Source organism: Chanos chanos, chromosome 7, assembly GCF_902362185.1.
Source record: "Chanos chanos chromosome 7, fChaCha1.1, whole genome shotgun sequence".
Taxonomy (NCBI): Eukaryota; Metazoa; Chordata; class Actinopteri; order Gonorynchiformes; family Chanidae; genus Chanos; species Chanos chanos.
Window position 1 is genome coordinate 23924870 of NC_044501.1, and position 144179 is coordinate 24069048.

Here is a 144179-nt window from a genome sequence, read left to right on the forward strand (position 1 = left end):
TTCCTATAATAGCACCAGAAGAATATGCCAGTGACTTCTTCAACCGCAAAGGGTGGCACTCCATTATACTGCAGTTGTGAATGGCAAAGGGCTGTTCTGGGATGTGTGTGTGGGCTATCCAGGCAGCGTCCACGATGCCTGAGTGCTCAGACAATCTAACCTGTGGGAAAGGTTGAACGATGGACAAATACTGGATCAAAACAAAGTGAACATTGCCGGATGTGACATTGGACACTTCTTGATTGGAGATCCAGCTTATCCTCAGCAGAAATGGCTGATGAAACCATTTGCTGATACTGGGAGACTGACACCAGAGCAACGCAGATATAACTACAGAATAAGTAGTGCACGATCGGTTGTGGAAACAGCATTTGGGAGGCTTAAAGTAGGATGGAGGTGTTTGTTAAAAAGGAATGGCTGCAAGGTGGACATGATAAAGAAAATGGTTCTGACATGCTGTGTGCTGCACAACATTTGCGAAGAAAATGGTGATCGCTTTTCTGAAGACCCCCATGAAATGCATGTTTACGTGCAGCCCCCCACACACACTCTGCCAGAGCATGGGCAGCAAGAGGGAGCTGATGTTCGAGCTGCTCTAATGGGGTATTTCAATACCCAGGATGCGTGATTGTGCAAAACACAAATGATGCGGAGAACAATTTTTTATTTTGTGCATATTGTATTGTAAGTGTAACAATTTTCAACACTTGCATGTTTTTAAGAGCTGTACAGAAGTTGTGCAAAGAGCATGAAAAAAGGCTACGCGAACTGAAGTGTTTCAATAAAAATATTAAACAAATAACAACTTGAACATTTTGTCAACCTTTCTGACTTACACAGCTTTTAAAAGTACTACACAAAAAAGTTGACTACAGATAACTAACACACGCACGCACAAACACACACACACACACACACACACACACAAACAATTTGGAGCAGTCTGATATTTCTGTTACTGCTTTTCCATAGCAGATACCAGTCGTTCCATTAGGCCAAGCACAGCACTGGTTTGGCTTTCCATCCTGTTCAAGAATGATTCAGTCATCCTCTGGCTGTACTCAAAGAACTTGTCCAGGAACTTTTTGTCTGACCTGTCCATGTACTCCTGCAGGTCCTGCTGGTGTAGCTTCCTTTTCCCTGTGGAAAAGAATAATGTTAAAGAGAAACAAGTTCAGTAAAAATGCAGTTTTGATTAGTTTCATAGGCTGGGACACAACATTGCTGTGCACAAGTCTGTTTGGATGCATCTAATTGCTGTGCACAAGTCTGTTTGGGCGCATCCGTAGGACAATGGCTACTTGTAAGTCAAGTGTACTGTCGTCAGCAACCGAGTATATGTACATAGCTACATGAAATAATGTGTATCCGTGACTACAGTGCCACTGTTGCATTTATCGAACTGTAATTACCCCTTCTGGTTCTGCTGCTTGTTGATGGTGACGATATTGAGGGCAAAGAGGTCGCAGATGGCGCTGGGCTGTCGGAGGCGGACGGCGTCGAGCTTTCTTCCTCATACGAGACGTCTTAAAACACAGAACAGGCCAGAAAAATTAGCGTCTATGTACAGCAAAAAATGCACCTCACAGTTATATCACAGATATAAAAGAAGGAAAACTTACCAGGGTCAAAAGAGGGTGTAGCGTCTGTTTCGCACATCTCCTCTAGCAATGCGGCCGCGGTATCTGAATTTAATGCGCCGGTCAGCTGGTTGGCCGGTCTGTGACCAAGCGTGTTTTCCAGCAAATCAATATTCAGCCCGGTTTTTAACTTCTTTCTTCCCGCACCGCTTCTCGACATTTCTCGTTTGTGGTCCCTGTATTCCTTCTTAACCTTCTTCAGTTTGTTGGTTATCTGCTCCGTTGTTCTCCGGTAGCCTGCAATCTCGAGCTCGACGCGTATCTCTTCGTACAACTTGTTCTTCCTCACCGTCCCCGAAAGTTTTTCTTGCATCTCTGTTGAGGCCCAGATTGCAAGCAAAGCGTTAGTCTCCTCAACAGACCACTGCTGGTTGGATTTTTCACAACTTTCAGCCATGTTTTCTTCTTCTTTCTTACTTGTTTCCTCCTCGCTTGTTCGCGGTGTATCAAAAATAGCGACGGCTATCTCCCGAATATCTTGTGAGTATCTCGTGTAGCTCCGCCCACAGCCATTGACGTCAGCGGTTCCCACTGCTGGACCAGCACTTCTGTGGTGCCGTGCCGGTGCCAGCTTTTCGGCACCGGCACCGCGGCAGTGGAAAAGGGGTATATCTGAACTATGTAGAGCCTGGTGTCTCTGCATTCATCTTAAAGGGAATTTCTTGAATGTTCTTATTGCACATTATCATTGTAAGCTCTGGTGTTGTGTGTGTGAATTTGAGCTGGTGTTGTGTGTTTTTGGTCTGCTTGTTTTTACAGTTCAGTCTTTTGTACCCCCCCCCCCCCCCCCTTTTTCTCCCCTGTGGATTTCATAATGTATCCATCTTCTACTTGTTGTAAAAGTGAAAACTAATAAATATATTGTCAAAAAACAAACAAACCAACCAAACAAACAAACAATAAAAAACAAAGTTTAATTCAGTAGATCCAGAAGAGCATAGGAAGAGGGCCACTGCCAGTGTCACTGAGGAAGTGATTGACTGCTCTTACTGAAACATGACTGCAAGATCAGAATGGCTCAAAGAGACTATGGGTTATCAGGTGTTGTGCTGAAGACCATGTTCCAGAATTGTGAAAAGAAATGGTAGGTATTGTGTAGTTGCTGAGGATGTTAGGGTCAAGACTTTTTGTAACACTTAAATGATGACAGGTACCTTGTGCTTAGCAAGTGCACATTGCTCCCCAAAGGATGAGTAAACAATACAAGACAATACAACACATTTCTCCCCAAAGGGTTAATAAACAGTACAACACAAGTCAGATACAGAAGTATAGGATTAGAGTCAGATCTCTGAGTATGTTTTATGTAGGTGTTCAACAAAACATAAAACTTTTTCTTGTTTGTGCTTGAGTGACGACATTATTGCTCAGTACTGTGGCACCATGGTGTTAATGCTAACAACAACAAAAAACCCTCAAAAAAGTCCTAAAAGAGGGAGTTAGGCTGTGTCCACACGTAACGTTTTTAACGCTATCGCTGGTGTTTCTTTCTGCAGTGCAGGGCGTTTTTTTTTTTTCAGCTGAAAAAAGTTCAACTTCTCAGAATAAAACTATCTACGTCAAGCGCTTTTCTGACAACTGACCATTCACAAGCGGAGTAGTGAGACCTGTCGTTTCCTGTAACAACCACCAAAAATGGAGAAGGTAGTGGTAGAGAAATTTATTGTCCAAGTTTCTGAGCACAGTGAACTGTACGATATGACAGTGAAACTCTGTCATAATAGTCATCAGAAAGAGGCCGTCTGGAGTCAAACTGGATGGATCCTAGGTTGTTAGCAAAACTAGCCTGTTAGCTAATGTTAGCTAACATTGTTATGGCAACAAAAGACGCTCTCAACTGCTTTTTTCTACTTGAAAAAACACTCTAGCCAAAAAAAAAAAAAAGACGTTATGTGTAAACACAGCCTAATGGTACAAGTCTCCAGTGAGGTGTTTTATCGAAATGTGAGGAGGTAAAAGTGCGGCTGAGTGTTCAGTTAGCTGGGGAGTAGTGCTCGGTGTGTCGTAGTATGGCTGATTCATGGTAGTCAAGGTGAAGAGAGACAGAGTCAGAATGGTGGCTTGTTGGCTCTAGGTGTCAACAGCTTAGACCCAGACTGAGAGAGAGCAGGTGAGAGGTCATCTGAACCTTTTTCCACAAGAGCTTGGCAAGCTGGCTTGTGTTTATGCTGAGGTGGAACAAGCAAGGACAAGAAGCAGATGCACCCCCTAACTGCACTCTTGAGCCTCCAGATGTGCCTCCTAATTTTTGTGCGCTCCCTGTCTTCAGCTGTTGGTGAAACTTTGACAATGTGGTGTTGTCCACTGTCCTTCTGTCTCTGCCGCTGAAGTGCCCCACTCCCCCAGTGCCACAGCACATTTAAGCTATTGTGTTTGCAGACTGATGCCAATAGCATCTAATAGCATACAAAACTACATAAAAGGTGCTAAAATTGATTAATCAAAAATTAGTGACAATGAGAACATAAAAGAAAAAGAGTACATTTTCACAAACTGTGCATATCACAAATGTATAAGAATAAGTACATTAGATAAATTAGTAAAATGATGAGTAAATAAAGAAAGAAGTATTCTCTGGCAATTTTAGTAACACATGTGGAGCCAGCGTTCTTTGTGAGAATGGTATGTGAATTCAGACCTGTCCCTTGTCGTCTCCTGTCTCACTATAGCAGGTGGCTCTGTAGGCTTAATTCTGCCCGTGTGCTGTGAGGTCTCAACTCAAGGTCAGTCAGATGAACATAATCATAATATTCAAACATCAGACCCTCCATCAGATTCATGCTCTGCTAAATTCTGCAACATCTCCACATGGTTTATTGTAGTGCTGTCATGTTGTACAACAGTGATGGATCACGCCTTCCTTGAGATGAACTATACACCAATTCGATCTTTAAACAATAAAATGATAAATAACCACTTGTATTTCCTTAGTCATATTCACACTAGTAATGATGTACAATTAAATTCTAAATATTTGTGAATGAAGAAGAAAAATATTAATATCGGTTCACCCATGTGTAACAATGTTGATCTGCATATTTGGTGATAGGAGGGGTAAAATAGTGAAAAAAATTTGTAGCTTTTTCATTTATACCACAATTTAGAAATGCAACATAAATAGGCATCTAAAACACAAATATTTAGTAAGGGATTGTCAAGAACATAACTGTTACAGGGCATTCAAAATTATAATCATACAGAGCATGGTTTACTTGTGAGGTCAACATAAAAGTATTCTGCTTTAACAGAAAAATAAAATATGGAAGAACTAATATGATGTAACGACCTCGCTTCCTCCCATGCGGCTTTAGCCATTCAGGACTCAGCGTCGCCGGTCTACTAATCACCAGCCTGATCATCAATCATCTCTCTCACCTGTCCACACCTTGTTTTCACTGATTCAGTCTCCTATTTATTCCCCTCTGTTTAGTTTGTGCTTTGCAAAGTCTACGTGTATCCTGGTGTATTCTAAGCATCATCTCAACTTGTCCTGATTGCTCATTCAACCAGTTTGTATCCAGCCTGTTCTTTAACCTGTTTGTATCCAGCCTGATCATCTGTTCTAGTGCTGTTTGTATCCTGCCCTGTTCCTGAATAAAGATCCTGTGTGTCCAAACTTGAGTCCAGATTGAGTCCAGCGTCCAGCTCTGGTTTAAGTCTGTGACATATGAAGAATAAGAAGCATAACCTGAACAGTTTTCAGATGGCAGCTGATCTTCTAAGGATGACATGATGAAAATAAACCTAAACAAGCTATGAAAAACTATGACAAAAATAAATACTAGCTGTAAAACTGGCACACCTGTCATTTCAGTTACTGGCTCTCCTTTTAAATGAATTGTTTTTGCATGATACCTTGGACAAGCCTGACTTGGGTAAATCTGTTTAAATGGAAAATGGGATCCTGAATGGAATCCTCTTTATGTGGAAGTAATGTGTTAAATTGTCCAAACAGTTTGTCTCTAACAGTAGAAATTAAGATCATCACCTTAAACACAAAAATCCATCCATTTGCACAACACCCTCCATTTTTGTGCATTTACCCTACACTCACACAACAAGGCACAAAAACAACATATTGATTTGAGTTCTCTCACACACACACACACACACGCTCAGGGGGTCACGCAGGGACTATTATCTCAATAACTGGGGTTTGCATACGTTAAAAAGTCAACAGATGCTTTGCGAATGTGGCCAAAAGTCTGCATTGTTATTGGGCATCAGTTTGGCAGTTTTGGTGTTTAGTGTTTAGTGTCTTAGTTATTGAATATTGTAGAGCAGTGATTCTCAACTTCAGTCCTGGGGCCCCACTGTCCTGCATGTCTTTGTTTTAACTCAGGACTGACACACCTGATAACACCGGTCAATCAATCATCAAGCCCTTGATTAGCTCAATTAACTGTGATAATGAAGAGTAAAAACAAAGACATGCAGGACAGTTGGCCCCCAGGACTGGAGCTGAGAACCACTGGTGTAGAGAATGGTCTCCTTATTTGTTTGTTTGTTTATTTATGGGCTGCTATAAAAACACAATAAAAATATCCTTCTTGGGTTTTATTTTTAAAAATGTTAGAGCTATATTGCTAGTTATTGTTACTTTTTTGTATTACTTGCTTAATAGAAACTTCTTTCTATTAAGAAATTACTTCACTGCTTAAGGAATGAAATTGCTCTGTCTGTTAAATATTAAACATATTTCCATGCTTGTGTTGCTTGCCATATTCAGGGCAGGAGTGGTTTTGGAGGATATCTTGGCTACATTATGTGGCTTATCAGCGTAAGCCCCACGGGCTGATGGAAGGTCTGAGTATGGCAGGGAGTATCACCTACAGTGTGATTAACAGTGATAATCAGTGTCAGAATTAAGCAGCCACTTTGCTTGCTTTTGTCCAGCTTTGCATTTTGGTGTTAATTACATCAAAGACTCCTACAGTTGCAGGGGGGGGAGGGTCAGCAATTACTGCAGTGCCTGACAGGCAGTCAGTCTGATTATCATTCCACTAGCCAAAGGGCAGAGCTCTAGGGGGATCCTCCACAACCACCTTAAGCAGCAGAAAGCAGCACAGGTGTAATGCTGAAAGGGAATGGAACAGACAGGTTTCATCGCGTCCTTCTCTGTCTGTCCAAGAAAGCCAAAGGTCATGTGAAGTGTCGGTGCTTTCATCCAAAGTTTGTTGACGTAAGGTCTTTGTCGTTATTACCCTACATGGTGCAAGCTGCCTGTCACCTTAACCTCTGTTAATATGGGCATGATCTGTAATTACAGAAACTAAAGGCGGTGTGCGAAAACCAAAAGAAAAGGAAAACAAAATTAACGATTAATTCGAAAAAAAAAAAAAAGAAATCAAATAATAACAGAGCACCTATCATCAGTGATGGCTGGTGGTGATATTGGGTGGGTGGGCTAACAAGTGCATTATACCCATCGATAGTTTACACTGCAGCAACAGCAGCATCACATCTGAGATACCAAGTTATAGCAAGGACAATATATACCTTGTTATAGCAAGTGCTCTACAACAACATTATAGAGATACCCACAAGAATGGCCTGATGCCAACAAACTCTGTATCTCTCTCTCTCTCTCTCATACACACACACACACACACACACACAGAGACACAGGCTACATACCATTTGACTATTTTCCTCTGTACACATTAGCACATGCCATTTTTAACAAAAACAAAATATGCAAGAGTGATGGAATGATAGGCTGCATAATAGAACAGAATTCTCTATCATGTAGCCTACAATGTCAGAAAAAGGTCAACCTAGGGATGCACTACAAAACGTGTTCCAACTGTAACGACTGTTTTTATCACAGCCGTGTAGCAACACAGGGCCATGATTTAGAGAGACAGTCGGGGGCATCCGTACTGCACATAGGTGAAATTCTTGGACCGGTGCAAGGCAAACAAAGGTGAGAGCATTTGCCAAAAATGTTTCCATAAATCAAGAATGAAAGTTGGAGGATCGAAGACTATCAGAAACTGTCGCAGTCCCGACCATAAACAATGCCGACACGCGATCCTGCAGCGTCCCCTACAACCCGACGGGCAGCGTGAGGGAAACCAATGAGTCTATGGGTTCTGAGAGGGGAGTACGGTTGCAAAGCTGAAATTTACAGGAATTCACGGTCTAAGCCATGTCTCCTCCAGAAAGCAAGCATGGGAAACAGAAAAGCGAATTCTTAGCTACACTTATCGCTAGCCAGTCCTTTCATTAAAACCAAAAGTTAGGATTTTGTTGTTTGTCCTTTTGTGTTATTTGAACATTGTTTGGACGATGTGTCCCCAGTCTCTTCACTTCTAATTTTTCCAAAGACATCGAAGAAAATGGATGTGAAAGTAAATAATCCGCTAACGCCCACCATTGCCACAGTCGCTCACTTCTCTATCCCCACTCTCATACATGTAGGTGCTACAGTAGCACCTCACTGTATGTACCGTCTGTACATCCGCTGTCATTGGTCAAAAGTCAATGGCCTTTGGGCTGAATTAATTTAGCCCAAATGATCAGCAAATCAAGGGAGCGTGGCATGACACCTGTCACTCACTTAACGCTACGAAGATGAATGGAAGCTAATGCTACTGTGTTTGGGCTGTAGAAAATAAGCCCATTTAGATATTTGGTGCTGTTGTTGTTCTAGGTTCCACTAAAATTTAAAACAATCTGTTATAAGGTTTTTTAACAATAATTTCCTCATCTTTATTGTAAAAGATAGGGAGGGCTTAGGGCCCATTTATACCAGCCGTCCCTGCCTATAATAGTATAGCATAGAACAACATTAGCACTCAGAAAGGAAAGGAATCATTTGTTTAACAGGGTAACAATCTGAAAGCACATCCAGTTACTATCACAGGATTATGATAGATTAATTCTGAGGGGCAGGGTAAAACTGACAAGTATATTGCAGTGAAGTATGATTTCTTGCCAGGATAATGAAGATCAGGGAAGATAAAAATGCAAAAGTACGGGTAATTAGCCTGTCACGCTGGTGGTGTGGTGCAGGACCCAAGTGCAGGCTGTGACAGAGCCCCCCCCTTAAGGGGCGGCTCCCAGACGACCCAAACAAAAACCAAGTCCAGAACAGACCGGGTGGGTGGGGGGGCGCACAGAGGGATGACCGAAGGTGCTGCAGCAGGCGGGCCCCCTCTGCGGCCGAGCAGGTGAGGGGTTGGCTGGAACAGACTTTCCAAACCGGCAGAGGAACAGGAACGGAGCACACTCTTCAAAACAGCCTCGACGTCGGCTGCGCTGGATCGGGGAAGCGGCCTCGGGAACAGGACAGGGCGTCAGCATGGGAGCTGACCAGGACAGGGCATCAGCATGGGAGCTGACCAGGACAGGGTGTCAGCATGGGAGCTGACCTGGGCCGGGAAAGCGGCCTCAGGAACAGGGCAGGACAGCGCACCCTCCATGGTGCGCCGGGCAGCACATTCCTCACGCTGGGCAGCGCACCCTCTGTGGTGCGCCGGGCAGCGCATTCCTCACGCTGGGCAGCGCACCCTCCGTGGTGCGCCGGGCAGCGCATTCCTCACGCTGGGCAGCGTACCCTCCGTAGTGCGCCGGGCAGCGCATTCCTCACGCTGGGCAGCGCATCCTCCATGGTGCACCGGGCAGCGCATTCCTCACGCTGGGCAGCACATCCTCCATGGTGCGCTGGGCAGCGCATCCTCCGTGGTGCGCCGGGCAGCGCATTCCTCACGCTGGGCAGCGTACCCTCCGTAGTGCGCCGGGCAGCGCATTCCTCACGCTGGGCAGCGCATCCTCCATGGTGCACCGGGCAGCGCATTCCTCACGCTGGGCAGCACATCCTCCATGGTGCGCTGGGCAGCGCATCCTCCGTGGTGCGCCGGGCAGCGCATTCCTCACGCTGGGCAGCGCACCCTCCGTGGTGCGCCGGGCAGCGCATTCCTCACGCTGGGCAGCGTACCCTCCGTAGTGCGCCGGGCAGCGCATTCCTCACGCTGGGCAGCGCATCCTCCATGGTGCACCGGGCAGCGCATTCCTCACGCTGGGCAGCACATCCTCCATGGTGCGCTGGGCAGCGCATCCTCCGTGGTGCGCCGGGCAGCGCATTCCTCGCGCTGGGCAGCGCATCCTCCATGGAGCCTTCGGAGACACTGCTTGAAGGTGCTTCAGGGGCTTCAGGGTGGCAGAGACAGGAGACCCAGGAGCGGACACAGCCCTAGAGATGGTTGGGCCCAGCACCACAGTCCATGTGGTGCCTGGGTCTAGGGCTGGGAGCCCCCCCCGGGTTTAGGGGCTGGAGAACCTACCGAGAGAGGGAGCCCCGCCGCACCCAGGTCAGGAGCTGGAGCCGTCTCTGCCTGGGAGACAGAAGTGTCTGCTGGGTCCTTGTTGGGTCTATCGTTCTGTCACGCTGGTGGTGTGGTGCAGGACCCAAGTGCAGGCTGTGACATAGCCATATTTTATAATCAGAAATGCTAAATTGAAAGATTATTCTACAAAAATCTGCTCACAGGTTAGCAGTGAAGATCAATAAAAATTTATAGTGATGAACAAATGTCATTATTTTGCCCCAAAATGCATCATGATTGTTTATTTATGTTTTAAATTGATTCAAAAAAAGAAAGTTCCATCACCCAGTGACCCTTTTTGTTTCAGTGTCAATGAACTCTACCGTAATCTACCATGGTTTCCTGTACACTGGGGTTAAAATAAGACACAAAAATGTGAGATGTGACTAAAATGCAGGATATATTTCCCTGTTTAACTTTTTTTCATTCTTAATGTTTTCAGTCAGTTAAATGAGCATAGAAAAGAGATGCTCTGCTTCTACTCATCTCCACTCATAAGAATGTCCTCTCCTGCTCCCTGGCATCTCTCTCCCTCTGCCACTAATTTCTCCATAAGGAGGTTGTAAGCTGTCTCTCTCTCCTTTTCGGTGCCCCACTCGCTGCACTGTTGCTGGAAAGACCACAACGTTAGATAGTCTTGAATCATACTCAGGGACAAAGACTAGAGACCTTCTCATAGAGACAAATCTGGATCAGTGCGGCTCTACATATGAAAGGCTGTGAAATGCAAAATTTAGGAACAGAAATCTAAGCACTGGATGAAAATAGGTCAGTAAAAAAATGAGGGTACCTGCTATATGGCTAAATGTATGACATTTCGTCTTGCCAGCGACAAGGCTTCATTTCCATTGTTTGCATTCTACCGTGACGAATTTCAGTTACAAATTCAAAAAACTATGATAAAGCCACAATGAATGCTGTGCATCTCAATTTATTCTGCTTCACTAGGTTGGGTGAAGCATTGTTACTCACACATTCATGCAGAAGCAGCAATATAGCTGACAAGTCTTTAGTGGCAGTTCCCTTGATATATTATATACACGTTTTTTGTCTTAGCACACTTCCTCATTCCAAACCAAGTTTTCAGCTTTAGTTCTTTACACTAGTTATGTATGAACAAACAAATAATCAAATGGTCAACAATGGTAGGAAAAACGGTGTTGTAACACAAGCTACGGTTACATGCACACATTTTTATCATTCGGATTGAAATCATTCCAATTGCTGATTCTGAATGTACTGCTTACATGAAAGCGATTGGACAGTTTGTGCGCATTTACATGTCACAAGCGTACAATCGGAATTCATTGCAAAGGCTAAGAAATTACCTTGCGCCGACCTGTACGATGTAGTCGAAGGCTATATAAAAATCTCTAAGCCAGTCATACGCATAAATAAATAACGGTAGAGTGGTCAAAAGAACGCTTTCAAGTATTATAAAGAGCCAGGGCAGCGAAAGCTTTAATTGAGGTCAGTTATTTGATCAGTTAATTACTTAAGACAACTGTAACTTTATAATAACAATTACATCATCTGTGCATGGAATATTCTCCCAAACTTGCTTAAACAGCTCGTTGTTGCGGGATTTGCGCCCATCTGGACGCTCAACTATTCTTAATTTTTTGAGAATGTTTAACACAAACGTGTTAAATTTATTGTACTGTCCACTAGGATTTTTTAAACTCTGTCATGCATAGTAAAACGTCAATACGTCATTACTTCACGTTATTGAACATGCTCAAAAAGTTCCAAGTGCAGAGGACAATCCGATTGAGCATTTACATAGCTAATATTTTCATACTGAACGGATTATCAGAAACACCGCCTCATTCAATCCGATTGGATTATCGGTCGGTTTGCGGGATTTCATTCCGAAGTGTTTACATGAAGCATTTTCAATCCGATTGAGCTCCATGTAAACGCACCTACAGTAATGACATCACTCATCTTCCTGATTGATTACTGCAGCACTTACTGGGCATGCCCAAAGGCACTGCATTCACACTGGCTGCTGATAGGCAATAATCTTGATACTTGTACTAAGCTTATGCAAAGGTGTCAGTAAAAGCAATAATAATAACCTTTATCTAACATGATAAATCTAACTGATCTCACACAAACACATTCAAAAACTGGGCTACAAAATAATACTACTAACGATTAATTACAGAAACTAATTTGGATCGTACACTTTCAATATTAATTGTCTCCTGTATTAGAGATAACCTGACATCATTAACAAACTAAATAATTTCTTTGTTAAATATGATAAATGTATATATTTTTTTATTACATGTTGAATGTTAATATTAGCTAACTAACTTTCTTACAGAAATTTCACCAACTCACCCACCTTTTTGATCATGACTTTATCAAATGAGTGGCCTGCTAAACATTTAGACACACATAAGTACAGCATATTGCAAACCTGTTTGCTCTCATTAGATGTCCCACCTTGATAAAGACACATGTGAAACTGCATTCAGAATGTGTTGAAATTAATGGACTGTACACTTCCTTTCACTATTTTGCACCATCCATGTAATCACTATTTTGCACCACCCATAAACACCATCCATGTTTTCTTATTTGAAATGAAAAGGCTTGTGAAGTGGCTTTGAGTTCATTTTTGGGTTGTATCATGGGTTGTTTGAGAGTGGAGAGTGAACGCTTACTGGAGAAAATCATAGGCTGTTTGAGAGTGGAGAGTGAACGCTTACTGGAGAAAATCATAGGCTGTTTGAGAGTGGAGAGTGAACGCTTACTGGAGAAAATCATAGGCTGTTTGAGAGTGGAGAGTGAATGCTTACTGGAGAAAATCATAGGCTGTTTGAGAGTGGAGAGTGAACGCTTACTGGAGAAAATCATAGGCTGTGAACGCTTACTGGAGAAAATCATAGGCTGTTTGAGAGTGGAGAGTGAACGCTTACTGGAGAAAATCATAGGCTGTTTGAGAGTGGAGAGTGAACGCTTACTGGAGAAAATCATAGGCTGTTTGAGAGTGGAGAGTGAACGCTTACTGGAGAAAATGAAGAACGAGTTCCCTGTGGGGAGGAGCTGGATACTCCCTGCTGAGGTGAGAGTCCAGAGTGGAGCTGTTGCAGTATGTTTAGAGGGTGGAGCATTCTACAGATAGCATGAATGTAAGCTGTATGTATGCTGTTTCATCAGTGTAGGTTTGTTGGTCAGTGTTCTCTTTGCTCCTCACCAGACACTCAGAAAGATGTTGTATACTCAGAAAGCACAGTGTGGGCTTAATTAGTTGGTTCAGTCTCTCAGTCCAGATGTTTTCTGCATGTAGTTCCTAGTGGAGATCAAGTTTATAGCTTGCCATCAGCAAATATGAATCACAGACAGGATCTCGACGCGCTGGTATCCTCATAAACACAGTGATCAACCCTCAGAATCTCTTCAGCCTCTCAAAAAAGCCTCTCTATAAAAACGTCTGTAGACAACATCTTTTAACTTTGAAGAACTGATTACTCACAACATATGATATACTGCACACACTGGTCAGCAAAATAAATTTATGCTCAGCACAGGTACAATAACACATAAACAGACAAAAACAAAGAGATGGAAAGGCTCAGACAGGAGAAGACTGAACAGTTTTGGAACACATCCGTGATCTGGTTTAAATAACACATTGTACACATATTGCACTGCAACATAAACATATGGATAGACTGAAAGGCATTTACTGAAGTCAACTAATTTTAACAAATATTGTTAAGTGTTTGTCATTTATCCTACTCTGTTTCTCATACTCAGTTTATTCTTGTCATTTAATTTATTTAAAAAAACAAAAAACAAAAAAGCAATTAATGCACAAATACACAAGTGCATTAGAGGGTATTCATTTCCATAGGTTTTTCCTGCATTGTGTCTTGTTGCGAACTTAAATACATTTACCCGGTGAGTTACATATTCAAACAAACCACCCTCTAATGTAGGGCAGAATGAGTATTCTGGAAGTATTTCCACATGCTGAATCGAAATGTCTGAAATTACTTAGTTTTCACAGCCCTAGACACTGTTCTTGACGGAAACAGCCTAAATCTTGAATAAGGAACACCTGTGTTTTGATTTGACTGACATGAATTCTGGAGAAACATCCTTGCTGAAGTTCCCACTGTTGACAGAGTAAATCAGAGCAAAACCTGTACCTTGAAGACCAAGGAGCCATGTGCAGAATTCTGGGACAGGTATGTGAGGAGGCATAGATCAGGGATGTTAAAAAATTCCCAGGTGTAAAGACTTTTGTGAACCACAGTGAAATGCATCATTATGAAATCTTTCAGAGTCGACTGTTTGTCTAAGGAGAACAGAACTAAAAGGATGTTGGTGGGGGAAGTGCTGAGTGGTCACCCTGGCAATTACTGAGCTCCACTGGACAAGTGGGGGAACCAGTCACAAAAGTCTCTGTGACTTCAGAGGTAATTTTTACTATTCAGTGATACTCAGGAGTCACTCCTGAAAACAGGTATGCTTAATGAAACAAACATCACTCATCACCCCCCAACACCATCCTTAATGAACCAAACATCACTCAACACCCCCAAACACCAACCTTAACAAACCAAACATCACTCAACACCTCCAACCCCATCCTTAATGAACCAAACATCACTCAACACCTCCAACCCCATCCTTAATAACCAAAACCCCTAACATCAACCTTAACAAACCAAACATCACTTATAAACCCCCAACACCAACCTTAACAAACCAAACATCACTCATAAACCCCAACCCCATCCTTAACAACCAAACATCACTCAAACCCCCCAACCCCATCCTTAATAGCCAAACATCACTCAACAACCCAACACCATCCTTAATGAATCAAACTTCGCTCATCACCCCTAACACCACCCTTATCAAACCAAACATTGCTCAGCACCCACAACCCCATCCTTAATAACCAAACATCACTCAACACCCCCAACACCATCCTTAATGAACCAAACATCATTAAAAAAACGCAACATCAACATCATTAAAAACCGCAACATCAACCTTAAGAAAACAAACATCATTCATCACCCCTAACACCATCCTTAACAAACCAAACATCACTCAACACCCCTAACACATCCTTAAAAGCCAAACATCACTCAACACTGCTAATACCAACCTTAACAAACCAAACATCGCTCAACACTCACGACCCCATCCTTAATAACCAAACATTATTCAACACCTCTGATAGCATCCTTAATGAATCAAACATCAGTCAACACCCCCCAACACCATCCTTAATGAACCGAATATCACTCAACACCCCTAACACTAGCCTTAACAAACCAAACATCACTCCATACCCCCCTAACACCATCCTGAACAAACCAAACATCACTCAACACCCCCAAACCCATCCTTAATGAACCAAGCATCTCTCATTGCCCTATAACACCTTGACGGAGAGGGTGGTGGAGGGGGTGACCACTCCCCTTAAAAGTAATGACATAAAGCCCTAAACACTAAGACAAGACTGAAGGTGGGAAAACTAAACAGAAATTGAGAGACTTATGGAGAGCTAGAGGGATGGGCAAAAATCCAGAGGGGCAAAGTTGATACACACATATAACTGAAAACACAGAACTATTATTGCTGCCAAAGGCGTTCTTACAAAATATTACAAAATATTGTCATCAAATAGAATAGTTCAGTCTTTCATGTTATATTTTTCAAGACTTTTAACCTACACATGGTCATGAATCATGAACTGAAAAAAGCATTCCTCTTGTTTTACACATCCTTCATCATCATATCAAAATATTGAGTTCTGTAGTTAAAGTCAGTCAGGGTCTGGAGTTTCCACACACAGGAGCGGATCTGCTTTATCAGTTAGAGTCTAGAGTTTCCACACACAGGACCTGATCTGCTTTATCAATATTCAATCAATGTTTACAGTAAGAATCTTGCTTTCTTTTTATGGTCAATGATTTATTTCTTCAGATATCATACACCAAAGGCTTGTTGCATTGTTGTAAAATTGATTAAACCTACCTGATAAAATAATTTCAACCTATTTTGATAAAATAGTTTCCACGCATAGATTTCCAAAAGGATTATGATAAAAAAAAAACATTTGCAAGAAGCAACATTTTGGCAACAGAAAGCAGAAGCTAATCAGGACACCCACTTGTTCACTCTCTTAAAAAAAACCAAAAAACGGCTATTTTGCAGTATCTGAACTGACATTTCACATTTCCCTGCTGTAATGTGTATTTCTATTCTAATCCCTGTCATTGTTTCGAACCCCCCCTCCCCCCTGCCCTGGTCCCCTGGAAGTGTGTCTCTGATCCTGTCACTCAGCCTGACAAGTGAGGGTGGGGTGAGGTGGGGAGGACTGCAGCGGTATGCTAAGTGGGCACACATGTACACACCAAAACACACACACACACACACAGGCTGAGATCTTTCTCTTTCTTTGTGTCCTTGCCCGCTAAACCTAACCTGACAGCACAGCGCTCCACACGGCCTCTGTCTCATACATATTGAACAGGAAGAGGAGAACAGGAAGAATAACTGCCATATGTGTGTGAATGTGTGTGTTTGTTTATTTATATCTATATCTGTATATTTCCCACATCAGCAGCATGATGATTAGACCTGAATATAATACCTAACCATGGTCAAATTAAACACCGGGGACTTTCTGGAGAGAGTGTATGTGTGTGTGTTTTTGCCTGTGTGTGTACCTGTGTATGTGTGTGCCTTTGTGTGTGCATGTGTGAGAGAGAATATTTATGTTTACTATCTTTTACTCCTCTGCTTTGTTCACGGGCTCACCCCTCTCTTTCCTGTGAGCCGCTCACCCCACAGTTTTAACCATAACACTGGGCGTCGGACATGACTGTCCTGGACCTCATCTGGCAGGGGAGCACAGATTCGGCTTATTCTCATTCTTCCTCTCACTTTACAGCAAAAAAATTAGCTAATCAATTACTTGACCCAAAATCCTTTCCAAGCCTGGCAGCATAAACAGAAATTAGTAGAAAAGTCCTTTAATACAATAAAACTCTGGAAGCACATTTATCATGTCTGAAAACATTCCTGCTAATGTACTGTTTGTCAGTTTGGACGGTAAAAAGATTTGTTGGGGGAAGAGTTGGTTCTATTCCATTCTATGCCCTCTTCTGCTGATATTTACACAAGTCACCAAATTTGGAAGTAACAGTTATAGAGAAGCTTTCAGCTAGCCAGAGCGATTTACTCATGGAAAATAAACATTATGATTACCTTCACTATGACTTATAATGTTTGAGTAATTGTAGGACTGAAACATCCTTGAGGATTGAGACATGCTGCTTGAATCCTAGTCCAAGTGCAGTTAATGTATTTTATTATCAGCTCAGATCCCTGGCCACTTTTGAGTAGCAACGCTCTGACAGATATTAAAGCTGTGAATGGGAGTAGGCCCCAGTGTATGTGCTTGTTTGTTTGTTTGTTTGTAAGGGGATTATGATGTGGTCAAGTGTTGTTTGGAGAGGCTTCTCAAACCATTCCACTAGGTGCTGAACACAGGCAGAGACACTGGAGTCAACTGCACACAAAGCCTGTCAGAGATGGCACAGGGTTCAGGGTCATTTGCAGGCCTCCATGTGACTGTATAATCGGCTCTGGGAGAAAGCACAGGGGTGGCCCAGTAATGTGGTCCTGTGATGGAAGGACAGGAAATGTGTTTGTGTTTGTCTGTGGAGCCAGATATTTGGGCTGTGCACTTGGCTGTAAGCCTGTGAGAGAACCATGCTTGGTGATATGAATTAAAATAGGCCTTTATAACATTTACGCCTTCTTTCTTGCTGGCTTTCTGCTTTTCTTTCTTTGTCTGTATCAATCAAATACATCCTCACAGTCTCTTCAATCTCTTTCTGTCTTATTTTTTCCCTTATTTTATTTTGCTATCTCTCTCTCTCTCTCTCTCTTTCTTTCTCTCTCTCTCTCTGAGTCCTGGCCCTACCCTCATTCTGTCAGCTAGGATAGGAAGAATAATCCATACCTCTAGAACAAGCTCAGCTCAATCTATCAGTGCAAGGTAAACTCCAGCCCTCTATACTGACCTCAGATCAGCTAGAGACTGACAGTGCGAAGGCGGATCTGTCAGCTCTGCTGATCCAATATCAGCCTTGTAGAGAAGATGAATAAATGTCCCACTAGAAAATTCAGCCCCAGCAGTCATGACTTTGACACTGACAAGGAATCTCACAGTTTGGTCTTTGTGGAACTTTCTTTGCATCTACAGAGGAAAATAATTTGTCAGTTAGGAAATGAACAGTTGGCTCACAATCTCTGTTAGAGACTGATTCAAATGTTTCAGTTAAGTGATAAAAATAACAAACTGTAAAGATAAATAGGATTAAAAGTAATGTGAGGCCGCTGAGATGCTAGCACCTACATGCTGTGTGAAGTGATGTTACAGGAGCAGTAGTGAGACTAGCCCATCTCAATGAAGCCTGCAGATGAAAGGTCAAAACATGACATGTTTAATTCTCAGCAGCAGACGAAAGGTCACGCATTGAAATTCCGCTGTAGTCTGAACAATAATAATAATGAGGAGAGAGGAGGGGGATGGAGAGAGTGGAATATGAAGCTTTGACAGCTGACCGATCAGTATGGATACATACTCAAGAAAAAAAAATCTGTATGGCTAGAGATGCATGTCTTTATACACATACACACACAGGAAATAATCTGTATGGACAGAGACACATATCTTCATATACATATACACAGAGAAAATAATCTGTATGGACAGAGACAATATCCTCATACACTTGCACACAGAGAAAATAATCTGCATGGACAGAGACACATATCCTCATACACATACACACAGAGAAAATAATCTGTATGGACAGAGACAATATCCTCATACACTTACACACAGAGAAAATAATCTGTATGGACAGAGACACATATCTTCATATACATATACACAGAGAAAATAATCTGTATGGACAGAGACAATATCCTCATACACTTACACACAGAGAAGATAATCTGCATGGACAGAGACACATATCCTCATACACATACACACAGAGAAAATAATCTGTAATGTCATTTATTGAGGAAACATTATGTGCATGACTTTAGCATGAAAACAACATCATAAATACTAAAAATCATCGATATGTACTGTAAACCATGGATGTATATTGAAAACCATGCATATGTACTGACAATTATGCTCAGTTTTTTGCTCTATCTGGTCAAATTTGTAATTTGTGCTATAAAAACTATGAATACAAAATTGAAATTTGTACAGTTCATTAAAACTACAGCTATTACTCTCCAAATAATTAAGATGAAGAATAATAAAGTTGATGATCCAATGTAATCCTGTCTAGTGTTCTATAATAATGTAACCTCAGTCAGTATTTCAGAGATAGTCATAGAGACAGCTGGGTGAAAGTAAAACTGTCACAGGTACTCAAAGAGTAGAAACATAGTTTGAATGGGTCTGAAATAACACAGATTGTAAGGGAATGTAAAATGAAAAACTATGGCTGCAGACAAAGGGGAGTTTATCTAGTTCATCCATTACTATAAACTTATGCCTATACTGCCCCATGTGCACTGACTCTTTTTACGACATAGATTAATCAAGCACCTAATTGCGATACTTGGCACTCGATAGTTTATATCAGGGTCTTTGACCCACTTGTAATTCACTCTTTTATTTTCCTTCATCTTTTTTTACATGTGTATCTGTCCTGATACTGAACTTAGCAGTGCCATTTATGCCACGATCAGCTCTTTAATGGTTATTTGCTTGGTTTTGTATTCGGCCTATATGGGAGTCACTTTGGATAAAAGTGTCTACAAAATTAATGTGTAAATGTAAATGTAAATGTCATTACATGAGCACAGATGACCTTAAAGCTGGCCAAGTCAAAGCTGTTGGTGCTGAAGAGAGGGAAGGTGGTTGAGAAGTTTTGCTTCTCCTTGGGAGGTATACCCATCCCTACCATCTCCACTAAACCAGTCAAAAGCCTTAGAAAGATATTTGATTGCACACTGAGGGTCATTACATCTATCTGGAACACCAGCTGGGAGCTAGATGGAGCCAGATGGATCATGGCTGGTAGCAGTGGACAAGTCTGGACTGCTAGGGAAGTTTATGGTCTGGATCGACCAGCACAGCATCCTTCCATGGATTCTCTGACCCCTTTTATGTCTGAAAGTGGCTTTGGATAAAAGCATCTGCTAACTGAATAAATGTAAATGTTCTCATGTAGGATGACCCCATCTCCAGTGTCAAGAGCTTTGAGGAGAAAATCAACCACTACTTCTGCAGGTTACTGGGTGTTCCACCAACCCTGGGGAGCACAGCTTTGTACAGACAGAAGAACAAGCTGAAATTCCTGCTTGGCACCCTGAATGTAGAGTTCATGGTGACTTGAGAAAGAGAGGTGTGGCAATACAGGGAGTCCAGTGACCTGAAGATTTCACTGGGACATCAAAGTGAGGATCAGAAGTATGTAGAGTGCAAGAGATGCAGTTGAGCCGGCTGAGGTTACAGTATAAAACACTGGCTGGATCAGTCATGTCTGGCAAGGCAGGTGGTAGGGATGTGGCAGCAAAGAACATGGACAAGATGAGAGCATGTAATGGAAAACCCAGCGCATCAAGTTCCTGACCTTGCCCATTTAAGATATCCTCCCAATCCCATCCAACCTCTTCTTTTGGCATAAGGCTGAATGCCCATTGCCCACAGTGGATGCCCAAAAGCCCTACTGGACCTAGGAAAGCTGCTCACATTCCAAGACACCACTGCAGTGACCACCCTCTGGCCAGACATCATTCTGCGGTTTGAATCATCAAAGCAGGTTTGTTTGAGCTGGCCATTCCTTGGGAAGACTGTTTGTTACCATCTATAGCCCATTCCAATGACTGCAGGCTATATCACTGAAAATGTTTCTAAATGTATCAGAGGATAAACATTACAAACATGGACCTCTTGGTTCAAACTCCTGATCCAAACCGTCTCTGGGTGGCACATGTGGAAAAATGGATTGAAGCGAGGTTCTTGAATGAGGTATCATGTAAAAAAAATGGAAATTATATGACAGGCTATAGATTCAATATGGAAATTATGTGACGGCCAATAAAATCCATAAATAAGGATTACTGGCACTTACCAGCCTATTCAAACGCCACAGTTTAAACAAACACCACAGTTTAAACAAATGTCACAGTTTAAACAAACGCCACAGTACAAACAAAAACTCTTGGAAGCTTGGAAAACACCTCTTAAACTAACTTCTGCTGTGACCGAAAAGCAACTGACTGACATGTTTTGATATCCTGATCCAGTCCACACCCTCTGTTTCATAGAACGCCTTGGCCAGTGCCCTGGTGATGATTTAAAAGTGTGATTCTCTTGGATATACTGCACACATTTTGTAGCTCCATTTGTATGTGAAGAAAGATGACACCCTGTTATGCATCAAAAACATATGTCCGTGTGATCTGCAGATTTCATCCACCAGCTGACACTTACTAACAGAAGGATTATCTATCCATGCTAAATTCTGTGAAGTTTCTCTGTCACATATGGCTTAAATGTTTAAAAAATCTCTCACCTTGTGCAGACAGAGTGGCTTTACTAAAGAGCAACAGAGAAAAAACTTTTTCACCTTGTCATGCTGCATTGTGCACCTGAAGTTTTACTGACTGCACTCACATCAGTCTCTGACCATCTGTGATGTCATAAGAAGTTTTTTCTTTATTTACTTATTATTTTCATTTTCCATTTTCATATGAACTGTCCCATTTAAGTTTCAATGATTTTACTCATCTTTTTGTTATAGTTCAATTTTGACTTTTAAACCATAAATATTGTAAATTCAGGGCGAAATGCCATGTGTCTAAATGCCCAGTGTTTGCCAGTAGCTTTACAGTGGTTCTGAATCACTGCATTAACGAGACATGACTGAGGCTCTCCCCACATGCAGCCCCAGAAACACAGTGTGTGTGTGTGTGTGTGTGTGTGTGTGTGCTGTCAAGGTCCCAGAAACACAGTGTGTGTGTGTGTGTGTGTGTGTATGTACACGCTTGTGTGTGTGCTGTCAAGGTCCCAGTGCATGCTGACAGGTAATCATGTGGGCCAAAGCAGGCACACCAGGCGTAATCACTGGCACACAGACACACACAGGGATGGTTATTACCAAACCGGAAGGCTGTGCAGTCCCCATCATGATTGCATTCCCTCCATTTGTTATTCTTTGTATTGCTATTCATCTGGAGACCCACAGGCAATCTGCACACAACTCCATAACACTGCACTGCTACAGTCCCAAAATTCATGCATAGCAGAGTTCAGAAGGAAGAGCCCCCCCCCCCCTCTTTTTTTTTAAATTATTCTTTGCCTGTTTGCATAGTGGTTGTCCAAAGTAGCTTAATTGGTGTAGGTCTGGAGGCTTTTGTTTGGATTGGTTCAGCTATCTGTTTCAAATGATGTTCTTTGGCAACATTGAATTCCACAGCTCTGCATTTATTCCTTTTTTGGATGGTTTACTTGATCTACTGCACAAGGTTTACAAAACAGTTAGTCAGTCTAGAATATAATTCAAAATTCATAGATAATATCTGTTCTAAAACTCCATATCATGGCTCAGGATGAAGGATAAATACTTGATACACTTTATCACATTTCAGCCACTTCCTCAGTCTGAATCACACTCACAGGCAGTTCTATCTGTCAGGGGGTCCATGGTCTCCTGTTTTCAAGTGCCTGACTGTTCAAAAGAGACATACCATCTATGGGAGAGATTTTCTGCAGAAGAATAACAAAGTGTGTTCTTGTTGTCAGTTGGTGCTATTGTGAAAAGTTAGAGTTCAGTGTATACACCACTCCAAGAGATATCTGCATGTTAATATCTCTACGAGTTCTTTCTACCACAAGCTCTTATAATTTGATCCTAATTGGAACGTTTGTTCTTTCCATCTTGCATTCTGATTCTCTTCTAATCCAAATGGCTATCAAGGTTAATGGTGGTATCCTGCCTGTGGGGTTGGTAGAGGAACTGATATTTTAGATAAGGATTAATTTAATGTGTGAGATAGGAGGAGATAGGGGGAGAATGGAGAATACGGATGCAGTAAGTATGAGAGTGGGCTGTTTGAACGGGGCTTAGCAAACCACAGAAACAGACTAGCCTGTGGCAGTAACTGCAGATATAGCAGACAGGAGAAGCTAGGTGCTTTCATCTCGCTAATACACAAAGCCTTTCCCACATCTCTTGGATCTTCCACATGTTTCAGGAGGCCAAAAATGAAACTGTTGTGGTATTTGGATAAACATAGCAGAGAGCTCTCTTCTACAAAGTTTTTCCTTTTGCTTTAGTGGAACATAATTCCTTGAGGTACTCCTGTTTATGGTCTTAATACAGCAAATCAACGTAGTTATTCCGTTTTTCAGTGTTTCATTCTAGTGATAGAACAGTCCCAGCTTGCTTTATTTGGCTGGCCTGCACTCATCTAATCACCTAGTAACTACGTCCTGAAAAAAGTGACTCGAGGAGCAAAAAATGGGTATGTTTATATGTTTATTCCAAGATGGGTATATTTATACAAGGGACCAAGAGGGGCAAGAACCAAGTTAGTCATGCATAAGACCATCACTCACAGAATATTCACTACCTGATAATCATCTGTTCTGTTCATGTACTATGGACAACTACATCAACTCTTTTTGTTTATGTCTCTGCTGATTGTAGTGTCCACTCAAATATTTGAAAGTATATCTGTAGCACCCCTGGGAAATGAGTTGCTTTTATGTTTGAATACAATCATATGCAATTGGAGAATAAGGTGAAGGTGTATTCACAATGTTTTAGCTGACACGTTTGCAAGTAGTTTCATTTCATATTTGCTCACTACAATATCAGTAATAATGTTAAATTTTGAAAGTGTTTTCATTTCATAAGTGCTCATTATGATGTCAGTAATGCTGTAAAATTATTTCATTGGGGGGAAATTGTGATAATGTTGTTAAAACTAGTTGGGGAATTGGGGAAGAAAATGTGGAAACGAAACATGATTGGTTAATACTAGCCTATGGTATGACTGTCGCAATTTACGTGGGTGTGTCTCGCTAATGAGAGAGTTCGAGAAAGTGCCCAGAGAGAATGGCTGTGTCCGAAATGGCATACTAGCGTACTGCATACTAGCCTAGTATACACTGCGTACTGCACACTACTCCACACGCTAGTATACAGTATGATACGCAATTATGAGAACTTTCGTGTAGTGTACTACAGTCACTTAACCAGAACATTCTACAAGCTTTTACCTCAGACTTGCTGTCGGGGCAGAGCGCTCTTGGTATTCAAAGGAACAAACGAATTTATTTCTCGGTGTGAATATGTCTTACCTTTTGGTAGCTGAATTTAACAGTGAGGCAAGGAGGCGGAGGAGAAATACTGCGCTGATGAGAAGGACAGTAATTACTTTACTTGTACAGCAGGAACTTGGTGTAAGTACAATACAGAAATTTTAGCAGCACAATAAGCAGGTGCTTTAGCTCGTTAGCTTTTGTTGTTAGGAGCAAACATTATGCTGTAGCGGTTCTAGCTTGTACTGTGCTCTGGGCAAATATAAACCCCACTCAAGCCGTCCCCCAACAAAAATTGTGCGTCTATTCAAAGCCCCAACCCCCCTCCCCATAACAGAAAAAAGGAAAGGAAACACTCTGTACTACCTTAATTTTTATGCATTTTATACACTAAACACTAAACACATTTCAACACATTTCAACACATTTTGACATACTTTTTTAAGTCGTTTCCTGTTTTACAGGGTAACACCAGGGGGCCATACTGCCAGTTGAATGGCAATACTCCTGTTGTTCGTCTCTTTTTTGGTGATGGAGACCTAAAGAAAGATTTCTGCCTCTCCAGGCAAACTGTTAATGCCCTTATAGAGGCCCTAGAAGAGGGGCATTATCATGGTTGGGGGAGAGCACTGGAGGTGGGAATTATTCTTTATTGGCTGACTAGTGCCACCTCCTACCGGGTGGTGTGTGAGGCGTTTGACGTCCCACGCTCAACAGTGAGCGATATAGTCCACAGCACTGCAGAGGGAATCTTCCATCGCAGACTGAACTGGAGGCTATTGGAGCAGGGTTCGCCCACCTTGCAAGTAGTCCGGCCTTGAACCGTGTGGCTGGGAGTATCGACTGCAGCCACATAAGGATCAAGCCTCCTTCAAAATACAAAGAGGACTACTTCAACAGGAAGCTGTTCCACTCAATACAGCTTCAGGCCATTTGTGACCACAAGGGCCGCTTCTTAAACATCTTTAGCGGCCTGCCTGTTTCTGTTCACGATGCCCGGGTCCTCAGGTGGAGCTCAGTCTATGTGCAGTGGCTGTACCCCCCACCTGGCTGGTACATCATAGGCGATGGGGGCTATCCTTGCCTTGCTGCCCCCATCTGTTTGATGACCCCGTACTGTGAGCCAGTCCAGGAAGCTGTGCAGGCCAGGTACAACAGTCACCTGGCAAAAGCCAGGGGTGTGGTAGAGAGGGCCTTTGGAATGATGAAGACCCGGTGGAGATCAATCTTCTTTAAGGCCCTTGAAGTAAGGAAAATATGACATATTGTGACGAACTCAGCTGCGGGTGTCAGGGTCTTGGAGACACCGGCTCGTCCCTGCTCCGCCTCGCCGAACTGTCAGGGTGGTGTGTGGTGCATCACTGATACGGACACATTTTGGGGAATAGCTCAACAAATATTTTATTGGGCACGGCTGACAAGCGCACAAAACAAAAAGGAACTCAATGCCGTCTCTCTTCCACACACAAGTAACCCGCGCTTTTCAGGGCGCTTTTTAGTCACATGCCCCCCCTACGTAATATGACTCGTTACATATTCCCCCCACTGAGAAAAAGGGCTGTCCTCAGCCCGCAAAGCAAAATACAAAAATAAATAAATAAATAAACCAAGGAAATCCACACATGGGAGTAACATTAGGTGTTCCAGTACAAACATCCCTGCACACAATTCAGAGTACTGAGCATTCCTAATGGAATGGGCACACAGAGAAGGTCCAAAACAAACCATACATGGAAATACCTCCTATACAAATGCCATTAACAACATTCCATTCCAAAAGAAAAAAAAACAGAAAAAAACAATGGTACACTTTGAAAAACCATACATGGAGATGCGACCAATCATAATAACTCATTACATGCAAAAGGCAAAAGGGGAGCACGATGCGAGCGATACCTACAGTGACCAAATCAATGAATGCACACATGCACACATTGTGAAACCCCAGCGCACATTGTCATGGCACACAACATAGAACCAGACCATATCCCCCATATTTACTCATCTTTTTTTTTCCAACCCAAAACATTTAACAACTCACAAAACAATTGCAACTTTTGCTCCATAACAAAACACCTAGCAAAACTTGGCAGCAAAAAACAAACAAAAAAAAAAGAGCAGAAAGAGCGGGAAAGAAACAAAGACCAGAGAGAGAGAGAGAAAAAAAAAATTCCTCCAGTAATAAGTCATTGCGTGTCAGTATAACGTAAGGTCAGTCATGAAAGTCAAGTCGGTCAGAGTGAAATGGGTCAGCCCAGTGAGTGGAAGCCCATTGTGCAGTAATCCTGGGAACTTTCCTCAGCTGCAGGTTATAAGGACAGTGCTCACCCTGGGTAGGGGCAGGAGAGTCATCCCCTAGTGGATCTCGGTGTACTGTAACTTGCAAGTCCCCATTTGGGCTTCGCGACACAGCTAAAAGCATGTTGCCTAGCTCACCTGTGTCCACAGGCTCAGGCATGAAACTGTCTTCCAAGGGGTTTTGAGGCAAGCACATGGAGTCCCCAGGATCGAGGAGCGTGGGGTCTCCAGCATCAGAGGGCGTAGCCCCGAATTCAGGCAGACTGTCGCTCTGTGTCCCTAGAGCGTTCTCATCCTCCATAATGGGAAATGGGGAGACAGGTATGGTGGTCACATCAGCAGGTCGAACTGCACTGGGGAATTGCCCCGTGTCCTGAGGAGAGATCAGGGAATCACCAGAGGCGGAAGGCTTGGGGTTTTTGCCTGTGGCAGACTCCCACGTGAAAAACGGATGCATGTTGGCCACGTGAAACACTCCTGCATCCCTTCCATCATCCACAGACACCAGCCGGTAGTTTACCTCTGACAACTGCTGTGCCACATGGAACGGACCTCTAAAGACAGGCGCCAACTTTGCTGCAAAACCCAATGCACCATCAGAGCGTGGGTTGCGCACTTTCACCAGATCGTTTATTTTAAAGGCGTCAAACCGGCGGCGGCGGTCGTACTGCTCCTTTTGGGAGGAATGACTTTTTGAAAGGCACACCCTTGCATGATCATGTGCATCACTGAGTGCCTTCACTAAATCGTCCCTGTATTCCTGCGTGCTACATGGGATCTCATCTGTATTCGGGACAGCAACAAGTCAAGGGGGGTATGCAGATCCCTTCCATAAAGCAAAAAGGCAGGGGTATCACCAGTGCTTGCATGGGGTGCTGTACGGAGTGCAAATGAGAGATGAGGAATGTATTTATCCCACGATCTGTGAAGGCCCCCCACAAGAGCCCGAATTGCCGTCTTCAGTGTGCGGTTCACTCTCTCCGTCATGTTTGTTTGCGGATGGTACGCTGTCGTAAGCCGGTGTTCAGCTCCAAGCCTGCGCACTAGAGAATCAAATACTCCGCTAATGAAGGGTGTGCCTCTGTTTGAAATGAGATACTTTGGGGTGCCATGACGAGCCACTACATCCCTCATGAATACCTCAGCAGCAATGGTCACTGTAGCTTCTCGAACTGCACTTATTTCAACCCACTTCGTGAAGTCGTCTACAAAAACTAAAATGTGGGCATTATCAACTGAAGTGCGTGGCAAGGGGCCTACAAAGTCAACCCCTGCGTACTCCCATGGGTGTGTGGCAATGATGGGCACTAGGAGACCAGATGGTTTCTGCTGGCTGGGTTTAACGAGCTGGCATACCGCGCATGACTTCAGATAGGCTTTTACATCCCTTCTCATTTCAGGCCAGGAAACTCTTGTCTGTAAGTGGTGGAGTGTCTTGGAAATTCCCAAATGGCCTGCAATTGGATGGTCATGAAAATAGGCTAGGAGTGAGGGACGAAGTTGAGCTGGTACATACAAGCGGAGATTTTTCAGTGGATGCAGCCGGCACCTGCCTTTGGGGTCCCGATAAAACAGCAGGCCATCACGGCAGCAGAACTTCGATGGGGAATCATCATCAGAGGCCTGGTCCGAATCCACTGAAGTGAGAAGATCATTAATGACTGGATCCTCCATTTGGAGCCGTCTGAGTTGTTCCCGGTCCTCCAAAATCACCTGGGGCTGGTGTCTCAAATTCAGTGCGCCCAGGACAGCATGTGCAGGTAGGAGGTCCGTGGTTTCTGAATGGTCTTGCAGTGGGTTGCGGGAAAGAGCATCCGGTACCCCATTTGCCCTTCCAGGCTTGTAAACAATCTTAAAGTCAAACTCCTGGAGCCGTAAGCACCATCTAGCTAAACGGCCAGTGGGGTCAGGTCTGGTCATGAGCCACTGAAGGCTGTTGTGGTCAGAGAAGACTGTAACATGGGACCCTTCCACGTAGGGTTGGAAATGCTCCAAAGCCCACACCACTGCAAGGCATTCCTTCTCGGAAGTTGAATACTTCCGCTCAGCCTTGTGCAGTGTCCGGCTAGCGAAAGCAATGGCTACTTCTCTGCCATCACAGTCACGCTGCATCAGGGCTGCTCCAAGACCAGTATTACATGCATCGGCATGGATGAAGAAAGGTCTGTTAAAATCTGGGAAAACTAGAACAGGGGAAGAGGTAACTCTTGTTTTTAGCTCATCCATCGCCCTCTGGCAGGCCTCGTCCCACAGAAAGTCTGTATCCTCCCGAGTCAGTGAGATTAAAGGCTCCGCAATGCTGGAAAAACCACTTATAAATCTCCTGTAATACCCAGCCAGGCCTAAAAACTGACGTACTTGAGTGACAGAGCTAGGGACAGGGTACTCCCTCAATGCCCTGATCTTTTCGGGGTTGGGGCGCAGACCATCTGGTGACACCATGTAGCCGAGGAACAACAACTCCTCCCTGAGAAACTGGCACTTGTCAAGCTTGAGCTGGAGACCAGCATCACGTAGGCGAATAAAGACTGCACGGAGGTCCCTTAGGTGTTCATCAAAAGACGGTGAGACTACCACGATATCGTCCAGATAGACTGCGCAAATCTTATACACCAGGCCTGCCAGAACAGACTGCATAAGCCTCTGAAACGTAGCCGGTGCATTGCAGAGCCCACAGTGCGAGACGAATGCTGTCTTGGGGCGAGATGCCTCGGCCACTGCAACCTGCCAATAACCCCTCGACAGGTCGAATGTCGAAATGAACTTCCCTCTAGACAGAAAGTCAAGCGTCTCGTCAATCCGAGGAAGCGGGAAGGAGTCTTTGATCGTGATTTCATTTAGCCTCCGATAATCAACGCAAAAGCGTGGCTCACCATCAGATTTCTTCAGATTACCACTGGGGATGCCCAGGGTCCAGAACAAGGCTCAATGACATCATCACAGAGCATTTTGTTAATTTGTTCCTCAATAATGGCTTGTTTCGCTGGTGATGCCCGATATGGTGGGAGGTTAATGGGCTTCTCCGATGTCGTCTCAATGGCATGCTCAACAAGGTCAGTATGGCCCAACTGTCCTGAAAAAAGATCGGCAAACTCCTGAACCAAGTCCATTAACTCTCCTCTGCAGTGTTCCGGAACATTGGCAGCAGTAACCTTTGAAGCGAGAGAGGGCTCTGGCTGTGACATAGCTGCGATGACAGGGCCCTCAAACACATCCACATTGTCCAGATCCTCAACACCAGCAGCACAAGCCTCCTCATCCAGTGCAAGCAAAGGTGTACCCTTGTCTCCAAAGGTGATTGCCCGAGAGGGTACATGGATACTCAGCGATGCTCTGAGCATAAAACCTAAAATCAAAGGCGAGGTCAACCGGGGAATGACCACGAAGCGGTGGTAAAAGGACTTGCCCCTGAAGGAAAAGGAGATCCACAGCATTCCATCTAGAGAACATGGTGCTGTCCACGGCTGAACCTTCAAAGTAAGGCCACAGTGGCAGAGGACTGCTGGGTGAACAGCAGAGACTGACGCGCCTGTGTCCAAAGTAGCTTGTAGCCAGCTACCCTTTACGTTCACCGAAACTAAAAATGGGGTGTTCCATGACACCGTAGAAGAGCAATCCGTAATTTCAGGAAGTAAGACTGAGTTAACAGATGCCTTCGCCTTGCTGGACGAGTTAGTGGAATTTCGTCTACGGCCACGACCACTGCGATGAGCGTCACCATCAGATGTCGCCTCCCCAGATATCTCTGCTGTCTCTGCGGCCGGCCCAGCAAGAGGGGTGGTGCCTGTAGGGGAAGGGGCTGATGTTGAATTGCAATGCGGGCAGTTCCGTCTTGTCACTCCTGGGAGAGAGCAGCCGAAACAATGAACAGGATTGTTGGCCCTCCCATGCCCCCTGTGTGTAGACTGCACTGTCCTAGTAGGGCCCAGAGCAGCATGCAACTCATGTGCCTTAAGTAAGAGGTCAGACACAGAGGACACCTGGGCACCATAGAGGGCCAGCCTATACTGGTCCGATGCGTGTCTGCGAATTATTTCCACCTGGTCAGCCTCAGGAGGGGGGCGTCGCAGCCTCCTAAACTCACCTACCATACAGGCCACAAAAGTAGGTAAGGGCTCACCAGGCTGCTGTACTCGGTCCAAGATACCCTTCAGAATAAGCTCTTGGTTATCAGAGGGCAAGAATACAGTATTAAACATGTCTTTAAAATGAGCCCATGACCGCCAATGTGGCGCCATAGCACTGCCCCACGCCTTCGCCCCCTTAGCTAAAAACCTTGGTATTTCCGCTAATATCTGGGCATCTGTTAGTTGCAATGCTACCTTATATACTGAAACAGACTTTAGCCATTCTTCAGGCTGTGGCTCACCATCCGCTGAAAAGATCTCCGGGGCTAGGGGAGGGCCATGCAGCAGTGATGCAAGAGCTCTTGGTAAGGCACTCAAAGTATGGGTGGCATCCGGAACTGGCATGGGAGCAGGGGTGGATGCTGCACCCAAAGGTGTAATCGGGGGCACTGGCATTCCACCCAAAGGTGTTGGTGGAGGGATGGGTGGGTTGCGGGATGACTCAGGGGACTGGGAGCTTAGCTGCCTAATTAAGTCAGTCTGAAGAGAAAGGGAGTCATTTAAGCAACTGTGCAGCATGGACACCTCTAGCTGAAGCGCCTGCAATCTGGACTCTAAAGCATCAACCGTGGGATTACCTGTCAAAGTCTTGGGGCGTGCCCCAGCAGCAGTCAAAAAACCTGTGGGTCTGTCCATAGTCACAAGTAAAAATAAGTCAAGTGAAGTAAAAATAATAGCAGACCTGAACAAAAATGTAGCCGACAGTTAACTTAAAATGGTAGCATTAGGATTCACCCCAATGAGAACAGTGAAATGTTAAAGTGTAACTAAAACACTGGACATATACAATATATCCCCTCTATTTTACAGTAATTACTTGAGAACACTTCAACCCAGGACACCTTGAGCACTCTACCATTTAAACAGCCACGAACACTAGGTTACAATTTGATTAATCATGGAAAAAAACCAAAATGTGTATTGCCTATAAGGTGCCAACACATCTACATATCAGATAAGTTAAAGAACAGTCAAAACATTTTGCAGCATTCTTTCACCATAACAAATTCCCCCCTGAATCCATGATGTCGCGCACTTAAGTCCTTGCTGAATCACTTTCGTGTAGTTACAGGTACAACAGGGCGCATCGGAAGAAAAGGAGTCAAAATTGGAAAAGTTCCATTAGGAGAACAAAAATCGGCGTGCTTAATCCTTCCCTGTCGTCGGCGCACACAAAACCCATTGGTGGACAGAGTTCAGTCTCTTCAAGGAAAATAACACACCCACATACACTCACCAACAATATCAAAAAAAAAAAAAAAAAAAAAGTTGGAGGGCGATGTGGGGGGCAGAACGCCAGAGTCTAACAAAATGGCGGAAAGCTCCAATTCAAATTCGGAACAGATGGGACTCCTGTTTTGAAATAATCCGGTGCTCAAAAATACATTAAAACTCCACTCCCATTTATATATGAGCACGTTATGTCTAACAGGGGTATTCAGCCCACACTGGGTTGGCATGAAAGAACGGAAAACAATACAAACGCCGCTCGGTAAACCCCTTTGAATGAACGCAAACCCCCGGGATCACCAGACCGAAAAAAAAAGAAAAGAAAGGTCGAGCTATCCTGGTAAATTGTTAGTTTTGACTCGTAGGATAGTTAGTCCATATCAACCCCACAAGGTGCCACAGTTCAACTCTTCGTTCAAGTTCATTCAGGGAAATCAAACATCATGAGCAGTTAGCTAGCCAGCTACCATTACCTCCAAACACAGCAGAAACTCCTAGGCGAGCTAGCACTTCGCCCTTGCCTTCACAGTCGAGATGCGGCGTGTAGAATATGAAGCTTGGAGCCGTGGGGAATAAAAGTCCACCAGTCGAAAATGTTTGTCGACCGGTCCCTGTTCGGGCGCCAATGTGACGAACTCAGCTGCGGGTGTCAGGGTCTTGGAGACACCGGCTCGTCCCTGCTCCGCCTCGCCGAACTGTCAGGGTGGTGTGTGGTGCATCACTGATACGGACACATTTTGGGGAATAGCTCAACAAATATTTTATTGGGCACGGCTGACAAGCGCACAAAACAAAAAGGAACTCAATGCCGTCTCTCTTCCACACACAAGTAACCCGCGCTTTTCAGGGCGCTTTTTAGTCACATGCTCCCCCTAAGTAATATGACTCGTTACAATATGTATGTCTGACAAGGTGCATATGCTTATGAAAATTAAATATGCATAAAATGTCAGTGTGCTACCCATGAGACCTGTGGTGATTTCTGAGCAGGTATGCTGAACAGTAAGTACCATCAAGCATGATTGTGTCTGTACACATAGGTAAAGCCAACCTTTGCCCCAGTGGTCGTGTCCTGCTGTGCCTTCCTGCACAACCTGTTTTTTAAACAGAGATTTTGTGGAGCCCGCACACATTCCGGAGGATGACCCTGCGGAAAATGATGGGGAGGTGCATCAGTCTGTTGCTGAAGCTGGGGATAACCTCAGAAACAGACTGGCTGCCTCTTTGTCTGCACCCTCTGCAAATATCGAGGCACTAAGACACCATGACTACTGACCTAACATGGTCTGTACCCTGGAGAGGCGCGGACAATGGGCATCATTGCCCCTCTTCTTTGTCTATAGTTGGCAAATATAGTTCAAGTGTTGTTTCCAAGACTTGCTTTTTGTCTGTGTATGATGTTGTATACTTACTGTGATTTGTCTGTTATGTGTTACTAACCTTGTCCTATCTTACTCGTGGCCTGTACCTTGACATGGTGAGTGAGGCTTTCAACTAAACAGGCCTTGCTTTCTCAATAAATCTTTGTTGTCTCTTATGTATCTATGGTACACATCTTTTCAACAAATGTTTGTGTTTTTTTTTAATATGCTGGACATAATGTGATACACATCTACAGAACAGACATACATCTACTTTCCATGTTTTCCTAACTATTATGTAATCAAGTCTAATTGTTATGTATGTTGTTTTCATTTGTAACAAAAAAATGTACAGGATGTACATTTGATCTACTATATATTTCAATTTGTCCATCTGGAAGCACTAAAAACACTGTATTGCACTACTGCATCTTAAATAGATTGATACAATCTCTCACTACAATAATCCTATTATATTCACAACTTGTGAAAATGCCCTATAGCAGTTATTAGCTATTAATGTTATTGTCTAAATCATATAAATGAGCAGAAATGAAATGATTTTACTAATTGTTTTTTATTTTTTTATTTTCCAGTAAAACTTTGAGCACATCAAGTAACTTGTCCTCCCTAGCCCTACTCTCCCTCTCCCATCTGTCTTCCCACTCCCTCATCTCATGAAACAGCTTCTCCTCCCTCTCTTGGTTCTCCTTTCCTCTCTTTCTAACCTCTCTCTTTCTCTCCTTTCTTCTCTTTCTACCCGCTCTCTCTCCTTCCGCTCCTCTCTTTCAAGTGCTTCTTTCTCTTTCCTTTCTTCTCTCTCTATATGTAATCGTTCCCTCTCTTCCTCCCTGTCCTGCATACTGCGCAATATGTCCACGCACTCCATACCCCTTTTTCTTTTTGGCAAGGTTGGGGAGTGCATTGGTTGCACAGAAGGGGTAGAGACCACTTCCACATCCTGGGCAGATGAGTCCACGAGGACAGGAGGACGTATTGCTGGCCTCTGCCCTAGTGCTTCATCCATGGGCCCATACCACTTTCAGGATGCAGCAGTAGTCTCTCCACCCTCCGTGCTCACCCCAGTCCTGGGGGCCTTCAACTCCTGCAGAACAACAGAAGCAAGTGGACCGCTGAAAAAATCATACCTTTACATTCATGTATAACTGCATGCAAATACATTCATGGTCTTGTGATGTGGAGACCGGAGATGTAATGATGTAAGAGTTCCTGGGTTTCTGTTTTTCATAAAGACATATGGACATTTGTGTGACATCAGCTTACCTTATACTTTTGTTTTAAATTCTCCCATTTTTTTATTTTTTTTTATTTTTGTTGGGTCCACCCTCCCCACAAGGCCATGGACCTTCATAAATTCTCTGCAAGACAAAGGATGACAACAAACAGTTCTCTGACTACACGTCGTAGATGTAATGCTTTACTGAACCAACACCAAATGGCTCAAACGTACTCAAACCCTCTCTGAGCTGCATCCTGTAAATTTATTTTCATTGCAAACACGCCAGCTGATGAGGGCTGCCGTGTCATCATCAGTCCCTACAAAGAAGTCCAAAATGAAATTTTCTTAACAGTTTCCATGCCATAGCCACAATTTCAGAGATTTCTTTAGCTAACGTTACTTCACTATACCACCGCTAACACCTCAGTGCTACGTGTTCGAAGGCATGATTGGCAACCAAAACCAAGCTATGGCAACTACATGATCATAGGAACATTTACCTTACATGAATGCTCAAGAGCTCAGTGTGATGTAGAAGTCTGCTGTCCAAATTAATTTAACAATGTACCCAGCTAGCTCGTATTGCCGCTTTAGAAGTTAACTCAATGGTGATAACTGACAGAAAACTCTGCTATTATTAACTATCCTTACAGTCATGAAAGAATAACTAGCTTGCTAGCATTCGCTATCGGTTAAGCTATTTGTTCTGATAAAAACGAACACACGACTACAGCAAATATCTATCAAAGTTCTTCAAATCGATTCAAATCATTGTGGATGGCCATGAGATAATCTGTTTGCAGCATAGGATGATTTCACTAGTCATTTCACTTACTATGCATTATTGAAAAGTGATTGCCATACTCTATAGTCGACCCCACTGAGTCAGGTGCGGGAGCTAGCGAGACAAAAGCCTGGTGTGGCAGCTGGATTACCCCCACAACCTATACATCAAAATGAAGCTTAGAACCTGTAGGTTTAGCTGTATGTGTTAATTTCAACCATTAAAAAACCCAGTCAAAAGTCGTTTCATTTACTACACGTTACTGAAACGTGATTTCTATATTCTGTAGTCACCCCCACTGGGTCAGCACAAATTACTGCTCTAAAATAGTGATTCACATTTCCCTAGCAGACTGCAGGAATGTTAAAACATCAAGAATCGCAAACGTAGCATCATTTGAATTTAAGATTATTCCCTTCAACTAAAGGATATTTTTCTATATGTCTTTAAATAAATAGTAAATAGTTTCTATTTCCAATGCAAAACAGTATCTTTCAATTTATAAATCAGTTTTTTTCAGTTTCTGATTCTTTTGCATCCCCCAGATAAAGGAAGTGGTGGTGGGGTTCAGACAGTTAACAAAACTTAGTTTAGTTAAAAATAAAAAAAGAGAGAAAGAAATGAAAATTACAGTATGAGGATGTGGAAATGTATTTAATAATTAATTATATGCCAGTATTAAATCAATTTGATTCTTTGAAGGCACAAAAATTGCATTGCCATGGAATATTAGGTTTGAAAATACAACATTTGCCCTATTTAACCCAACTTCCGATATAAACCACGCCCACTTCCGGTCTACTATCTGAATACAGGTATGGAGACAGATAATTTTGTTAGTTGAACAGATACAGATAATGATGTCTCTGTACACCTCTAATGTCCTCCCAAATAATAATAATAACAACAACAACAAAAAACGTGACAAAACTGCCCTCCAAGTCGGTTTATCTTTTCCACTCATGGACGAAAGGTTTTGGTGTAACAGCTTCCCAAAAACTATTGTTTTCCATTGGCTTCTTGTGTTTCATGACAGTTTGAAAAGACTTTTTCTTTCCTGTCAAAGGACAATTGCCAAGTACGTGTAAAGACATTTTCCAGTATTTTATTTTATTTGGTACTAAACGTGACAGCTTTTAACTCATAAAGCACTGTGAAATTTCCATATGCTCTGCTTCACGTAGAATTCTCCAATCAGTATCAACAGTGGTATGAGCATGTTTATAATATTTCAGCCTATTTTTCTTCCATGAAATAATAAAAATCTGTCCTTACTATACAGATGTGTGTGTGTGTGTGTCCGTACGTGAGCACACACGTTTTACTTCACATCCACAAGCATGTATTTAGGAGGAAGGATGGTGAAAACACTTTGCCGAAGTTGTAGGTAGCAAGTTTGGGCTGGGTGTGAAAATATGTTTACTGAAGCTGCGTGTGCTTTTTTCACACATTCTCCTTCTTCTCAGTTCCAGCATGAATGTATGCTTGTGTGTGTGTTGGCATGCGGTGTTGGCAGTCTCTACTTCAGCACCTCTCAGCTGGGCCTGTCTAACTGTTAATTCATGAGTGGAGAGCTTCCCTCTCCCACCCCAGGGAGCAATCCATCCAACGTCCTTTTTGCTCTCAAGCGAATGAGCGACAAAGAGCTATTACCCCATAAGAAATGCTTACGCTTTATTATAAAATAATTACAGTGCGTAAGCTATTGCTCCGTATTTGAATATTATTTTTGAAATGGCACTTGAGCTTAGGCGAGTGCCTTGGTCGCTGTTTGTGGCTTCTTTGACGCCAATTCATGTTTGGACGCATTTTAATAATGACAAGTGCTCCTGATGATGGTGTGGAACTCTTTAAATAAATGAATCCAATTAATGGAGGACACTGTCGTTTATCCTCCCCTTGTTGAATATGGGAGATTTATTGTCAAATTAGTGCCAGAGGTTCTCAGCGGGAGACGGAGAGGGGGAGAGCGGGGGAGAACAGGAGCAAGGCTTTCCAGGTGTCACTGATCTGACAGCTACACTGTGCTAACGCTCCACTGATGGTACAGATCAAATCCTGCCGATGGGAGACAGATTACGGCACTGGCGTGGACAGCTGCTACTGCTGCTGCATATAGCCAAGTCCAGTGTCAGGCACCCACTGAGAACCTTGCATTTTGTGTGGGTTTGCTGGAAATGAAAAAAAAAAAAAAAAAAACCCCAAAAAAACAGTGTCATTATGACACAGGAGACATACCAAACAGACTATATGGAAAAAGGAAAGCTCAGTTCAGTCCAGTGCAGGCTGCACTGACATTTTACTATAAAACAGCACAATTAACTGAATACACAATCAACTCTGCTGTACATTTAATAAATAAATAAATAAATGACTGAATGAATAGAATAAAACAAATGCCACGAAATGCTTCAAGGTTCAGTTACTGCACATTTATTAAAATTAAACTTTCTTATAAAATTATTCATGAAGGAAGAGTGTCGCACCGAGGATCTAGTTAAAAATACAGTGTTAGTGGAAAGTAAGAAACATTCACATTATTTCTGGAGGAGAAAACAGGAGGGAGGAGAGTTCCTGTCAATGGCAACTCATGTGCTCTGAAGCATTGTATTCAGAAACTGTTCAGTTTGTCCAAGTAAAAACTGTGAAACACCAATGTAAATGTCAAACGTTTAAAAATTAGTTACACATTTATAAAGTTATGCACAACTTCAAAATTTACTTTGCTATAAAATCTGTCATATGGTCTATATTCAGTGTTTTCTTTTTGATGTGAATATAATTCTTTGTTTTGTAAAACAGCTGGAGTTTTCTGACACAAAGGAAAAAGGAAAGTGCTGAGTTTCTGTGTGAAGCTGGTTTGTTCTGGAGGGGACAAAACCATGAGATGAGAGCTTTGTAAATATACCAACTGTCAGGGAAGTTAACTGATCCATGGGAACTATTCATTTTGTTCTAAAGAATTGCTCAACTGGCTCACAACATGAATTTATCTTATAGTGAAATGTGTGTGTGTGTGTTTTTTTTTGTCTGGGATGCAGAGTGAGTTGAATGGCAAGGAATTAACTCTCTCTGACATTTTTCATTGTCCACATCAACCAACATTCATCAGTGATGTCTGTCATTTTGGCCCTGGTGAAAGAAAAAGATAATTTAATACACATATGAAGCAGTTACACTGTGCTGCAAGGCAGTAAGACTGTGTGTGAATCACATTTAACATCTCCCTCTCCATGGGAAAGACACAGCATCTCCCCACACTGCAGGTCTCTTAAGACTTGATGTTACAGCATAAGACAGATGCACCTCATTTTCACTCGTAGTGATGAATATACGCTTTCTCCTGAGAGTTGACTCTCAGATTGGCTTTGTGATGATCTTTATGATTGTACAATATTCTGCAACACTGGCTGTACCTGAAAACATGAGTGTAAACACACATCATTTACATGTACAAGCTAAACAAGAGGGATATCGGTCGAAGATGATCACTTCTGCTCAGGAGGACACTAAGAAACTGATTCATTGCTGCATGATTCTGAAAAAATTATTTGTTTTCCAGACATTTCCTCTCACTGAATGAGAAGGACAAGGTCTCTGTGGCAATGTAGGTCCACTCTACTGAAAAACTGTTCACTACCCACTTCTGCCCTTTATACACACTCTTCTTCTCCCTCTAGCCTTCACAATTAACAGCTTTAATGGTCATGGAAGCCAGGCATAGGGAAGGGGCGAGCAAACGCTTCCACCCGATAGCGTAGATCAGCCATCCGTGCTGCCGTTTCAGGGTCCTCCAGGAGGAAGTTTTTGTACTCCTGTAGCTTTCCTGGGAGAGGGAGTAGACAAAAGGAAATCTCAAAGCCAAGCCATGTGAACACAACTGAGGTCAATCATGCCACTGGGTTTGTCTCGAAACATTAATCACACTAGCCCTATCCTAACCACACAAAGTGCTGTTTGATGGCAGACAAGAGAGGTGTTTTTCAGAGTCTAAGGTCAACCTTGATGGCCAGCTTTGACACTGCTGGCATTTTGTCCCTACCTCACTTACACTGTTGACTACAGTGACAAACAGTGTTTCTTTATAGACAGGGAGCTCCGTCTAGGTTAAATACACACAGAACATTCCCCTCACATGAGAAAAACAGCAATCAGTACCCTACATGAAACAATGATGCTTTTTCAAAATACAAATTTTGCTTCCACTGAAACCATTGGCTTTATAATTGATATTGAATGTGTCAGCTTTGAATAAAAAAAAAAATGTTAGCAGTCTTAGCAGCACTCACCAGTTTTCTTCTTGACATCCAGTGCAATCTTGATACCCTCATCAATAAACTCCACAACCTGCTCAAAGTCTGACTCTTTAAACTGCCTGGAGGTGAGAGCAGGAGCACCTGGAGCACAGCAGCACAGAAATCTTGGTCACATCTACAGCCAGATGACTCAGAGAGAGAACATGTTAATAATTGGAAAATATGAATTTGTTTTTCCTTAAAGTTTGAGATACCCTGTGAGTTGCTGGCTGTCCAGTTGAGATAGAGGAGCCAAAACAATATTTTTTTTTTGTAAATGGTCTGATCAACTACACCACTGTGGAGGACTGATGACACTGTCCTTAGATGTAAATAACCGAATAAACATCTTCTGCAGAAAGTGCTGATGACATACTGGGTTCAGCTTACAGTCTCAGGCACCAACATACACATATCACAATATCTCAGAGAAAATCTGTAGCTAAATGTGAAGGATTCCATCATGCGAAAACATCTTTATGGACTGCCAAGGCAAAGCACTAAAAAGGAACTCGAGGGAGTGAGGACAACACTTCAATACAAATAATACTACAAACACTGGACTCGTTTTCCATGTGGATATCCCAGTGAAACAAGTGAAACATGGTAGCAGTGAGCTGAAAAAAAAAAAGCATTCTAAGTTAAAAGGGCAAAGACAACACAGTGTGCATCACATTATTTGGTGGACACTGGGCAATTATTACTGTAGGGAAATATTAAACATATGTGCATTAACTTCAGTGTTAACTATTATTTATTCCTAGAATTTTACAAGCTGCAGCATTCTTAGACAGACCAAACAAATATATCAGATTCAGATGGATTTTCAGTCCTCAGATATGGGCTACTAACATACTTGTTTAGCTGACTGGTGAATGCTAAAGTTAAAAATTTTCACCAGTTAACCCCTCAGGCCAAGTAGTAGAGCAGAGGGAGGGCCAGAGTTTTTTTTGGAAAACTAGACTGTCAGTGTCATTACTTTTCAAATGCATGCCATCATTCCTATTAGTCAACTGTGCAATGGTGTGTTAGCTGACTGTGTGTTGGGGTGTTGGTATGTGTTTGCAGACTGTGTTGGTGTGTGTTAGCTGACTGTGTGTGGGTGGGGTTGGTGTGTGTTAGTTGACTGTGTGTTGGTGAGGTGTTGGTGTGTTTGTTGACTGTGTTGGTGGGGTGTTGGTGTGTTTGTTGACTGTGTTGGTGGGATGTTAGTTGATTGTATGTTAATGTGTGTTAGTTGACGGTGTGTTGGTGTGTGTTGGTATGTGTTAGTTGACTGTTGGTGGGGTGTTGGTATGTGGTGGTTGACTGTGTGGGTTTAACCATGGTACAATAGTTATGCTTGCCAGAGCCTCTTACAACACTCAGCTGCAATGCATGCACTTTCCTCCTTCACACATTTACTAATGCTTTCCTCTTTTTCTTCTTTTCACCCCTGCAATGTCGATTTCCCTGAGGTGCAGTTACACCCAGTCCAGCTCCTCATGATCATTCCCTCGTGCAGTTATGAGATGACACCTTCTGATTACACACTGGCCTACATGTCTACCTTCCTCTGTACTTGTGTATCAATCTTTATGTACCTACTCCATCCATAGCACTAGATTCTCTTTTATTTTAAGTTTTCCACATCAGTATTAATACCATTCTTCCTGCCTCTACCCACCCTATGACTGTTGCATTGAGTTCCATTCACACATGAAGGGCGACTGACCTGTCAGACATAGCTGGACAAAACATCCAACAATATATTCTTTGGCTGGAGTATTCTTTTACCCTGCATGTGAACTTTTCCTGCCTACCCCATTAGCCTACTAGCCTGATTCCATCCAGCTCCTCCCTTCACTATCCATGCATATGGGTATTTGAATAACCACTACATTAACAAAAAACTGGTAACCACAAAATGCTGCGTTTCAAACACACAGTTTTGAGGACAGGCACGAGACAAAAGAAGAGCAACAAGGTCTGTCCCAGCATAAACTCATACAATGCTGTCCCTTCCAGGTGGAACACCATTTGCGCAATTCGTTGAGCAGAGGTAGGTGGTATCTCTGACAGATCAGTCACTAAACCTGCTGATGCCATAGCTCTAGAGCTCACAGATGACAGCTGGCAAGCAATAGAAAATATCTTACCTGTACTACAGGCCCTAAAGTCAGTGCTTAATTTGTAAATCAGGAGGTCCTGGAACACAGAGTGGGGGCTGCTCTCAGGGCAGAGAAAAAAATCATAGAACTCATCAAAAAATCCACAGTACCTGGAGCACACTGGACAAAGCCTAGGTGCTAGCTGGTAAAACTAAACATAGCTATCATCACAAACAAAGCATTATTTGTTTATATTTACAACACAGCTTTGTTGCATACTCGATTCTGACTGCAATTACGGCATTCTACGGTCTGTTATTCCTGAATAGCAGACTGCTGCTATGAAGACCATTGCTATGGACACTAACGGACTATTTTTTTTTTAGCTGAAGTAATAAAATGATATGTTTCAGTACTATCACATCACGGCACCTATACACAACAAACAGTGCTGTTAACAAACGATTTATAAGTAACTTTAACGGAAATAAAAGAATGACAGACAGGGTTCGTATGGTCATGAAAAACCTGGAAAAGTCATGGAATTTGAAAATAGCAATTTCCGGGCCTGGAAAAGTTTTGGAACAATAAATAAACCCGGAAACTTTTGGAAAAGTCCTGCAAATTTGCCTCACAGATACCTGTTTAACAGAGTATATGTGGTTCAGTAGGGCTGTATTGAATGCCACTTTCTGCCAATCGAATTTTAGCCAACCTTTTTTGAGCGAAGCTTCGAATGTCTGTGACGTGACGTCATTGTTTTGGCCTGTTGTTTCGGAATACTCTACTTTCTACTCAATAATATGAATGAAGAGATGATATAAGAAACTGCAAGTCACACTTTTTTTAAGTTTGACACTGTTTAATAGACATTATTTACATCATTTGTTGTCGACACCGCTGTCTTTGCATTGGCATTCCTTCCATAACTGAGGATGCACCTTTATTCACAAATAATAGTAATTATCTGCGCAGTAGGCTAAACTAAACTTAGGTGTAACTAGCAATATTGTAGACCTTAATTTACTCAGATAGCCATTTTAGGAATTCAGAAATAAACTTACAGATAGTTTCCCAGATTTGTTATTGAGTGACGGTACACAAGCTTTATCTTGCATAGTACAACCCTGTGGTACAGTTAAGATCGACAGAGAAAAAGGTATATTGGTTAAACAGTACTTTAATATTCGGGCGGACCAGTCACGTCACTTTGTTCTCTGCATGGGGTAACGTCAGACTCTGACCTGAGTTGCAGTTTGTACTTAACGAAATATAAATTCGCGCAATGCCAGGAAAATGGTAATTTAATTATGTCTGGCTTCAAACCGCATAGCTTGTCATTAATTATAGTTGAAATATGCTGAGAAATTTTTACATGGATTTTTATCCTTATTTTTTTTGTTATACACAAACGTTTCAGACAATGTATGGTCATGAAATTTTATGTCAAAGGCATGGAAAAGTCATGGAAATGTACTGGTAATAATGTGTATAAACCCTGGACAGAACAAATAACATAAAACATTGCACAACATTTATTTACAGTTTTGATAGTGACAAAGGAGGTGCCGGATCCAACCAACTAGGTGCCGGTCCCAATCTCGGAGGTCTTGGATCTTGTTCCGACAAGACCCAGCACAAATTAAGCCCTGCCTTTTTGTATTGTTACTTAGTACCACCAAATTTGTGTTTATTTCCACCATGTTGAGAGCGAATGGGAAGCCTAACTGGTGCTGCTAACAGTCCCCAGAAGGCTCAGCAGTGATACCATTGCTCCCAATCGCCAGCACAAATCAGCACTTTGCGGAGCCATAAGGCAAGGCAAGTTTATTTATAGGGCACCTTTCATACACCGCAGTCATTAAACGTCCTTTACAAATGAGAAAATACAAAATACACATAGCTCCGCCAAGAGGTCAAAGACAGACTAATGTGTATGACTGACTACTTGCTACACCCACTAGCGCCAATAATGCCTATCAGTGGGCAGTGACAGTACACAACACGGCCAGTGTCTAAACCTGCCTTGAGGGCTCTACTGTAATGCTGACGGATATGGTAATGAAACAGAACTTGCCCTCTATACTGGTCTAAATACTCAATACATATGAATTCCAGTATCCTAGCGAGGCTTGGCAAACTATCAACATCACTTCCCATGGAGAAAACCTTTTCCAGAGCTGGACTGTTAGTTAATTCTTAGCCATCGATATTTTAAAAAATCAGCATGTGTAGGGGAGAGGTTACTGTGGATTTTGTTAACAAAAGAGAGTGAATACTTTCTTTACACTTGAACACTTACTTTAGTTTTGAAATGATACATGTATTTTTTCTACTTCATAGCATCTATTTACCTTACCAAAAAAAAAAAAAAAAAAAGTGCAGGTTTTTTTTGTTTTTTTTAATTTACTAAGGAGAAGTTGTTAAAAGTTTGAAGACTGGATGATTTTGTTGGCCAACTGTATAGTACAATGGTATTTCATTTTTCATTAAGAGCACAAGGAGCAACCCATTTTGGATAACAGGTTATCAAAAAAAGAGAGAGAAATCCAGAGGACATTCCAATAGTAAAATACTTTTAGGTGGCTATCCCTAGCCTCGGCTGAACTTTTGCCAAGACACCTCTGATAATCACAACCTGTGCTGACTTCACAATGATGCAAAATGTGTCTCGTCCTTTCTACGCCATTCTGTTGTTCCTGGTAGATTTTTATGTATTCTTATTTCATTTAACAATCTACCAACAGTAACTATCCCAGTGCCAGTCAGAGGAGTATGGGCTTCCCATTCTGAGTTTGGGTCTCTTTGAAAGTTTCCTCCTGTTTCAGCCAAAGGGAATTTTCCCTTGCTAGTGTCACGGCAGTCTTTCTAACTGGGGGCCTTAGGCCCTGAACTCTGTAAGGCTGCTGTGTGACAGTATCCATTGTTAAAGCACTGCAAAACCAAACTGTACTGAATTCACTATGTAAACCCGTACTTTGGTTAAAAATTCCCTTATTTGAAATAAAAAGTCAGGAAGTTAATCAATCTGACATTTTAACCAAAACCACGGCAACGGTCTGAGCAGTCTGTCATTCATTTGTGTGAGGGACCTGTGTGACTATGTTAGTATGGTCACTTCTGTGGCTACAAAACAGGTTTTGTCCAAAGGTATCAATTGTTTTAACTGTTCCCAGCAGAAGTGTTCCCAGCAGAACATTCTACTCCTTAAAATGACTGTGTGTAGTTGAGAGCCCACTGTACCCAGTCTCAGGCCTCCAGGTGTGAGTGCACTCCTATCCCCTGGGCAGGTGTTCTTGTTGGCAGTGATTGACACCAACTCCAGGACTCTTTCTGCGCGGGCTCCGTCCATGCCTTTTGGTCTCAGGTCCACCAGCACCAGGTGGTTGTCAGTCCCTCCTGAGGAATCCAACATAACAGCCTGGTTATATCCCGGGAGACATCCTACTGTTTTCCTGTTACATGATGTTATTGCCACTGTCACTGAAGCTGTGGAAAAAAGAACTTGTAAGTTATGTTTTGTGTTTAATCTAGAGAATGAGATACCTGAGACCAGGGTGTAACCTTTCCGTAGGAGAGTGTTGGCCATAGCCTTTGCATTTTTCAGGACTTGAGCAATGTATTCCCTGAACATGGGAGTGGATGCCTAGGAGGAAGAAAACAAAAAACAAAGACAAAAAAAAAATCAAGAAAGAGAATTTCGCAGTTCTTGTTCAATGTGATTTCTCAATTACATCAGCATGACAAGGTTTGTTAGTAGTTTATAAAAATGAGTGAAAATTCGTCTAAGAGCACTACTGTATGTTTGTGTGTTTCATCACAGGTTTAGTATCAGTGTGATGTAGATGAACTACAGCATGTATACCCAACAATGACAAATGATTTTCCACCTTACAACAGTATATACAGAAAAACTTGGTTAATCCTTATATCACGATTCATCAACACCACCAACATTGGGTGTTTAAAACATGTCTACTAACAAACTTTCAAGGACTTTGATCTGACACTGAGCTTAATTTGATCTAACAATGGATATCTGAGTTATGAGCACCTAATAAACTACTTTTGCTCTTACATCAGTCAAATGCATCAGTAAAGATGGGGGAGAAAAAAAAAAAAATTATATATATATATATATATATATATATATATATATATATATATGTGTGTGTGTGTGTGTGTGAGATAATGAAAAATGTCAATACTGTGAAATAATGATAAATGTCAATATTTGCTTCCACTTGGAGGGCCTAAAATTGATTGGCTGGTTGAGTTAAATCTATTACTTTACCTACCTTTGTGGCTTGAAAATTATAGATATATACTGCATGTGGATAAAAAAAAATCTCTTCCGACAGTGACAGGTGTTTTAACATTAGTGCCAGAGATGTTAGCTAATATAATAAAATACTATTGTACTGGTGAATTAGAGGGTTCTTCAGCAGGGAAGAACATTACTGTTTAGTACTGATGGTGTGGAGCTGCAATGCAGTAATTATGAAATGTAATTAGCTGCGTTCTGCAGTGGTGTGGGTTGGCTTTTCAACATACTGGCACGTTTATTCTGTGCTGACCTGACCTCTGATCATCTCTGCTTTTCTGGTACTATTTTCCATTTCATGCTGGTCATTGACAAACTTATGCTACCAAAACCCTGGGTTGTTCAGTTACAAGTTTCTAAAGGTTTATATTAACATCAAAATTCGAAAACCTATTTCAGTACAATTCGAAACACTTCATAACAGCATCTCATGTTTCTGTGTCAGTTGCTGTCTGTTTCTCAAACAATAACATGATTTATCATCACCTTCATTATTGTTACTTGTGTTCAGCTCTACCTCCACGTACTGATATTGATATCGATAGAGCTGCCCCCGACCAAATATATTCCTAGTTGACTAGTAGTTGTTAGTTCAAGCCATTAGTTGACTACCTGTCCCACATTTATGATATTAATTTAATTATTTAAAAATAATTTTTTTGGGGCGTCAGAAAATGGTTTCAGTTTCAGGGTTGAGAAAGAATGTTATAAGTAACATTGTTAAAACTGTGTTACATTACAGAGAAATACAAAACCATAATAATAATGAGCCTTGAAAAAATACATTTTACAAGTGTACGCATGAGCTGCCTGTTAACGACAATGCTAACTCAAAAGCAGTAATGATTCTGAATGTGTCAGAATGACCAGCAAGGAAACTGAACATTTTGTTAATTTATTTCAACACAGTATAACATCACACAACTTGTAACATCAAATCAATAACTTATAAAACACATGATAAATGAAAAACAGCCTTTTGTTAAAAAACTGAACTGAAAAATTATTTTTGTTTCATTTTAAAATGCAAATAGGAGAAAACCAGCTAGCATGACTGAAGCTATTTGTTTTATAAGCGTCAACAGTTTCTGTCCAAATGACACTTTGATTTATCCATCAAAACTTTTAGAAACAGGTTAATGACAGAAAATCTGTTAACGGTTTCCCTGCTTTTATGCTTACAATCTGGTTTGATGGCAAGTGGGCGAAGAGGAAGGAAGAAATTGGAATAAACTGAAATGTAAAGTTAAATTAGGACCACAGTAGGCTATAGCTTGCACTCTAACAGTTTCTAAACCGCATATCCAAAGCTATCAAAATCCAACAAATCTGACACAATGGCATGGAAAGGGAGCACCACAATGTCTTATTAGCTCATTTCTCGTGTGATTTTGGCCTGCTGATAAGTTGAGCAGTGACGTTGAACGCCAAGGAATAGCCAAAATAATAGTGGTGGGCAGTTCAATTCATTTTAGTGAACCAATTCTTTTGAACAGTTTGAGAAACTAAACCGTTTTTTTTTTTCCTAGGGTTTTCAAGTTTTGATTCTTTTGTGCTTCCGGTATGTTTCCTCCCTTGTCTCTTCAGCTTAGGGCACTCACTGAAGCTTTACGCCCGGATTTCCCTAAGTGTGGTGCATGCATCCCGGGGGTGCGCAGACTGCCCCTTGGGGGTGCGCGGACTGCCCCTTGGGGGTGCGCGGACTGCCCCTTGGGGGTGCGCGGACTGCCCCTTGGGGGTGCGCAAGACAAAAAACTGTAATGGCGGAAATTAAAAATAATATTTTTCAAAAAATCTAAAGTAAGTTAATAAGATAAAAAAAAAAAACAGTAATTTCCTCTTTTTCTTAAAACAACATATCTGTTTCTGTATGGCCCAAATTTCTTTGGCACCCTCATACATTCTCTTTGTTCCATGGATCATGCCGTACATGACTTTGTTGCAATTTGTTGAAGCATTGTTACAGTGCTAAATGTCAATCAAGTGCATTTTGTTGCATTCTCTCTTAATTGAATTTATTATCCTTCAAGTGTCTTAATGATTATAAATAACGATAAATTATTTTTATGCATTACTAAACTCAATGCAAATATTTAATGTTGCGGTAAATCTGTCGCTGTAGAGCCTAACCCTCTCCTCGCCCTCAAAAATTCTTTGTTCTGCGGCTTGTGCCGTGCATTTTTTTATTTGCTATTATTTGCTCATTGTTGATCGGTTTCATATGAATGTTGAGTGCGATGCAACTCGATGCAAATATTTCAATGTTGCTGTAAATATTCACAGGTATTTCCCCCTTTTGATAATAATATGTCTTAAAACCTGCGCGTGTTCCTCACCCTCACTCACTCTTTAAATGCTCCGACTGGTGCGTAATTTTGTTGCAATCTGTAAATGCATTTAAATGTTGATCTATTTATGTTATATTGCTGATCTCCTCAATGCTGTTATGGTCGTTCCAATTATTGCATCAACTTGGTCAGGATGTGGAAGGGGGTGCATGACCTAAAAAGTTTGGGAACCACTGCTTTACGCTGAATGCAAAAGGCCATGTACAAATCTAATTTATATACTGTATTAAATTTTATGTCCATTATTTTATTCAAGCTATTTTATTGTTGTTTGACTTAAATAAAACTTATTTTGTTCTGATTTCACTGTTTTGCAAGAACTTTTTACCGTTTTGAATCAAAGCCTATCCAGTGATTGAAAATGAATGGGTCCATTATTTAAATAGACCTTGATAAAATGTTTGACTTTGTCATCCCACAGCCTGGATTCTATGAGGTTAAATAAACCAATTGACTACATCAGTTAAGCATACATACATTTCTATTTCATCATGCAACAGTCTGTGCACCTTTAAGCCTCGTAACTCAGTGTTTTCAATTGGGCAAACAAACAGACGTGCATTTAAAAATGGGAAACAAAAAAACATTCTGTTCTCATTTCAGTTTGTGTGTCGTGCCAATGGTATGAGGAAAATCTGGTTAATAGTTCACTGTGAATATTAGACTTAATACTAATATCACTTAGCTGTAACCATAACCGTATATCAGAACCTGAACCCAGTGAAATTACAGATATTCTGAAAAACTCTATTTATAGTTCAGTGCTTCAAAATAACTCTTCATTAGCCGTACATAAAATAAATAACAGCATTAAAGTAGCAGCTATAATAATACTCTTTGAATTCAATACCTCTAGCTAACTAAGTTCCTGGTCACCACATTCAGTAACTAATTCAGGAAATAATTTATCACGTACTCAAAGAGTAGGAATACGAACATACAAGTTTATTACAACGATCAAATTCAAACAGTGCAGAATGAATCTAATGTTGAATAAATTGGAAATCAGGTGGAATTAAGGCACATCCGCTATACACACACATACAACAGTATCTAAACTACTCACAAGAAGACACAACTAACGGTAGACAATAACAACATCCTCATTATGTGTGAATGAACAACTACGCGAGTATGAGGCATTACTCACGAAGAGGCACGCTTAACCAAAAGAACTATCTGAGATGTTCTAGTGTAGTTACTTACACACAAAAGGGTAGAGAGGGAAGGAGAGGAAAGGGATGAGGAAGGAAAAGAGCAGGCCCAGCCACGTTCAGGTATGAGAGACTGGAGTTACTGAGGTTGGCAGTTGGAGACCGTGAGCGAGACTTTGTGTCAGTGCCGGGAAAGTCTTTTAGCGTCGTGGATCTTCCGTAGTGGTGAGCTTGGGCCGATTCTTCATGGAGACGAGCAGGACTGAACGGATGGACTTACATTACGGCTGATACAACCGGAGCCCGACGCTAAGCCGAACTGTAGTGTATCGGAACTGAAAGCTTAACTGTAGCGTAGCTGAACTGTAGGAAAGCATGAGGTCTGGCATTTTATCTGATTTGCAGACGGGGGGGCGCTGCTATCCTTTTGGGGGTGTCTCCGCCTGAAAGGAGGAGACACTCCTTGGAATTTGGAAATTATTAATTTGAGCTAGGTTGAAATAATTTTACATAACTTTTTCCCATAAAAGAATAGTAAAATTACACCTCCCTCGCAATTAAACGTTATCAGCATTTGACCAAATGGTCTGGGGGTTACTGCGCTAAAACATCGAGCCTGGTGTCTCTCAGGTGTTAGTGAGGGGTTTAAATGAAGCTAGTCCTCCCGGATACAGCTATGTACACCAGCCTCGTCTAACTAGCAGAGGAGGAGGCATTGCAGTTATTTATAATGATAATCTAGGTGTCATACAAAAACCTTTACATAAATTCAATGCTTTTGAAGTTCTTTATACAAACATAACGTATGTAGCCACAAAAAATAAGTCTACCCAGTCTGTCACACTAATTATTATTATAGACCTCCCCGGGCCATACTCTGAATTCCTTTGTGAATTTGTAGATTTCATCTCAAACCTCGTTATTTCTTTAGACAAAGCTCTAATTGTCGGAGACTTTAACATTCATTTGGATAACCCAGAAGATCCTCTGAGAACAGTGTTCGTGTCCATTCTAGATTCAGTAGGGATTAATCAGACGGTCACAGGGCTCACTCATAATGGTGGTCACACCCTCGATCTTACACTAAGACTCGGATTAAATGTAGGAAGTATAGTCACATTTCCACAATCTGAAGCTATCTCAGATCATTATCTTATCTCATTCAAAATGTTTCTTAGTAATAATATATGCACCTTGCCACGCTATCGTAATAAACGTATGTTTACGCCAGCTACTACGCAGAACTTTATCAATAATCTTCCAGAGTTATCAACTTTGACTGGATCACCATCACACCCCAAAGAACTTGATCAGGCAACTGAATCCTTAGAGTCAGCATTCTGCAACACCTTGGATAATGTGGCCCCACTTAAAAGGAAAATAATTAGAGAGAAAAAACTACCTCCCTGGTATAATGATCACACACGCACTTTAAAACTTACCACTTGAAAATTAGAACGTAAATGGCACCAAACTAAATTGGTAGTATTCCAGTTAGCATGGAAGGAGAGCCTCCTGAGCTATAGAAAAGCTCTTAGTGCCGCTAGATCAATGTATCTTTCCACCCTTACAGAAGACAACAAAAATAATCCTAGATTTTTATTTAATATTGTATCAAAACTAACTGGGAATAAGAGCACCTCGGCAACAGGCACACCATCAATATACAGTGGCGACACCTTCATGAATTTTTTCAATAGCAAAATTGCAAATATCAGGCACACAATTCAGACTATAAATTTAAAACCAGATAATTTGATAACACTGTAGATCACAATATAACTATATCAGATCAGCGTTTTACTCCCCTTCAAGCGACTGAATTAACCTTACTAATTTCTTCATCAAAATCACCAACTTGTGTATTAGATCCCTTACCTACATGTTTCCTCAAACAGGTAGTCATCGAACCTCATTGAACCTCTTCTAAAAATAATCAGTCCCTCCCTTAGCACTGGCTACGTACCTAAATCCTTTAAACTAGCAGTTATCAAACCCCTAATTAAAAAGCCTGACCTCGACCCCTGTTCGTTGTCCAACTATAAGCCAATATCTAACCTCCCCTTTATCTCCAAGATCCTAGAAAAGGCTGTAGCACAGCAGATATGCTCATACCTACATAGGAATAACATTCATGAAATGTATCAGTCAGGATTTAGGCCTCATCATAGCACAGAGACAGCACTGGTTAAAGTTGCAAATGACCTATTACTGGCCTCTGATCAGGGTTGTGTCTCCTTGCTTGTGTTGCTTGACCTCAGTGCAGCCTTTCACACCATCGATCATACTATTCTCCTTGATAGACTAGAAATTTTGTGGGAGTTAAGGGAACGGCCCTCTTATGGCTTAGGTCCTACTTGACTGATCGTTATCAGTTTGTTGATGTAAATGGTGACTTCTTTACACATACTGAGGTAAAGTTTGGTGTTCCGCAGGGTTCTGTTTTAGGCCCACTGCTTTTTTCTTTATATATGCTACCTCTAGGTAATATTATTCGTAAACACTGTATTAGATTCCACTGCTATGCTGATGACACACAGTTGTATGTCTCAGCGAAGCCAGACGATCTAGTTCATGCTTTCATTACCTCTAGGTTAGACTACTGTAATGCCTTACTGTCAGGATGTTCTAATACGTGTATAAATAAGCTGCAGTTCAGAATGCAGCAGCCAGAGTTCTTACTAGAACCAAAAGATATGACCTCATCACTCCTATCTTATCCACACTACACTGGCTCCCTGTCAAATCTCGCATTGATAATAAAATCTTACTATTAACATACAGAGCACTAAATGGTCTTGCGCCACAGTACCTGAGCGAACTCCTGGTCTTTTATGATCCACCACGCCTACTTAGATCAAAAGGTGCAGACCATTTGTTGGTTCCTTGAGTTGTGACGGCTACAGCAGGGGGCAGATCCTTCTTTTACAGAGCCCCACAGTTATGGAACAGCCTCCCAATTAATGCTCAAGACTCAGACAGTCTCTATGTGTAAGTCAAGACTGAAAACCTAACATGTTCACTCAGGTTTGTTGACAGTGGAGTGGGTGGCCGCCTTGTGTCCCAGAGTGCCCTCATGTCCGTATTACCTTCTAGCTCTCCCTTTTAGCTATGCTGTAATAGCTAGTCTTGCTGGAGTCCCTGCCTGCACTTGGCACACAATGTACATTTTCCCTTAGCCATTATGTGGAAATGAACATCTAACAATGTCTCTCTCTCTCTCTCTCTCTCTGTCGAGCCACACGTGCTACCAGTGAGATACCAGTGATCCTGACTCCTCCTGCCCTCTGGACTGATCCATCCTGGTGTTCTCATCTTTCATCCCCCTGTCAGCATCGCCATCCCCCTTGTTCACGCTCTGAATTTACTTGCAATTGTAACTGCCCGCTGGGTCGGCACCTATGCACACCTGTCTGGCCAAGAAGGGGTCTCCTCTCCCTGTGGTCCTGCTCAAGATTTCTCCCATTTCCTTTTTGGGTTTTTGGGGAGTTTTTTCTTGCCCACCATGAAGATTAAGTCAGGGGGTACTGTCCTGTTTTGATTTTGACTGTTTTTTTTTTTTAATTTATACATTTCAAAATGGTAAAATCAATGTATCGATAAACGTGCATAGCCTGAAACACGTCAGTTTAACATCATACAATTACGTTCATGTCCTTAAAACTTTTTATTTATTTATTTATTTATTTCAAACAAATAGTGCTATCGTTGAATTGTTGAAAAAACATTTCTAATATGAAATTTTTCATCAGATAACATAAACCAATACATCGCATTTATTAGCTATGCAAGTGTGTCTGTTTTGTCACACAGAAGTGAGCCTGCCAATCTTTCAGCCTCTTGCTTCCTTGTTTCCGAACTGTCAAAGATTGTATCTGCTATATAAGGGTGCAGCCGAATAGTCAAAAAAATTACGTCCTCAGCCTTTTCCTAACCACTTTTCCTTGACCTCGATGGAAAACGTCATGAGGTTAAGGAAGGGTGGGAAGGAGAATTCGTAAGGACTTAGGAAAAGACAACTGCGGTGCTAAGAGAATCCGACTGCACTGACACTAGGCTATGTAATCTTGGGACGGCGGATATTACTTACATAGATCTGCCGTGGTGAAACTACAGTGTTCCAAAGATGGACTACTAAAAGTGCATCTTAGATACTTCGCCCCATGCGTTCTCATCCTTTTTTTTTCACGGTATATAGACGTACACAACCCGGTGAAAAATGTTACTTCATTACCAAGGTTGGAATTGAAATTAAAAAAAAAAAGGCATATAGGCTACTAATCACAAAAGTGAAGCGAATGGTTGCTCATGCTCACCCTCCTATCCACTCACATTTATCGACGTGAATCCGAGTATGATTGTAGGGAAAATAATTGTTAAATTTATGCATGATAGGCATAACATGTTGGGCCTACAAATCCACAATTCTATATAACATCACTCTAGTTTCAAACATGCTGAATTAAAAACATTATCTGGCTATAAACGTCTCATATCCCTTATTGGTCATGTTGCTCTGATCCATTTTAGAAAACAGAATTTAATTTGTTTTGCAATTACTAATGCTTGTGTTACCCGCTCTGTGTTGTATATACCACTGGACTCGAACTGGCGACCCTCAGGATGGGAGGCAGGCGCGCTAGCGTCAGTCGCTAGTACGCCTCTTAAGGTGTTGGGGGAGTGAGGTATACTCACTGCGCAGCACTCTACATGCTGGCTACCGTTACACTTGTATTTCAGTACCAAGACTTACTTTTAATCAGAAATAGTTGGAATAGTTATTTAAGATCATATTGTGAATTTTAACTGTTTTCTGTTAAGAATTTAAGTAAGAATGCATGAGCATGACACGTTTTGTGTGAGAAGCCCTTTTATAGTCAGATATCTTAGAAACTGTTATACTTTGAAGAGAACATAAGTCTTTTGACCGACACAATCACTTTGTCATGTTACTTTTATTTATTTTTTGATTTTACTTGTATAGGATCAGCAAATCATTAAATGAGAAAACTTCAGCCAGATAATCTTTGTGTCACGTCAAGGATACGCTTGTCACTGTCCAACGGTTAGTGTTACATTCACATAATCTTTTGTTTTCATGAACGGCTGAATGGTTTGTCACTTTAAATGCTGCTACCGCAAAGAATTGTGGGGCAAAATTATCTCCTTTCCTTTCTTAAAGGATGGTCCAGTGTACCCTGTGCTAAAGGAGATAGGAAAGGAAGCACTGAAGCACCTTTCCTTAGCATTTAGAGAATCCGAACAGCTCTTATCATGCCTGCCACTTAGATACTAACTCAGTTAGGATCCTTCCTAAGCAAAAAAGACTATTTGGATGCACCCTAGGTCTTATGGGATACTGGAATGGTGTATCTACTGAATTGACAGAACCCAGAACACAAGTTTAGTCTGTGGGTGTCTTAGGGTAGACTCGTCTCCTGCATTGGTCTATCCACTGAACTGACAGAACGATCCAGAACATGAGTTAAGTCTTCGGGTACACTCGTCTACTGTGTGAACCGTCGAACTCGGGCTTTTGAACTCAGGCTGTCTGAGTTCGAACTCGAGTTTTCGAACTTTCTGGCTACAGAGCTGCAGAAGGTGGATTAACTAAATTCAGATTTTTTTGTTGCTATTACAAAGATTAAAAATAATTACTTCAATGGGGTAAATGTAAACACTTGTCAATTTAGTAAAATTAGTCTAGATAATTAGAGGCAGACGTTACTGTGAACTATTTATTTGGGCGCATTAGTTCACACTTTCTTGCTCTTTGTTGATTGTTACTGGCCCACTGCTGTGCGCACTGCGTAGTGATACAATATGTTTCCGACCAATTGCATGCAGTTGACTGGGAGCAGCTGAATTAGAAGGAAAAAAAGAACTATGATGATAATAATAACAATAATAATAGTAATAATAATTATAATAAAAAAGAACAACTCAGTTGTGCTGGTGAACCGGTACGAACAACTCACTAAGAAGGGTCGTTCAAAAAGAACGACTCATTCGCGAACTGCACACGACTACAAAGTCATCAAACTCCTTTGTTCCGTGCTGTGGATTAACAAACTTCATCACAAAACTAAAACACACACCAGCTTTGGTGATTGCAAGTAACAGACTTCTACTACTGATCTGCTTGCTTACTTTCATAACTACATAATTATTTTCATAACTACATAATGTACACAAATGCTTAAAAATGGACAATATCCCGTTTATTTACTTAAACTGCAAACACCATGTAAAGTATAGGGATTGAAGTATCTGAGTGGCAGTGACATCCGACGGGATCTCCCAGGCCGGCAAATAATAAGGCCATTAATTATTTAGCATAATGGAATAATAACGTTAGGGTACGTACATGTTTCAGATGATAAGTCATGTTTGAGGTCAAGGAATGACAGGCGAACCTTTGCATGCAGAGTTTATACATCACCTTCCTGGGGTCATCCTTTACACACTTGAAATGATCCCATATTTTGGATGATTTCCTACCTGACATAGTCTAATAACTTTTTAATGACAAGGCACAGCTCCTGAATTGAGGTTTTCTTTTTTTTTTCTTTTTTCTGCGACAAACCAATGAAAAGTTGTTCGACTCAGTTTGGTCGACTGTCAGGGAGCAGACCTAGATACTTACTGTTGTGTATTTTATTTTTTAAGTAAAATGAGACTGAAGTGGCGGCACTGGGACATTATAGCTGCATCATTTATGTCCATGACCCTTTTCATTACTTCCCAATACTATCAAGGACTGGATGTTAAGTATACGGACAATCAGCCAAGTGATACAAAATTCAGTAATGTAATAACAAATTTCCTAAACTTCATATTAGTTTTCTAAACATGTCAAATTTTAAAAACTTTTGACAGCAGAATTAAAAACACTGGCTTCAGACTTTGTATGGTTTTGGTATAATGAAAAATCAACTACATATGAGAAGCGATTTTATCGTCATTGTCCATAACAAACCCCTGACAGCTATCGTCACATGACTCAGCCTTACTGTCTTATTATGGCTGACGTCAAAAGAACCAACTATTTCACAGTTCAGAACACAAATCAAATCCAACTACATTCATTAATTAAGCATAAACAAATAATTAATCAAGAAATTAAAAAAAATAAATAATTGAATGTATAAATAAATGCAGATTTTTTTTTCATTTATTTATATATCGTCTTTGACTGTTACTTCATTGCCTCCATAATTAACCATACAGACAGCCCAGTAACATTTAAAACCAGAGTGACTAACGCTAAAATGCTTCAGTTGTCACTGTTCTATCAGAAAGGATGTTTTTCTTAAAAGAAACAACAACAAAAAACAAAAAGCACTCCCCTCCAAAAAAAAACTCTACTCCTCTTCTGCATATGTACTAAAATCCTTTCTGTAAGAAAGGAAATGTTGTTACTATGATGTATAATAAGATGACTGATGTGTAACTAATTTGGGCTGTAGCTGAATGGTTAAATTCAAGATTAACATCTAGCTAGCTGCTCTATAAAATACACACCAGCAGAAAAAAAAAAAAAAATCAGACATTGATCCCAGTGAAACTTGTTTCAACTGTGAAATGTAGACACTATTCTGCAATATTCCTTGGTTACAAAGCCTTTGTTTTTCAACAATATTTTAAATGTCAATTTTCAGAAAGCTTCTTCTTTTGTTTCTGAAGAACAATAGTAACTTGCTGACTATTGATGCAAAATTAGTAACACTGCACATTATATTTTATAGGCACAAAGCAAAGTGTGAACTTTAACATCCCTAAATTTTAATCACACAATGAGAGAGAATTTTGTTTTCTGTTTGGATTAGACGCAACAGAGCCTTGTAACAGTAGCCTGTCAAGCAACATTTTGAGATTTCAATTTGATGGATAGTACAGGAACATCTTTGAAAGAAACAGGACTCAAATGAATTGTAGCAGCAGTCCCAAAGATGAGAGAAAAAGAGAAATACCATACCTGTCTCAATGCCACCGCAACTCCAGCTATGGCATGGTTATGGGGTCCACCCTGCAGCGAAGGGAAGACGGAGAAATTGACTTTATCCTCCAGATCATACATAATCTCACGACCCTTCTTGTCCACACAGCGCACACCTTTGCGGTAGAATATCAGCCCAGCCCTAAAGAGGGGAACACATATTTAGGCCCCTATGAGCAATCACCATGTCCAAAATATTTGTTTTCTCATGCTTTCAAATGCACTGTCAAGCTTGCTCTCTGTATGCCCCCCTCTCTCTCTATTCTCCCTCTCTCTCCCACACACAGTACCTGGCTCCTCTGAGAGATTTGTGAGTAGTGGAGGTGACAAGGTCAGCATACTCAAAGGGAGAGGGAATAGCTTTGCCCGCAACAAGTCCACTAATATGAGCCATATCCGCCAGCATGTATGCATTCACTTCTGTGCACAGCTGCAGGGCAACGGAGTGACAGAGAAATCATAAAAAACAGAATTAAAAAAAATTAAATCATTCGTTATTAGTTATTACAATTAAGGTAAACAGTCTAATAACTCAGCTTTTACAAAGCAAAGAAGAGCGTTGCTCACGATTAAAAACCTTAGTTCATAAATATAGAAGTAGGCAAATGCATAATTTGTTTGTTTAGAGAGAGACAGAGAGAGAGGGGGAGAGATACAGATATATGTTGACATTATATGAACATATGTACAGTCTTTTTCTCTTATTTAAATGCTGTTGTATATGCAAATATAAGCATATATCTATAGTATCTATAGCACTACGTAGACATATATATAGCACTACAGCACATGTAGTGAAAATATATATATATATATATATACACACACACATACACACACACACACACACACACACACACACACACACACACACACACACACACACACACACTTTCTCTTGTTTAAATGCTGCTGATGTGATCAAAATAAATCCTCTATTAACTCTAGCATAGGCAGGAAACACAGAACATAGTATAAAATTATTAAAAACTATTTAAAAAACAAAAGAGTTAGCAGGTTGAGAGAACTGTCCCAGCTTACAAAAGAGAGACCTCTCCGACCTCAGGCAGTGTGGAAGCATGGCTAAACCATGGTCCTACTGGCCCAGGGTTTTTAAATCAGCACTAATATTAATCATTGCCATTCTGTTTGGGAAACTGAGCCGTTTTTTAAGCTTGCACAACTGAGAGACAATAAAACAGCTATAAATACAAATTCAAAAGAGAGAAACCCATGAGACAGGGTCTCCACATATTTTCTTTTTCATAAATTCACTGGGTGACAGGAGATGATCGTGTCTGTATTCTGGCCGCACTATGAGATGTTTTTAAATGTTTACTGACGTGTGTGTGTGTGTGTGTGTGAACGTGCAAAGAGAGAAAGAAAACCATACAGAAATCTTCTTGAGCAAGGTAGTGGCAGAAACAGCAAGACTGGTATATATTTCTCACAATGATGAGTGACAAAAGTCCTTTTATTCAGAGAGAATGAGAGTGTCGGAGTGGGACAGAGGGAGGGAATGTGTGTGCGCGCGCGCACGCATATTCATATTCATTGGTGTCTGAGTATATGTGTAGGCTTGTAAGTGTGAGAGAGATGGGCAAGGACTGTGTGACAAAACGTAAGATTGGTAGAAAAAAGCAAAAAGTGCGTATGTAGACAGAAAAACACAACACTGTGTCTGTGTGTATGTGAGAGAGAGAGAGTAAGGGAGCGAGGGAGAGAGGATAGTCAGGATGAGAAAGGGAGGGAGAGAGAGATAGAGAATGGTATGAGACAAAGAGGGATATAGCACCTTCTTGATGCGAGCATAGTCAATAAGGCGGGCGTAGGCACTTGTGCCTGCGATGATCATCCTGGGACGGAAGAGTCGTGCTGTGACCTCCATCTGGTCGTAGTCTATGAGTCCTGTCTTGGGCTGTAAGAGAGTGAGACAAGATAGGTCGTGGTCGATGAGACCTGCCTTTGGCTCTGAGAGAGTGAGACAGGATAGGTCACAGTCTATGAGACCAGTTTTAGGCTGAGAGAGAGAGAAGCAGATAGGTCTATGAGATCTGCCTTTGGCAACGAGATATATAGTAATATATAGTAAATTCGTGTATATTTCATATATACAGCTCTTGGATAAAGACAGCATTTTCAGTATTTTGTAACGTAATGACAGACTCTAGTTCCACTGACTGTCTTTGTCCTTGCTTCCACCTTCCTTTCCAGCACTTCCTTCACATTAAATGGAATACAGTTTGACACCCTGACAGCTCTGCTAGTTACTGGCCACCGTGGCCCTTTACTCAGATTTGTGCCAAGAGGGGAACACGCTGTCCCCACTGAACACTCCACGAAACACTGCCATTTCTACTCAAGGACCTCCAGGAAACGGATGAATTCCCAAACAATAAAACCTGGAGCAGACACAAGCCAAAAATTGTCTAATGGCTATGTACAGAATTTTAATAGGTACATAAGACATGATCTATTTCAAAGTCAGAGTGAATCATTTTTGGGTAGTTTGGGCGAGCCCCCGTTAGTTCACTCAGCCACACCTTGCTCCTGTGGTGATTATTATGAAGGCACCAGGCTAGGTTACATCAGTGTAACAAAACCAACATAATGTACAGGTATAAACGAATCAGAAAAACAAAACCACATAAGGACAAAACTGTTAAATTAAAAGGTAAATTGAATGAGAATGCCAAAAGTACGTCAGAAATATTTGTCATTCACAATGACTAACGGTTGGATCTGCTCAGGCTGTGCTCTCCTACGGGTCTTTTGGAGCAGAGTTTGTCTCTGGTCTACAGATAAGGAGAAAACTGGCATTTTGGTTGGACAGCATGCTAAATGGAAGGACATTACCTCCACTGCAGTTATAGTAAAATTCCATCCACACAGCTTTGCTATGTCATCTGAAGGCTGCTCACTACTCCTCCATCTGCCTATTTTTCTCTTTCAGCTGTTTCTTTTCAGTTCCACTTCTCACGTACAGTACTGTGAAAAAGTATGTGCCCCCTCCCGATTTCTTCTATTTTTGTATATGTCACACTTAAATGTTTCAGATCATCAAGCTAACTTTAATATTAGACAAAGATAACCTGAGTATACACAAAATACAGTTTTTAAGTGATGATTTCATTTACTGAAGGAAAGAAGCTATCCAACTCTTCGTGACCCTGTGTGAAAAAGTAATTGCCCCCTTATTTACTAAATCAACTAATTAACCAGATGTGACTGATATGTAGGTTCAATTTCACTAGATACACCCAGGCATGATTACTGCCAGACCTGCTGAATATAAACATCACTTAAATAGAGCCTGTCTGGCAATGTGAAGTAGGCTAAAAGGTTACAAAAAGCAGCACATGTTGCCGCGATCTAAAGAAATTCAAGAACAAATGAGAAACAAAGTCATTGATATTTATCAGTCTGGAAAGGGTTACAAAGCCATTCCTAAGGCTCTGGGACTCCAGTGAACCATGGTGAGAGCAATTATCTACAAACGGAGAAAACCCGGAACAGTGGTGAACCTTTCCAGGAGTGGCTAGCCAACCAAAATTCCTTGGAGTGCATCGACGACTCATCCAGGAGGTCACAAAAGAGCCTAGATGAACATCTAAAGAACTGCAGGCCTCACCTGCCTCAGTTAAGGCCAGTGTTCATGATTCCACAATAAGAAAGATACTGGCCAAAAATGGCATCCATGGGAGAGTTCCAAGGTGAAAACCACTGCTGACCAAAAAGAAAACAAAGGCTCATCTCACATTTGCCAAGAAACATTTTGATGACCCCTGAGACCTTTGGGATAATATTCTGTGGACTAATGAGCCAAAAGTGGAACTTTTTGGAAGACATCGGTCCTGTTACATCTGGCGTAAAGCTAACACAGCATTCCACAATAAGAACATCATACCAACATTAAAAAACGACGGTGGTAGTGTGATGGTCTGGGGCTGCTTTACTGCTTCAGGACCTGGATGACTCGCCATAGTTGATGACTCCGTGAATTCTGTTCTCTACCAGAAAATCCTGAAGGAAAATGTGTAGCCATCAGTTCGTGACCTAAAGCTCAAGCGCAGTTGGGCTTTGCAGCAGGACAATGATCCAGGGCATACAGGCAAGTCCACCTCTGAATGGCTCAAAAGAAACAAAATGAAGGTTTTGGAGTGGCCTAGTCAAAGTCCTGATGTGAATCTGATTGAGATGCTGTGGTATAACCTTAAACAAGCATTTCAAGCTCGAAAACACTCCAATGTGGATGAATTAAAACAATTTTGCAAAGAAGAGTGGGCCAGAATTCCACAGCCATGTAAAAGGATCATATTGCAAATGTTTGATTGCAGTTGTTGCCACCAAGGGTGGCACAACCCATTATTAGGTTTAGGGGGGCAATTACTTTTTCACATGGGTGATATAGGTTTTGAATAACTCTTTACCTTCCTTCAATAAATGGAATGATCATTTAAAGGCTGCATTCCTGTTTACTCACATTGTCTTTGTCTTATATTAAAATTAGTTGATGATTGGAAACATTTAAATGTCACAAATAAGCAAAAATAGAAGAAATCGGGAAGGGGCCAAATACTTTTTCACAACACTGCATATGCCTTACGCTGTATACCTCCCTGCACATGTCCATACATCTCCCTGCACATGCCTCGGATGTCTTAGCTCTCAGTCCTCACTTCTCTCATCTCTCTCTCTCTGCCTCCAGTCTTCTTTCACACTTATCACTCCTTTATCTCTCCCTCTCTCTGTCACCAAAAAGGGAAGCTTTATATGGACAAGCGGATAATCTCCTCCATCTCCACAGTGAATCTCTTGGTGACCACTCACTCATCACCAGGCACTCATTCTAAGGGACCGAGTGGGATCCCACCAGTCTGTCGATTTCCTATTATCTCTCCTGTAGAGAGAAGACTGCCCCCTCATCCATCAACCACTATGGTTACACAGACTCAGCCGCATTGATCACCTCAAACACACTGGCACATTGATGAGCACAGAGATGCTAAGAGAGGCCAATGGCATGTAGTAACCATCACCCAGAATCTGTCTGCTCACGTCTCTGAGAGCCGTCAACCGCTGTTCCTCACCCAACAACTCCAGGCATATCGGTCCTGAGGGAAACCCAGGGCTGTGGGCACATGCAGGGTTTTTGGTGGACCACTCATTCACCTCACTTTGAACTGATTGCTCAGCCAGGGCTGAGATACCTTAAAACCCCCACATGTAACAGTCGTCCTCAAAGGCTGGCCAGATACACAGCTGGTGCTCACACATGGGCCTTTTACATTAGTGAAGTGTGGAGGACTGATGCACTGGATAGGTCAAAGACCCTGGGCTCAAAGTCTTGGAGAGGACTGATTTTCAGGGGGTATTCAAAACAAAAAAAAAAGTGACTCAATAATATGAATAACACATATAAAAAAGAAAAAAGTAATGGTTAAAAAAAACAATGAACTTATGAACTTACACATCAGTATATATTTATAGAATTACACATTCAGAGATACTGTAATTTCAGTTCATATATCCATATGTAATTATTAATTTTCTCTTTAATTTGTTTTTTGTTTATTCATTTCAGAAGATTGGATTAAACACGACAATGGTGTTATTGATTGTTTTGAAATATTAAAATCCCTGTAAGAGCTCTACATTCGTACTCATGTCCTTCAGCAGCTTTTCCCCAATACTTTTTTTTAGGTTTGTAACTAATTTTTAACTGAAAAACAGCAGCCATAAAAGCAGGTGCTTTTCACACTTGGTTATTATCAGTGTCAATATGTTAATCAACACTGCGATTCAAACATGAATGATGCTCCTAGCACATCAAAACTTATTATTCAGACACAAAAAGCAACATCTCTCCCCACCCCTTGAGAAATCATCCAGGCATCCAGAGTGCAAACCTTTTCCTTGGTAGTACCACTCAAAATATGTATACTAAAATTCATAACACCCCCCCACCCTCTTGAAATTTTATTTACAAATTCATTTCTTTCTAATATTTCCCAAATCGTTGTCTGATTCCAAGTCATTCCCTCACCCTGGCATACAGCGGACACAAATGGCCACGTAACCATGACAACGTTGTACGCCCAATGCACTGTTCAGTTTTCCATTTATGGATAGAACGCCATTAAAAAGAGCATTTCTTTCTCGAGAACAATCCATATATATACAAGGACACACCAAGTTAGTTAAAGCAGTTATCCATTTTTATAAACCATAATAACTTTGACATACCAGGGCGGGGCAGTATGGGGAATATCCTTCCCAGAGAACTCGGCAGTAATCTGACCATAAAGGAAACCATCTGAGCCCTAACCATCTGGATCAAAGCTAATGTGGTTGTGAGGAGAGGAGAGTGATCAGTGGGTTAAGCGTCCCATGGAGGCTTTAATGGACTCACCCTGCTGGGGTACATATCAGTGAACAGCGGCAGCACAGCCTTGGGCCCTCAGTCTGGCTGCTCTATCCAAGTAGACCCAAGACCAGGGCTAAACTCTGAGATGTGTCAAAACATACATTTCTCTCTGTAGGAATCAGCCCTTTATGGCTCCTAATTTAGTGTTTATGTGTTTAACTACTCATCTCTAGCATTTGGTGACGATTTTCGTTTGAATAAGCCTTGTTTTATCCCACACATGGTTACAATACTCTGGGGATTATCAGGTCCTCACACTCTTTCACAATGCCCTTACGCTGTGTCTTTTCCAAAAATAACTGGTCACAGATAAGTGTACTAGCCAGAGTGCTTTATAGCCTTCAAATCCATTTACAATGCACATCAGTCGTCTTCTTCTTCTTCTTCTTTTTTTTTTTTTTACAAATTTATTATGCAAACATTCCACATTACTATGGAAACTGTCCAAAAGATCAAAAAGTAAATAACTAAAGTCCTCCCTTTTGTAACCCCGTATCACATACAGAACATTGATATCTTTACAGGTCAATGTACAGGGCAAGGAGCAAACAGGCCACAGTCAAAGAGATTCACAACAGGCCACAATCCAACAGAGCTACAAGATGCCTGGTATGCTGAACTGAGCTTTGTGACACATACAGGACTAGAAAGAAAACTTACGTCAAGTTTGTAGGGCATGGACTCAAAGTAAATAGAGGTGGCAGAGATGCGCTTCACGTCGGACATATAACCGTGAGTCAGACTAAACAGGAAGAGACAGGAGAGAACAGGAACAACACAACTCTTTCTTTCACACATAATTATTCATTCTGTTTCAATCCATTAATGGATTATTGACAGGACTGCAAAACAGAACAACACTGAAGTTCAGAGATAGTAAATGTTAATCACAGATGATGATTACTTCAATCAGATATCATAACAGACATACTGAGGTATGTCAAATGTGTGGATAAATGCATGTGTGTGTGTGTGAATGAACGTGCATGTGAGAGTGAGTGAATGTGTGAGTGTGTGTGTGAGAGTGAGTTAATACTTATGTGAGAGTAAGTGAATGTGTGTGTGACAGCAAGTGAATGTGTGTATGTGTGTGTGTCTGTGAGGGTGGGTGAATGTGTGAGTGAGAGTGAGTGAGAGCGAGTGAATGTGTGAGTGTGTCTGTGAGAGTGAGTGAATGCATTTGTAAGAGCAAGTGGATGTGCAAGTGTGACTTGACAGTGTCATAGTTCAGTGGTGACCTAAGAAGTTTGGCAAACAAGCGAGACGATGAAAAACAAGCCGGAGTCACTCAGTGGCTGAGCGCCTGTCTGCATCATTGAGCGAGAGGAGTTTAGTGAATGAATGTGAGTATGACAGTGAATGTGAGTATTGTTGAGCGGGAGAGATTTAGTGGGTGAATGCAAGTGTGACCGTGAATGTGAGTATCACTGAGTGAGAGAGGTTTGGTGGGTGAATGAATGAGTGTGACAGAGGACACTGACTGGCCTCCATCTGGCAGGTCCAGGCCCATGATACGGTCATGCGGGTTCAGTACAGCCGTATAGGCGGCAAAGTTGGCCGGAGACCCAGAATACGGCTGGACGTTGACACCCCAGCGGGCAGGGTCCAGATCAAACACTTCCAAAGCTCTTCTCTGGCACAGCAACTCAATCTGGTCCACCACCTCTGCACCTCCGTAGTACCTTCACAAGGAGAGGGACTGTTGTGATAAAATTACACCCAAGAGAAAGGTGTACAGCTTTGACTTCAAATAACCAAAGCCCTGCTGGTAATATCTGGAGTGACATGGATTGGCTGAGTAATGCCCAGCCATCTTCCTAACTAAAATCTACTTTTAAGGATGGTCCCTTACCCCTGTATTGGGAATCTGGCCTCAGTGGTGACTTATACTAGTATTGCATGCAATGTCTTAACAAGAAGAAGCTATACAAAACACATGGGATATAATTCACCATTTTTGCCATTCAGAATGACTGTGGCATGTCTACAGCTGCAGTGACAGTTCATTAGAGACACAATATAACACATAGTCTGTTACCGACATAGGACACACCTTTTTCCTGGATATCCCTCCGAGTACTTATTGTTGAGACAGGAACCCTGGGCCTCAAGGGCAGCTCTGCTGCAGAAATTCTATGGAATTGGAAAAAATCACACACACACACACGCACACGCGCACACACAGCAGCAGGGTAGAGACGAAGAGCATAAACACAGCTGAAAGCATCATCCAAACAACATTATCTCATCCAGAAATAAGCCACCTTTAACTGCCTTTCTACAATGTTCATTGTCCTGGGCAATAGTAATTTTATCCACGGTATGCATTGGAATAGCAGGTCTCATAGCAGGCTGTTTGAATGTACTTTTCTGTCACATCACTGAGAGAGGGAGGCAACCGGAGAAAAACTCGGCATGTTTCTGCTCTGCTACTCACAACAGTACAGCCCTGCATATCGCCGACACTTCTGGAGATCTCTCTGTCTCTTATAGACACACACACAGCTCCCTATGGAGATATGCTAATGTCTGAGCTCCGATCAGAGAAGATAACTGTGCAGGTAACAGCTTTCCACTGCGCAGTCCTGTCACACTGAGCTGCCGCACACACATTAGAATTGGAAATGCAATCCTGGCTTTTGCCACCTTGACTAAACAAACAGTCTAGTGCTTGATGGGACCCACAGGTTGCCTGTCAAGTGGTTAAGGCCAGGGCAGGTCAGAATGTGGCGGGAAGGATGAAAGAGAGGGAGAGAGAGGAGATAAAGTGGAGAAGAGAAGAGAAGGATATCAGTTTTCTCTCACATTGGACTGGTTTGCTCTTCTGTTGCAGTCAGATATAGTCCAACGAGCAGTGACAAGTTTGTTTTTGCGAGGTGTCGGGAGAAAGAGATAAGGTCTGAAGAAAGGAAATACTACACACTAAAGAGAGTACTGACATTCACATAAACCCCGGTGTGAAATGTACCTGCTTATTTTGCCTTTAAACCAGGCGTTGGTAAATCCTAATGGACAGGTTTTCCATTCTTTATTATTTGGAAAAAGAAAAACTTTATTAATGAGGATATAATGCTTTCCATTCCCTGTGATAGCCAAGTTTCATGAGCTTTGTTTTGACACTGCTGTCTGTACCTCAGAGGCGATGAGTTCCAGACCACGGCACTGCCTGTCTTTCTCCTTTTGCAGCAGTTCCCACATTTCCGGGTCATCAGCGGCCAGACTCTCTTGTCCGGTCCAGGGACGCTCGTAGCTGGTTGCCTTGGCAGCGACTTGAGAGTGCTGTCCCCTCACGCCCATGCCCATTGCCGCTGGAGCAGAGCGGAACAGAGGCTGTGAGGAACAGAGTAAACACAGGGAAAAGAAAACAGTTCACTTTCACAACTGAGAATAATCCATAAGAAGATGACCGTGGGTTTAATAGCTCAGGGTTTGTCACAGTGTCAAAAGTGTGTCAATTTCATATAATTTAAGATATCACTGGTGGTTCTGGATGCGTTTCTGCTTTACACTTAAGTTGAAAACATATTTGAATGTACTTTACAAAGAGTGACTTTCACTGCAAATTGTTTACATTCATTTGTCTGTGAACTAAAATGTATGTATTCAAATTTCAGTAACTGCTTTGTGGAACTATCCAAATGTAGCTTTCCAAGAGAATTTTCATCTAGGATTAACTGGTTACCATTATTTCAAATAAACGATTCTGTTCCAGAACATTAAAAAAGATAAAGCTTCTGGTTTTGTTTTTATTCCTAGCGAAATATCGATTGTTTCTGGTTTTCCTTTCGTTCCTTGAACCGGTCCAAAGCCTTGATTTTAACAGAGTGTGTCCTTATACAGAGATGTGAATATATATAGTGAAGAATTAATGCAGCTATAAAATACAAACAAGACGCATCACTAGAGACATGCTACATTAGGGGGATGGGATCCAGTGTTATGTGATCTGAGGTGGACTGGATGAAAAGTACTGATTAGGTTGTTGCACAGTTTAATCTGTTCCTTGCATATACTATAGCTGTTTGTCAATATGCGTTCTTCTCTGTACTTGCGTTCTTGTGGACTTGTAAAATGTCATAAGTCACGGCCGAAGTACTGTTCCAATTCAAAGTTCACATCTAGCCAAGAGCAGATCAAATACCTCGATGTGTTCTCGTTTCGTGGGTTTTATCAAGGATGCATCAAGAGGTGACTTGTGTGGACTTGGGGAGTCAAGTTTCCCAGAATGCATTTCACCCAAATTTCACAAAATAACGGCAATGGTGGCAGGCGAGCTACCACATAACTGTAAGTTTCGTATTATGACTGTTGTTCTGTCACCAAATATAATATTTAAGATTTTTTAGGTGAGAAATAAATGTTTCAGAATTCAAATATGAAAGTCCTTGAAAGTCCTAAATGTTCGGAGATATACCATCTACTAGCGGACCGAGCTAGCTAGCTCCAGAGCTTCTAGCCAGCAAGAACACTGGTGTTTCAAATGCAGTTTGAGTGTACTACATCCTCCCACGTCATCGGGAGTCCAGACTCCCGAGTTGAACTTGCGGGTCCGAACTCCCAAGAACAGGAGTACGTTTTGCTTAGGAAGGTTCCTAACTAAGTGAAATGACCCAGAAATATCCAAATGGTAGGCATGATAAGAGCTGGCCGAATTCTCTAAACGCTAAGGAAAGGTCCTTCCATGCTTCCCTTCCTATCTCCTTTAGCATAGGGTACACTGGACCATCCTTTAAGAAAGGAAAGGAGATCATTTCGTCCCACAATTCTTTGCGGTAGCAGCATTTAAAACGATGAACCATTCGGCCGTTCATGAAAACAAACGATTATGTGAATGTAACACTAACCGTTGGACAGTGACAAGAGTATCCTTCGTACAACACAAAGATTATCTGGCTGAAGTTCTCATTTAATGATTTGCTGATCCTATACAAGCAAAATCAAAACATAAAAGTAACAAGACTAAGTGATACATATGCTCTCCAAAAGACAACAGTTTCTGACAATTTCTGACTATAAAAGGGCTGCTCGCAGAAACCGCCTCGTGCTCGTGCATTCTTAAAAGAAAACAGTTAAAATTCACAATATGAACTTCAATAATTTACCAACAATTTTCCAACTACTTCTGTTTAAAAAAAAGGGTGCGTGTCAGCAACCATTCGTTTCCTATTTGTGACTGGTAACCTATATTCCTTTTTTTTTATTTCAGTTCCAACTTTGGTAATGAAGTAATATTTTTTACTGGGATTAACGTTTATATAGCCTGCATGAAACAACATGGTAAGAGTGCATGGGGTGAAGTATCTAACAGGCGCTTTTAGTAGTCCATCTTCGGAACATTGTAGTATTACCACAGCAGACCCACGTCAATAATATCCACCATCACATAATTACACAGCCTAGTGTAAATGCAGTTTCTCCCAGCACCGTGGTTGTCTTTTCCTAAGTCCTTATGAATTCTCCTTCACATCTTTCCTTGACCTCATGACGTTTTCCATCAATGTCAAGGAAAAGTGGTTAGGAAAGGACATAGGGTGCATCCAAATAGTCAAAAAAAATTATGTCCTATGTTCAGGTTGCTGCCAGATGAAAGGTAATATGTAAATGAGGGATGCAAAGCAAACTGACGGCAGGTGCCTCCACTCAGGTCCTGAGTTAATTAAAGAACTACCATCTCCTTATGTTGAGGGGTCATGGTTTAAAATGTCAGGCATGTTAGTCGTCCGTTATTTTGCCTGTCATGGCTCAAGGAAGAGAGTGTCAATGAAACAAAACAAACAAACAAAAAACACCAGGCAAGAAATCACACAGACAGGGGTATACTTATAAACTGAAACAGTCAGATGGTCAAAGCAGTGATTCTTCATCCTGCCTTCAAGAAAGAGGGATAAGTGAATGCGTGGTGCTAACATAAGTCAGTTGGCCTGAACTTCCAATGGTTGATGGCTGCAGGTTATGAGAAGCATTTTCCTGGTCACACTGGTTAAAATCAGAGGGCCTTACTGATCAACACTGGGTTCTAAATAATCCCACAAGGTCTAACTCAAGACCTATAACCAGGATCCTACTCACACACAGGATTGTTCAAGGATCTTCTAAGGATCCAGGGATTACTTTTCCAAGAGAAGTTTAAATTCTCTCTCTGAGGGGAGCCATTTCTACACGAACAGGACAGATCTCATCCAAGATGACAATGCTCTTATTCACAGGGGTGAAAAGGGTCACTGAATGTGACTTAATCAGAACGTAAACCACGTCATTGGTCAATTCTGTCTCAAGGCTGGTCCAGCTGCACACTTGGGGGGTGGGTTCTAGTGCAGCTTTTGCATTTTTCACCTTAAGAATACACAGTGCCTGTCTCATTTCTAGCCCTATTTTCCTACAAACCTGTGTATGCAAATCCTCCAAATAAATATTTAGAGGGGAAAACTATTAACTAGGGTCTTAACTAGTAGCTATCCATCACCTGTGGGTCTCTGAATCCCTTAAAATAGGTTGGGATGTTTGTCTCACAGACTTATGGGCAGATTTGACCTGTTGCGTCCCTTTGTTAGACACACTTTAGAGCAGCGCTCTACACTGACCAGGTGTGTATGATCATCAAAATTTTAATAGTTGTTGGGAATTTATAGCAAAAAAAATCTCATATCATTTCTGACCCCATCTGTATGCGTATTTAAACTGTTAATAACCGGGTCTGTATGGACTGCCCTTTTTTCCTGTATTGGAATCACTAGCCCACATCCATCACCTTCACCCAGGGCTACTTGTGGTATTGTCAACAGGCAAATTAATGCTGGGCGGTATACTTGTTCATCCGGTATAACGGTTTTAATTTCCCATACAGTATGAATTTTTCATATACTTACATACCAGACCTATGACTGATAAATTATTGAGTTGTTCAATTTTGACGGAGCATATCTATTAACCAGCGCAGCTTTTCTAGCCTTTACAGCACTGGCTTAGCAGCCCAGGAAACACAGACCAATTGCATGCCTTGTAAATCAATTCACGTGATGCTACTCAGCAAATCAAATCTGTGCATTCCGATAAACATTGTGACTTGAGTCAATGAGTGAGATATACACACACACAGGGGAGAGAGACGAGACAAAAGACAATGGTCGGAGGAATAAGTGACTCAGAGAAAATTAATTTCACTTGGCATGCTCTAAATAGAGAAAAGTAGACAGCAAAAACAGAGCTTTCAAGAATGAACAGACTCATACATGCTCATTCTTCCCACGGACAGTTCAAACCCAGTATCTCTAATATGTCCCGAGACCGTAGCGATTATTAAAAGCTGCAATGTGAAGCACCACTACGAGACAAAGCACATATCTTTTGAGCAAACATACCCACTGAAATCCAAACTAAGGGCAGAGAAAATTAACGATCTAAGAGCCCAAAATGATCAACCTATTAGAATCCTAAACACATTAATTCACTGCCCAACAACGTACTAACAAATGTTCCCTTAAATTTGCTTGGATTTTGGGTCAACATAAAAAAGCATTTACTGATGGAGGGGATGTCAAGGAGCGCATGAGTATGGTAGCTGAAACCTTACTTGATGGAAAACAAAAAGAATACAGTTAAAAGTACAGTAATAGCTGCCATACCAATGCTTCACCCCTTCAAAAGCATCTATATTGAAATTTTAAGAAAAATGAATATACTATGATATATACCATTACCATCCGTGCTTCAGATTATACTGTGATATAAATTTTAGGCCATACCGCCCAGCCCTAACGCAAATACATGTAAAGTCCTGTAGATCCTGTTTCATCTTGGACACACGAAGTACAGTGACTTGAAAGATTAGTCTCTGTCCACTAGCGCCATCAACACAGTCAAAGGAGAGAGGTGGATCTGACAGTTATTTTCATTTTCTTGAAAGAACTGGTTATATTTAGAGTCTTACATCTATTATCTGGCCAAAAAGGAAAGCCGAATGCTTTAGGAGACACGACAGACCTCATGCTTTACCTTCCTTTATGACCTCATCTTGTGAATTTTCAAAATGAGTCTGAAACAAAGCTAAACGACCACTGAACAGTTTGTAACAATATTCTACAAAGTCAAAATGCAACCTTCAAAACAAAAACAATATGAGCCATTATCTGCAGAATCACAGGCTGAGCATGAGTGGCCTCGGCAGAACAAATGCACGAGTTCACAGACCTGTAACCTATAAATCACACTCATTAGTATGAAGTCATTCTCCCATACAACAAAGTAAATCAATTTTTGTGTATGTTTTTCTTCACCGCTAATGTTAAATAGAGACAACTGATGAGGTTCAACATTAATTTGTGCCACATAGCATAATAGCTGCGAGGATCCTACCGGAGAGTGCATTATGAGAGCGTGTTGAACTGCTGTAATTTTGAAAGTAAATTTTTCACATTTGCATATTGGCACATTATGTTATATAAGAAAAAACATTAGTCTGTTTCAAGATGTTGGAGGGTAATTTTATTTGTTGTTTCATTGCCACTGTGAGTTTTATATCTTTATTTTATACAGTGGATTAATGTTGTCACAACACCAAAATCTTCCTTTTATTACTGATGCGAAAATCACGAATTTCAGTACTCGATAATTTGATACTTTTCTTTAAAAAGAGATTGAAACTATCAAATGCCATTATAATGCTTTATTTCTAACATAGAAATATATTTCCAGTGATTCTGTAAAGGGGATGTTGTGATGATCTGTTTGCTTGCTGGAGGCATACACATGTTTGGACAGTCTCCTCACAGCTAGCTGGCAATTTCTCAGACACTGACATTTGCATATGACGCCATAGACAACACTTTCCTGGTGTTTCAGATTGACCCTTTGCCAATTAAGATCCTGAGGCTAAGGCCAAACGTTGTCTATCAAGTCTCATATAAATCACAAAGTGTCTCGATGAGGTAAACTTTAACCATCTGGTTGAAGCCAACTTTCTTTTCTCAGATCTGTCAGTTTTCAGTATAGTAAGTAAGCAAATTATAATCAGAATGGTCCAGAGATGCTATCACTGCTCAGACTCTTGTAGGTTTTGTCAGTAGTTCATGGCCTTCAGACAGTAGTTCCAGCTAGCATGGCAAGGACCTTGCAACACAAGACATTTTATGATAAAATATTTTCAAAACCTTCATAACAGTCCATACTCTATGACAGTGCTATGTCTACTTGAATATTTAGAAATTTGGGGCGTTTTTGATTAGGGAGTAATAATTCACATGGCTTTATCCATCTCTTGAATTTCTGTAAAGCTTTCTAATCTAAAATGTACTGATAGCTCAGCCTTGTACCAATGACCATGACTTAAGAGTTAGCTGATCTTTACCAAATCAGTTTAGAGGCAGTCATTACACAGGCAAGCTAAAGTTAACTAAAGGGGTTGACTCTGGAACTAAAAAAAAGGGGCGGGGGGCACCATCTAAAAACCAATCTTCAGTTACTGTAACACAGTGTAATGCATTCAGGTGTTCACAAAATGGAATCCAAGCCCTGACACATAAAATCCCAATATTCGGCAAAGACTATTTATTTTTCACACACCTTTATCAGGTGGGTCCTTTATATGGGGGGAAAAAAACAAAATCAAAGAAAACAGTTTTCAGCTTGATTCAGGACACAGCACATTAAGCAGTCTATATATTAAAAAGTTAATTGACCTGTTGGATCATATTCCCACCAGCACAAGTCCAGAGACACAAATTCCAGACTTCAGTCTTTTATGCCAGTTCGTCACTTCAGCATATTTCATAATTAAAAGGGACTGTTTTAAGATATGAGTAATCAGTGTAGTTGTTGAATTATGCTTCAGTCAGCTGTCTGACAGCAGGCTCTACCATCTCACATTCAGCACTTTCTCTTATCTTATCTCAAACAACTCAGCTCTACTCACTAGCACAGAGTCCAACACACCATCTCACTCTCTGACAGACTGGGGCTCCCTTTCTCCCCTCCCGCTCTTTTCATCAGCTTCCTCCTCATTCTAAGCTTGGATGACATTTCGTTCCATTTTCAGTCTCTTTCCTCTGCTGTTGACACACTTTTTCTCCTGAACTTTCTAATGGACAAAAAATAATAAAATTCCAACTTTTCCTCTTTTTTCTTGTCCTCAGTAAAATTGCTGATGGAGCCTAAGACAAACACAAATAAGACAAACATAGCCTTCACATACGCACTTATTCCTTTCCCAGTCACTGTATCATTCGCACGCCCCTTGGAGGTGCTAGGTGTGACATACTGTTCCATTTTAATAGCGTTATTAAAAAACAGTTAAAACAATCATCTGCCACGACTCTGTCACAACGGCCTGAATGGGTAGCAGCTTTTCTTCTGTTTGACAGCAAACGATAGGTATCTGCTTAAGCCTCTTCATCATCCACCAAAACACAGCAGGTTACAGAGGCTGTGCATCAAAACGAGAGTTCTGATACAATATTTAGAGTCTAACAATCACAATACAGCTTCCAGATTCTCAGAAATGATGGGAGGAAAACAATTAGCCTAATCTGCTGTGATTAGGCTACCTCCACCTTAGCATCCATTACATCCATCAAATAATACAACCTGCCAAATTTGTATTATTTGAGTGTGTAGTTCTGGGCCATCCTGTTCTTTCCCCTTTGGTAGGGGGGTGAATTTTAAATACTGTCAGATCTTTGCTTACGGTGATGTCACCCTCTTCCTAATGAAACATCTGTCTGCACCTGTCATTCCATTCAGCCTGTGACCAGTCTGCCCATGCAGCCTGTGACCAGTCTGCCCATTTTCTTCACAGATTTCTCAGATTTGATTGCCCAAACCCTGTGAACAGCAGAAATATAATGCTATTGTAGCACTGATTACAGGGCTCGTGGAGACAGCACGACTAAATTTTCCCATTTTCCAATTTCTTTATTATTCCTGCTACACCTGGGTTTTTGGGGAGTTTTTCTTGCCCACGATGAGGATTAAGTCAGGGGGTGCCATCCTGTTTTGTTTGCTGTGGGTATGTAAAGCCCTTTGAGACTGTAAACAGTGATATTGGGCTCTAAATAAACTTGAAACTTAAACTTGAAATTTTATACCTAGGTGCACCAGTGCAAATATGCCCGACCTTTTTTTTTTTTTTCTTAAATCATCATCGTATATCATGTAACCCAGCCACTGGGATGCTCAGAGTCAGTGCATTCTCAGTGCCGGCCCCAAGCCTGGATAAATGGGGAGGGTTGCGTCAGGAAGGGCATCCAGCGTAAAACCTGGGCCAAATCAAAATGCGGATCATAAATCAGATGTCCATACTGGATCGGTGGAGGCCCGGGTTGCCAACAGCTGCCACTGGCACTGTTGACCAGCAGGGTGCTGGTGGAAACTATGCTACTGCTGGAAAAAGGAGAAGGAGAGGGGGAAAGCATGTCTGGAGGAAGCTGGAGAGAGGAAAGGTAGGGGTGTGGAGGTGAGAGTCGGAATTTTAAATGTTGGCACTATGACTGGAAAAGGGAGAGAGCTGGCTGACATGATGGAGAGAGGGAAGGTAGATATACTGTGTGTGCAAGAGACCAGGTGGAAGGGGAGTAAGGGCAGGAGCATCAGAGGGGGGTTCAAACTGTTCTACCACAGTGAGGATGGGAGGAGAAATGGAGTAGGGGTAATCCTGAATAAGTGTATGTCAAGAGTGTTTAACACATATTTCAAGAAAAGGGAGGAGCACGGGGTTACGTATAAGAGCGGAGGACGGTGCACACAGGTGGACTACTTCCTGCGCAGGAGGCCCAACCTGAGAGAGACTGGAGACTGCAAGGTGGTGTCAGGGGAGAACATAGCAAGACAGCATCGGATGGTGGTCTGTAGGATGACCTCTGGGATGGCTGGGAAACTACTGCAGGAGCAATAAGGGAGACAGCTAGGAAGGTACTGGGTGTGTCTTCCAGAAGGAGGAAAAAAGGCAAGGAGACATGCTGGTGGAACCAGGAAGTACAGGAAAGTAGTTAGCCAAGAAGAAGTGGGACAGCCTGAGAGACAAAGAAAATAGACAAGAGTACAAGGAAATGCAGTGCAAGGCTAGGAGAGAGGTGGCAAAGGCTAAGGAAAAGGCATATTGCGAGTTGTATGAGAGGCTGGCCACTAAGGAAGGAGAAAAGGATCTGTACCGATTGGCCAAACAGAGGGACCAAGTTGGGAAGGATGTGCAGCAGGTTAGGGCGATGAAAGATAGGCACGGAAATTTACTGACAAGCGAGGAGAGTTTGCTGAGAAGATGGAGGGAGTACTTTGAGGAGCTGATGAATGAAGAAAACGTGAGAGAAATAAGGTCAGACAGTGGGGTGATAGCAAATCAGGAAGTGCAGCGGATTAGCAAGGATGAAGTACGTACAGCTATGAAGAAAATGAAGAGTGGAAAGGCAGTTGGCCCAGATGACATACCTGTGGAGGCTTGGAGATGTTCGGGAGGGATGGCGGTGGAGTTCTTAACTAAATTGTTTAACACTAGAAGCGCCGCGCCGGTTTGATCTACTTATACCTTGAAGCGCTGAGTGCCGGTCATTTGACCGCTGTGACTACCTACTAGGAGCGCCGTGCTGGTTTTACCTACTTAGAACGCGGCTAGGGCGGTCAAAAGACCGCCAAGTCATTAGACAAGGACACTGTTACTGACACATAGCGATCGCTAGATGGCGCTTCTTGTACGAAGCAAATAGTTTGCTTACAAGATCAACTCGCGTTCGGCCAATGTATCATTCATTTCAGTGTTAATAGTCGGTTATTATTTCATTAGAACGTTTGTTGACCAGTCCTTCTATCATTCAACATAATGTTTTGATTACTTATTTGTGGCAACAGCGTTTCCAAAGGCACAAATTTCGGAAGAAGTCTTGATCAAATTCGACTGAAAAACCATCTGAACAAGACAAATTCAGGCAACTTTTTCATAGTATTTGTTTTTTTAATATTTAATCTTCCACTGTGGAGAATTAGTTTATTATAAGGGATGTCACACACGTTGCGAGTTAGACTGCGGTTGGTCTGTAAATGCGTAGCCCGACTTTATCAACATTCAGTTGTCAACTGACAATGATCACGTCATTACAACGCGTCTACATCAAAACTTGTGAAAAATGTACTAAGTAAATAAATAGATAAAGTACTTTGAGCTCTTTAGTATCCTATGTGTCAGGATGCTGTAACCACTTTTACACAGCCTGTTCAAGCAGGGAATGTTGTACCTCGCTGTTTTGTGTTCCCATTTCAAGTGGAGAGATATTCGACCGACAGCCTAGAACAATAGCCTAGGTGTGATCCCAACCCCCTCCTAACGACCATGTCATGATTCGCTTGGCCAACCAACTCAGAAGTTCCCTTCAACATAGACCAAGGCTGTGTCCGAAATGGCATACTACATACTACTCGCATACTAATTATGACGTAAAAGTAGTATGTAGTATGCAGTACGTGAAAAATAAAAATTTTGCAGTACACGACAGTTACCCGGATGATGTACTACATTGGCGAAAATTTCTAGCATACATCCCGAGCTCACTTCGCCGACTACTGCATTCCATGAAGCAACGCGGTGATTTCCAACTGTCAAAAAATTTTAAAAACATGGCAGACAGCGACCGAACCAGCTTCAACTACAACTGCAGCTGCAGTTCCGAATATAAATGTATCAGCTGCATATTTTGGTGTAATAAATCTTCATACACTTTCTTATAGGGCTACTTTTGATACATATTTGTGGTTGTCGTGTTTTGTTCGATTTTAACAGAACAGATAGCCCAACCGATAGCAAACGTGTAGTACACTACACGAAAGTTGTCATAATTGTGTACCATACTGTATACTAGTGTGTGGAGTAGTGCGCAGTATGCAGTGTATACTAGGCTAGTATGTAGTATGTAGTACGGTAGTATGCCATTTCGGACACAGCCCAAAAGATTGTTTGCCAGCGCCAACGAGGTGAAGAAATTTTCGGCCTACTGTCATCTTTCCCTAGATAGGGAATTGCGTTCAACATGTATTTTGTTTCAATAGCAAATTAGCCCGGTTTAATGGACATGTACTGTGTGAAACGACACAGTAACGACTTGATAGGGAACAGTTGTTCATCTGCAGTTATGTTCTCACTAGTTGTGTAAGAAGCAATACTTAATCGAAATCTAATATGGAAAATTTATCTGTCACAAGGTGGGCAGCCCTTGTATTCTTGTCATCAAAGCGCAGACAGCGCATGATATCTTGGAATCTCTGTCGAGACATCTGTCTCTGAAAATAGGATTTCCCAAGTTAGCAGACCAGTAGTCATCCGGGTTCATGCTTTTACCGCCTGTAATATCTCTCAAACAAAGGAGCAGTTTGAACTTATCAGCATCATTTCAATCAGTTTCTACTTCAGAGTATTTCTGAATCTTTCACCACATTTCTGTGTCAATCAAACATTGAACTGCTCAATGGACTTGTAATACTGTACTTGGCATAACATGGGGGTCCTGGGGTTTCTCTCATGATATTGCATTCTTGCGCTCTACCCCGAGGGTTGCCAGCAATTTGTTCAACCCATACTGTGCCGTCTCTTGCGTAGGGTATTATATTGAATGAATTAGCATTCGCAAAATTCCTGCCAACTATCTAAGTCATATAATAATTAGTTACGCCCCTGTACGTGAAACAAAAATGCGTTTATTATACATTTATCCACATTACAAAACATTTGCATTTTAATATTGTAAATTATTGTTGCAGCTCTAAAATAATGTAATGTCATGACATGAGAATTAACTTTACCATAGTCTACACATGAACTATCAGTCATGTGATGACTAATTACGCACGGTTCAGTAGGCTAGTGCAAAAATTAGTGACAATTGATACGCCCATGTAGGCCTACATGAAACAAATGCGCTTCATAGTTACTAAATTATTGTCGTCATTTTTGTACATTATGTAATATTAATTTATAACTCTGGATAATTATATATAAAACCCTGATATATATATATATATATATATATATATATATATATACAAAAAAGACAGAAAACTAGTATGAGCGAACCCTTGCAACATCTGCTGAGAGAAAAGAGAATCGCAGCCCTGAAAGGCAGGAAACAATATGGCCGAACGCGAGGCTGACGGCAATTTCACAGAAATAGGAGCAAAATAGCTTTAAATTAGCTTGTACTGGGGTGATTTTGAAAATTTAAGGATACTGGGTGATAAAATGCACAAATCTAGGAAAAGTCATGAAAGCAGGGTCCTGAAATTTGACCGAGTGCAAAGATTTTATTTTTTTTGGGGTCACTGTGGTCAGATGACCGCCGCTCGGCGCTTCTAGGTATAAGTAGGTCAAACCAGCACGGCGCTTCTAGTAAGATGTCACAGCGGTCAAATGACCGGTGCTCGGCGCCTCTAGTGTTAACGCAATCTTGGACGGGAAGAGGATGCCTAAGGAGTGGAGAGAAAGTGTGCTGGTACCGATTTTCAAGAACAAGGGCGATGTGCAGAGCTGTAGCAATTACAGGGGCATAAAGCTGACCAGCCACAGTATGAAGATATGGGAAAGAGTGGTGGAAGCTAGGTTAAGAAGAGAGGTAATGATTAGTGAACAGCAGTATGGTTTCATGCCAGGAAAGAGCACTGCAGATGCGATGTTTGCTTTGAGAATGTTGATGGAGAAATATAGAAAAGGCAAGAAGGAGCTGCACTGCGCCTTTGTGGAATTAGAGAAAGCATATGATAGAGTGCCGAGAGAGGAGGTGTGGTATTTTATGAGGAAATCGGGAGTGGCAGAGAGGTATGTAAGAGTGGTACAGGACATGTATGAGGACTGTGTGACAGTGGTGAGGTGTGCAGTAGGAGTGACGGATGGGTTCAAGGTGGAGGTGGGATTACACCAAGGATCGGCTCTGAGCTCTTTCTTGTTTCCAATGATGATGGACAGGTTGATGGACGAGGTCAGGCAGGAGTCTCCGTGGACTATGATGTTCGCGGATGACATTGTGATCTGTAGTGAGAGTAAGGAGCAGGCTGAGGAGAGCCTGGAGAGGTGGAGGTATGCACTGGAGAGTAGAGGAATGAAAGTCAGTAGGAGCAAGACGGAATACATGTGTGTAAATGAGAAGGAGGACTGTGGAACGGTGAAAATGCAAGGAGTAGAGGTGGTGAAGGTGGATGAGTTTAAATACTTGGTGTCAGTGGTACAAAGTAACGGGGAATGTAGAAGTGTGGTGAAGAAGAAAGTACAGGCAGGGTGGAGTGGGTGGAGAAGAATGTCAGGAGTGATGTGCGACAGAAGCGTACCAGCAAGACGGTAGTGAGTCTGGCTATGTTGTATGGTTTGGAGGCGGTGGCACTGACGAAAAGACCGGAAGCGGAGCTGGAGGTGGCGGAGCTGAAGATGTTAAGATTTGCGTTGGGAGTGACGAGGATGGACAGTGATGAGATGAGTACATAACAGGGACAGCCCACGTCAGACGCTTTGGAGACAAAAGTAAGAGAGGCAAGACTCAGGTGGTTTGGTTATGTGTGGAGGAAAGATGCTGGGTACCTTGGGAAAAAGATGCTGATGATGGAGCTGCCAGGCATGAGGAAAAGAGGAAGGCCAAAGAGAAGGTTTATGGATGTAGTGAAAGAGGTGGTTGGCGTGACTGAGAAAGATGCGGAGGACAGGACTCGATGGAAACGGATGATTCGCTGTGGTGACTCCTTAATGGGAGCAGCCGAAAGAAGAGGGAGGGAGCGAGAACTGGTGTGTGTGTGAGAAAGAGAGTGTGATTAGAGTGGAAAGCTAACACGAGGCTATCGTCATCATAACAAAGCAGGCTGGGGGACTGCGTGGGATGTCATCTACCTGTGTCCAGTCCATAAGTACTCTCGCTCTCACTTGGCCCTTTGGTGACAATGAAACGAAATATCGAATCGTTTTTCCGAGAAAAGATCATCCAGACCCTCCCGTGCCACTATAGTCCCAAATTTCTGATGAGGACAATTCAGATGAGGAATCAGCAGGTGACCAGGTCTTGAAAAAGGCAAAGACCTACTCTTTCTGACATGGAATGGCTCAGGTAGTTTACGTGGCTGAGATACTGCAAAGAAAGGAATGCCATGTATTGTATGTACTGCTCTCAGTGTGGCCCAACATTTGCGGGGAAAACCAATTTGACTGCAAACTTTAAACAAGAAACACTTGTACAGCACAGCAACAGCAATAAGCATTAAAAATGCATGGAACTCATGTCTTATGTTAACATTTGTAAATTTATTATTTGGTGTTTATGTTTAAAAAAAAGCACCATTTAACTTACTGATTTTTTCTATTAAAGCACTACTTCAAGTTAAAGTTAGTCTGGAGCACAAGGTCAGTATGGGGACTTACCCTGAAAACAGCAGAAATATTAGGCTATTGTAGCATTGGTCAGTATGGGGACTTAGAGCTCATACTCAGTGTAGGTCAACTATTCTGGCTTTTACAAACATACTGTTGAACAGAACACTGTTTTTAGAAAAACCTTAAATATCAACACAACACAGTGATGTACTTATTACTGAGGAAGGTAAACCCAATAAAGGTGACAAAACAACACAATTATTTACAGTGCAGCAGTGCATGCTGGGTAGAGACAAATTTATGGTGTGTAATAGACTTGAAAAAGCTTAAGTAGAGCATGTAATGCATAATATACATTGCGATGCACTGATTTGAATACGATCAGCACATGACAAAGTTATTTGTTAAAGTAACTGTCCATTTCATGGCATTTAGTGCTGTTTTAGCCTTTATGGGTGTCAGTTTAGAGGGTCAGGAATGCAAATTTTTTATTTTTTTACTTTAAATTCATGGTTCTTACATTTTCACATGAAAAGTTGGCTGTGGGGTGGGGTTGATACAGTAATGATTTGCAGAGTGCTGTGGCACCTCTAGACCTCTGTCAGCCACGACAGGCTGTGCCTGCCTCACAGGCAGCTCTGGACACCAGAATCACACAGGTCATTACACACTGACGGACTCGTCCTTTCCTGTCTTTGTTTCATGTGGAGACACAGAGACACTCCTGCACTGTGCGGGGAAGGTATTTTAGAGCCTGGGATAGGGAAGACAAAATGGTGACTTATGTCCTAAGTTTGGCAGAAGAAACAATGTGGCATTGTCCAAAATCATTTTGGAATTGGTAAGCTATCCTGGTTGGTAAGCTAAATGGTGACTTATGTCCTAAGTTTGGCAGAAGAAACAATGTGGCATTGTCCAAAATCATTTTGGAATTGGTAAGCTATCCTGGTTGGCTACTAAAAAGCAGAAAGAAGCTGTCTGGAAACTAGACACTGCATGGGCATCTGCCACCAGCACATTATTCTGTGCCAGTCTAGAGCTGGGAAAAGAGAAATCTGTGAAGTATGCCTGAAATGAATGGACAGTCTTTAAAGCAATAGCATAACATTCTCCTTAAGACAGAAGACAGGAATATTCCTAGCAAGGGCAGATGAAAACCCTTGCTCAACCCCCTAACATCTGTCACAGGAGAGGGTTAGAGGATAGGACCATGAAATTCTGAAGAGAACAAACACAGGAGGAAAAAACACAAGAGGGTGCTTTGTTGGCACTGCTTGATCATTACAGTGCTCAAAACATGTGATCTCTGATTATTTAATCACATTAAATATTAACGCGACTATCAATGACTTGGGACATCAGCTGCATTAAAGAGCAAATCATGTCTGTTCAGCCTTTAACAAAGTCATTCAATCTTTAAAGCAGGGGATGCAGACAGCAACACAGGAGAAACAACCAGACATGAAATACGAGACAGCTTAACAAGAATAACATGCTGTGATTGCAATCTATCTTTAAATAAAGTCTACAAAACAGACTGCATGCAAAATCATATCAGTGTAGTGTGTAAGAGAAGAGAACAGGAACACACCTATGATACCACACCTATGATACCTCCATCACCTTTACTTTAATAAATTGTATAGTTATCAAAGAAGCCAAATTACACAGTGCCACAGCTAAGAAGGGAAGACAGGACAGCAGTAGTAAATTGCTAATGATATTAATAAAAACACACTTGAGTGAAAAAATGAAAATGACAGATGACAATAGGATCATAATGTGTTTTTGGAAGACAAGTTAACATCTGCAAAAAGCTATCATTCGTTTTGTTCCAGAAAGACAGGATGTAGGAAATGGAGAGAGAAAAAAAAACTGAAGTCACTTCATTTTACTCAAATATTTTTGTTATTTTCCTTCTGTTTGAAAGGTAGAAGTCAATTTTACAGATGACTGCTGTCCTACAATCTCTGGGGAGATGGTGATCAGCTTGGTAACACAGATGACAGAGAAAGAGGGAGCAGAGAGAGGAATGAGGGGCAGTGGAGAAGTGTCAAAGGGCCAGGAATATCATTCTGACAGACAGACACTTTCTCTCCTGTCACTGGCTAATAAGAGAGCGGCTCTTACAAATTGCTCCCTGATTCCTGCGAAATGACAACAGTGCCAGGCGATCGGAGCAGAGTGAGGGGGATGGCATATGGACAGAACCTCTGCTCTCAAGGACTTCAGTTTAGGCTGAAGGAACGCCATGGAACAATAAAGAAATGACAACAGGGAATTTACCTGGAATGCTTGGAAATGCTATCAACGTAATCCAGGGGAAAAGAACAGGTCAGAATGAAACGAGTCACTGGAAAGCACTGGTCCTTGTCAAATGTAACTCAGATGTGTTGTGTAAACTGTCTGAGCTGAATGTTCAGGACTTTGACTTTGGTGGTAAAACAAACAAGTATGAACAGAGAACTTTCCCTAGAAAATTAAAAGAGTCCATGTCAGGAATCTTTTAATATGTATCTAGATTATGTCTGCATCTTTAAGAGGTTTTCTATTAATTTACTTGGCTTCTGATTCATGCCTACGTGGACTTGGACAGCTGTTTGCCCCCTCCTGCTCGCCCCCAAACGTTTGCAAAAAGTGGGACTTGAGGAGAGCAAGCCTAAAAATAGCAATGAAACCAGTAGAAAAAATAAATCAGATCAATTATTGAGTATTTGGTTGATGTTGTGCAGAATTTGACAGAGAAGGTCTGAATGTTGGATTTTATTGCAGATATTAAAGTTAACACATTACTTGCTGTGATCAAAGTAAAATTCTTAACACCATTCATGTTCTGAACACAGTTAACACCATTCATGCTCTTAACACAGTTAAGGAGCTGTGTTAAAAAGCACTGGCCTGTTATGGAAAAAAAGTATACAGTATTAGACTGTTGTAATAAATGACAGTGTGGCATTTTTGCAACACCCGTAAAGTACTGGTTACGTGACTGTGTTTTCTCAGGTGGTACTCCTGTTAAACACCTAGTCAGCAAGACAAAACATCTGCCTTTGCACATATAACACAGAAAAGAGAACTGCTGAACATTCCAACACAAAACCGCTCTTTGGACAAAACCAAGACTATCTGATCTGAGTGCAGTCTGCATGCAGAACATCAGCACCATGCACTACTTATGGTTAAAAACATTCAATATTAATGATGCCAGTGAAATGAGACTGTTTAGAAAAGCAAAGCAACTCCGTGGTGGACAAAGAAAACTAAAAAAAAAAAAAAAAAAAAAAAAAACACCCTAGGCACATTATTTTTTTTTTTTGGTTTACTTTTGACTTTTCATTGAAATAAAGAACACCTACAAACTTCAAGAGTATGTATTAAATGAAAAAAAAAAACTACACTGAAATTCATAATTTCAATGTATAATATTATTATTATTATTTTAAAAAAGTGACGACAATCACTGGACACCCCATGTTTTTATCCATCTCAAAAAGAACTGCCCAGACAATGTACAAATTCGGGTGAATGACGTAACATAAAGGGGGGGCACACACTAAGAAGGTGAGGTATTGAAAAGTGTGTGTTAAAACAACTGGGAGAGTTATTTAACTCAACACAGCTGGTCCAGACAGGAGCTACTTATTAGTTTTGCTTACAAAGGCAACAATTGGAGAAATTTTCCTTCGAAAACAACAGTGAAAATGCTGGCAGATAGTGGGAGGTGGGTCATGCTGACAGCGAAGCTGACTGGCTGGAGGCTCAGAAAGACTTTGACTCCGTCCAAAGACATATGCTAAATAAAACAACAGGTCAATCATTAACTCATCCTGCTAGACAAGTGCTTCTAAAAACTGATAGAGTGCTGACTGTCTGCCACGTGGGTGTGCAAATGAGCCCCAAAGAGATTTGAAAACTCTTGAGAAAACTTGTTTGGACTGACCATCCCTTTTCACTAGGATAACATCTCCTCACTCAGTGTAATGACGCAAATGCATATACGCGCAAGTAAAAGGGGAAGTCAGAAACGCTGGTTTGAGCTGAAGGATGGGATATCCTAAAGCTGTCATCGCCTGTCAGATGAACTGATCAAACATGTGTGTCTACAGTAGGGGTGTGCGATATGTATCATCCACGATAATGACTCAATTGTTGTTTTAACAATGTGCGAGCTGACATTATCGAGTATGTCACTCACTTTGCAAAAACCAACCAAAACCACACCTTGAGAGTCCACACATTCACTGCGTCATGTAGCAGAGTAGGACAGACTACTGCACCTGCACATTGAAAGTGCATGCAGTGCACTGGCATAGGCGTACATGGTCATCTAATGGGAAGTTAAGTTAGCGTAGCTGCCTAAAAATGCATGACTGAACTTAAAAACGAGTGAACAAACAGCGCCAGGAGACAAAATACAGACACCCTCAGCCTCACAATCTACGTCGTTAGATTTAATTGCTAGACATGGATCATCCTCACTCGCATGGAGGTGGTTTGACTTTGAAAAGACGGATGTTGTTCAAAAGACGGAAATCTGCAAACTGTCGGAAATTGGTTGCCGCAGGCAGCTCAATAACTAACTTGTTTCACCATCTGCAAACTGTTTGATCCCAATAACACTTTCACTGGTGATTTCAATGTTATGTATGGTTTTTACTTGAATGTTTCAGTTTTAAATAAATAAATAAGACCTGTTCTCCTTAAATATGTTGTTTCCATTAATATAATTAGTACACAATTAATATCCTATTAACAATAGCAAGCTAGTACAACAAGACTTTTACAAACATTTTTGAAGGATGGATGCAAAATATTGTTTACTTATTGCTATCGACAAAATCCCAGAAAATAAGATATCATTTTTTTGTCAGTATCGCACACCCCTACTCTCCAGTGCAGAATTAAATAGCTTCATCAATCCAATACTTTACTGTATACTGCAATATGTACCAGGGTAAAGTTTTGTGTGATTACAAGCAATGATCCAATGAATGCTCACTAATGTAGCCTCATTGGTTAAATGAATTAATAAAAAATAAATTGTTTATAAAGCTTTTCACCCTCATGTCCTTTGTCTGATCTGTCTAGAAGAAAACACATATTAGACTGGACTAATCCTGTCTAATGATCATCACTACCAAACTTTTCCTGTAGAATCCATTTCTGCTAAGGACATTTTTGTATCACGCATATTTAATTAGATGATTTGCATATTTGACTAAATTATCAGAAATAATTATATAATAAAGAAATGTATTGATAATTTGGCTGTAGATAGCCAGAGTAATGTCTTTAGGGCACAAAGTATTCAAATTATGTCAAATATAACATTATATAAAATGGGGTACTCAGATGAGATATTGCAGATAAATTATCCAAATTAGGCAAATCTTTAAGTCCTTAATAATCATGTTTTTTTTGTGCAAAATGAGCGTGTAGCACACGCATTTGTGTGTTTTTCATGTCGAAAAAGTCATTTTTGTATGTTAGGAGGCACTGTTTTATGTCTTATATAAACTTTGTGACAATTTGAGGAAATACTTATTGGTACTTTTTGGTCAAATTTGCAACCTTTGACCAATGGTTACCAGTACTATTTCTATTACATATTCAAATGTATGAATTTTGCTTTAATTAATATTAATCCTTTTCAGAACGGTGAAACTGAGGCAAGTGGTTTCTTGTTTGTTTTTGTATCTGTTCCATGTTCTGTTGATATTTTGTTGGTGAATTTTAAGCATTTCGAGTGAAATAATTAAGATTATGTATGCTGTGAATTACACTATTATCTTTTAGCATTACTGACTAGTAGCTGGTAACTTACTTATGCATTTTGCAATTGTAATTGTTCAGTTAATTTAAGAAAGTTAAACAAATGGAGGACAAAGAAATACTATGTAAGCTATATTAAATATGATTTTCATACTTTTTGTAGATGATTATTTCATTGGCAATGGCAATCATTTCTAGCAGCTCATTCTAAAGAGGGCAGCAGGTGCTCGCTTTATACAAAGGTCATTAGTGATAAAGAGAAGAAGCAGACCATCAGCAGACCAAGCAGACCATCTGGCTTAAGCACAATAGAAGAAAAAGCATCTCTTACCCCTTTTCCACTGCTGCGGTGCCGGTGCCTAATCGGGCACCGGGGCCGAGCTTTTCCATTGACAAAATACTGGTGCCGGTGCCGAAAAGCTGGCACCGGCACGGCACCACAGAATTGCTGGTCCTAAAAGTTGGAACCGCTGACGTCAGAGGCTATGTAAATAAAAACCACGTGAGAACCAATCAGTTCAGCGTTTGATGTGTTTGCTACGTGACATTCTGTAGAGAGGCAGGAGTAAAAAAAAAGGCTGACCAAGATAGTGGTAGGCTAAAGGCTATATGTAGCATGAAAATATGTTGTTAAATGTTACATGAATGTAGTCGGACCCAGAATGGTAAAAAAAAAATGCTCACTCTCTCGGCTCTGGCTGGTGCAAATAGACCACTGCAGAACATCATTTGAACACTCTTTTAAACTTCTGAGCTAGGTGACAGGCTTATTATTTTCATGAATTTCGCCCCAGAGCGGAAAGTTTTTGGGCAAAATTCGTGAGGTGTTTCACTGTGTGGAAGCCTAGCATAAAAGTAAAAAGCAAGCAGATGCGTTCTGTCCGACATTATTTTTTCCCCACGGAATTTACCCAAACTTTTGCTACGTAGTGTTCGGTTCCCAAACCTGTGGAAATGCGGGCCGGTTCTCAAAAGGCACCAAGGCAGCACTGGCTCCGCACCGGCACCAGCACCGTCCTAGTGGAAAAGCGCTATCTGTGGGCCAAGATGCAAGTACCTGATGGTGATGAGCCTTAAAGAATTTACTTGTGTGCAGGGAAGAATCACGAGCAGAACCACAAAGAAGTTTTCAGGCTCATTCAACATGCAGGTTGATGTTCAGAACACATTGAGAGGAAGCAAAAAGAAGATGGTATTAACGCTTGAGTCACAGATGTGAATATACCTAAAGAAGTAGATGAAGATGACAAGAAGACAAATTTCATACGTTTCATCTGTAACAAGTAAAGATACAAAGCCTTATACTGATGGTGGGCTTGGCCGATGTTCTGAAGACAGGACTTTCAAGAAACTTCATGACCAAATGAATTTACAAACAGTACCTGGAGACAAGTTTGGAGGGGCAGCAAAGAAACTTAATCTTCTTTTAAAGATTAAGTCTCTTAATGTTTAAAGAACTCTTCTTGTTCTTATAAAGAAGAACTCATACATTAACAATAAGCTTGAAGATTTGCCTAATTTGTATAATTTATCTGCAATATCTCATCTAAAAAACCCTTTGTGCTCTAAAGACATTACTCTGGCTACCTACAGCCAAATTATCAATGCATTTCTTTTATTATATAATTATTTCTGCTAATTTAGTGCAAAGTATCTAATTAAATATGCATAACACAAAAACATCCCAAGCAGAAATGGATTCTACGGGAAAAATTACCATAGGATCAATTGAGAAAAGTTTGGTAGTAACAATTATCAAATTTTTCTAGGGTTATCCCTGTCTATATTGCATTCTTGCGTAATGTTCCACCACACACAAGCTAAACCAATGTATGAAACATGCTATGGCGGCAATTCATACATGAGACAAAAGTGACCAAAACCAAGTTTTCTTCATTGTTGTACAAATTGAATATATGTACAGTAGGGCTGTGACGGTGCACAAAAGTCACGGTTCGGTACGTACCTCGGTTTTGAAGTCACGGTTTGGTACGGTTTCAGTACAGTGAAAAAAGACATGCAAAACATGAAATGTTGTGTCATTTATTATGAATGTAAATTTATAAACTTGTAAAGAGCAGCAAACTGGCCATAATTTGCAGTTTGCCCTCTACTCTGTTTTTTCCTTGTACCAGTGATATTCACATTTGGATGATGCTGTCTCAAACAAGTAATCATGTTCGACATACTGCCAGCAACATATCCGATTTCAGCTGAACAATGCCAGCACACTGTATTAATTTTATCCACTTGTCTTTGCCCACTGCTAGTGTAGTTCACTGGAAAACCAAAAAGCTCCCAAACAGGAGATCTGAAGGATACAGGAGGGTCCTCACGCTCTGGCTTTGCGATAGCCATTTTTACGAAGCTGCATCGTTGAACATATGTAAATTCAGTTTCTAAATTATGGCTCTGTTATGGAATCGCAGATGAAACTGAGTTTTTAATTTTAGTTCCACATACAGAAATGTAGAAGAGAGGGCACCCTGTATCTTGTCAAGTATCACTTTATACGCTAACGTTTCGATCGGCTGACGATCAGAGCATAAAAAAGTTATGCATGTAACGTGTGGTTAAAGCTAGACTATATTAACTCGGATCACAACATGCACCGAGCCGGATGTCTTGTACCAAATACGTGTACTGTTACACCCCTAACACAAAATATACAGCTTCCCCTAACTTTAAATATATTAAAATTTTGTGATTTGTGTGTTACAGTCAGTTTCATAACATTATTACCGTAATGAGAGCTCAACAGGCTGCACCTACCGAACCATTACACCTTTAATTTACTGAAGTGTGGACAACAGGAACATTTTCATGTTTAATGCATGCCCAGACCTTTTTTATTTTTTAATCACTGCCCATCCAGAAATGCTTACTTTCAGCCAGGAATCATACAGAAAAGACAGGCAGAGATGTGTTAGGGAATAAACTCAAGTTCTGATATTACACTGTAATGAGACTGCTGTGGAAAGTTTGACATTATGAAATGTCTTTTCATTTGAAAAAACACAAACCTATAGACACAATCTGTCTGGTGCACCATGCAACAAAGAGGACAGGGTATAGATCCTCTTTGTTGTATGGAGCACTGTCAAGAATTTGTTTCCGATATTTTATAACTGATTTATGTTAAGGACACAGTTCATGAAAACTGTTGCTGGTGGAAACAATGACAGTTAACAGATACTGTGATAAATAGCAGTGATTGGTTACTGCAGCATAAAACACAAGTAGATCTTAGGCCAAGTTGGTCTGAGATTCTTGTTTCATGGAATTATGGGACCTCTTTTGAGTTCAACTCCCTGCAAAAGTAACAAATGAAATTTACAAGGACAAATGCCTGATAACAGACTAAACCACTGTACAAATCCAAACATCTGTCCAAACAAATGTCTGTCCGCATGACCTTCAGGATTACATTAACACACTCCCCAAAAGCATTTACTCGTGACTTTCAGAATCACGTTAACACACATACCAAATTCATTTACTTATTAGAAGGAGCATGCAAGCACATGAGCCAGGAATGGCTTAGTCTACCTTGGGACATCAAAAAGTTTGCGCGAAGGACTAAAACACTGCGTATTACCCACTTATGATAATTTATTATATCTATTCAATGCTCTCCAGAACAATGAAGAGAAAGGCCAAGATGGATATTGAAAAAATGTGACAGAATTTACAAATGACTGGTATGTCATTAACAAAACCCATTTTGAGGTTGTTTTGGGGGTTTTTTTTTTAGCTTTTCTCCTTTTTACTAACTCTCTGGCATTTTGGCTATGATTCTAGTCAGGGATCATAGCCATACACGGATAGAGCTTTTTTCAACTTTTTCTTTGGGAACGATAGCCAGTTCAGAGGCATTATCAGTTAAACTGTAAAGACTGGCTGTGCTGTTCTATGATGTTGAACTCAGACCTTTTCTGGATTTCATTCTGTACTTTATACCCTTGGGTTATCTGGCACAAGCTTAATATTTTAGCACTTTGTATTTTTTTTTTTTAACTCTAAGGTCTGTTGTGCTACAGTGCATACTTGTTGATTGCTAAAGCCCGTGTTAACTGTCTCATGCACAAGACATGGAGCTACGTCTTTGGGTATGGCTGAAAACACTTAGTTTAGCACTGCAGCCCTACATTTCCCAAACAGCCTACGTAGGTCAGACATGTCATGACTACACAGAACCAGGCAGTTGCATCATCACTGCACTCGAGCACATTAGAGTAGCATGTTATATCACAACCTTTTTAGATTTCATGTCAGTGTATCGTTAGCTCGGTTATGAATCAAATTTCAACAGACAATATAAGACGTAAATAGACCAGACCTAAAGAGGGTTGTTTTAGAATAACCTGGAAAAACAGGATTATGAAGTTGCGGCTTTGCTCACCGTTCCACTAAGCGCTAACTGTAGCTAACAAGATGAATGAATACATGTTGCAAAACGTACACAAATTCTGCATACATGGAGAAACGAACCATCTTTAAAGAGTTGTATCGTGATGAGGTAGAAGCCAAGTAGGGAAAGAACAGCTGTAGTTAAAGGGAACTTTGTCCTTGCCAAATGCAATCATGATACTGTCTGCTCACTTGCTAACTAAAACTACAAGCTATCTGCCACATACTAAGCAGCGAAACGGCTAACTGAGACCAAACGCACTGCTTCCCAGCCGCGCCCTGGCAAGCTCACATAACACAGGCTAGATATTTCATCGAGAAACTGTCGTAGAGGCACGTCAGGTAAAACTGAGTAATTTGGTTAATCGGTGTTCACAATTGTTTGGTACGTAGCTGTTCCTGTAAAACGAAAACACATGAAAACATTATCTCGGCCATTCTAGTCTCAAACAGCCGATTTGCTGTTTGCACTCACCCTCGCAAGTTGCCTTAATGTCAACGTCAGCATGGTTTTAAGTGAAGCACGCCGGTTGAAGTACACAAATGCGGTGCCACGCTGGTTTTGTGTCTTGAAATGAGTTCGTTAAGGGAAGTTAAAAGCCCTGTTACGTTTAATGTCATGCGCACAGGGCTGCTGGGAGTTGTAGTTTTTAGCGACTACACAACCAGTCCACGGCGTGGGAAAAGATTTCACGTTCTTGTTCATGTCTTACTATGCACCCAATGCTTTATAGAGGGTGAGATAGATGGTGCAAGACTCAGATTCAACTCGGGATATGTTATATAGTCTTACGAAATCTAGGAATGATTAGAAGATTAATTTTACGGCAGGACAATGTTTTAAATAATATAAAGCTCGGGGTGAAGAAAAAGAATGACCAAGCAGTCGTGCTTTGCAAAATAAATAATAAAAACATATTAAAAACGATGGTGATTGCTCAAAACTATGTACTGAGTATAGCTTGCTGTTCTAATGTTCTGTGGAAAGGTATTTAAGACTTTTCTTTTTTAACCACAAGAACTTGAGATGGTTCATAAGATTTCGACTGCACAAGAAACTCCTTATAACGGCTTTTGAAACATGATTTGAAACATGAATTATGATCTTAAAGAAATATGGAGCCAACGTAAAGCTACATGCGCAGGAGACGTGATTTCTTTCTAGCTGAAATTCTAGAGGCAGCATTATGAATAACCTCAGTGGTTTTCTTTGGCAGCCTTGGAAAAATGCAATTACAATAGTCAAATCAAGTTAAAACAAAATCTTGTATCAATTTCAGCATCTTGTTGAATTAAACTAGACATGATTTAAAATATAGAATGGATTCACTATATTAGCTCAGCTGACTAAGCCTCTCTACCCTTTACTGCACACAGGCAGGGCAGTAACACAGTTAGACAGTACAGACAGGGTGGTAACACAGTAAGGCAGTACGGGCTGGGCAGTAACACACTTAGACAGTACAGTCAGGGTGGTAACACAGTAAGGCAGTACAGGCAGGCCAGTAACAGAGTTAGGCAGTACAGGCAGGCCAGTAACAGAGTTAGGCAGTACAGGCAGGCCAGTAACAGAGTTAGACAGTACAGGCAGGCCAGTAACAGAGTTAGGCAGTACAGGCAGGGTGGTGACACAGAAAGCATCTCTACCTTTGACTGGATACAGGCAGGGTGGTATGACAGTAAGGAAGTACAAGCAGGGAGGTAACACAGTAAGATGCAGAGGTTTCCTGGCATTTTAGCATCTCTACCCTTGACTGCATACAGGCAGGGTGGTAACACAGTAAGGTGCTGAGGTTTCCTGGCATTTTAGTATTTGCTAAGCTGTGAGGACAAGCTAGAAATCATATGAATTGATCTGCTGAAATGGCACACTGAGGTTTTCTGCTCTTAAACTGGTGATGTGTCAGTTGTGCATTTCGCATGAGTACTCAGAGTCCTGTGGGTTTATCAGTTAGTGTGGATCAAATCAGCAGTGCTGGGTGAAGGTCTCCAAACAGCAAACAACTGTCATGCACATAGATAGTTTTGTGACTTATGTGATGTACAAAACCTGACCATCATTAGAGGAGGTATAATTGCTTGAACTAGGAGACTACAAGAGACAGAAACACCACAGAGAGGCAAATCTGTAGTTATTGTAATGAGAAGAGGACATTTCCATAGCTATAGAATACATCACAAATTTTAGATAACAAAATGTTTGGCTTAATTTCACATCCCAGAGGCAAAATCAATATTGAGGGACTGTTTTGACAAACCATACATAAAAATCACTATAATTAAGTCCTTCTGCTGGTTGGGTGCAGTTGCCCCTGTGATGTCATAATAAAACACTTTTCCAGCATTAATTTCAAATACTTGCTCCAGTCATGTTTAGAACTATACATCCAATTATCAAAGAACTCATGCAATTCTAGATAGTGTTATTGTTAATGTGCTGATGTTGCTCTTATTCTCTTTGTTTGCACTCACTCTGTTCTGTATCAAATGTAACAATGTCATTAGAAGGCAGATCATTTTTTGAAAAGAAAAAAAAAAGAAAGGTCAGGATATCATTTCGAAAGCACTGGGACCAAACAGCATATAGATGTTTTTATTTTAAAACAGTTCCACATGGTACCATATAATTTGTCCTGGAGAGGGTGGTCAGAGACAAATTCAGAGTGGGTGAAGCTGGAAAATACAAATGCAAATATTCTTTAACACATCTCTTTAAATCTTTAAAAGACAATGGAAATCCAAAGAATGTATATGTACTAATGGAGTCTTGGCTATGAATAAAGATGTTGAATTGAATTCTTTTTGATAGATGATAGGAGGTCTGTGAGATTGCTTGAATCTTCAGCCATTATTTTAGAGTGAACAAGTTAAAGTGGGCGATCTTACCTCTCTGCCTTCATTGCTTTATATACACACATGTGTGGTACAGCCTTGTGGCCCTGGAATTCAATTTTGCATCATAGTCACTCAGCTTAGTGACATACCCTTTTCAGCTGGGAGGTAGTGCTATTTTTCTGTGGATTAATTTGACTTCCTCACTTTCCCATCTGAAGTATTCCAAATGTCCATTACAACTACATGTGAACAGAGGTAAGGAACTGTGTAATTTTTACAGCAAAATAAATGAAACAGTGCCTCACCACTTGATTTGAAGATTTTTTGTAGCACTAACACTGGCATGAAAAACAATGCAACAGCACATAGAGACAATGGGAGGGTCCCCTGGAGGGTCAGTAACACTAAGCACCAACAACTTTGATCTGTTCAAGGATTTAAAAATGAGACACAAATGTAAACTAATGCAATATCTCCACCCCATTTCCTTCTTGGACACAATGGAAGATGTTGTGGTAATGAAATGTTTTCATGAGCGAGTATGGATTGTCAGGGGACAACCAGGTCTCAATGAAACTCACCTTACGCTCAGAGATCAAGTGTACTGTTACCGGCCAGCCACTGCTCAAAATTACACACAGTGTCAGGTTGTGACTGATATGTAAAAGAACTGTATGCTGAAATGTGTACTATTATAATGAATATTCAGATCAACAGGATGCAAGCATGGGGCAGACTTTAATTCAGGCAGAAAACAGAACAAAAGTCCCAGGAAAAGGCAAAAGTTCAGCACATGGCAACCAGACCACTGCAGATTTAGGCAGGAAATTGAAAACAAGGGGACAGGTGAAAATCAATACACAGTAAGGGAGTGAACATAGATTAGAGATAAATGTCTTGGAACACTTTGTAGATACAAGAGACTTTGCAAAGAGGTGAGAGAACAAAGGAGTATATACATGTGTATATACATGTGTTGATAATGGCTGCATGAATTGAGGGCAGGTGCTGGTAAAACTGAGCACTGATTGGTAGATTTAGAGGGAGGCAGATACAAGGGCGTGACGATGATGTTGTAAATCAGCAGGCAGGTTTGAGCAAAGTTGGCAATACACTAACAAACATAGTTGTGGAAGTCCCAGTGACGTTTGTAATTTATAAAACATTCATAAATTGATTCATAAAATAGTTCCAGAGTTATTCTTGGGAATCGTTGTTCCCACAGCAGTATGCTTGAAGCTTTTTTTTTGTATTTGCAGCGAGCAGTAAAAATAATTTCTCAGGGTTTTGCCAGAGCTTTCAGGGCCAGCTGCCTGGAGCCTTCACCCTTCATAGGCAGCTAGCTTCTGAGACAGGGCAAAAAGTGGACCCTCTTTCAAAAGGCAGGACATTCAGAAAGCCTAGCTAGATAGTCACACATAAATGGCATACCGAAAACCAGTGTTTAATGATTGGGCTTTTGTGTGCATTCACTCAGCTAAAGGCAATAGGCAGTTAGCTAATGTTAGCTAGCTACATACCTCATGAAAATCTCACAAACTATCAAACTTTTTATTCAACATGACTATTTTTAGTATAACTAATTTAAGTGAAGACTGCTGAATATGTAAATTTATATTTTCACCCTGTTTTCCTTTGCCTCACATATTTGTTTGCTGAAAATTGTTTAACTTGTGGTGGCACGGTGGCGCAGTAGGACCCTGACCGGCCAGGGTCCTTTCTGTGTGGAGTTTGCATGTTCTCCCCATGTCTGCATGGGTTCAGTCCAAAGACATGCAGGTTAGGTGAACTGGAGACACTAAATTGCCCTTTCGTATGAATTTGTGTGTGAGTGTGTTTGTCTGTGTGTCTGCCCTGCGATGCACTGTCGACTTGTCCAGGGTGTTTCCCTGCCTTTTGCCCAATGAGTGCTGGGATAAGTGGCTTTGAAAATGAGTGAATGAGTGAGAGTGTTTAACCTGTCATAGTGAAATGCAGGAATCTTACCCTGTTAAAGACAGACACAATGCTGTATTTAAAATGACCAAATTAAGCCAAGTTAAATGGAAACATTTTATGATACCTTCAAATGGAAAATGAGATGCACTCAAATACCACCTCACAGGGTGGCTGCCAATGAAATTGAAAAATAGCTTTAGAGTCTTCTCAGTGCAGTTCATGACATTTGAAGTATAGGCCTTCAGTGTTGATGCATTTGACTTATTTGAACATCCACTGACATCAGGTGACAAATTTAAATGTATTCAGAATTGTTGTCTCATAAACTGCCAGCTGTTTTGCCAGTTTTTACTGTATTGTGAAGAAACACAACAAGATAGGTAAGCAGACTGAGTGAATCTCTGATTCAGTGAATTACAATATTCCTGCTCTGAGATAGCTCATCCTCCCTTCCTTTTCCCTCCTGTGCATTCAGAAGACCATTTTACTTTAATGAAAAGTTATAGGACACTGCTTCCATATCTATCATTGTGTCAGTCTAAATGCTGAAGAGTTTGAAGTGCTTTTGAGCTGATCATAAACAACTTTTAATACAAAGTGTCAAAATACAAGCAAAATTGTGTCACCATTAGAAATTTGAGCATTTAGGACCAATTTCCTCTGTTATGTTTTACAAGTAATGCTTTACTGTTGTCTTGTGTGAATAGAGAAATGCAATCACCCATCTGAAAAGACATCACCACATGCAGTAAATACGCAGAATTCCTGAAAGAAAAACAGAAGAATCTTACACCAGCATACCAAAAATGCTGCCAGTTGGTCCCTTTTTGTCGGTTCCTTAAGTTACTAATTAAATTTCATACAGACTTTTTTTTTTTGAAGCAAAATGCAAGAGTAAAATGTGTTATAGCAGATGTGCTAAATGTTGTGTCCTGGATTTATGTGGTATAATGTGGTATAATAGCACTGAAATTAAAATCAAGTCAATAAGCACACTGGAAATTTGAGTAAAGCCTCTTTGATTTGCTCGTAGTTTAAATTAAATAGTAACATAGCATCAGAAATGCACTTTTTTATGTGTGAGTGTGTGGTGAGAGATGGTCCTGAAAAATGACAAATGAACTGAACTGAACTGAAATGTTGGTTGGTTTGGTTTCAGAGGTATACTTTGCTTTGTTAACAAATAGTAATGGTGAGTTTGGCCTCTGATTTATACTATGGTTACAACTTAATGTCTTATATCTTATCTTTTCAGAGTGTCAGACATCTGTGTCAATACATCTACACTATGTTATTCTTCCAAAATTGTTTGATGATCTTTTCTCCAACATCACATAATATGGAGATCTTTAACAAAAATGGTTTGTATAATTTTGTTACTGACCAGAGGGTCGAAGGCCTCTCTTACTACCACATTGTATAGTTTCCTCACGGCACATGTCCTAAGTTAAAATCATTTAAATACTGTTTTGTGAGATATTATTAATTGTTCCCTTGGAGTACTGTCTCACTGTTTAAACTGTGCACCATGCATTTAAAATAAGCCTGCATCTACAGCATCATGTATAGTCAGTGCTGATTTGGATTAATGTCAAAAATTGTTTTATTTTGTGTCTGTAAAAGGGAAAAAAATAATCTTGTGTTCCTGAGAAAACATTCTTAAACAAGCCTTGTTAATTTTCTAATGCTCAACTGCTGTCTTGATATTTAAAATAACTTGTATTTTAATCCCTAGAGGACCTTACCTCCATTAAGAAAGTGGCTTTGTCAAAGGTTTAACAGTCTTAGTTTTAATTGGGATAATCCCCCAACCCATTCCTGCCAAAATATCATCCTGAGTGTTGTCTTGTTACAAAGGGGTGACCACTCTGCTGGTGTCCCCACCCTTCTCAACATCAAGACATTCTTTCTTATGGTTCCCCCTGCTAATTACTCACTGTATTCAGCAGTAATTTGTGATGGTCTCTCCATAATTATTATTAATCATTTTCAGTTGCATTTGTGTTGTCATGAATTGAATTGTCTCAGTGGATCTGATTTAATGATTTATTTGTGATATGTACACACAATATTTTTCCATTATTATTTATACACATTATTAAGCTATGCACCACTCAGTTCCACAGATGCTTGACAAAGAAAGACAGTTACATGTCTCATTTCAAAATGTGTCAGAAATTAAAATAGAATAAATAGTAAAAATGTATTTACCCTTTCAGATACTTTTTCAGATATCATCCAGAAATCTGTTGCATATTTGCAAGCCCATTTTAGTTTTGTAAAATGCTATGCTTTTAGTTTGTTCATAAGAAAAGAGTTGTTTTTGGTGTGCTTGCCTGATTAGACTGGCTTATATGCTACTCTTCACCTGTTTGCACTGATGCTTTATGTTTGATCAACTTTTCTCACGCTAGCTCATGCATCACTATTATAATTTACTTTAATACACACGGATTATACCTCAATGCATTGTGTATACTAATGTGTTGTGTTTGCAAGCGTACACTTCTGTTCTCAGCAAGGATCTTACTTTCAACATATATTAGTTATGTTTAAAAAACACAGTTAAAATACAGGAAGAACTCAGAGGTGTGTTAGATACCAAATTAATGATTAATAACAGTAAAGAAATAGAAAGGTTTTTCAATTAGTAAGTCTAAAACACAGTTGAACATAAATATAGACACACACACACAGACATCTCTCTCTCTCTCTCTCTTTATATATATATGTATATGGGGTGTCATAAGAGATTCTGGTAGAATTTAACCCTAAGCCCTCTGAAGTTTACTCTCAGGGTTGCTCATATTCCAGTGGGTTATGTCTCAAAACTATGTTATTCTCACATATATGCACTGTTTACTGCCATGAAAACTAAATTCATAGCAAACAGTCAGAAGTGTTTCCTTTCCTCATGTCAGTGAAATATGATGAGTCATGTGACTGACTAGCTGTCTAACAGGAATACACGGTAAGACATCGTGTAGGTTTATGTAAATTGTAATATTGTACTGGGATAGTGTAGTGCTGCATCTCCATTTCTATAACAACACTGACCATCACCTGGCCATCTCTCTCAACAGATTAACAGAATTTAAAAAAAGAAGGTGATATACATTTTTTATTACTGCACAGGTTAATGCCTTGACACCCATGAACACACACACACACACACTCACATACACACATATTTGTACATGCACACACACACACACACACACACACACACACACACACACACACACATATATCTATATCTTTATCTATATATATATACAGATATAGTGACAACACTGCTAAACTCTTCAGCTGAAATTATATGGAACACACATATTATGAAAGATCTAAAACCAAAATTTTGATAGCTTTTGATATGTATTGTCATGCACTCTGTGCGTATGCTGTACTAAAAGATTTTCCATGACATTCTAATGACAGTAGAGTGACCATCAATTATGGTGCCATATGCTTATTCAATCTGCTCTGTTGACAAAGCAGAAACAGTGGGGCAATTGCTCTGCCATTACTTCAGCTAAGCCATAGACCTGTCTTTGAGTTCAGAACTGCCCATCATTGAACTGGACCAGTTACAGATTAATCACTGCTGATGTATTCTCTGCACCCGTGTTTTAAACCAAAACTTCTCCTTTGGCTTAATCTCTGTTGAGCTGCATGCCAGCAGTCATTTCACTGCCATGAGAGGTTGTGCAAATTTCATTTCAGTTGCAATTAATCTCAGCCCAATTTAAAAAAGCAAAAAAAAAAAAAAAAAAAAGAAAGAAAAAAATTGGGAATATAAATCACCTGGACTGAAGGATTTTAGTTTCACTCAACTCAGTTACTTTTGTTACCAAACTACCTGACTAAATTACCTCACCTAGGACACTTTATCTAATATTTATTAATATTTATGGACAGTCAAAACTGTAATTTCATGAGATTTTCCTGCCATTTGATATTTACTCTGTGGGTGGTTACGTAAACATATGTTCTGATCCTCCATTAAACATGGAGTGAGGCAGTAGTACAAGTCTCTATATTATGCTGTTACTGCATGGCTTGTATACTGTCTAAGTGTAACTAATACTCTGGATCCTGGGTGCTTGTAAAATGTTGCTTGGAGGATGCTATGTACGCACCCATTTTCGTGTATGCATCCATTTTTGTTTTTTAGAGGCTAACTGTGAAGCTAAATCCTATTAAACTTTACATTGTCTTGATATGAAAATTTAACAAACCCAAAAGTTAGAAAAGAGACAAAATTGAAAAACTACTTGAATATATTTATTAAATATATCACTCTTTGGAGTAGGTATTTGTAAATGCCTGCTTAAATTGACCAAAAAGAGTTGAAGTACATGAGACTTGTCGTTCCCAGACAGTTCTGCAGAAAACGGGATTGAGCATACAGCTGTTTTCATGAACAACATTAACAGTAAAATAATACTGAGTAACATGCAATAAATTTAGGTGTGATCACTTTTGTTGTAACTGATCTAAGCTAGGCTAACATGAACTGGCAGAGTAATTGCCCCTACAAAACATTAAACCGAACAGTCTATTTACATTTCAGATGACCTCCATTTTCATGTGGAAAGAGTGTCACTGGAGAACAGTGCCCAAAACACTTGTTATTTTTACAGAATGAATTAATGAAACAGACAGAGGTCAACAAAACATTAAACTACATTCAGGTGAAGATGTGCGTTTTGTTTATGTTATGTAAAAAGAGAATTAGGAACAAAAAACAAACACTGAAATTACTTCAATTTTCTTGTCATCCATGATGCATGTCAATTCCTCCATCTGACTGATATTCTTTGAGAGGGTAAGCCTTGTGATTACACCCCCATCATGTCTCCCTCATTACACTCTCATCCAAAATAAGGGTGTCCATTCTGGAAGTTGTAATCAGGACAAACTTTCTGCACCAGTTTGTAGTCGATGCTGAAGAACGAGATGAAGATGCAGATGACTTTGAAGGGTTTGGCGCACAGCCAGGCGGCATTAGACTGGATGTGTTCAGTGAAACATGTCTGGGAGGGGTCGTACAGACAGGGCTTGGGCTTCTTGGAGCGGTCCGTCTTCTCGTACTCCATGTGGCAGTTGAAAGTTTTGAGCTCTTTTGGATCAATAGAAGACTGATCCCTCTGATGGATGTGCAACCCAGGGAGATGGAGCGGAGGATGCTGCAGGACCTCAAACTCCACGACCTTTGAGGGTGGGACTATGCTCACAGATACGTTGCCAAGACTGGAAGAGTTGTGGCGAAAGTAGACTGTAAATGTCCCATTGACATGGTCCACGATCTTCCCTGTCAGTAACAGGCTGAACTTAATGGTCTTGATGGTGAACTGAAAGTCACCCCAGCCAAAGATCTTTTTGGTCTTTAATGCTGTCTTGAGCAGGGGCTTGCGTTTGGAGCGGTAGCCTGTTTGATCAAGGACCAGAGACTGGTTCCTGGCCCATTCATATGGATGGTGGAAGGTATAGCTGGGAGATTTGGGCTTCAGAGGTGTGTGCTCAATGGTGGAGAACATGCGGGAGTTCTGATAAGATGGTTTCATTGCCCCAACAGCCTCCACCCCACCTCCACTCACACCATATGGAATGGTCTTCAGAACAGAGTCAGCTGGCTCCAGCTCCATATAATCGAGAGACTTCTCCATCCCTTGCACCTGTACACACACAAAAAGCGAAATAGGTCAAGCCATGCTCCATTCACATATGGATCTTTGTCAAAGATCACAACCTTGAACCCTTTCAATCTAGAAGTCCCATTTCAGACAGACCTGAAGTGACAAAGCTGATAAAAGCTGTCAATGCTGATAAAAAAAAAGAAAAAAAAAAGATCATTTCAGATTTTTTCAGTCTTTGCAAAACTACAGCTGACATTGTTGTGTCTGATCAATCATAACTTTGGTACATCTTACAGATGACTGGCTAACAGACTAACGTAGCTATATTAGTCACTCAGATGCTGCATCTATGCTAAAGGGTTAGCCACCCAGAAGCAGGTGCTTCTCCTACACGGCTCCTAAACTATGGAACAATCTTCCAACCAATCTGCAGGATTCTGACACACTCTCTCAGTTTAAGTCTAGAATAAACTCTTACCTATTTAGTCTAGCATATAGCTAATCATCTTAGCCAAAGGGGTTAAGCTTGGTCATGGACTGTTTTGGTGAACTGAGATGTTGATGATGTCTCCTCTCCATTCACATGCGATCATCAGGCAAATTATCATCATGCGAAGTTTGTTGATGATGGAATGGAGAGTTGCTGATGTTTCAAAGACCCCAAATGGCCATGCGGCCCGCTGCTTCCTGCCTCTCTTTTGTTTTTTGACTCAACGCTGCATTAATTAGGACTAGTGTTGCAATTGAATCAAAATCAGTATCATTCTAAAACAGAAAAAAAGTACCACATGCCTCAGTTTCCTTCACTCTCTTGTTCCCTCTCTTCTTTTATCTTCACTTCCCTGCCCCAACACTGGGGTATCCATTGTGAGGTCTACAACGTTCCAGTCCCAAGCGACTGCTCCCAGAATGAGGCCTATACTCTTCTGTCCCTCCTGCCTGGACCTCCTGCAGGCCTCTGTTCTGAGCTATGACCCCACCTGTGATGCTGCTCGACCTGACTATGAACCAAGAACAACCTGCCCTTTAAAGCCACGTCAGAATTACAGTTTTAACTACTGCAAAACTAATTGCTCTCAGCCACTATACGGTTGGTCTTGAAGACAAACTTACTGATATGAACACTGCTTGGGTATCAAATTAATCTATTTCTCATACCACCTAGAACTAGAACCTTATATATGAACTCTTTATACTATAAACAAATCACTGTACACACTTTAGACTGTATACTGTAAATATAGACCATTGAATCTGTTTATCATAGACTCAGTCTACACCATGAATGTCTATTTTATGTGCTGGCCAGTGGAGGAGGGGCTCCACCTATTGAGTCCTGGTTCCTCCCAAGGTTTCTACCTCCTATACAAATAAACTCAAACTTGAACTTGAACTTGTGGTATATGTGTGGAGGAAATCTGATTAGTCATATTTGTCAAAGGTACTTTTTGCACATGAACTTTTGAGGGAACAACTGGCTGTCACAACAATCGACTCTGACCACTCCTGACTGTGACACTGTTCTATCCTGACTTCCTCTCTGACTAGCAACATGAAACAATTGCTTTCACAAATCCTGTGCAGGTTGCTAGGCAATGTTCACTCTGGTCTTTGATCCCAGACACTTTGTAATACATATGTTTTATATTTTATTTATTATTAAATTTTGCTCCAAGTCTTATATTTGAACAGCAAAGTGAGTGGTGTGTATGCACAATAATGGATGTCTGAGAAAGCCACAGAGGTTTGTTCTCATGTTATTTTTCTTGCTGTTCTTTAATCCTTGGTCTGGATAGATCTTCACAGAGCTGACTGACTGGGGATGTCCCTTCTTTTACTTTCATCCTTTTTCATAGTCTACACACACACACACACACACACACACACACACACACTCCAAGAGAGAGAGGGGAACATACAGCAACCACAATACAGTTAGTGGAATGGAATAAGTGTGACACCAATATACTCATACATACAAGCATGTTCGTACCTTCAGAAACATACACACACACACACACACACATACACACACCCTGTTCCATAGCCAAGGCACTCATACTTGTTTTGATGCAGAATTCAAGCTTGTCTGCTTATAAAATTATATCTTCTTGGCTGTCACTGAAAGGTAACAGTGACAATGAAAGCCTCCGGGGTTCCGAGAACAACAGCTGCTCCAATGGAGCATCAAAATTCCTTTTTAATGGAAAAGCAGAGCAACAACCAAGTCTGATGAGGCCAAGGAGTGGGGATCAGTCCACAGAGAGAGTACAGTCTGTGTGAGACACCTCTAATTTCAAAACTCAGCCTCGTGTGACAGAGCCACCCAAACACGCCTTCATCAATCAACTGAAAGCAATAACAAATTCATGTTGCCATTTGTAGCAACATTCATCAATGCTGCTCTTAATGTATTCAGCCATTCAATTAATTTACCAAAGCTTACTGGTCATTCATTAACATGACTCTCAGGCTGATTTGCAGAGGAATTGATTTGAGTAAAATGAGTGGAAGTGTATTGATCACTAGTTGTATAGATTTTAAAAAGAGCTGTTGATGAATGAACATTGACTGCAAAATGAGTGGTAGAAGATTTTAAACCATCAAACCTGTGTGACCGAGGACTGTAGTAGATTCATGCTGAATGAGAAGACAAAGCTGGCTAATACACGCAGATGAGACTTCCCCATGAAATCCCATCACTGAAACAAAAGGCTCTTTTCTTTTGATATTATATATAGCTGATTTACTTTAAAAATTCATAAAAGTGTGAATCAGTTGGACAAAAAAAAAAAAGAAAAAGGATAAAGAAAAACCATTTGAGAATGGAGAAGCCACACTGGAAAAATTATCTACACCCATACCAATTAAATTCCACACTGGAAAAATGATCTACAACCATGCTAGTAAAATACCACACTGGAAAAAATATTTACAACCATACCAGTAAAACACCACACTGGCAAAATGGTGATTGAGATATTAAGCTGGCCATAAGGCAGTGTGATGACTTAGCTCAAATGTAGAATGGAGGGCTGCACCAGGCTTGACATTAAAATGAAACACATTAATTTTTTTTCAATGTTTCTTCATTGCTTATACCAGCTGACTACGATGTGCACATGAAAGCCTGTATAAACCAGTATAAGCTGGTATAGGCCAGTGCAAGCCAATATAAGCTAGTATAAGACAGTATCCATACCATAAACCCAATGTCACATTCTTGTAATTGTAGCTTAATTGTTGTTATTAGACACATTTTAAATAATGAGCACCTTTTCTCAGATCAGCACACATAATTCTTTATGATAATCATGTTTTTGTGAAACAGTAGATGTAATTAATTTACAAGACACTAAACAGTATTTATTCTTGTCATTTTTATTTATTCATTTTCATATTCAAATATGACTGAGTTTATAGTCACAGATGTTTTGATGCTGATTTCCAGATATGGGTTAATAGATATGGATTTCCAGATATGGATTTCCAGTTTCTTCTTCACATGTACTAGTTCTCATGTATCACGTATTTGCATGCATGTTTCATTTATTTAAAGCCTTTTACAGAGGATTCAGGCTTCATGTTTATTGATGTTTGTGGTCAGTATTGTTTGAGTCATTACTGGTATATTTAAGACTGATTCCAAAACTCAGCCATTATTGACTGACTGATTGACAGATTAGTCATTAATTGAAAAGTATGACTGTTTTCACAGAGCTTTGTGTCATGTGTTTCTCTCTCCCTCTCTTCCCCGCTCTCCATTTCTCCTTCAGCTTGTGGCTCTTTTGTGTTTATTCATGTGAGACTTTAACCAGCCTCATAAATGAGGTCAGAAGTTGTGCCCATCAAATGGGTGCTCACTCAGCATGTGCTTGCCTCCTGATGCCGGACCTCAGGGAGAGAAGCCACTCCTTGCCTGCTCTTTGTTTGTGGGAAGGCAGCTGTGCTCTGATAAGGAAGGCTCTGACACAGAGCCGGCTACCTGTTCAGCCTGGCACTCATAGCTCAAACAAAGAGAAAGAGGACAGTTTTCAGAGGTGATACACACATTGCCACACAGTTTCTGGCTTAAGATCCAATTGCTAAAAAGAACATTTTGGATGGCCAGTGCTTGAGGAGACTACACATGGATTGAATCACAAAGTTTTGTGATTGCCAAAACCACAGCTCTAGGTAAACACAACTGGGCCGGATATAAACAACTAAGTTACAGAGATTCCATGATGCCCATTCCTGAGAGTCAGTGGGACAGAGATTGAAAATGAGTCCAGCTGTACAGAAACACAAAGATTGGCAAAGAGCAGTCTTAAAGAAGATTGAATCAGAAATGTAGTCTGTGTCAAGAACATCATTTGTTTTAAATGTTCAGAGAAGGTTTTTGAATTGAATATGATGTGTGTATGGTAGCCAGTGGACCTTGCAGAGTGTAATAGTGATGCATTCATGGTGCTTTGTGAGTCTTACTGAACTGAAATAAACTAAAGTCTTTCTGTTGCTCTGATAGGTTTACAAGGGAGAGTGGAATCACAGTAACTCCCATGTTTTCAGGGCATGGATGAGAGTGTCAGTTTTGTGTTTATGTATATCAGTCCAGACAAACCTGTCCTAAGTCGTTGATTTTCTATTCTCAAGACATGCCAGAAAATAAAATAAATAAATAAATAAATGACTGTTGATTTAGCAGTTTCATCAGCAGTTTAAACCTGTAGTTTCCAAAAAATACTGTTATTAAATATAAATTAAAAAAAAAATACACTGAAATTTTAGATTTGCTTATTTTGGACATTTTTCAGCTATTAGAAAATAGCTTCATTTCTGCTAACTTCATAACTCTGCTAATACTGCTAACATGGCCATTTCACATAATTTCTGTTGCATTGTCAACTTAAGCCAATGTTTCCTCAAAATAAAAATGAAGGGACACTAGTTTATCCTTCATATCAGTGCAACACTGTCCAAACAGAAGTTAGGGAGGCAAACTCTCTCCATACCTTTAAAACGAGACTAATGATTTATCTATTTTCTCGAACTTATGCATAATATAATTTTGATTTGACTTTGCTATAGACATGTAAAGCCCTTTGAGACTATAAATAGTGTTATTGGGCTCTAAATAAACTTATTATTATTATTATTATTATTATTATTATTATTATTAATATTAAACAATGAGAGGGAACCCTGTGGGTGAAACGGTTTGGTCTCCTGTACAACAGAAGGTGTCGTAATCAACAGCACAGAAAAATGACCAATGCACATTGATCATGCAACAAATGAATGATGACGGATAGTTACTGTTTACGTTTGTATGTTTTCTGTGTTATTAATGTAATTTGTGTTGTGTGTATTCAGGTATGGGCAGGGCTTGTGCTTCAGGTGTCATTACATTTCTGTACACAGGGTGGTAGTATAACACAAATACCAATCTGTCATCAGAAATTCCGCCCAATTTTCCCAGTTAACCAATCATCATTGACGTCATAATGCACAGCCGCTAAGCAATGCTGAAATAGCCAGTGCCTATGAACCCCACCAGGCACCATGTGCACATCTATGTAAAATGTTTAGACATGCAAAATGCTGAGGTATAAACTAGAGTCAACAAACAGCAACCATGGAGTGCAGGTTCAGGCCGGATAAGGAAAATAGTTATGGGGTGTTAAACCCACAAATAATTTTAGACCCCTGTCTGAATCTTATAACCTTTATTTTATTTTATTTATTTTTTACTACTGAGTCAAGTATGGATAAACAAGATAGCTACAAGTAGCTGCTAGCTGCACTTTAAGCAAATGAAAAATGATCTACAATGTGTGTGTGTGTATGTGTGTGTGTCTGTGAGTTTTAATAATAATATCACATTGACTCCCTGGCCTTGTTCAGGGACAGCTGGACAGAGAGCGCATGTCTGATTGTGTTTAGGGAGGGTTAGTCAGACAGGTCTCCCTGGTCATTTTATTTGTAGCCTTGGATCAGAATTGCCAACATTTACTTACCACATGAGCTTGGCCATGTGTTGGGACATGGAACTACATTACTTAGGTTCACTGTATAGAACTTGCCAAGCCTCTTGGTGGGTAAATTCTTTTCATTTGTGTAGAGTGATGCTGTTACTGTGCGGTGTCTAAATTTAATCTTTTAAAGGTTGTTGGCAAGTAGCTTTCACAGGTTGGACTGAAGAAATTTTGTTCTTTGTTATTCCTGACAGCTCCCTCTTGTATGCAGTCATGGCATTTTGGATGAGAAAGGCAACTGGTACTTTACAACGAGTGATTAAACATGTGATAGCTGCATTACCAAACTGTGAGACTTATTTATATGACTCTGTTTATTCTAATTCTCTCTATCTCTCTATTCACAGAACTTGTCCAGCAGTGTCCTCTTCAGCTATATAGTTTATGTTACTCCTACAGAAAAAATTTTGCTTGCTTGGACAAGTTACTGTTGCCTGTGCACACTTTGCAGGTAAACACGTGAGATGGATTGATTCTGGGGTATGGTAAACCATTGCGGAAGGTTTAGTAAAACAAACAAACAAACAAACAACAAAAAAACAATTGGAACCATTTCTTGTATCTCTCACAAACCTGCACAGCGCTGAACTGCATTTTTTTGGACTGAAGCATGTCAGCATGCATTTGAAAAGAAAGAGATTAACAAAATAATTTTGCTAACTTTTGATAGCACATCACTGTAAACACTGAATGGCAAAATTTGTTTGCATATTTAGGGAGGACTATGCATGGTTAGATTCTGGGGGGAAAAAAATCAAACTCAATGTGTTGAAACTGCAGAAATGTCGCTATTTGTACTATAGCACCAGAATTAGAAAAAACGGGGTTAGCGGTGACTGTGTAGATAGAGCTCAGATGAAAATGAATAGGAGTGTTGCCTACACCCTGAATAAGGAACAAAACAATAACAGTGGAGCATCTTTCTGCTTGGATCCCCAAAAAGACAATGAAGTGTAAGTAAAGGTTTGGGTACCCTGTCATTTAGAACTTAATATCATCTGATTTGGCAGATATAACAGCTTCTGTACATTTATTGTAGTCAGCTTCCATCCTTCTCCTCTTGCTTTGTAAATTCCAACTTCCTTTTAGAATTCTTATAGAGTTCAGAAACACAAACTATGATTTGTTTTTATTTTGTTCAATCCATTCTTCTTTCAACACCTGCAGATTATTTCGTGTTGTAGTTGAGGACTGAACAGGGTACTCGACCATTCAAGTGCTCAAGCAGTTACATCAGTTCTCGAGTTTCTACATTATCTTTGAGTAGGCTACTCATTAATTGCGTGATGCTAGATCGCATGCGAACTTGGTTTCCAGTTAGAGCCCTTGGTAAACAAGTGGAAGGATGGTGACAGCAGAAAAGGGTAAAGCAATTGTTTGATTGCTTTATTGTTGTATTTCGCTGTGCAAATTTTCTTTCCCAACTGTCATTGTGATGAAATAAACATGCAACAATTGTGAGTTGTGGACGGATTTCTCAAGGATGGCTCTAACATCGAATCTGTCATATAATGGACCAGGCTACTACATAATGCGGCTAAACAAATTCATGTTGTTAAAGTTAGATGCAACCAAATATGACTAATTTCATTTTTGAGTCGGTAAGGCTTACTAATGATGACCTGACAAAAAACAGCCGCTATATCTAAACACAATAAGAACACGTACCAGAGAAATAATTATGTGTTTTCAAATTTACCCGGGTTAGTGTGCACAACCCACTTTGCTGACTGAACTTTCTGTCCTGGGCTACTGTTGAATGTTGGTATCAATAATGTTAAAATATCATCGGTATCATTCATACTTCACCATTGTGTAAGGTAAGACCAAGTGTTATCTTCATATCAGTTGCATAGTCTTTTAATTGATGCAGGAACACGCCCCCCGCCCCCCTGCCTTTCTCATAGCATTGATGTCCTTAGTCACCTCAGATCACTTTTAATTCACAAGTTTTTTTTTTTTTTTTTCCCATAACTGTTTGTAACTAACTTTGCATGTCATCTTCATTGCCAAATTATGTGCCACATACAAAATAAAATATCACATTTCACAACATTATGTTTTGTGTATATGATTTTTGATATTGCCTTTCTATAATGTTTTCCTGTAGTATCTGTCTCCACAACATGCAATTCATAATTATTTCAGATGACAGTGGATGGCCCTACAAACGTTGCCTCTGTTATTGCTTGTTGTTTAGCTATGATGTCCAGTTTAGCACTTTCATGTGCAATTCAGCCTTTTTGGTCTTTCTGTTCTTTCTGTAGTTTCACATCTGCCCTTTCCATTTAGGACAAGGAGCTCCTGGTAGTATCCACATGCTCTAATTTGTCAAAGCAGCCCTTTGACAAGGACCTGTGTAAAGACATATAGGTGATGAACAGAGAGTTTATCAACCAAAAACTGAAACTACAAGTTGTACATGGTTCCTAAAAAACAACTTTCTGAATTTTGTGAGTCAAATGTTTATTGGACACCAGAAAAGCATTTCCACGTACTCACATGGTATGAAATTATGACATAAAATAATCCCAGTCTGGAACAGTCTTCGCCTGGTTAACCAAAACACTAACAGATGAACAGACTTTTTAGGGCTTCAGCAATCACATTTTTAAAAATTATTATTGTACTGCAGAGAATGAAAACAATTATTATGTATTAAAATTCACAGAGTGATATCATGTTTAACTGTGATCAAGTCAGCTTCACTCAGGGGTTCATTATAAACATATACCCTCATATAATATATACCGTCACTCCGAGAGCCCAAACTTTGGCACAAAACTGTACCTTAGATGAAAACAAAGAACACTTTCAAATGTTAGACTAAGAGTCAGTTAATGAGGTGTATAAGAATGCATTTATTATCAAAAGCAACATTAAGGGTGGAAAACAACACCTTAAAGGTGCAAAATAAAACGTACTCTGATTCCCCACTTCTCATTCTATCCTTTTTTAATGTCATTTCATTTTTCTTGAACAGCTCAGAGAACATGAACCAATAGAAGGCAAGGTGAAGATGGAGTGATCTTCCCAGTCGACTTGTGTATACATATGTATGTCTCCTGGAATTTAATCTATATTCAACTTGATTACAGCACACTAGAGCTAGAGCCGCCATGAAGGAAAATGCCATTATTGGAGAGCAGGGATGATGGAAGGTGAGGAGAGGAGACCTCAAATTGCATAAATAATCTTTAACTTCATTTTTATGTCTGTGAGCAGAAAGTATCTTAGTGCTTAACTTTTCCTTTACAGAGAGCTTAAGTGCATGGAGTGAGAAGCAGTACTAAGAGGAGGAAGCTTTCAAATAAGGCTCTCAGAGGATGATGAGCCTTACTCAACATGTATGAAATGAGTAGGTCATATATTGACTTACACTCATCACAGACAGGCAGGACTAAGGCACGTCCTCATTGTGGCAAGGATGTGAGTCGATGCCAACATTTACAGGTTGATCCTGCCACACAAACCCCAATCCTCTTTTCCATCCATCATCCCTCTCTCCCTCTCTTCCATATTTACAATTAACCACTAACTCATTGCTGTGGCTGAGAGCCTGGTATGTAACCACTAACTCACTGTGGCTGGAGGTCTTGTTTTGAACCTTTTTTCCGTTGGGGGGGGGGGGGGGGGGCGTGGGGGGAGCTGTGGTACAGTCAGCCCACATATGACATGAAGCTGGTTTCCCAGGGGGTGAACAGAAGATGAGAGAGAGCCTTTCACGCATGCTTGCTGTCTATTCCTTCCTCTAATTGGAGTTTTATTTAAGACAATCAATGCATTTCTACTTGGGCTGCTGCTGCATTGATCCTCTGTCACTACAGTGATACAGAATCACAAACTCCTTTGCTCAGTGTGCAGAAACTGAAGTGTATTTGTAGCGAGTATCCTTTAGTGTTTCCACTACTGTTTCAGTGGAGGACGCTTAAAAACCTTGTTGCGAAAACATACTTTTGAGCCCAGCTACAATATTTTGTGAATGGTCCCTGGAATGACATCATGCCTAAAACAGCAGGAGAACTAACAGATATTAGTCAGCACTAAGGTTCTTAGTTTGTAGCTGAGCAGTAAACTGAATATATCAGTTTTTGAAAATTAACACCCATTTATAATATAATTTAACTGTACTGTCATAAATGATATTTATACAGCATATTATTCACTACTGGTCTGACATTTTTGAGAACAGTAACAATTCTCACCCAGAAATCTTAACTGTTTTCACGGTGGGACAACTGGGTTGGACTGGAATGAATCAGGCAGGAGAAGTACTGTGACCTCATTTTCATTTGCATGATTTTACTCAATGCAAAATTCAGTCTATGAGTCCTCTGTGAATCATAGAGGAATATGTTCAAACAATAAACAGAGTTAGAAATAAGGATGTTTATTCATACACATATAGGGATATTTATATACACACACACACACACACACACACACACACACACACACATATATATATATATATATGTGTGTGTATGTGTTTATATATATATATATCTGTGTGTGTGTGTGTGTGTATAGAGATGCTGTATGTATATATATAGGGATGCTGATTCATTTACTATAGGGATGTTTAGTCATATGTGTATTATGCTTCATAAAATTACAGAAATTAAAATTACAAAATTACAGAAACACTCATCTTGCTTTTTGACAATGATCAGGACATATATTTTTCCACCAATCTTTATTGAAATGGAAGTTTGAAAAAGATAGCTAATTACATGGAGAAAAATAAGGCCTAGAGGAGCAGAGATAAACCAATGACAGAAAAAGTGGGAAAAAAAGAAAGTGAAGTAAGAGCGAGGGGGTGAGAGAGAGACAGGGAGGGAAGGGAATAAAAGTGATTTTGTAGTTCAGTAGTGTGGCTGGATTATCGTGAAAATGGAAGCTACTGAGTAAGAGAATATCAGAGGATAGGGAAATGGAGCTGTGACTGATAACGCAGTGAGGTGGGCGGGGACAGAGAGAATGAGGGAGAAGACAAATGAAAGAGCAAAGAGGGAACAAGGGAGCTGGCTTGTAGAGGACAGAGGGAGAGAGAGAGAAAGAGCGATCATGATCCAATTAATTACTGATTATTGAACTTAATCCATCACTGTAATAATGAATGTAACAAGAACATGCGTGTGAAGTGTTAGTGATTTAAGAGAGTGATTTTTTTTTTCCAGTGAAAATGTTGTTGCTTGTGTGGTTTGAACACTGTGCTTCAAAAACAGTAAAGCACATGAGTTAAAAAAGATCCAGGAAGATGATCTATCGAACAAACATTCTGAGCTTTGTCCACGTATGGTACCAATCCATAAAAAAAAAAATTAGACTCCAGACTCCAAATCTACTCAACTCAGCTACAACAGAATGGGCTGTAACCAGTCAGTCAGATCCTGCCAAAAAATACAGCATCAACCTCATGCCCTCCATTGTCCTGGGTCTGGTCAGACAGCTGCTCCAGGTATTGTGTCACTGTATCAGAATTTTCTGGAAGTGATTTGTGGTTTCCTGTTTTTGATGTGTAAAACCATAGTTACATGTGCTTTGGGTCCAGTTATTCTACTTCAAACCATAACTCAGACAACAGTTAACAGTTAACAGCCTCTGCTCTGCTCCTCATATTCTCCAGAAGTCTCGACTCAGTTCTTCTGTAGCTCTCTATCACATTTGATAAAACTGATTCCTAATTGGTAAACCTCTAACAATTTATACTGTGAAATTGGCAGCTCTGAATGGAAACCTCAAACATGAAAATTCTTCCAGTTCATGTGGTGAGGTGGCACACATGCAGATAAAGGAAATTCACTGGAAGAGAGGAAATTGATCCTGATTTGTACACTGAGTGATGCTTTGCATTTTAAAGCACTGAAGAATATCCATATGAATGTACAGTAATATTTTCTCTGTCTCTGGAACGCATACTAATGGTCATTCCTCATTCCTTTTTATCAAACTATACACAATATATTCACTGAGCACTGAGTGAAATGATTCTTATTTAATGGTATGTAATGTACATCAAATACACAAAGAACAGTCATTTTAAAAGGAGTCAAGCAATTTTAAAGATTACAAAAAAAGTATGTTCATGCATATCATTTCATATGCATATCATGGACTTGGTTATTGTACACAACGTATTCACCACTCTTAACTCTGAGGGTGTTTAGATGGTTCCACTCCTGATTAGTGTAGAACCATTTGTACAACCTCAGAGTTAAATTAACACCGATTTTGCTGTGTATGTTACAGACAAGGCCCTCATAAGCAGTGGTGGTTCTAGCATGTCTGGTGCCCTGTGCGGTGGGTGCACCATTCTGCACTAACTATAATCTTTATTCAGACTTTTGGGACAGCACAAATAAATAATCATAACATTTAAAACTGTATAAATAAGAAAATATATACAAAAATAAGACTCACAAATATCAGAAAGAAGTTACAATGACAAATATCCATTCGTGTTGATTTGGCACTTGAGCATCAATACATTACCCATCCCCCAACACTGTCAAGCAAGTGTCAAGACTAAACCAATTCACCGTGGTGGTGTGCAGACCAGCGGCATTTTCTTAATTTTGGCAGCTAAATGCACCATTTTCCCGCAGTTTGAGACATAAACAGAGAGCCCAAAGGCAGCCGTTTTACCAGGATGTAATAGCGTAAGCTACATTCCAACTTCGCAACTTCTAATTTGATGCAATCAAAACTGTCAAAACACAGACACCGAAGGTGGAGAGCTGGAGCTTTCAGCGAGACAGCACCAGCGGGACGGGGACATATTTTCAGCGTCTAGTGTAGCCTACTTTAGATGGAATTCCAAAGAAATTGTGCTTCCCAATCAAGTAATCTCTGTTGGTCATTCTGATTTTCCCAATCCACAAAATACACTGCACAACCAGTGTACGCTTCACCCTTCTTCTTAAACATGATTACATTATGTACCTTGCGATCTAGACATAAGATTGGCTAGTATGGAATGACATCATAACCAGGAGTCAAACACTAATCCTAAAACAATTTGGACTGGGCTGGCTATGAGCTCCCTCGCTTATGAATGAGAATGTGTTTCTGCTCATTCTCATTCAGAGTTTATGAATCAGCTAAAGAAAGGCAGGTGACCCCCCCCCCCCCCCAAAAAAAAACATACAATAATTCTATAATGCACGAATCAACGAAACTGTACATCAGAAGCGAGCTTGGTTACAGCTGCAATGGTTAACTTCTCTCTCTGTCTTTTGGTATTACGTGGACGGTGTTGATTAACATAGATATTCTGAGAGCCAAAAGTCCCGCTTCCCACACCCAAGGTGTGGACTGGTTTTATATTATTTTTAATGATTACACACAAACCAGAAAAAAATGCAGCAATATGTCTGTGAAGCTATATATTTTCAGTATTATGAATGAATTGTGGATTATCTGGTAGCATTTTGTAGTTTTGTAGTTGTTGCATTAGTACTGTACGAAGTTAGAGGTGCGTTATTTGATATACTCCTCCGCTCCCCCTACCTCGAGGTCAAACGAACCCTGCCCCCCTCCCCATTTCGTACTTCTGAGTGGAGACCTTCCCAGGCCATAGCCTGTCTAGCTCACAAACTAGAATTAGGGCGCCCACTATGAAAAGGTTAACTGACCCACACGGTGACATGATACCATTGAAGTGACGTGTAAATGAACGACTGACAGCCAATCACGCAAATGTCACCATTCTGAATTTATTTTTTGCGGGTGCCCCAGGCTGCCCCCAGCAAGACGCTGGCCTGGGCGGCTGCCCATATCACCCATGCCTAAATCCACCCCTGTTCATAAACATTAGACAACAGAAATTTGCACCCCTTTTATAAGACTCCTGCCATGCATATGCTTTCTTACAGATTTGTACAATGTGTTGATTTGTGCTGGTGGATCCAATCCAAGTCACAGGTGTCAAATTAAAATCTCACACCATACTGTTATCTGTAATATGAAGGAGATGGCTTTCCCATATCCAACAAGGCACTCTGGGAATTGTAGGAATCATTGGAGCTGAGAAACCCCATGGACGAAAAGGAGATTTATGAAAATCAGGATGAAGTGCAGGGGATGGGATTCTGAAAGGGTGTAAAGCTCTAATTGCTGACTGTTAGAGTCCTCACAGTGCTATCAGCTTGGACCTGCTGAGGGAGGAGGTGATTTGGTGAACATCTCTGACCAAATATTCATCTTGAAGGATCAACGCACATAGACTTGAGGACTTGCTTTGGCCATTGTGATGTTACAGTGTGGACTGCATGTAGCAGGTAGAACATGTGAAGTACATGTGGCACATTTGGTATGCTTAGTCTGTGGATTGTAACGGGCACTTTTGTAGTTATGACACATTGATTGATACGTAACAGTTGTAATAAAACATTGATTTGTAATTAATGTTGCTCAACAGATAGATGATAAGTGGCATGTTGAAGCTGAATGACAGAAAAAATACAATTCTGGATAGAGATGTATGTAAGGTGAAGGAAGAAGAGCATTCTTATAGAACTGTAATGTAAGTCTTAAGGGGCCATTGACACAGCATCATGTTGCATGAGCTGCGTAAGCCTGCTTTCAATTGTTTTCAAATATAAGGACACAGTCGCACAGTTGGTACACTTTTCTTCTTTAAGAGCAAGATTCCCTTGACACTTCAAGTTAAACGTGTTCAACTTCTAGGAACCAAAAATGTCAAAGTCACCTCTGGGACAGTGACCAATCAGAGAGGGGGAAAGGCGAGACAATATGTCAGTTAATTCCTCACTGAAAATGGCAGTTAATCACTCTGAAGTATCTGATTTGGCCTCGCCTTGCTACTGTAATCTGCCTGAGCAGAAAAGAGCTTGGAAAAACCTACAGGTGGCATTTGGAATCAGTGCTGAGAGTTTTGTTGTAATGACAATTTTAATACATACCTCATAATAAGTGATTAGCTAAGTGTAGGAATACTTTGTTTGCTCTGAGTAAATTAACCAGCTCAATATCAAGATATTCTGTGAATATATGTTTACTCTTAATAACAGAAGAAACAAACAGAACTAAATGGAAATACTTAACAAGTGTATTAAAAATGTGTCTCCACCACTCCAGCAATGCAGAAAATATTTGGCAGTACACACTACTGGGCAATGCAGCTCAGTATTTTGAGACAAAAAGTGTGTCCGGCTGTGGACAGAGCAGTATGTAGCATACTTTACGCATTCTACCAGTGTTAGTCAATTAGACTTTTTTCATCACAAAATTATATGCAGCAACATAAACTGTATGGTCTCTTGTTCAGAAAATTAACGACAGTTTGGTGGCCTTGGCTCAAAAAATTGCTGGATGGAACTGCTTTCAGAAACTTCTGATGTAAAAATCAGGAAGGAAAGATTCAAGACATGTTTCAGTATAGAGGCAGAGCTTTTAATAATATGTGTGTAATTAATTCAGTAGACTGTATAAGAGTATAAACACTTTTGGCAGATTAAAGAAGCAGACAATCTTTGTCACAGTGAAAGCTTTTGTTGAGGCTTTGAAAGCATACTGTGTCTACAGACTGTTAGTAGTGTGTGTAGCATAAAGGACTGTGTACTCCCTAAATACGTATGTTTATTTGTAGTGTGTGGCAGAAAGTGTTATTACTGCACTTAATGTAGCACATAGTTTAAGTGCGTGTGTGTGGGGGGGTGGGGGGGGTGGGGTTGGTTTGCAAAACTGGAAACTTTCAAGAAACTTTCTAATGCCTACTGTTACACAGATTCCATGTTTTCAATAACGAGAGTTTTGTGGACACTGGGGCTACAAGAATGTTCATAGTTCCAGCACTGAAGTAAATAAAATATTTTTTACAGCTTTTTTTTCTTAAAAGGCATAAGGATACCGCCCAACAAATAAACAGCCTATCCAGGTATTTCTAGCATAAACTGGCTATGCACGTTGTGGTGTGTGTGTCTGAAAATGTTTAGTCACAGTGACCTGTCTAGTTTGCAGTGTGTGTATTGTGTCTGCATTTTGTGTATGCGCATTTAATGTATATCATGTGTGCAAACATTATGTAGGTGTGTCCTTACAGTGTGTTAACACTCTATTATGCTTGTTACTAAAGAAAGTGTTGGTTATGGTACAGTTATGGAGCAATTTAATTGCTTAACATGGTAATGTTCCAGTATCCTTAAGCACTGTACTACTCAAGTCAATGCATCAGTCACTACCAAATAGCATGTAATATTATTTAGAAAAATAAAGCATCTAACCTAGATGTATGGGCCATGTTCTGGTGTATTAAAAAAACTTAAAAAGTGTGGGAGGACATATGTTCTTGAAATTGTGTGTCACGCTGGTGGTGTGGTTCAGGACCCAAGTGCAAAGACACGATGATGACGGTGACAAACAGAAGACTTTACTTGAACTGAAGATCCAAATACACGTGCAGAACAGGAACAAAAAACCAATAACAAAAAGGTGCAGCATAACAGAGTGCTCTAAAACACAAACAACGATAGACCAAGTACAAGGCAAACACTAGGACTTAAATAGAAGGAGAACTGAACAGGGCAACACAGGATTGGTTGAAACTAAACAAGGTTAATAATGAGACAAACAGGTACAGGTGAGGGGCGGAGACAGACACAGAACGGGAGCACAAAGACATATCCAACTAAAAGTCCAAAACGAAGGTGCAGGTTGTGACATTGTGGCAGTAAAATGATAACAAAGAATAAATAAATTGAGGAAATATGAGAACAGTAATTCGCCTTCTTCAAGCCAAGTGAATGATGGAAAAATGTATGTTGACATTTTAATGGCAACATACTAATAAATAAAAACGAAAGCATATAATTTTTTTCAAAGCTATCCAAAGTAACAGAATCTTTGTGAGTTTGTTAGGTTTTTGAAGCCAGCTTAATAATAGAGAGGTGGGGAAAATTAGGTTTTTTTTGTTGTTGTTGTTGTTTTGTTTTTTTTAACGTAATGACACTGGCTCAGCTATCTTGTGGATTGACCATGGTAACTCCCATACTCTGATGAGTTGAATGACAAAGCCATGGTATAAAAATGGTCTGGATATGGTTTTTATGTTGAAAGCCATCAAACATTGTACTTTATGGGACCTGAGTGCTTATCACTGACACATGCTTCTGTCTCTCTGGCCCAGGCCTATGGGTCCATTTATGTTGATCCATCACTCTTTCACACAGAGACTTGGGCTAGGACAAAATTAGGGGAAGGTTTGAGTAGGCAAAGGCTAAGGGGACAACATCTCCTTTGCATCTAAGATAGCAGGCAATGCATCAAAAGATGACAGCTTTCCCATTCATCTTTAAATAAGAGTGGTGAGACTCCTGGCTGCGCTGTAAGTCTAATCATTCATCTAAATAAGTGTTGCAGAACTCTGGTGCTGCAGACTCGGCAGCAAGCCAGAGAAGTGGAATAAGAACTGACGGTGCTTAGACGTATTTCTCATTTGTTAGCCTGTAAACACATATTTGACTCAGATTGCCAAACTCACAACTAAGCCACTTCTGCAACTTTACGTATTGAGGAGAGGTTAAAAAACAAAACAAAAAAAACCCTGTGGCACTAGAGCTGCCGGGAAGTAGTGCAGGGAGACAGAGGAGAAAGTGGCAACACCACCCTGTCATGACTGACGTTTAGTGACAGTGATTGATGCCCTCTGAGCTCACAACTTACCAAGTGTAAGTGCCACACTCTCAAAAGAAGAAAGAAATGCATATCAACAAGACATCATAAATAAATAATAAATAAATAAATAAATAAATAAATACGGAGTAGAAAATACAGGGGGAGGTGGGTATGGGGGAAAGTAGAGATCTGTCAAAATAATAAAAAAAAGTGGGGAGGGGTAGAGAAAATAGGGGAGCAGTGAATGATTGAGGAGAGAGGAGTGAGGGTAGGAGCCAGTCATACATGGCTGCTGTGGAAAAGACAGGCAATGTAAAAACATGGACATTTAAAACCTCAGTATTCCACAAACACAAATGCTTTCAACTATGAAACACAATTAGTGTATTTTAACACATGTAGTGCGCCACCAAAATGTATCACTTTAATTTAACTGTCTATTGTAAAGTGCTGCGAATTTGAAACAGGCAGAATATACTATTCAAAATAAGGACAGAAATGACAAAAAGAAAAGCTGGGGAAAGGGTGATAGGTTTTTCTGAGTGTAGACTTCTGTCTTTCAGTTCTCAGAAAACTCATTTTGCTCATAGACATTTTGCTTGGAGTTTTTTGTAGCTCTTAGATGTATGGCTGGTCATACTGGCCGTAAACAAAGCAAGGTCTGAGAAAAACCTACCTGAGATATACCCATTATCGTAACATAAGAGCTATGGGCAGAACATGTATGTGGACAGGAATAACCTAGTCACATTAATGATCAGCTGGTATTTGCTTACTCTGACCATTACAAGCTAAATTTTGTTGTACTCTGTCATTAGCATCTTAGTCACCAGGTTACACTCTCTTTTTCAGCTATCAATGCCCAATATCATTTAGAAAGAGAAAAAACACAAACTGAAAAAAGAAATCTACAAAATCATCTATTTTACTTACAAAAGTATGAACCATACCTTGCTGACAGGGTTGTAAATTTGTTCATTTAAACAAAACATTTACCTTAATAATGCAGAAATAATTCCACCCTGGAACCATTGTAAGGATGTGGTAGTAGTAGAATAGGGAAAGACACTGATGAACACATGACATGCTGGAGGATGCTGCCTACCTGGATGCTGCAGTCTCTTTAAGAAGGTAATTGACAAGCTGTTGCAAGAATGGAGCCTGAGAACTGTCCCTATTGCTCCATATTCCACATTTTTTGTTTCTCTGAAATGATTTATTTAGTCATTTTGATCATTTATCAGATAATCACCATTTGGGCTCACTGAGTGATTCAAATAAACAATACTGAGTCTAGGCTGGCTTTCTGGAGATGCCACCTACATACCCCAGGTTTGCCCGTGCAGTCCTCCAACCATCTCTTTAGTTAGAAGCCTCACATACATATGCAGGCATACTCACATGTTATATGCAACACACGGGGTGGTATCAGATTAGGGACTGGTTTTAACCAGATTAGTTGGTTAATCTCCCTAGACAACAAGCCTAATGCATAAAATAGGTTCTAATTAAGTGCCTTGCATTTACCTTCACAAGCATGCAGCAACAAACAACAAAAATTAGTCTAAAGTGGGAACTAAGGGCTCTCCAACATTGCCTATTTATGTTGTTTGACCAACCAGGGGTGAAGTTATTAAATTGTGAATTTTATGTGAAGTTATTGCTGAGAATAAAATCTTTATTTGACTCCTGTTACATTTTTTGTTGTATCTCTGCCATTTTTGCCCTAAAGACATGAAGAAAAAAAACTCTTATTTCATTTTTTTCTTATAGTCTGTGCTGTTGATACCATACATGAGAGTCAAAGTCAGTTCTTTATTTTCTAAACAAAGGCAAAACTAAATCTATGTCAAAACAGCCAAAATGATGTCATTCTTCAAAGTGCTACATTATTGTTTGAAAGATCCTTGTTCTATATGTTGTATTTATTTGGAGAGTGAAATTTTAGGATGGCCCCTAATTATAATAATGATCACGTGAACAAAGAGCAGGGCACTAAACAAGAGCTTACTGGAACTGGTGATCTGTGTTTACCTAATAAACAAACAAACTATGTTTTTTTCAAGGCAAAAGCTATGGCAACAGAGAAACTGGGAAAAGACATATCTTGAGTAGCCTTTCTCCCACAAAAAACATTTCCAAATTTAGGAAAATGTTCTACCAGTGAGATGCAGAGAGTCTAGTTCATGTGTTTATTAGTTCTAGACAAGACGACTGCAATGTTTTCTTTGCGAAATGTTTCTCAGAGTCTTTGAACAGGTTCCTGCTAGTTCAAAATGCAGCTGCTAGAGTTCTCATTCGAACTAGAAAATGTGAGCACGTTAACTTTACATTGTCTTCTCAACAATGGCTTTCTGTCAAATCTCATACTGATTACAAGTTACTACTGCTAACTTACTTACACAGTTTGGAGGAAGGTAGTGAGGTTGGGGATGCATTCTCACTCTTCAAAATAGTTATCCCTTAAATTAACAACACTGACCTCCACTCAGAACAATAACTGTTATCTTTCCAGTGCTGCCCATGCTTCCAAGACAGGGAAGTAAGGCAAGCGAGCTATATGCTGGAAAGGGCAAAAGATCAACATGTATCAGGATTAAGAATGTAAAATGAAAAACTAAAACTACATGAATATCCGGTCAGTTTGCCCTCATCTACCCAGCTTTGCTGGGAAACCCTTCCTGCTGGAGAATGAGGTAGGCTCTTGATGACCCAAAGAATGCACTCCAGTTCATTAACACCACATAAATGTTTTCAGCAAAAACATTCCTGATTCATTCAATTACAATGTAATTGGCCCACTCCAAGCATCTTCTATGAACCATTGCTACTTAAACTGCTTTTCGCTGTAACATGTTATTTCTATATGCACTGGTGCCACTCCCTCTGTGCCTTTTAACTGAATGAAATTCATGAAATTTATGATATAGTGTTTTTATCTTAGTTAATAAACACTTATAGTTTGGGAGTGGTAAGGCTTACGTGGATGGCAAAAGGCATATGAAATGCATATGCAGTTTCTTCAAGCTGATATTGACAGACAACCTTTACTCCTTGCCAGTATATGTGCACCCTGGATGCACTAACTCATAACTGACTGTGAGGTACCATGATATGCATGGAAGTTAACTACATGGTGGTCTAATGACACTGGGGGCTGTTCCTTCCTCTTTCAGCATCTAATTTCAGCGCACATTTTCATTAATTATTCTACAGCCTGGTTGGATGTAGATTTGTAGCTGAAGACCAGTGTTTGTTTTATTACATTTCCCTTTAGTGACAGCTTGAATTCCAATGACACAAACTGAATTCTGAAAAGAGACACAACCTCTCTGGCAAACCATACTCTGCAAATGAACCCTGGAGCACCTCATTAGTTTCGCTATAGGTGGTTGACAACATGTGAAAGACCTGAAATGATTTGAATAACTTTTAGGGTTACAAGAACAAACTGTTTGTCCTTTTTAGCAACATCCATGTGGATCGCTTGCCACATTATCCCTAGACATTTCCTGGGATGGAGGGTTACGACAGCTGGCATCTACCATATTGTCTGGCAAAGTTAACATGTTTGCACCCTCCTCTCTCGGTCGTTATCTAATCCCCTTCGCCGAAGGTACCTACAGGCCAGGACCTTAACTCGACAAATAGACAATGAATTTTCAATGAAGATACTTCAACAGTTTATCTGTTACATTACACATCCTTGGCTTTCCAGCAGTTTATTGATGCAGACAAAGTATGGCTTCATGGTCAGTCATATAACTTGGCCAGCTGTTTACTCCATGGTTCCGCACTTTGCTGAAGAGTGGATCTCTTCTGATGTTGTGTTGAATCAGTGTGGCATAAATGGGCAAATCATTCACTTCTGAGAAATAAAGGATCTGACCCTCTGTAGTGTTGTGTTTCTGTCTGGTGAGGTGCCTTGATATGGCATTTACGTTCAGGTGATCTGATGATTGCCAATGCTCATACTCATCGCCAGTATTTGCCAGTAATCTCATACTTATAAGCCATTACAGTCAAAGCCCAGCTTTATAATATTAACACTCACAGTGCTGTAATGGCAATTTGAGTCCCTATCTGGCAAGCAAGGGCCGATGATCTGTGATTAACGTAAACTTATGTATATGAAGTGATGGAACCCCACAATTCCACAGGTGATTGGAGGTACCTCCAATAATGGAAAATAGAAAGAGCACTTCCCCAAATGTACCTGTGACTTCATGACTTGGACAGCAATATCAATTCAGTGGTGTGTGTTAATCATCAAATATTTTTTAGTCTTTGCTCCCTTGGAGTTGTTGGTAGACATAGAAAACTTGTAATTTGCTGAAGAAGGTTAATCCAGAAAGAGCTGAAAATGAGTCATCAGTAGATGGCCAAGCTGGTTAATGGACAAGTCACCAAGATGGTTAGTGGACAGGTATCCTTTTCTTAATTTGTCTTAATTGTGACCTTGTAACCACTGAACATACAGGACTCCTCTGCCTTTAAACCTATCACAGTGAGCACTGCCCAGTCACTTCTGATCACTTTGGAGACGATTTGTCCTTTCTCCAACCTATCTAGCTCCTTCACTACCTCCTTTTTTGAGCAATATGGCAAGGTATTGACCTCTGATTAAAAAAAAAAAAAAAATTAAAAAGCCGATTTTTCCTTCAAGACAGATCCCAGTTGTTGTTTTGAAATGCCTGATGCAAGTTGGGCTCTCTAAGAGTACCACATGGTCATGCTGATCTGCTTCCATTACATCTGACTTCATGTCCAGGTCTGCTTTTCTCAATGAAAAGACTGTTTTCCAGTTTAATCAGATTTTTGTGTGTTTGTTTTCTTAACTATCCACATGCTAAAGCTGTCATTTTCTCTCCTTAGGGTTTAAAGTAGTTCATGAGTTCAAGCATCTTAACCTTTCCTTAAAAATAGTAGATTGATCTAGAAGCCATTTCCAATGATAATGTAATCTTGCATGTTTGCTTCACATTCAGGTTTTGTTCCACCAGCAATTGAAGTTGCATGGTCTTTGAATATAAACCTCTATGACCCATGTCCAGATTTATCGCCAAACTCTCAAGGAACTAACAACTGTCTCACAGCAACTATATATTTCACTATTGTATCCTATTGTTTGTGGTTACATTTTTGAAGATAAAACCGCCCAGTTATGGGCAGTGAGTATGGTTTACCAGGTTGGCAATGTGCTTGCACACTAATGTCAACTATCCAGTTTATCATAAACTCAGGTTCATTCAGAGTTTCATTCCGATTATCTAGTGCGATTACATTTTTGGAGAACTCAGTCCGATTCGATTTTTGGAGAACATGCCTTTGCATCAATGCCAGACAGAAATTATTGACCTTCTCCTCACCCTTGATGTCATCCGCTAGCATCCAGTTCTCAGATTTCTCCAGAGACTACACAAAATCCTTCCATGCTTCTTTGAATTCCTCCACCAATCCAGATTGCACCTTTGCTCTCTCCTTAGCCCCTGGATATTTACACAGATTTTGAGTATAGTTCACCTCTGCCTATACTCTCCTGAGCACTTAGGTCCCCCATTCCTAAAAGAATAGAGAGCCAAGAAACTGCAAGAGCCGTAGACCACTTTCAAAGATACTGGCCAACAGATCAGATAGGTTATATCCACCTCAGTTCACTCCGATCAAGTAGGGCTGTAAATTACATGGGAGTGACAGAGCCTCACAGATGGAGAACTCATCACGCATCAAAGAGACTTACACCTCCTCAATCCCATAGGGGGCTGTTTGGGGGTGGGATTCCACTCTCAATTCTCACAGTCTTTGCTCCAGGTTACAGTGGAATGATCACACTGTAAATGACCCTGCCTGTGTCTGTTATTATTTCACTTCTGGACAAAAGGATGCCCCCATGATGCCAGAGTGACATGTCAATTTAAGTTATTGTTTTAATGGACTCTATCTATCTATTGTAAACATCTTTCTGTTTTGTCTCAGTTCTGCTATTGTTGGATTAATCTGATCTGATGCTCTGGTCTAGTACTTTGAAGTTTGGGAAAACAATTGAGTGTGGCCTCAACTTACTGTAAAATTGTGTAAAAAGTGTCTCATTGAGCAATATCAATGTTCTTTGTTCTTTATTTGATATTTCTCTTTTACCCAATGCTCACAACAGACTTGATTCTTCTACATAACAGCGATACTCTATTGACCCCCGAGATCGAAGAAAGTAGAGTTTCTATCAGCCTAAATCTGTGTGAGAGAGGCAATCATTTTTGAACCCCTGCTGCACGGTACTCACATTTCCATTCACACTATCACTTTGTTACCACTACCATTCTCCTTCAGTTGGGCAACTACTCACCATAATGATGTCCGAGTGTGACAGTGTTCTTACTGCTGCTCTGTCTGATACTGAAAAACCATTTGACAATATGTTAAGGTTGAGTGGGAGTATCTTGAGAGCATTTAATTTTATTTAGTTTTGGTTAGATCTTGGCTGGCCCTGCTTGTTAGCAGCTGGCATGGTAACAAATGGCCTTACCTCTCCTTACTGTGGGTCAGTGGAGGTACAAGGAGGGGAGTCTCTCTGTCATCTGCTGTCTTTACCCTTGTCCTGGAACCTCTGGCTGCTACTATATAAGTCTCAGCTGCCATAAGCCTGGCATACCATTTGGTTGAACTGTCCATAACTTAATGCTTTACACTGATGATAAAGTGACTTTTGTTATAAACCAGAGAAATCAGTTCATTCATTACTCTCCTTAATTAACTTCATTACTCTCTTTACTTATTCTCTTGACTTTCTGGATTTAAAATCAATTGGTCCAAGTGTGTGCAGCACATGAAAATATCTTTTTCCCTTTTTCTGGGCAGAATACGTATTTAGCATTTCTGTTCCTGCATTCCACTTGCAGCAAAATATTTTTAGTCTGTCACAAACATTATTTTTTAAATTGATATTTTTTCTTTTCATACATTGAAGCCAACCTATAGCCTGCCTCTGCTCTGTTTCAAACAATAAGATGAATGGAGCTGAACATAAATCTACACTGATAAAAATGATGCAGGGGGTTAGTAAATTCAACAAAGAAAACCCTGTGATTTGGAAAAAAAAATCTATATTTCTTAGTCTACATTATTATTGTATTACCAAGGGTGAATTTCATTTGTTTACCTTACATGATTAAAAAAAAAAATTCTGAACAAATGAAGCTAATAATTTCAACACAATTATGTCATTGTAGTCTTCCACTCATATCTGTTATGTTGCATTTCATTAAATACAACTGTGATGTTCACAGCACTCAAAAGAACAGCAATCTTTTTGAAGAGGACTGAAGTTTAATAATAAGTGCATTCGATGATGCTCATACATGTAGCCTACTTTTCTGTCTAGCTGGTAAATTTTGCTAAACCATATTGTTTTACAGTTTGTAGTTACCTGTAAACATAATCCAATGCAATGTTTCTCTGTGTTTTGTTATCATTATGCCTTGCAAACTTCGATTTAGTGACAGCTAAGTTTTATATTGTCATGCTTGCTACCCAGTACAGTTAGATCGGTAACCTGTAGCTAACTAGTTAAACTGGTGTTAAACTCCACTGATAAAAAAGTGTGCTGACACTGTTTTTAATATAACATTAATGTTAGAAGTTTAACTATTAAAGTCCTAAACAATTATTTTAGAAATAAATTTGTTGTAGTTTATTTTTTTGGAAATTATATACAAGGCAGATTACAGATTTTTTGGTGTTGTTGATGAAGTGTCTTTGTTGAAAGTAAAAAGTACTCAGTGAAATTAGTTTTCTGCTGCACCATCTTTGGTTCATGTAAAACAATGTGGGCAGATGGTAAAGTGAAAATTTGTGGATTTCATACTGTGTACTTTTTAATAGCTGACGTATAGAAGAAAGTATAGAAGAAGTGTATGTGTATTGTTCATCACATAATCTTTGTGTTATGTTAATTCTTGTGATGTTGTCTGATTATTGTGAAAGTAATTGTCTTCATGAATGAGGTACTCCCCTCCTATCATGTCAGTAAGTTAAGTGTGTTACTTCCTGGTTGCTCAATGAAAGGTTGTTACCAAAAAAAGCAAAAGCAGTGTTTGTGCATCATCATGAGAGACAAGATGGTGGGTTGCATTGGTGGGTCCGTGGCCTGAAAATGTCCGCTGGGAGAGGCAAGGACAGAATGTTTTTAACTTCGAACCTTACTGTGAAATTACATGGATTGAAAAAGAAGGTATTATCCAGTTACCCATATTTTAACAATATTCCTTCATAGTGAAGAATCATTGCAGTGAAACTGCAGTGACAATGCTTCTTTCTGGTTTCTACTGTAAAAGAATGTGCCAGACAGAGAATTTTAATGGTCAGACGCATAGAGAGTATTTGGGTGGATCTGCCTTATGTTTTCAGACATTTGCAGGGTAAATATGGACTCCCTTCTTGTAAAATTCAGATTTGTTATTGATACATGGACATCCCTATATCTTTCAGTTTGAGGTGAGGCCAATGCATTGAAAATGAAAGTAGTACCCCAACTCAACCACGTCCTGCAATCTCCGCCTATATGAGTTCAGCAGACCGTGTAATGCTTTTCTGTGGAATGGCCCCAGAGTGTGTCTGAGAAGCCTTCTCTCGTTGAGTTATATTCATTGCCAACCAACACTCAGTGTCATGCCATGCTATCAGATTTTCAGTGAATCTGAAAGAGGATAACAAGCATTTTTCAACCTCAGTGGTACAACCTAAGATTACACCCCTGTATTATCACCAGTATTACCTTGGTTATAATAGAACAGTATCATTGTGGTTATTATAGAATAGTATCATTATGGTTATTATAGAACAATATTACCTTGGTAATTACAGAACAATATCATTGTGGTTATTATAGAACAGTATCATTATGGTTATTATAGAACAGCATCATTGTTGTTTTATTATATGACAGTATCACTGTGGTTATTACACAACAGTATTACTGTTCTTTTATTTGTTTGTTTGTTTATTCTCATTGTTTCAATGTTGTATGAATTTGTGAATAAACTGTTTATGACAAAGAATTGCAGAACCAGCTAATGCTAGTTTTTTGCCAAGGGCACATGAGAGTGACACTACACAGTGCGTAACCATGTCAAAACAGACTATCATAGTCACTATTTTATAATGTGTGGTCCGGAGACTGGAAACTGATGTAGGCGCAAAAAAAGATCATGTTCCCACAAAATATTAAATTAAGGTAACAAATTAAGAGTCAGCAAATCAGTACTAAAGAGTTATGGATCCATGAACAATGCCTAAAATTTTAATAATATTTAATAATATTTTATGGGTGTAACATTATGGCCACATCATCTCCAAGGCTCCTTCCCACTTTAGTATAACACAACCATCTTTGTTGATGTATGCGTTTCAGTCATGATTTCCATTTTACAAGCCTCTGTTACAGTTTTAACAGATGGAATGCATTTAAAGAAATCTTGACTCACATATGTAATCTGGACTTACATTACATCTAATGCCACTGGCTCAGTGAGACCATAATACCATTTTACAATAATGTTTGGAAGTCTTTTCAGTACCTCTGAAAATACTTTTGTCATTATGTTAGCCACCACCTTCCTTGTTCAGTGGTTGGAAGTGCCTGGTCTGAGGAAGTTTGTTTTGCCACTGCATGTTACAGAAGCTCTGTTTTTTGTGCCTTGTTTTTATGTTGGCATGACAGTGCAATTCTCTTCTATTTATTCTTGCATCCTGTCTATTTCCAGGTTCAATACACCCTTTCAGGGCCATCTGACTCACAGTGGATGAGTACTGTTTACTTATCAGTTCCTCAGTGTATTCGTGGCTCTCCACTAGCACTGCGTGTGGCTAGTCAGAGGCTTCACTTTCACCCTCACAGCAATGATAGCCACTTAGTGAGTAAAGGATTGGAAAAGTGGGAGGACTCTAATAGGGTTATTGCTTTTGCTAACTCTGTATCACTCTGTATCATTGTATTATTATTATTTATCTTTTTTTTATAATAATAATAATTATTATTATTATTATTATTGTTGTTGTTGTTGTGGTTGTCATTTTTGTAATTAACCTTGTTTTTATTTTTATAATAATAATAACAACAATAATAATAATTATTATTATTATTTTCCTTTGTTATTATTATTATTATTTATTATTATTTTGCATGAGCATATTGTATGGACCTGGACTATAATTTCAGTGCTCTACTGTCCTCAGTTTTGTTTGATTCGTGTTTTGTTAATGATTTGCATTTAACACAGGTAAACAATGCACTGCTCCTGAAGTTTTATTTACCCATATCTTTATTAACTGCATGTCCACTCCATTTCATTACAGCGTCATTCATGACTGACACACATGTGGTGGTGCCCAGTGTATGTGATGTTAGGGAATAGAATGTCCTTGTTGCCCTGTTAGGGATTGCGTGCTGTTATCATTAGAGTTAGGGATCCCAGGGTACTTCAGACTGAAATGTGATCCAAATGCTGGAAAAAGGGGTCTTAATGGCAGTGGATAAAGGGCTACATTGTTGGTAAGTCTCAGTCTGATGAAGTGAAACAAGAAACGTACATTGTAATTAACATTTTTGCATATTTACTAATGTCTGCCACCAAGATGCTTGAGCAAATGAAATGGACTTTAAAGTTTAGCACTAAGAGTGTGCTGCATTGTTAATTTCAGAAAATGAGAGTGCTCAAGGTCTGAGACTTAGATATACAGATGACTTCACTGTCTTACCTACTCACTGTGGCCTTTTACCTTCCCCTCTATCTCTATCTGCGGTAATCTTTCTATTCACTCTTCTCCCTGTTTTTGTCTGTAACACAGACATAAAAGCTAACTCTTGAAGACAGGTGCATCTGTGATGTAACTGACTGAATGGAAGGAGATGAAAAGACTAAACAGTTTGTGTCTGTCTCCTCATGAGAGCAGCTATTTAAGTGAGAGCCCCCCCCCCCCCCCCCCCCCCCCCCTCTTTTTACCCTCAAATCTGCTGGCTCAGATCATGCGGAATCATGGGCCTTAATTAGTGCTGACGCAATGGGTGATATTTCAGAAAGTCTGCACTGTGTGTTTATATGTGTGTAAGTGTGTGAGACTGAAAAATACTTAGGACTGCAGTGCTTCAAAACAACCTATACGCTGGAGATGGTCATGCAGGACATGTTAACACGATCTAAATCACCGTAAGCAAATTTCTGTGGTTCAGGAAATCTTCCTCACCTCCATGTCCAACTCCCTTCACAAACAATCTCTTGTCGTCTGCATCGTCTTCAGCTAGTCCACCATTCAAACACTGTTAACAGCTAGTCCACTGTCCAAATGCTGTCTTTAGCTATTCCACTGTCCAAACACCATCATCAGCTAGTCCACTGTTCAAACACCGTCATCAGCGACTCCGCTGTCCAAACACTGTCAGCAGCTAGTCCACTGTCCAAACACTGTCAGCAGCTAGTCCACTGTCCAAACACCATCTTCAGCTGGTCCACTGCCCAAACGCTGTCTTCAGCTGGTCCACTGTTCAAACACTGTCAACAGCTAGTCCACTGTCCAAACACTGTCTTCAGCTGGTCCACTCTTCAAACACCATCTTCAGCTGGTCCACTGTCCAAACGCTGTCTTCAGCTGGTCCACTGTTCAAACACTGTCAACAGCTAGTCCACTGTCCAAACACCGTCTTCAGCTGGTCCACTGTCCAAACACCATCTTCAGCTAGTCCATTGTCCAAACACCATCATCAGCTGGTCCACTGTCCAAACACTGTCTTCAGCTAGTCTACTGTCCAAACACCATTTTCAGCTAGTCTACTGTTTAGACACCATCTTCAGCTAGTCTACTGTTCAAACACTATCTTCAGCTGCTCCACTGTTCAAACAGATGGAGCAGTATGTATGTCCTATAAGTACCTGTCTTTGATGTGTAGGGGTCGTCAGGTCCGTAAACCATATTACCCATAATTCCCTGTTTGACCGCATGGGTAATCTGTACCCATCTTCTCAGGTTTCACTGTAACGGTATTGGTTACAGCAATGGAGCAGATACAGTGATGACGCAATTTTCGCCATAAAACCGCGGAAAATTCCAAACTTTCCCTCTTTTCCAGCTCCTTTCCAGCCCCGCAATTCTGCAACTCAGCGGCTGTCTCTTTTCTCTGCCGAAGAAAAGGACAGCGTAACAAAGAAGCGAGACATTTGTACAACCAAAGTTTAATTTACTTTCTCTCGCGCAGTTGCAGCTTTAACTTCTACCGGCTAGTTACACTGTAACGCACACAGTAATCGACGGAAGAAAAGGCGACCGGATCCCTTTCTACTTCTTTAAACGTCGACGAACTAAATCGAGAACCCTTAAAGATCATCGGACGAGTAACGGAGCCCCGAAGATCTTCAAGTGACAAGGAAAGGAACTTCTCCCTGGACCTGCGAATCGCACTGCTCATCAGACTACCAAAGACGCACCTTCGGTCGCCACGCAATGAGCTATTCAAAGTAAGGCTGGCATCTGGGCATACTTTAGTATTAGGATCATACGCAGTTAACGCGAAGAAAGTGTTATCATTTGAATTCTTTATGATTTTAATGTACACACTGTATTTCATTTACAATGCGGTCTTTAGCCGTTTATTATTTTCTTATGAAGGATAGATCTGGCATGCGTTCTCTCTCTCTAACTCCCTTTTCCTGATTGCACACCTCCAACATTGGGATTGCAGCGTGACTTAAGGGTTGGGTAGAGTTGTTGAGTTTAGGGCCTACTTACTTGAGACTAGCTCTCAAGTTAGACATTCTTTGGTCTCTCGCACACATGCGCTTCTCGGTACCACCCCCACTCTAGTTGGTGCCTAGCACGCACGCTCGCGCACTACGTCCTCATACCACGCATATTTCTTGCTGTGCACATGCGCACAGCCTCTCTCCCTCGCTCCTCCTCCTCTTTTCTGTGCGCCTGCGCACAGCCTCTCTCCAAAGAACTCCTCCCTCTCTCTTCAGTGTGCAGCTGGGCACACGCCCACATACACGCACGCGCTCTTTCTCTCTCTCTCTCTCTCTCTCACACACACACACACACACACACACTCACTCACTCATCTCTGGTCTAACACTCATTCAGTTCTACACTGAATGCCTGTACATAGACTCAGCACCATTTTGTTACCATTTACCTCTTGATCATTCTATTTGCTGCTGATTATTGATTGTACCATATCAGTATTGGTTTGCCAAGTAGGATTGATTATGTTAATAAATAGTATCATTGAAATAAACTGTTGTCCTGTCTGTTTCTGCCACAGTATTCACTGAATGCCAACCTCTGCCCTCAAAGCACTCCCAATTACCTTCATCAACCTGGTTGTTCATGAGTGTTATGGGTTTAGTAGTGTAATTGTAATACATTAGTACTGCAATACTCTCTAAGACTGTAGCACAGTGTTACAGCTAGTGTATCCCATTAATCTTAGTTGTTTAATTAACAGAATATTAAACACCCAAATTAATGGTTAATAAATTATATGAGACTGATTTATGAGACTGATTTATAAACCCTATCACATCTACATCTTTTGGTGTCTCTGTGTTAGGACTGCAATTGCACCTACAATGAGTCCACAATAATTCTGTGGGTTATAACCTTATATATCCTGTACCCAGACCTGTGTCCAGGAAGTTTATACTTTACCCAATAATTCACTTATACAGTGTAAATGTTCCTGACCATCCTCAGAGGAAGGGTAACCATGTTAGTGGCTGGTTTTCTCAAAGTTTCTTGCCAAAAACAAAATCTGCAGTGATGGGGTTGCATTAAGTTTGCTTAGGAGGGTGGGACAATGATCTAGTCAGAGACTTTAATTCAATTTGAATTCATTTAATCTCGTTTTACATGTATTTGTCATTTACTCTATGTTTGAGTGACATGTAGAGTAGACCATACATCATATGCAGGGGAAATGTACCAGCTTCACAAGTACAACAGTGAGCTGTGAAGTTGTCTGGAAAGTGTCAGAATGCTCTCTAAGCATCACATTGGGTCTGATAGATAAGTTGTCCTGTCTATTTTCCCTACACATGTTTATAATAAAGTCTGCTCTGCATAGTTTATGGTTCGTCCCATAATTGGTGTCCAAGCTGTTTCGCAAAAGTCTCCATCACACCGGTTGAAATATCAACAGTTGTTTGATCAAATATGGTAGACATTTTATGATGGCGGTTTGGGTTTTCTTTCTTTCTTTCTTTCTTTCTTTCTTTCTTTCTTTCTTTCTTTCTTTCTTTTTTTATTAATTTAGGGAATTCCATGGAGTGTAAGTGTAAAACTCTCCTGACATTTTGTTTTCAGAATCAAAAACACCCCCTGCCATTTGACTGTATTTAGGAAGTCTGTCTCTTTGATATCTTGGAAGTCCTGGAGTGGTTGTCAGGAGCATTATAAAAATCTGGTTTAAACAAGTAGAGTTGAAAGGGCTTTGACACTGCAGCAAGGCTAAAACAGTGCAAAGGCTCCCCTTCTCTGCTGTGCTCTTGCCCTGAGCACACATTGCAGTTGAGTCAATTGCATTTTGGAAAACAATAAATAAACCTGTGTCCCTTTCCAACATAATGCAAATATGAAACAGATTCAGGCACAATAATCTGTAAGGTATTACATGTCAAATAAAACACCAAAACACTTCACAACGAAACAGAAAATTATTACTAAAGCATTAGCCAGACCCAAGTCTGTCAGTCCACACTTCAGATCTATTACATCGGTGGTTTAGAATTATGTCAATCATCACAGTGGAATGTTAATAATGGTTTCAAACAAGGATGATAAAGCCAAGGCAGACTCTGAACTGATGTGCAACTTGAAGTATAACTTGTTTTGTCCAGCTATTACAGTGCTTAAGGTATAAGTTAGACCATGATAACCAGAGAAATGATGGATTACACTCAGTGAATGCCAGAGAAACGAATGTGATTGAAAACTGTGGAAAGCAAAGTTGATATTGAGACACTTCATGTGCTGAAAATGCTATGAATATTGGTTAAATAAATATAAATATAAATATTAGTTAAATAAATATAAATATGAATATTAGTTAAACCTTTTATGCTATGGAGTGTCAAACTGTTTTATTTCAAACAGTCAGGGATCATGGCTGATTCTCACGAAGACCAATCACATTTATTGGATGTTCATAATCAGAGCTTAATTGACAATTGTTAAGTAACAAATCTTTTACCGTTCTTAGTTTTGGATGTGAGATGAATCGTTTTATTAAATAAACTCTCTGTTCAGAGTGCAGGTTGAAATAATGTTTCAAGAAATCCTTTTAACTGACTCTGTAACTCAATTAAACAGAACTTTGCAATATTTTGTTTGGAGATTCATTTTCTAGATTGATTGTTGCATACAGCAGTGGAGGTGTCTGATTTGTAGAGTTAACTATGTTCAAGGACAAAGCATACAGACCCCTCACTGAGACTCATAACATCCACCATCTGCTAACAAAGCCAAAGTGCTGACCACATCTTTATTCTGTTCTCTCACAGTACTGTTAACTACAGCACAGAAAAAAACTACTGTAATCAATCCACTCCTGATGTTCACCAGGGAGCAAAAGTGTGAGTGAGAGGAATAAACACATACAAGCCCTTTTGCATCCAAACTCAACCAGAAGAGCCTTCTTACTGGCATGGTTTGCATACTTTCACCAGCGATTCCACTTTGATTCACATGGAGAACATGACTGTGGAAATGAAATGAGAGGAGACAGGCAAGACTGCACACTCTCTGGCTCCTTTCACTCGCTTCTGTGTCCCCGGCAGATGTTTGGCTTTCTCTCTGCCAGTCTGTCCACCCAACTCATTCTGCCAGCACTCACTCTCTTTAGCTCATCAGCAGAGAAAACCACTCATACATGTCCAATCATTGTTCGTTTGTTTGGGAATATGGCTCATCTGAATCATGACTGACTGATGCACATTTTCATCTGTGTGTGTGTGCCTGTGTTCGTCTCTGTGTGTGTATGTGTTCCCAGGAGTGAAAGTGACAGATGGAGCAGCAGCTCTGTCTGAGATCAGGTCATCCTACCTGCAGGAAATGCCTAGAAACTGTTACAGCTGGCAGGTCACTAAATACACAGCAAGAAAAACCTACACACACACACACACACACACACACACACCACAGCCCAGTATAGAACAGCGTGGACAGCGTGTATAACTGCTGCCTTTTATATCATATACTTTTTTTTGTTGTGTCTGTGGTGTGAACGACGTGAGGGTATTCACCCACCATCTCCATTGCAGCATATCTGACTGTGCTCCTGTCTAAGCAGTTTTATCTGCCTGTCTGAGAGAAGGTAAGAAATAGAGACAAGATGTAATGACTATACAGTGAACACTACTGATACAGCACTGATAAGCAAAGAAAAAACAAAACAAAAAAGAAAACAAAACAAAAAACAAAACGAACCCTGTGGATGTTCCTGCGTTATTTGAGACTGATTCAGATGGTGTATTTGTAAGAAACTCAAAAAGATACGAAGATGGCATCTAACTTCATGAATGTGTTGTATTGGAGCCCTGAGCAGAGTCTAACAACTCTTTATCTTCTCTCTTTCTCTCAAGGATATGTGTGTGGAGAAAATGATGTATGAGGTCTCTGAGATGACCTAAGTCAGGGCAAATACAGTAAATTAATGATGAAAAATGAGTATGCCCTCTCTCTCTCTCTCTCTCTCTCTCTCTCCTTTCTCCTTCTCACTTGAACAGTTCTGTGAGGACCAGCTACGAGATATCACTCCGTCACCTGTGTCAGATACAAACCTGAACTCATTTAAAAGACAGTTGTAAGATTAATCAGTTCAGTATCAGTTACGAACCTACACTTAAGAGCACAGATGTGAGACCCAGAGAAATGTGTAGTACCATCTCCTGTGCAAAATGGATCACAATCTCAAGGTGTCTTTGCTGTGAAAACATTTTTGATTGATGTAGTTTGAAAGAAAGAGGAATGTTTCCAGGGTAAAGATATCTCAGAGGAGGAGCTCTGACAATCACAGCTAAGAACAGTCAAATTAGATTCTGTAAAATATACGGTAGAGTCACACAGTCTGGTGACTGTAAACTCTGTCACACTGCTGTGACTGTCCCTGATCTTTAAATTACATACACGTACACAATCGCACACACACACACACACACACACACACACACACACACATACATACATACACAAACACAGACGGACAGACAGACACACACACGCACACACACACACACACACACACACACACACAGAATTAGATTTAGGTTGGGGTTAGGGTGAGGGTTGGGGTTATGCATTAGAGGTGTACAGACACATCTGTATCTGTATCTGTATTTGTATCTGTATCTGTCCAACCAAGAAAATTATCTGTCTCTATATCTGTATTCGGATAGTGGACCAGAAGTGGGTGTGGTTTATACTGGAAGTCACGGGAAATAGGGCACATGTTGTATTCTCTAACCTAATATTCATTGGCAATACATTTTTTGTGTATTCACAGCGTCAAATTGATTCAATATTGGCATTTAATTAATTATGAAATATATTTCCACATCTTCATACTGTACTTTTCATCTCTGTCTCTCTCTCTCTATTTTTATTTTGAACTAAACTAAGTTTTATCAACTGTCTTAACCCCATCACCACCCCTTTAACTGAGAGACATTGAACAATCAGAAACTGAAAAAATGTTTTAAAAATCGAAAGATTTTGTTTTGTACTGGAAATTGAAACTATTTACAGCAAAGAAAAATATCCTTCAGTTCAAGGGTATAATCTTAAATTCCAATGATGATGCGTTCGAGATTCTTGATGTGTTAACCTTACTGCAGTTTGCTAGGGAAACATGAATTACTGTTTTACAAAAGTAATTTGTGCTGACTCAGTGGGGGCGACCACAGAATACAATCACTTTTCAATAATGTGTAGTGAGTGAAAAGACTTTCAACTGGTTTTGTTTTGTTTTGTTTTGTTTGGGATGGAGGGAATTAACACATACAGCTAAAAACTACAGGTTCTAAGCTTCATTTTGATGTATGGGTTGTGGGCGTAATCCAGCTGCCACACCAGACTTTTGTCTCGTTAACTCCCACACCTGACTAGGTGGGAGCGACTACAGAATATGGCTATCACTTTTCAATAATGTGTAGTAAATGAAATGACTAATTAGTGAAATCCTTCTATGTTGCAAACAGAATGGGCATTTTTATCTTGTGGCCATCCACAATGATATGAATCGATTTGAAGAAACAGTTGCTGACGCACAGACATGTCAATTATGTTTTTTCCCCCAATAATAACAAACAACTTCAGATAGAAAACATATTTGTTTCTATCACATTATTTGTGCTTTCCTGAATAACGCATTTGGATTTGGGTACATCCCTGTTAGACATTTAGATGTGATGGTTGAGGTTAAGGTAAGGGGCTAGGGAATGCATTGTGTCAGCGAGCATCCTCACAAAGACAGAAGTACAAGTGCATTGGTGTCTTTGAACCCTTACACCTGCTGTGAAAGCATTAAAAACGCTGCTGGGATGCAGTGACCAGTCCTCCTTCAGACTGCATTTCCACTCCAGTTTGAGGTTTTGTAAGCAAAGAATGAAGGTATGTCTTCTCTCTGTTTCTCAGAGGTATACAGAGAAATAGATATATGGTGTTTGTATTTCTGTTTGTATGTGGTTTTGTGCATTTGTATGTACATGCGTGTGTGTGTGTGTGTGTGTGTGTGATTTTTGGCTCTGAAAGGTACAGAATGCAGAATCTTGAACACATTTTGTTTGATTTGTCCCAAACCTGCTATTAGTCAACACAGAGAGTAGAAACTATAAATTCTGGGACGAAGTCAAAGACAAACCAAACATTCTTTCTGACTGGAGCACCACTCCCACAATGCATTGCTGGTGACTGGTGACCTTCAGGACTAGGTTTGAAGCAACACTATTACTCTCTATCCATCTCTCTGTACACATCATATCCAAGAATAGCCCTTTTACTCTGGAAATAGGTCCTCTATGTACAAAATTGTACTGCACAGCTAGTTTCTGCAAAGAATGTTGATGTGCTTCTGATTTTTCTTAATTTTTTTTTTTTTTTTTTATGAAAAGCCAGTGCTGCCAGTAAAGATGCTGCACTCCAGGTTTCCTAACAAAATTCTCAAAGGCGTTGGCACAGGTCAAACCTGTGATGACTGTCTGCAGTTGGCTGGCTTATTTTTGGCCAAGGAGCACCTTGTACTAACTCATCTGTTCTCCTAGGGGTCTGAGGGCCCATACATTACTGATAAACAGAGGAACAAACTGGGACAAAAAAAGTCAGGGAACCTCATGCAAAATCAATAACTAGTAGATCTCAAAATCTCAAAGTAGTGTTTTAGAAATATACAATAATATTTATAACTGTAATTCATAGAAATGCAATTAGCTGCAACCATTATATGAGAAGGCAACTGTAGAAAAAAGATCGACTATAGACTGCCCTTGACTATAAAATACAGTGGAGGGGTAGACTAAAATGTTTGAATGTTAGGCTGTAAAACCTATAGAATATAAATAAATAAAGAAAACACCATTTTGATTTCCTAATAATGCTGAGCACTAATTTTGAAAGGAAAGCGCAGCTTGCTGGAAAGAAAGGACAATGAAATACATTTCTGGGTATGAATGCCATGATTGACCGACCGACCTGAGTTTGCACCTATACATGCTCTGGGCTTCCTGTATCTTCCCTAGGGTCCCAGTTCACTCTGTGTACTGGACAGAAAAAAAACAGCAGTTATTTATTACTTTGTCCTCCTACTCAACTTCGTAAACTTTGGACCGCATTCCAAATAAAAAATAAATAAATAAATAAATAAATAAAAATACAAATAAGGAAATTAACGAAATTTAATTTAAATGAATAAATAAGTTTAACTATCCTTTAATAAAGACACTACTGTATTTATACCTATACAACAAATTGTCCACATTATTTACCACTGAGTTATAACTGTACTGAGCTTGTAATACTTGGCATATTCAGATCAATAATACATGTTACAGAACATTTCTCACTACCTCACTCCTCTACCTCTCTCTACCATCACCGCAGGACATGTCTCACCACCTCAATCCTCCACCCACAGAGCATGTCTCACCACCTCATTCCTACACCCACAGAACATGTCTCACCACCTCATTCCTCCCCCCACAAGACATGTCACACCACCTCTGTCCTACACCCATAGAACATGTCTCACCACCTCATTACTACACCCGCAGGTCATGTCTCACCATCTCACTCCTCCCCCTACAAAACATGTCTCACCACCTCTTTCCCACACCCACAGTGCATGTCTCACCACCTCATTCCCACACCCACGGTGCATGTCTCACCACCTTATTCCTAAAGCCACAGGACATGTCTTACCACCTCACTCCTACACCCACAGGTCATGTCTCACCATCCCACCCTTCCCCTACAAAACATGTCCTCACCATCGTCACTCCTACACCCACATTAACATGTCTTAACCACATCAGTCCTACTCCACAGGACATGTATCACTGTAATCATTCCTTTACCATTTTGCACCACTCCACTCTCCTCATAGCAATATTTTAATTTCTCCATTTTGAAGTTTGCTGCGGTTAACTTATGTTTGATAGCCTAATGGCTAAAAGAAGTGCTGGAGTTGTGCTCTGGAGAAAGGATCTATATGTTTGAATATGATGATCTTGCTCATATCGCTCTGTTGTTAACATTTGTGAGTTTGACATGCAGGCAGATATTTTGTTTGCAGTGCTGTGTGACAGTCGCCAGTGTTTATGCACTACACAAGCAAATTGAGGGTGTTAGATTATCTTGTGCGTTAAAATAACACTTGGTAGTGTTTTATATGGTCTTTCATTTACGGGACTTCATTTAACACTGGCCTCATAGCTGCAAAGGATGAGTAAAGATGTTAGTGTGTGTTGGTTTGTCAGAGTGAACAAACACAAAAACAGCTCAGCCTGCACAGCACAGAACTGGTTGGCAAATTTAAGCTTAGAGTAAAAGAGGTGATTTTTTTTTCATTGAGAACAATAGCACACGCTAAGACAAACACAGCAGGAATTCCCATAAATTTCCTGATGGCCAGTCCGCCAGTCTGGCTGATCTCACTTCACATCTTTTCTCACTCTCTCTTTCTGTCTCTACCTGTTACAGAGATGGGATAAAATAACAGTCTTTTTAATAATGAGTGTCAATTCACTGCCTTTTGTGGATGTGAATAATGAAAGCATGTACTGGCTTAAGGTCGTGGTAAGATAGGTACATGTCTTTTTTTATACAGTGTCCTCCCATAATGCTCCTGCTCTGTCCGTAGCAAATTACTGGTAGAAACCAGGCTTTGTATTCCAGGTTGTCTCATGTGTCATGTCTCATTGCATAGGGGAAAAAATTATGTGTATATATATATATATATATATATATATATATACACACACACACACAAACACACACACACATATATATATATATATATATATATATGTATGCATGCATGTATGTATGTATGTATGTGTGTGTGTGTGTGTGTGCGTGTGTGTGTGTGTGTGTGTGTATTTCCTACTTCTTTATTTCATTTCTTTCAATTCTTTAGGTTTTTAATTTTGCCTGAGATTATCTTTTACTTGTTCATTCACACTACTTGTTTTTTTTTCTGTTCACCCTTGCCTGTGCTGAAATTGCATGTTCTCATTTTGGTCTTTCATAAGCCGTTCTGAGTGGGGGAAGGGCTCATATAAACAGTGTGAGTAGACTGTTGTTTGTGTGTGTGTGTGTGTGAGTGAGTATACTGAGCAGTCTCTCCTGACTCTACTCTCTGACTCTAAAAACATGCTTTCACATGTCACAGGCCTTCATTCTCTGTTTGTATGGGACACACAACATCCAACTCATTAATCAAATAGACACACACACACACACACACACACACACACACTTGCTCACTCACTTACTTACGCACACAACCATGTACATACCAGTATTCTAACAGCACTGTTGCTGTCATAATTGAAGATATGCTTGGAATACTTTTACAATAGACACTATTACACACTGGTGGCTTCTGATACTTTTGTGCACCACGCCACCCACCCACTCACACTGACACACACACACACACACACACAACACACACACAGGACAGTGCTCACAAAATTCCTCTCACCATATAAACTCACAGGGCTTGGATACAGTGTGCTTTCCTCTGTTTGAGACAGTTTGCCTGGTACTGTAAGCTGTTAAAAGGGCCTCAGCCTACTGAAACACTTGCCTGCATACTATTAAAAACTCTGCTTTCTCATGGAAAGTTTCTTGAAACTTTCCTTTTCTAGCTTAAAAATGAAATTGCCTCCTCTCTCTTTCTCTTTCTCTGTCACAAATAAATGTACTGTTTTAATGTTGCCTAAGCTTGTATAAGTGTTTTTTTTTAAAATTTTTTTCAAAAATCTCTTCATTTGTCACAGCTATGTAGTCCCTGCCTGAGGACAGAGGAAGTGAGGCTTTTAAAGCCATCAGTGCTCATTACGTTCTCCCTTCATAACAGGCACTTCAAGCCAAGAGCAACTTTAATCCCGTCAATATTCTCCTCTCTGTCTCTCATGCCTAACCCTAGCCAGTTCTTTGTTTATCCATTTGTTATTGCAGCCTCTCCCTGCTCTGCCAGACCTCAGAACCTTCACTAATTAGCAGAACATTTAAACTGCTCTGGTTGGCATGGGGAGCCTTTCACTGGGTTTGAATGGAGTTCTCGCCTTTTCCATCCCTGGCCCTGTGCATGAGCCAATATCTTTGTTACTTAGTGAATTTTTTAAAGAGCACACAAGGTCTGATTTCTCAGGGGCGAAAACTGTGACTGGGTGCTTAGGTATCTTGTTGTTTTTGTTAGTTAGGGTGCCAAGCAGTGTAAAGACATGAACATCCTATTATTATTGATAGATTCCTCTTTTTCTGTCTTTCTTATGGGAGTCTATGGTAGCCCACTGAATTTCAGTCTTTTTTTGTTGTTGTTTTGTTTTTTGTTTTTGAATAAAGTTCGATACTGTAATGTGGTCAGTATTGCCCTGTTACCCTGTCACAATCACCCGCCCAATTCCCTCAGTGTAGCTGGTATGCTCCTCAGGAAGGGGACGGTTTAACTGTCAGTTGTACTTCTTGCATGCACAATATTACTCTGTCTGGACGTCTGTTGTGGCACAGTTCATGACTCCATGTTTTCATGATGACTCATCCTTGATTCCAGAATTCATTTGAAACACATTACTCTCATATATAGGGCAAAGCTACAACAAACCTGGCTAAGACAGTTGGTGATCTGCTGATGATTTGCTCCATTCTTTGTCAATGCTGATGAGAGCATGCTCTTTACCGTGATCAACCTTGTTCATTGTCTCTACACTGAATTATAATCCCAGATTATAGAGGAATTACAGCCAGGACCACATGTCTATACACAGAAGAAGTGTGTATGCCTAGAAATACACAAAGCCATGTAAATTCAATTTTATCAAAAAAACATGTTTAACTCTGTGCTATACCACTATTATTATTATTATTGTTATTATTATTATTATTATTTTTTTTTTTTTTTAACATCATGTAACAGAGAGAGTCAAAATTAACACTGTGCTCAACTGTTTGTTTAAAGATCGTCACAGTTTGCAGTTTCATGCCTGAGTTTACGAGTTTGTAAAGGTTTAGATGATCAACTAGACACTGACTCTGAACTTGTAAAGGTCAACGACAAAGAAATGACTGGGAAAAAAACAAACAAAAAAAAAAAAAAAACAACTTCACGGTATTTCCAGTTTTATGAGGTAACATGACAGTTAATCTCTTTGAGGTCTGAATTTAAGCCCCACTCCATTCCTCTCATTTCGTGATAGGGTCATCACTGAATAAGCTACTAGATAACTATAAAAATAAATTATACAAAATTCTAGAAAATCAGAGTGTCTGGTGTCATGGTGTCTGTCCATTTGCTCATGCTGTTTGTTTACTGGTGTCTGAATTACAGAGTAATGACTATTGTTTATAATTATTTAAGTTTCTCTGACATTTAAACTTATAATGAAAAAAAACAAAACAAAACAAAAAAAACAAAAACAAAAAAACAAACAAACAGGAGGTTGGCACCCACAGATGTTCAAGACACATCCATCTAAACAGTTATTGTTTTGTCCACCAGGACTTATCACAGTTAGATGAGGATGTCAACAGGACAGAGTAAGGTCAACCAAGTCCTCCACCTCCTCAGCGTCCTAATGGTGATTGCAGTGTGTTATTACAATTACATGACATACTGTAAATCACACCATGCAACAACTGGGCAGCCATGATGGCTGAAACAATTCCTGTATTCCTGCCGATCCCTAAGTATCTCAATGGAAACTGTCACATGCCTGACTGTCCTCAGTTCACTGGCTGTAGTGCCAATTGCTTCTGACTCTGCCTGAGCATCACTGGTTGGACCAAAGATAGCTGGGAGGTTCTTAATCTCTTCTCAACACCACAACTACTGTGAACCTCATACTCCATCCACAGCCACAGGG

At 40.4% G+C, this 144179-nt stretch overlaps 2 protein-coding genes across 2 annotated transcripts; both read right to left on the minus strand.

Annotated features, from left to right (window-relative positions):
- Window positions 1-37770: 37770 nt before the first annotated feature.
- On the minus strand, window positions 37771-92078 carry shmt2 (serine hydroxymethyltransferase 2 (mitochondrial)). Its single transcript, XM_030780150.1, has 12 exons — window positions 91969-92078; window positions 67130-67327; window positions 66051-66130; window positions 65479-65679; window positions 64658-64739; window positions 59366-59488; window positions 57861-58000; window positions 57550-57712; window positions 45292-45391; window positions 44989-45144; window positions 39650-39757; window positions 37771-39186 (listed from the first exon to the last, which is right to left on the minus strand). Exons 1-12 carry the CDS (start codon window positions 91999-92001, stop codon window positions 39059-39061), a joined length of 1512 nt encoding a protein of 503 aa, XP_030636010.1. The 5' UTR covers window positions 92002-92078; the 3' UTR covers window positions 37771-39058.
- A 9062-nt stretch (window positions 92079-101140) lies between these two features.
- On the minus strand, window positions 101141-101962 carry nxph4 (neurexophilin 4; the record flags this gene model as incomplete). The annotated part of the gene is made up of 1 exon (XM_030780672.1): window positions 101141-101962. A coding segment is annotated over one exon (822 nt), but the record flags the coding sequence as incomplete, so codon positions are not given.
- Window positions 101963-144179: the final 42217 nt, after the last annotated feature.

Excerpts from the sequence above, each read along its gene's own strand:
- shmt2 (XM_030780150.1), bottom strand. The coding sequence starts at position 92,001 with ATGCTGACGTTGACATTAAGGCAACTTGCGAGG. Across the intron at positions 45,392-57,549 it reads TTGCGGTGGCATTGAGACAG|GCATCCACTCCCATGTTCAG; the intron begins GTATGGTATTTC and ends TCTTCCTCCTAG. Across the intron at positions 39,758-44,988 it reads ACCTGGAGGCCTGAGACTGG|GTGCTCCTGCTCTCACCTCC; the intron begins GTACAGTGGGCT and ends GCTGTGCTCCAG.